Source organism: Strigops habroptila, chromosome 6 (assembly GCF_004027225.2).
Source record: "Strigops habroptila isolate Jane chromosome 6, bStrHab1.2.pri, whole genome shotgun sequence".
Lineage (NCBI taxonomy): Eukaryota > Metazoa > Chordata > Aves > Psittaciformes > Psittacidae > Strigops > Strigops habroptila.
In genome coordinates, this window is record NC_044282.2 from 46617803 (window position 1) to 46761981 (window position 144179).

General features: G+C 40.4%; 1 long non-coding RNA gene across 2 annotated transcripts; it reads right to left on the reverse strand.

The window, feature by feature from the left end:
* Nucleotides 1–60475: 60475 nt before the first annotated feature.
* On the reverse strand, nucleotides 60476–110831 carry LOC115610024. Of its 2 annotated transcripts, XR_003992080.1 has the most exons (6): nucleotides 110759–110831; nucleotides 109285–109587; nucleotides 73386–73491; nucleotides 66441–66555; nucleotides 61215–61393; nucleotides 60476–61010 (listed from the first exon to the last, which is right to left on the reverse strand). It is a non-coding gene; the product is annotated as an uncharacterized LOC115610024 (long non-coding RNA). The 2 variants fall into 2 exon arrangements; XR_003992079.1 differs by lacking the exons at nucleotides 109285–109587; nucleotides 110759–110831 and adding an exon at nucleotides 105914–106077.
* Nucleotides 110832–144179: the final 33348 nt, after the last annotated feature.

Here is a 144179-nt window from a genome sequence, read left to right on the forward strand (position 1 = left end):
GAGCTACAAACAATCTGCGAAAAAGCTGCACTTCAACCTAATAAATGAATTTTCCATCTCAAACTGGTGTTAGCTCAATGGCACTAGAAAGTTTACACCAGCTGTGAATCTGGCCCTACTGGCAAGTGTTCAAGCAAAAATACTACCATCAGTAAACATTTACTTTCCAAAAGACATGCTTTTATTTATCTCCTTTTAACAAAATAATTGGCTCAACTCCAATATTAGGCAATTTTTTAAGGATTTTTTAAGGATTTCACACATGCACCTACCTGGACAAGGGGTGCTGGTCTTCTACCACTCTCATCAGGGAACATTGAAAAATGCTTGGTTACCAGCAGAGGTTGATGTCTGGGGCACATACACATCAGGAGTATTACCTTCTCTGGGAATTTCAAAATTTCCTTAAATACTTATCTTGAAGATCATTTTGTCTTACAAAAATGTCATCAGTTTCACTTTGTGTCACTGTATTTCTTGCATAAATCTACACATCCACCCTCTAACACAAACAAAGGAAATTCCAACACTGCACAAATACTGTGTTCACATGAAGGTGAGATTTCCTTATGAAAGCCTGACAGGCCAAAAAGTTAGACCATCCTGTTTTGTTTTTTTAATTTTTTGCAAGCAGTGAAAATAGGTCTTTTTTCATACATAAAGCTTCATCCTGTGTGCGTTCATGTACATATGAATAAGAAATAAAAATTCACACAGCAAGCTAACTACCAACCATACAGACATAATTGCTTTTGGAAATATTGTACTTGAAGACATTTTTGTGTCAGCTGTATGTGTTCGGGTATCATCATAACATGGTGTTTACACCAGATTAATACCATATGCTGTGTGGGACTTATGTCAGGTTATAAATGGAAATACAGTATAATATCTGAAATTCAGGAGTGCGTTAGAGTCTGATTTCTTTTAAAGTGCTGCTAATCAAGAAGAACATAAGTTTGAATAACATTACTTTTGATTTACGCCACTATAGTGTGGATAGAACCAGCTGCCTTTAACTTTCATTAAACAAGTGTTAAAATTATCACCAATTAAAACTGTTCCTACACGCTATTAGTGGACTCGTGACCTCATTAAGGCAGCCAGGAGTGTTGCCACAAAACCATGGTGAGTCCTCAGATGTGATGAGAATATTTTTTCTAGCTTTTTTCCTCCCAAAATGATGCCACTTTTCCATGTCTCCTCTAGGCCTCTTGTGAGTCCTGTCAACACATTTTAGCTCAAAGCTGAAAGCACTTCTTTAATCTGCATTTTACTCACTGCCTAAGTAATTTAACAGTTGTCGAGCAGGTCAGGAATAGGAATAAAAGTATATAAAAGTGGGGGAAGATGAGGGATGCAAAGAACATGGCAGAAGTGAGTCTGAACAGAAAGCAGAGTTAAAAACAGACAAGAAAGGCAAATTAAGGAGCACAGACCAAGTACCAAAGCCAGTAAAATCCAAGGGAGCTTTCCACTAATTTTAATCAGACCCTCTGGGAATGACAGTGGGGAAAATAATGAAGGACTTCAAGGGACATGGCATCATTACAGTAACAGAGCTTAGCAAAAGGAGAGCAAATGCTGACAGGAAGCAAAGGTTTACCAAGGGAGCATCTTCTCACACCACCAAAGACGAGGCAGCAGGCTCTTTCATGGGCTAGGCTGACCAGCTCCAGGAGCCAGATGGCCCCATTAAGTCAGCATCGTGCTCCAGATCTCAGTCCCTCTCTCTGTGAGGCTTATTAGCCACAATGCCTGGGCAGCACTCGGGCTCCCACGGGGAGCAGCTCCCACTGAGCTGGGGCAGAGTAGAGCTAGGTCTCTCATGCAGCTCTGCAGACTTGACCCAACTTTCTTTCACATTCAGGCTACAGAAAATTAGGCAAACACCTGACCCCTTGGCCAGCTGCTTAAATTCCGACTCAAGTTCTTCTGAACAGACCACCCTAATCAGGTTAGTGGATTGGGCAGAAAAAAAACCACCACAAAATGACCACGCATAAAGCTCTGAGTTTAAATAACAACATTACATTATTAGATGCACAACATTATATGAGAAACTTTCAGAAAATTACCATATGTGAAAAGATCTCAAAAGCTAGGGGTGCATTAATTCCTCAAAAAGTAGAATTCAGGCCTGAGGATTATTTTTGTTTTAGAGTGGATACGCATGTTGCAGGACCACAGCTTCTCACGTAAGGAGTAAATTATCTGCAAGATACTCTATGGAGTACTTTGCTGTGCTGCAGTAAGTTCTCCCCTGTATTTTCCATTAAAACATAGTATGTATTCATGTTATTCATTTAAACATTACCTAACTCTCTTAGGGATGACAGATTGCCATTTTGATTAAAAATTTAAGGGTATGCTGTTGATTTGACCCTGATTCATATACTGAGTAGGACGTGATATCTTTTGTGCTAATCTAGTTCCAAGCAGATTAATATATACACATATATATACATACACACATATATAAATATACATATATATAAAAAACTGTTGGAGGACTAAATGTAGAAGGAGAGCATTAACTCTGTCTTTACACAGGACCTATTAATATGAAAATTACTGTAATATGATTAACTGCTTCTCTCAACACCAAAGAGAGTGAGTCTTGAGAGATTATTTTGCAAGATGATAACGTTTCCCTATCCAGTTTGTAACCCTAGGGAAAACTGAAAAAAATATGGATTTTGATTTGAACAATAATGACATGGTAAGTGATATAGCTTTGCTGTCTTATAATGGCTGTATTAATTTGCAAGCTAAACCAGAATAGAGGTGCTCAAGGAGATATGCCTGTTATCTAGGCAACAGTTAATATGATGAAAACGCTATTTAGAAGCTGCTCCGTGTTTTTATCATAAATATAACTTTAATTCCTTGAGAATCTCCATAAAGTCCTGGTAGAATGTAATAAATGCAACAATCTAAAAGAGAAGACTGTCATTTATAACCATCCCCAATATTAGTTATGGATCTCTCAAAGTTTAAAAGCACTTTCTGTAAGAGAATCTATCCTATAAATTCCATCCTATATTACTTTCCCAGTTTAGAAAAATGACTCAACTGTGATAAAGAGATTCAATTTTTACCTTTTGCTAGCTTTTGAGTTAGCATAGAAGACCTTATCTATTAATTTGCCAGGGAGAATTTCTCTTCAGTGGTGCTCTTTTCCCCAAAAGTGAAGAAGCCTTTTCAATTTTAATTTTAGTGTAGGAAAGAATTACTCCACAAGCAAATGACAAAATGGAATTATATACAGACTGATGTTTTATCACCAGACTGAAAGTGCAAGCTTCTGTGAATACAGTGCTCTTACAATTGTCAGAGTTTTATATTATAGATATTTATACATGACTAGGTTGAAGGAACCTTTTTATTCACTAGTGTGGCTATACTATATAGATTTTATGTTATGGTCACTGAAGCTAAATCTAATTTGGCAAGACCATAATCCACAGCCAATTTTTCTATAACAATAGACTAACTTCAGCCTTTGGAAAAAATAGTCTTAAAGTTTCTTGGAGGTCAGCCTAATGGCCTGAGAAATGTAGGACTGAACCAAGCAATAAACACAGGATACCGAGTTACCCACAATATTAAGTTCAGATCTCAGTCAGAGCTCCAGCTCCTTGTCCAGCTTCCCCATGGCATTCATGTTTTGTCTTGCCTTCCTTTGTATCAAAGTGCAAATATGCTGGCACACTCTACACACATCTTTGTTGGGGCAGAAGATACTGTCATGAGGCACAGTGAGAATCAGCAGTAGCCTCTACATGCCACAATACATCACCAAACTTGGTATAGGGCTGGAAAGGGTTATCCTTATTCACAAGCCGCTGTTCCCAATGTTTCATTCCTGAGGATCCATTCCACAGTAGCATCTAACATAAGCTGTTAAATGCTGTAGGCTGATGTTCAGGAAGGAAGAGTGTTTAAAATGGCATTGTTAGCTGGTTGTTCTTGCCTGCCTGCATAAAATAGATATACACTTATTTTTCTCATTTTTCGTATGGAGTGCTGAATGAACTTTAGGTCTAGGCATTGTGGGAAGAGCAGTTCAGAAGCTGGGTTTACCTCATAAGGCAGATTCTGTTCACAACAGGCTGAAGCATGTGACGTTGCTACAAGCTTTGTAGGCAAGTCTGATGTTATCAAATACTTAGTGGTACGATAGAGGTGAATGAGGATTTCCTAAAGGATGGGAACACTTAAATCCTTCCAGGTAAGGACAAAAAGAAACATTGCTTCTCAAGGAGGGGTTGAGTCTTCTAGTCCTGCTTAAAGGAGAGACACACACACATACAGAGAAGTGGGGTTTATTGGTAAGCTTCAGAGCATGTCTTCTGATGTTTATCTGTGCAGTAAATCATCATAATTTTTTCTCCGCATGACAGTGGCACCAAAATGCATGTTGACATGTTGAAACAGAATTCCAGCTCTGAAGAAGAAAAACACTGGGGGAGGGAGGGGGGAGGTGGTAGTGGTGGAAGTATGGGGAATGTATTAAAATTAAATTAAAATTAAATTTAAAATTAAAATTGTTTACTTTTTTCAAGCAAATATAAAGCACCTCCAATTGTTCATCAACTAAACCAGCAGTTGACTTATAATCACTGAGAATGGGAATATTGTGGGAGGAGATTCTCTCTGCTTAACTAGCCACATAAGCAGCTACTCTAATAAGAAGCTACCTTCCTTTCTGTATATTCTACAGGTTGACATGGTACTCATAGATTTCCCTATCATTCAACACAAAAGCCTTTGCCACCTTCTCCTGAGATAGAACTGACAGAAAATGATTGGGAATCTGTAGGATATTCTCCAGAAACTGATATTTTCCCTTAAACACTCTCTCCTGGGTTAGGGGAGCAGGAAGTGAATTTTTTTGTTCAGCTCTGGTGTGCACAAAGTCTTATTTTCTGTGCAGATTGCAGGATGTTATGGCGTTGGCTATGTCAATATTGTCTGAGTGCATTCTTAAACCCTGTAGCTTTGTGCAGGTAGAAGTCTGTCTGTAGCTGAATGATAAGGCTGTATATGCTATAAATATAATAACATCAGCCAGAGAGACATACAGATGGCTACAAAAGAGTGAAGAGACATCTTGTTTTGGCAAATATAGAACCTAATGCAAGAAATCACAGACTAAATTTTAGCTCTTAAGACTTTTAATCTTTGAACTTTTCAGTTCATGTTCTTCTTGGCTTTGATAAAATTCAGGGTTTTATTACATTATTTAGGTCTTCCTTCCCCCATTAAAATCCTAGGGCATGAATTAATTACAAATAAGAATCTTGGCACAGGTATCAATTTAAAGAGAAACTTTTTTTTTCCTGCTTACTTTATGCCTTTTCTTCAGGAGATCCAGTGAAGAGACAAGTTTAAATTAGAACAGGGAAGATAATTATCCCAGAAAGGTTTGGGAAAAAAAAAAACAATCAATTCTTCTAAAATTTAAAATACTTTTCAAATACTCACTCCCAGCAAGGCTTGTTCAACACTGCTGTTAAAATATAAGTGACCATTTTCATTTAGGTTTATGCAAAATCAATTGTCACTTAAGTGTATTGCCAATTTCTCAGCTGGTATAAATCACCATTATTTTAGCTTGCTGGAGTAACACTGCTGTACATCCAGCTCAGGATTTGGCTCCTATTTTCTATTAACTCTGACACAGAGTAGCTAGATAAAATCTGTGGCCTGTCTTTTAGAGGTAGTTAGACTAGATGCTCTAATGGTGTCTCTGCTGCCTTTAAAATCTAGAAATCTAATGAAAATTATGTGTCTGTATCAAGGGGAAAATATACCTGTTTACTGCACAAAATTCTTGGGCCTCATTTCACAAAAGACATAGGAACCTGGCTATTTCTTAAGCCAGGATTTCTTTTCACAGTATTGATAATTATATTACAAACAGTTTTTAGCACATGAAATTAATAAATCTTTTGCTTCCTCATTTACACCAGTTTCGCATTTTGTATTAGTAACCACACATTAGCTAATCAGCAGGTTGAGGGGAAAGCTGCCAAAAGCAGATCTGACAATTGGCAGCAATCAAACAATCATAGCAGGAAACTTTACACTTCCTTCAGACAAGGCTACTGATGAAGACAATGCTGAGATACAACTTTAGGGAAAAAAAATTGGATGTTTAGTTCTTTCATGTTTGATGATCTCTTGGAAAACTGGATTCACATCTCCCAGGAAGATACAGGCATTTTGCACAGCAATAACATATATAACCACCCAACACTGGTTAAGGGGAACTTGGTAGTCTAGTGATCATCTAGAAACATTCATGAGATTTCTCTGCCAAATTTTACAAGCCATTGAAAACACCTTTTCTATATGAATAAGTCCATATAAGGTACAGTTATTACTGTAATAAGTGAGCGCTTGACACCCCACTTCTCTACCCAACATCCCCCTAAGATAAACAAATATCAACAAATCCATCCTACAGGAAGGAATTTTAAACACACGTCGGCTGAGTTTTAGACCCACGCAACACTTAAGGTGCTTCAGATAGGATTTAAACCACAATTCAATATTCTAAACTTCCGCTTATCTATTGTTTAGCGTTGGCACCGTCTGAAGCCCTTCAAGTGTTTAAACTAAAGTTTCCCAACTCCACTCAGGGATTCTCCTTCTAGGCATGGATAGAAATGCTTCAATTTTTACAGTATGAAGAAGCTGAGAATCCAACGCAACTCTAACCTCGAGCATTATCCACAGTTTGGCATACTTCATTTATGTCATTCTTGGAAGCATTCTTGCTAATGTTTTACATCAAACATCCCTCAGTTTAAATACAGTAACAGAGGCTCAGAAAACCACTAAGATCTCCCACTTCTGCCCACACATAGGTGACACAGTCTCTCTGGGCCGCATTCGTAAATCTCTTTTACAAGGAGGATCAATTTCAACAGGAAAATATGAGATGTCCTCACTGCAAAATACCCTATATCTGGACAGGCAGGGCAATTCCGAAGTGGTGGCAGAGCAATAAACATGTCCTAAGAATTGCAGTACAGGGCTTTGAGAGGAAGAACTGCTGCTCTATTCACTGTATAAAGTAAAGGGATAGGAGAAAGCACAAGATTATGAATCCTAAGAAGAATTAACTTCCTATATTTTAATATATAGCACCTACATTCCTACAAGGCTGTTATTTAAGAAACACCCTTGGCACTAGAAGCTTTCACCACTTCTCCCTGTTACAGATGTCTGATCAGTGCCTTCCCTTGAATTCTACACCACTCGTGCCAAGTTTTCAAACTGGAGACCAAATCCTAACAACTTTCTGATTATGTAGGAAAACACTCTCTTTAGGTTGCTTTTCTCTTCCCAGGTAAACAAACACCTTTTTTCATGAAACAAATAGGCAGGCCAAAAATTAAGTGTAAGTCCTGAACTTGAAATTATAGCAAAACATAGAATCAATTTCAAATGGCAAAGGGAGAAAAGTACTATGCCATTTGTTCTGCCTCAACCCACCTTACTCACTGTTTCTACTGTCTATGCATATACAGGGTCCACAATACAGGGTCCTGATCCGCACCACAGTCTTCAGGCAGGGAAAACATAAATAAACATGAAACAAATATAAAAATGACAGAAAACTAACAGCTGAATAACAGTAAGTGCACTGCACTCATTTCCAAGCACCTTATGAAGCTTGCAAATCTTTAAATACAGTATGAGTTCAATAAGATGTACAAGAGGCGACATGGGGAGTAGGAGGCAGATGAGTAAGGTCCAGTCTAATCTTTGAAACCAGGCTGCCTTTGCAGCCATTGAAGGCTGCATTCCTTGGGAGGTGTGCATTTTGATGAGATCTGTAGTACCTACGCTGTCTTAGAATAGGATCACCATCTGCTCGTGTCTCTTGAAATTTGCCTCTTTACGGATCCAAGATGAAGTTCTTTGGCCAGCATAGGGATCACTAATTCTGGGACTAAACATCATGCCTTCATCTGGGGTACCTCCAGATGGAAAATGAGGAAAATGAGGCTACACATTTGCACATTTTCCTTCTACTAAGTGCTGTATCCTTTAAGCTATCAAACATAGCAGGACCTCAAAGGATATTCTTATTAGTACTGAGTATCAAAAGCAGAAGGAAAATGCAGGGTAAAATGCCATCCTTGAGGTAATCCCTAATCTCCAAAAAAATCTCTGGGAGTTTTGCTTTTACTTTCAATGCAAGCAGACCTGGGCCCTCTGGTGAACCATGTGTTATGCGGATTAAATGTTCACTTTTCCAAGGTTGCACAGCAAAATGGAACTATAGTCTTCCCCTACAAATTTCAGATTTACCATTTAATTAATTGACTTTGGCAGTTGGCACACAACCTTTTAAAAAAAACATTCTGAAATGTCAGCCTTGAAGGGAGGGAAAAAAAATCATTTGATGAATTTAATCTAAGTGCCAACGAAAGCACAAATGTTCCCTGTGGGCCCGTTACAACACTGGAGTTCACAACTGATTGCTTGAGAATGAGCAAACTAATGCGGCAAAATATTTACTAACTAAGTAGATGTAGTTTAATATATACACACTACTCGCCAGATATTTATACCTGTATCCTGTAAAATGTCGAAATCTTCAGACTTGTTAAATTAATTAATTTAATTAAGGTAAATAAATAGCAATACAGGTTGCTGTTTTCCCAAATCAGAAGTTTCACAGACTGAGAGTGTTCATTTATGATTTCTTTTTTTGTTGTTTTGTTTTTTTACGAATGTGAGAAACCACAAAAAACTTGTTCTCCTGCTTCCTGTACATACATGTTGTGCAAATTATATATAGTTTACTGGATAGTCTTCAGCAGTGAACTTCAGGTACCATCTGTACATATTTCTGGCACTATTTATTTGCAATTAACCAGGGCCTTATGTTTTATCCCCTGCAACTTAAAGTCTTAAATTCTGGAGGAGGTAAGTTTAGCAGAAGGGAATATTGAATTCAGCATCAGGCTTTTTAATGAGCAAAACCTATCCCACTACTCCATATTTAAACCATTGTGACTGAGAAAGATTGCTCTTCCCTGGTAATAAAATAAAAAAAATAAAAAAAAAAAAAGAAAGAAAAATCTCTTCATAAAAAACTGTTTTAATAGCACCTGCAAGTGCAGATTAAAGTATTTGTAACGAATCATTAAACTTGATGGCTCAGACACTACACCAGTGAAAACAAGCTCCACTGATTTCAACAGAACACAAGGACTTAACTGAGAGACTGTAGTAATTTACCCCAGGTGACTCAAGGTGTCCAGTCACATAATAACCTATTCATCCTGCAGAGCTTCTCTTGAGGTCAGTGCTTAAAAAGCAGAACCCGTAAGGGAACAGATATTGATGTGAGGCACCAGAAACTTTGTTGATGCTGGAGACCGTTTCTTCTTTCACCCCACCACATTCATCCCACCCCACCTACAGAAACTGCACATCTTGAAACTTGCAGATGCACTCATCTATCTGCAGAGACACACAGCTTACAGAGAACACTTGAGCAAATGCAGCAGGTTCAGAAAAATCCCTCTATTCATAAAATCACTTGAATTACCTATTTGCGGCTTCCCTTATGAGAAGTAGTAGTCAAAGATATGGAAAAGAGGCAGACCTATGAGCCATACTGACATTTTTAAGAAAGGAATAGGCAGAAAAACACAGATAATTTCGTCACCTATTAGCTAAACCACTTCTCTACTTCTGAAAATGGAGCTAAATTGGGCAGGCAGCAAATAGCTTGTGGCAGCATGGTGCACCCCAACTCTTCATCGCACTACTTTCACTAATGCTGTTTCAATGTCCTAAATGCTGAGTGATAGGTGCTTTAGCACCCTTCCCAGAAACACCCACCTGTGATGGTAAGATTGGTGGAAATGACTTGTGATGCTGAAAATACAAACATTTCATCCCAGACATTGGTCACATTCTCCTAAGCTGAGTGAAATTCTCTGAAACAACTAGTATACAAGTACATCTGGGTGTGAGCATGTATAAAAGCGAGTGAGGGAGTGGGTGGGGAAAATATGTGTGGTACAGAACAAATAAACCAGAAAACCCCAGCCTTATCTCTTTCCATGCACAAAGAAAGTCTATTTGTGTCAGTGCAAGTACTTCTGAAGCAAACAAGACAAGAGGGAGTAAATGACCGTGTTTTCCTCCAGTATTTTTATAGCATCCCTGAACGTTGTTATCAACATATTGAGAGGGAACTAGTGAGTTGTACAATCAGGAGAACATGAATAAACATCAACATAGAACAGTGAGTCAAGAAGTGATGAGGATCACTGAAACTTGACTGCCTGGTTAAATTAAATCAGGACACCAAAAAAAAGGAAAAAATAGGTGGAAGAGGAAAATAAATGCAGCCAAACTCCAAAACAGTGTCCTCACCATTTCACAGAAATAAGTTTTACCATTTCTTGGCACAAATTTTCTGGAATAGAGTAAGAGACACAGAAACTCTGAATTCCCCTCCTTCTTCTCAGGTTCATTAGCACCCAAGAGCACAATGAGGAAGCTGTGACTTGGAAGCAGCGGCCCTGCTTTGAACATCTCGCCACTGTGGTCACAGCAACTGCCACCAGCTACCACACACATTCACATGTACACTTCATATATCATATAAATTACAAAACAGAATATCTGAAAGTACCCTTCATCAGTTTTGCTGCATGAGATCAAGAGTCCTTACAGCCTTTTATCTCATTTCCAGCAATGGAATGAAGGAAGAGTAAAAGAAGAGGGCAAATATGGAATCATAGATTCTCCATTGGCTCACACATCCCTTCATGATGTGTTGTCAGGGACTTACCAATAAGAAGATATTTTAATAGCTCTCAATGGATTTTTATTCCAGGAATCCATTTAATAACTTTCTGTGTACATCTAAACTTTTTTTTGCACTCATGAAGTAATAAGTTGCACAATCTAACTACACACCAGGTATTGGTTTCAAAACTGCCATCCAGTAATTCATATAGTCTTCTAGTTCCAATGTTATAAGAAGGTTTTAACAACCACTCTTTATTCAACTTCCCCCACTTGTCATGATCTCAGGAATTCCCATCACTTCCTCCTTTCATACTGAAGACCCCTAGCCTATTTCATCACTTCATCTGCAGAAGCTGTTCCACACATTTGACCACCTTTCTTTCTCTCATCTGTATTGAGTCCTAGGCTGATGTTTTCAGAGAACTCAAAGATTTCTTCTGAGTGGTGAGAGACAGCCCAAAAGCCATTACTATGTATCTAAAGTTAGCACCACTTCACATTTATCATCATCTAATTGTATCTGACATTTTATCACACAGTCAGTCAGGATCATCATATTCCTCTGCAACTATTTCCAGCATTTTTCCTAATAGCTTTGTATTATTTATAAGCTACATTACTTCAATATTTCTTTTTCCAGATCTTCTACTAAAAGGCCCTTGCATATGTCTTTGAGGGACATCACTGATGAATTTCTACCGGAAAAGCTGACCATTTATTCCTATGCTTTTAATTAGCCCCTACAGAGAAGCAGAGAACCAGAAGAATGGGATGAAATAAATATCAGAAATCAGTCTGTTACAATTAAGTGATGGCAGTTCTGCACAGCTTCATTATTGGTACTTCTTGTGGTATCTGTGTCATATGGTTCACAAAATAAAGGTTCTTCCTAAAATATCCTGCACCACAAAGCTAAGGAACTATGATCCAGCAGATAGGGTATAAAGTTAAAAAAAAAATATCTTTCAGCTGAAAACACTTCATTAAACTTCTTGCTAATAGCTCTGGAAAGGTTTTTGTATTGGGCTACTGTCAGTTTTCCACAAAAGCATCTGCTTCTTCCGAAAATAATGATATTCTTAATAAAATACTCCAAACTCAACATGCCTAAGCTTGGAAATGGTGCCATGGTGGTGAATAATAGCAGTTGTATATTATTTACCTTATTTCCTTCTCTATGCACATGGCTCTCTGTCTGCATACTGTTTCTCAGTATGCACCACGGCTTCAGACTTCGACGATGGAACTTCCAAATTCAGCCCCTGCTCTCCCCTTCAAAAATAGCTGCAAAACATATGCAGAAAACCCCAATTCTCACACTACTTTCAATTCTTGCGCTCTCTTTTTTTTCTTTTTTTTTCTGAGCTGAGTAATTTTAGAGTTCAGAAGAAAGCTAATATCCGGAGTCCAAATGCTACTGAAAGCAGTTTAACCAATAACTTAGAGGTACATTTTTAGAAAGGCTGAAGTTCCTCCTTCATTTCCTCTTCCCTCTCTATAGGAAGTGCTAGTATACCCATTCAAAGGGAATGGACATTCTCCAGCCCATTTCAACTGCTGACTACTGATCATTATTGATTTTTGCAAATGGTCAGATTCCTTTTGGGGCATTATATGATCAGTAAGCTGCACTGTCAAGCCATAAAGTGATACCATGATATAGATTAACTCTAAATAAGCATTTGACAATGCAGAGGATGCACATATCCTACCAGATTAATTGTTCTGTGTTTTCCAATATCATGATTTTCTTTCTCTTCTCACAAGAATAACCTGCTTCATTTACAACAAAGCTAACGATCTGCTTTTGCTCTGTAGATCACTGCCTGCAAGGACCCTTGAACCCTTCACCTGCCAGGATCATATTCTGCAAAACTGGTGGTGCTTCTTCTTTTCATGTCTTAAGTCTTTGAGATGAGCCTACGTGGCATGGAGGTGCTGACCGGAAGTTATCTAGAATTAGGTGAATTGAAAACATGAAAGAAACAGATCTGTGACTGCTGCCTTCTCTGTACCCTACTTTTCCTTTTTGTGAAACACGGAGCTTGCATTGGTGTGTTTTTCTTTCAAAAACCTTTTTTTTATACACTGCTGACTTTCCAAGACTCTCTTCTTTGCATGTCTTGTGCCAGAAACCAAAAAGAGGAAAGGAAATTTGGTCTTTTTAGGGAGAATATTTTTCCTTCAAAACACACATAGCAGCAGCCCAGTAGAATTTATATTTTCTTAGGGTTTTTGATTAGTCCTCAACAGAAATGGTCAAAATGCAAACTCAGAAGGCCTGATAGGAGGTTATTCATCCCATCATCCATCTCTGAAATATACTGTATGTATCTGTGATAGTCTGTGAAGTGACAGTATGGCAATCCTCCCATTTCCCTCTTTGTCCATAACTTAGTAGTTAGACATAACTTACTGGTTAGACATAACTTAGTCAAGGTAGAGTATCCCAAGAAGCAAGGAAGTCCAGAAGCTGTGCCTGATGGTGCCCAAAACTCAGGGCAAAATAAATCCAGAAAGGAAGTCATGTTTTGAACGTATGGTTCCTTTCACCACATTTGTGCCATAACCAGCTCTTTCACATTTGCCTTGCCAGTCACTTTTGCAAATTCATGGAAAACATAATAAGAAAGCATAACACGGCACTGGAAAGTTTCTGGATGAGATAGGTGACTATCAGTTCTTTCTTGAAGTCTGGCATGCATGAGATTTATTCATGAATAAGGCTCAACTGGTTAGGCTCTGCATTGCCATCACGGTATCTACACATGAGTTCAAGATGCTTCTGCCAGACATGTAGGGTCAAGGAGTGGGGAGAAAGGCTGTGGGCAGGGGCCCCACGGCCAAAGGAATCCCTTGTGAAAGAATATTCCACTCTTGCAGACATACATACTTCCCTTTGCACAGAATAGGTAGTCCATAAATTTCATAAATTTTATTTATTCTGGCCTGGTATTGGTTACTTACATAGTCCCTTTTATAAAGCACTCTTTTAACAGCAAGAGCTGCGCTAGGCATAGCAAGCACTTAGCCCCTGCTGCTCTATGGACATTACTGCCATATCATAATGCCATTATTCTGTAAAATAAAGGCAAACTTTGAAAATAAGTAGTACTACTCCTTCTTCTTCACAGTTATTTTTAATGAAACATACTTTTCATGCAGTGATTTAATTTCAGTAGGACTAGCCCAATAAGTAAGGTCAAGCTCTTGCGAGAACTATGGAGGCTAAGGCTGCTGATCTTGACATTACATAAAGTGTCACAGTATTAGTATAGCACAGCAATACCTCTTGCATTAGTGTAGGCGGCCAATAAAACCACTGCAAAGTTTAGACTTTTAGGTCATAATACTAAAACCAGTGTTCCTATAGTTTTATAGCCAATACAGTCCTTTGATTTGGAGACTTGAACATGCAATTTGGAAATCGGAAGGTACTAAGCTCTGTTCCTTTCACTGCTAGCAATGGTTTGTGTGGTCTTGAGGACCGTCTGCCTTTATAATACTATCTTACCTGTTCCATAGACGTACTGTGAGCATTAGTTAGTGACTGCTAAGTGCTTTAAAGACAAAGCCCCATGCCTCACATACACATTTATTATGAAATACAATTATGTAGTTATCAGAAAAGTCTCTAATTGTCTCTTAGAAATAATTGTCACACAGAACTTACTATACATAGGGAGTGACACATAATGATGAAGCAGTTAAAACTGAAAATGATACTCTTGCTTCTAGACAGAGCATTTGCATTTTTTTGGAATATTCTTGTTTCCTTTTAGGGATTGGTATAAGCAGCTTTCAGAAAGGCTAAAAATACCTTTTATATTAACTAGCCTTCCTTTCTTTGGGCTAAGCACACAAAGGTACAAAACGGTTTTGATGAGCTTCTGAATATTGACATTAGGGCTAGAAAACTGCAAGTGATAGTACGTCGTATAGGCCTACTTTATGTAGCAGTAGGGAACATTCACTACTAAAGAATTAATGTATTCTGAAATTATGATTGTATAGGTTGCCCGTGAGCACAACACATACCACAGCATTTGGCCCAGGGACTATAAATTCTGGTCGAGGCAGAACAGCTTTTAGCAAAGATATGTCTTAAAATCTTAAAATGACTGAGACTCCACCAATACCTTAAGAAAAAACTGGTTTAGCTGCTACAGTCTCGTACTTGTTACATCTTGTGTGAACTTGTCCAGATTAAGTATTTAATCACTGGATCTTGCTATGGTTTTGTCTGCTAAATTAGTGATTCCCCATGTATTGGAAAACTGTTTCTCAACTTGGGACTTTGACGCCATGATCATGTCACCTCTTAACCTTCTCTCAGATTATCTAAGTACACTGAGCTTCTTTAATCTTTCAATGTCAGACAGGATTTTCAGACTTTCAATTGTTCTTGCTGTTCTTTTCTGCAACCTTTCGAGTTTGCCTTAATCCTTCAGAAGTAAGAACATTCAGCAAAAGGATTACAGGATTCTGGGATAGAAATCCATGGGAATCATCCCTAGCTCTGGAGCACCAACCATGGGAATGGTATTAAAATCAGAGGCCATCAGCTTTTTGCATGCTCACAGCTACGCCAGGCTGTGAGGCTGCTCTTAGGACAGAAATTGAAGAATATTCTCTACCCATTGGCTGGATGTGAGAACAAGGCAAGGACCTTCAGAGCCAGAGCCTCTAGAACTCGGTCTTCAAAAGGACAGTTTATATTTTAGTACATTTTTGTTTTTTTCCAATCTGAATTAGAATAAAGAAAATTTGGTTTAAAGCTCAGAATTCTCTATGAAATTGAATCAGCTTTCCTCACACAATTTTAATAATGATATTAGCATTTTATTGTTCTTTATTGACCGCATCCTGTAACAGCATTTACAAGATCTGTGACTGGGAAAATATCTCTTTAAAGACTGTTTTTTTAAATCAAGTAGAAAACAATGTTTCTATTACAATCAAATGCTAACAGGGCAATTAATGGTTGAGAATGCTTGTACATATTAATAATTATACAGCACAGTTATGAAGCACTTTGAGTATTTGAAGGTCACCAATTAACCCAAAACCACCTTGGTGAGGTAGACAGTATAGTAGTGTCACACTTAATTTATATACGTGTGGTCTAGCCAAGATTGTACAGTTGCATCAATTAAAATTACTACTACACACATAGAAAAAGAAAACAGAACCAAGTTTTCTTGGGAGAAATTTCTGTGTCAGTGCTCAAGGGTCTCTTTCCTGATAATTCTGACTTCCCCATAGATAATATAAACAAATAGTCATTAATAGGTTAAAAATGAAGTTAGTAACTGAAATGATTAATAATGTTGTTGTCCTCATTCTCTCCAGCTGTAACCTGTAAACTGTTGTCTAGGCTAATTCATCATTGCCCTAATGCTTGTTTTCTTGTTACTGGAACGTGCACATAAAATGCTCCTGAAAGAGAATAATGCATTGGTGCAAATCAGGTTACACAGTGCTCAACAACAGTGAACTAAGGCTTGGGTTTCTATTGTCTATTCACCTTCTTACTTCTCTTATCAGAGCCCACCTGTGTAAATCCAACACAGCCACAAAGAGATTTGGCAGTAATTGTGTCTGAACCGTGCTAATGCCATGCCCTCTGCTGTGAGTGAAGATTCAGGGGAGATCTTCAGTCTTTCTGCCCACATCCTCCTCTCCTTAACCACCTACCTTGCTCTCATCCCTGAGAACCAATGTAGAAAACCTGGGCCACCAGCCCAAATCTTATACAGCTGTATGTGGCCTGCCCAGTTTAACACCACTCACTGTAACCCCAAACAGTCCAGTAAGCAATAATGCAATCAGTCGGTGCTTGCAGCCATTTCTCTATGGGAATAAATGTAAATAATAGTAACAATGCAGATGTACAGCTCTCCTGTAAAAAAGTAGGAAGTCTTGTTATGCCCATTGCACTGATGGGTGTACTGGGCAGTATGGAACAGGCTACACCTGGGACAACAAATGCTGGCTTCAAAATACAGCCATGCACTGTGTGTCTGAAATAGTCATTATTAAAACCACACACCTAAACACAGCTCTAAGCACCTTCAAGCTCCCACCTCAGGAAAAGCTGACTTAGGGTCTCAGCAAGGTAAGCCTGCATTCAGAGAGCAAAGCCCAAGAAGCTCTTTTGCCCGGGGGAGCAAAGCCCGACTTATAACAAAGCAACTCTAATTTCAGACCAAAGCTCTAACATCCATTCTGCTTCTTCTATGTCAAACACCAAGATAAAGCACAGGAAAAGAAAACTTCTGTTGCCTTTGTTTCTAATGTATTTCTGTTTATCGCTTCATTGTATCGTTTTGTGAGGCAGCTTCAAAGCTTCGTAGGCAGACTGAATATTAACCATCCACTGCAATCCACTCAGTCACTCCTGGCACAGGTTAATCCCTGTATCATAGGCTGCCACCAGTTTGCTAAGCAGCTTAAAAGGACATGTTATAACTTTGACAATGACCTGCTAATGGTTTTACATTTCTCAGAAGTATTATGAGCTATCTTTGTCATTTTTATCTTCTAATGAGATCAATAAATTTAGGAAGCAGACATAGATGGTGCAAACTGCAATGCCACAGCCAAGGACGTGGCATGTATAACTGCTGAACTATAAATAATAATGCAGGAACTATAATCAAACCTTGACTTTTACAGAGGAACATTTTGTTGAAAGTACCTCAGCATTAAAAAAATCTTCTCATTTGCTAGGAAAACAGTATAACCCCTGATTTCTTCTTTCGTATCACACCATGCCAATCTCTTAATGAAAAGCTTCACACTGAGAAGTATGTTTCACTCAGTGATTTTTTTTTTCTTTTCCAGTGGGAAATAACAGTTTTTGATGTTTTAACCCTCCCTCGCAGTCTTTGGTGCTTCTACAGGAAATAAGCATGTCAAGTTAAAATTTTTGCATAGCTGTACAGCACATCTTACTGTTTCTTAAACACATATTATTAGCTCTGCCTTCACCCTTGAAAACAACTATGAAAGCTCCTAGGCTTTAAAAAGGCAAAAAAAGATCTTGGCTTGCTTCTAGTGCAGAGGACCACAGCTTTGGGCTGTGGCAGGGAACATGTCAGTTCACACATCCCACCTTTTATGCCACACCATGCCCAATTTGGGGCTGGGATGCTGGGCCATCTCAAAGCAGCATGAATGCTACAGGCTTTTTCACCTGCTGATCCATCTGGGAATCGCACAGTCCAGGTGGTCTCCAGAGATAACAAACCATTCCCAGTGTGCTTGCAAATAGGGTAGATGCACACAACACCTTAATGGCCTGGGAGCAAGGTACGTTTACCCTCCTCTGAGTTTTACACCTGTGGTTATCCTCCACAGCACATACCTGGCCCAAACATGCCTGAAAACAAAAGAACATTCAGTGGGCCTAAGAACCACATTTTATTTTACAGTGCCTGCAGTTTCTGTTCTATATAATGAATTGAAAGCTTAAAGTCAAGCAGCTGTACCAATAATCATTTCTCCAATTCAGTAACTGTGTGCACAAGAAGGTACTAGCTGTGTGGCAAAAAAGAAGACGTCTCTGGAAGTGCATGCCTTCAGATATAAGAGTCCCAGGAAGAGAATCACCAAAGAAAGTACAAGACAGCTAAATATTTAAATGGTCCCATTTCTGCAATGTGCAAGCACTTGTCATGCAGTGGTTGTATAAAAGACAGAAAAAGGAATACACCATTTTACAATACACCAGCTGGCTACAGCTTCACATATGAGGAATATAGAGTTTGCACTTCTCAAGAGGATGGGTCTGCTTAGCCTCCTACAGTTTTCAATCTTACCAAACTCAACCTGAAAAATGCATTGTGGCAAATCTTTCCACATCATACCTGCCTATTGTGTATAGAAGAATGATTGCCTTCAGTAGGGTTTGCATCTGCATTCTAGTCAGATTCAAAACTCTTTCACTATAAAACTTGATGGATTTTTGCCTTGTACAATAAGGATGTCTTTAAAGAGATTATCCTTGGCAATATTTAGGATATATTCTGGTAGAGCACAGGTACTCTTCCCCATACTTAAACACAAAGCAAACTGTACTGCCAGATTATGGAGCCTTCCTTTGGAACACTATTTAAGCAGCAATAGTGTCAAATGTAGAAAGAGATTTACACCAGCTGTATATGCGTCTATAAACAAAGAAAGGACTAGCTACTAACCTAAGTACCCCAGGAACATATGGCTTGACTTGGAAAAGATTTTTCTGTCACAAAATAGAATGGTTTGGATTTTTTTTCTTCTTTTTTTTAGCAAACTATCACAGACGATGAAAATTAAGGCAATTGAGCACCTCTGAAATGCCAGCAGCTCCCGCCTCAGTGCATTGCATTGTTGCAATGTCAGGAATAAGCCCCAGGAAGGCTTTCAGTGGCACTGCAGCCATGCTGCTCTAAGTGCTTACTGCTGACACTGGTGCAGATGAGCCCAGGCTACATGTGAGCAGAAAATCAATTACAGAAACTAGAGAATGGGGAAGGGAGAAAAACAAGTCTCCAGTTAACAAATACCTTTCAAAAGTACTGTACACTCACAAACCAAAAGCATATTTTTTCTGCCAGCTTTAAAAAATATTGTTTCTAATTTGGATGACAAAACTGGATTATGTTTTCTAATAGGTGTGCATGATATCTGTATCCAAAGAGGACAGGAGAGTCACATTGCTGGTTTGTGCCCAAGAAAAAGCTTTGAGTTCAACATACACATTATGCCTCAAGAATGTGCGAGCAGGACTACTGCAAAGATACATGTGCACTATTTAATCTAGGCTTTATTTCTCCAGCAGCATCTGCATTTTGCGCTTCACCTGCACTGAAATGAGGTTAATAAGGGCTCCAAAATGGAAATGCTGGGCCCAGCTCTGTCACCTCCCTCACCAGATGCAGTATCAAAATCTCTTTGATGTCAATAGAAACAGAATAAATAGCACTGTTTGTTGGGAAGTTCATGTTGCTGTACTCCAGAAACCGTGACAACCCACCTGGCCTTTTGTAGAGGGTTTCTCTCCTGTTTTTATTTACCAGCACAAACAGCTCTTTCAGACCCTTCATTCACAGTCAGATATTGTGCAATGGATGAAAACCATGCAGGGTGTCTCAAGCATGATCAGCACCCAGATCACCTTACCTGTTTCTGATTATCTATAAAGTAGGTGTTCGTGCCTGACTTAGTAGGCTACACTCCCATCATTTAGTGAATAGAGAGAAACAGAGGCTTCACTAATCTGAACTCAAATGTTAAACTTAGGGTAACACAGACCATGCCCTAGCAGTGCTCATTTCAATTTGATGGCTGCTAAGTGTGTCTAGAAGATGAACTTAGACTTTGAGCAATCACAGTACACTCATCTATGTTCTACTGTGTTCTCCATCTACTTGTTTATCTTCCATTTCCATGGACATGGTTGCAGAGGGTCCTGTTCTTCTGGCATCCTTGTTATTTTTAGCCACAGTTTTAATAACTTTTGAAGTTATCTATACATCCAGCTTCTATTTTCCCTGGAACTACCCACTTTTTGAGACACACCTCTCTACATATGTAGTTGCTAGTGATTACTCTCACATGACAGCTTGGAGTCTAACATAATTTGACCCATGCATCATGTCTCCAGATTTTGAAGTACCAGTGAAAGTCAGTCACTTTCTACCTGCAGATGAGCAGACCAATGGAAGAAAAATGCTAAACCCTGTTCTGATCTCCTCCTGTCTCCATATCACATACAGTTTGACTCTAGCATTTGCAGCGGATTTTAAATCCTGTGGTGAGAATCACCAAGCTGATGCTGTGGGACTTCCAAAGAGTTTTGATATAATAGTCTGAAGCATTAGGAGGAGCTGGGAAAAACAGAGCCTCTGGATATTTCTATACCAAAACAGATCCAGGAAAATGATAGCAAGGACACAGAAAGGATCAAAAGATTTTACAGGTATTGCCTTCAGCAGCGTTCCACCTTGTTTCCAGTATTTAATCTCAAAATATTCATCTGATTTCTAATAAGAATGCTGTCCTTGTTAAATATATGCATTTTAATCAATTATTTGCTGATAAGGCTATGGTGTGATACAAACCAGAAAGCACAGTAGACAAGCAGTGAATTCATACTGTTGGAGCATCCTTGGTATGTGGAGCTTCATGACATTTGAACATTTAATATTTCAACACAAAGATAAGGATTTATGTTTTACATTTGCTTAAAACCTTACACATGTGCTTCATGGTTTTACTAACAACAAGCTAAATACAAAGGCCCAATATTATTGTTATGGATGGAAACTTAATATCTACTGAAGCCATTGACCTAAATACATATATAGAGCTACCTAAATGTATTAAGGAAGGTCTGCCTTTGAAAATGATACTGCAATGCCACACCACCTATTTGAGAATACAATATATTCCCACACACACATGGAGTACCAGTGACACTGATGAATGAATATTAGCATTTCAATGATGAAATGAGGAGAGATGAGTGAACACCACCTGATACTGTAAATAAGCATGCTTCAGAGAGAAGAGGCATAATTTTCTATCTATCTACAATCTAACCATGACCTCAGTTCTGACCTGAAAAGACCACTTTCCCTAGTGATTAGATCAGAGATAATCCCACTGTGGCATGCACCCAGGTGTGTTGAACTGAGCTGAAGTGGTTTTGTGACAAACCATGAATTTTTAATATTCAAAAGCAGGACCACGAATATCTTGCAAACTGAACTCAATTTGTGCACAGTGAGAATCTATTATTTTTCATTCTGTTAACCAACGACACCTGAATTTCAGACAGCATATTTTAATACCTTATCAAGTGTTCCAATTTACTGGCTTTTTTATAAATATAACTCATTACTAGAACTGCTTTTTGACCTTTAAAACTCTGGTCTGGCAAGAAGATTTACACGATGCTTTATATGTCCAGAGAATCAACACACTATTGGGCTGGCAGAGTTTTACTGATAGAGGTACTCCAATGGCAATTCAAAGCTCCAAGTTTAGCACCCAGGACACCAAATACCATGCTAAAAATGCAATCATTGCTGTTGCCTAAACTTGCTGCATATAAAAGTACATTTCATCTCTTGACACAGATGTCAATTCTTGCCAACTCACCTACACAAATTTTAACTCTGTGCCTTCAGACTTTTTTTCTAACTTCACACATGTCAATAACCTCTGATCCCCAGCAGTAATACACTTAAGCACCTGAAATATTTATCCTTCAAGCATTAGGCAGAAAGAACTATGACCCATATGTTGCAAGTAAGCAGACAGAATGACCTCCTGCAGTCATTCAGGAGGACTGTGTCTCAACCGAAAAGTTCATCTTTTAGGTCTCATATCTTAGACAGACAAGGTATGACTATGAATCTGTGGTAACACATACAAGGTCTAAGATTCAGCAGTCAGTGTGCCTGTGCTCTAAAACCAAGGGTGAGTACAAGGTTAGCAACTTGTCACAATACCTTGATCATATAGCTGAGCCCATAGACTAGCAAGTGGATCAGTAGGTACTGTTTTCCTCCCTTCCCTGCTTTGATCCACAGGGCTGTGGACCTTCCTTCTGCTACATGCAGAGCCAGTGAGCCTGGTGCTGACTGCAGGCCTGACATTGATATTGCCTGATCTTTGGCGTTTATTAACTTTTATTTGTTGAGCTGTTTCCACGTTTAAACACCTGGTTATCGCGATGGGAGTTTGTACACCCCTATTTTACCAAAACGTTTAAAAGTAGCAAGTGGTCTTGCAAGTTTCACCTCTGCGGCAGCAGGAGGTTCCGGACTGCTGAGCAGTTTTACCTGATGCAGCACTACGAACATTCAGGTCTGATGAGAACATTTTCTAGTCAGCAGTCACCTAAGTGGTTCTATTTTAAATGTCACTGTCTCAGTTGCATGAGATGAATTAGGATGAAGTATCTCCCATCTACCTGTTCTTAGGGTCAGTTTTCAGACACAGCCTCATCTGAAATGAATTAATACATATATTTTTTAAGTACAGCATTTTCCCCTTACTTTCAGTAAAGATCAATTTGCTTTCAGTATTATACTTTGCCTCTGGACCCAGTAATAAGTCCACTCTCGAGAAAGAGCTGAAGTAAGTCAAGTGCATTCTGCATACCAATAAAAACAGTGACCAATGACAAACAGAAATTTTAGGCACCCAAAAGCGTATATTAAAGTACCATCATAGTCATGCATTCTCCTCACTGTAGCTCAGCCTTGCCAGACACAGTGTTACTTACCATAAATATCACCTCTCTCATGCCAATGTGGAAAGAGAGCTAGGTCTAGAAACACATTGACGACGTCTGGAGAGGAAGCACTCCTCCTTCAGTACTGCTACTGACCTTCCCTATGGCTCTGCATCCTTTGAACCACTTGGAATTGTTTATCAAAATCACAAACGAGGCACAAGTCAATTACCCTCTTAGAGCATAAAGCTCTGAGTCTTGATTACATGTGCAAGAGGAATATTTACTTTTTAATCAGGGTTGACTGTGGGGTGTGGAGGTAAGGCTATTTTGAAGATTAATTAGTTAGTATTTGTACATTGCTCTGAAGATGTGAGATACTAAGTATTTTTATGGCACCCAGCTAATGGCCTTAACTCTTTCAGCCATACTCATGTCAAGGCCTTGAAAAGTGGTCCTTTTGAGATATTTTTATGTAAACCTTTGGTAGGCCATATTGACAAAATGCAAACATGGAATTCGCAGTTTGTGTTCCACTTTTCCATCTCTGCCAAACCCTGCAAGGAAATAGTACATTTTTAAAACACCAATAGAAGAGGCAGGTAGTTGCAGAGCACATGGTTTTACTTCCTTTTGATTCAGTGTTTGCGCTTAGCAAAGATGAGCATTTTGTATGTTACAAACGTGGTGCATCTGTTCTGATGACATCCTGCTGAAGAAAACCATGAGCTTCCATGTTCATTTTGCAGATGAAAGATTTAGAATCTTTGAAAATTTGGACCTTTCTCCTATCCAGGTGGCTAAATCCCACAGTGGGATTTAGGTGTATAAGTATTTTCTGGAACTCAGCCTGTGTGACTTGCCCAAGGTCAACCACAGAGCATATCTATACTGTAAAGGGCAAAAAAAAGTTCCATGTTACTTCTCTAACAACTTCTTATTCCTCCTTTCCTAAAACAGACAGCTGAGCTTCCATGTTCTTTTGCATTAGGACAACCATTTTTTGTATATGAGTTCAGGAGTTTAGCTTTATTTAGCCTCCTGAACAATCAAACCCATGCAGACAATCTGGGGTCACAGACAAACACAATCCTTTTATTAGGCAAGCACAGATTATAAAATCACAAGGGATGTTCAAACTTTGGGATGTACCAACTGCATCCCTTTTGTATACCCCACAGCAGCTGGACAGAGCGTAGTATCAAACCCCAGGAGGAAAATGGCTATTCTGTCAGCCACAATGCTGGTGTGCATCTGCCACTGTGAGAAGGGGAGATTATGAAAACAGGAAAAACAATAAAGGTGGCACACTGATGCCAGTCTGATATTCCAAGATCCATCCTCAGGAAAGTTAAGAGGCCTCTTGGCATATGGCTTCAGCTGAGATGATGGGCAAGAGAAAACCCCAAGGTCTCCAGCTGAAAATACAAATGACAAAGAGAAGTTTCTGGAGGAGAGAGAATGGAATGAGCCACCATGCGTGTAACTGGCATTTAAAATCAGATAACAAATGGCAACCTTGTTATCATCAATTATGACAAAGCATAATGTCACATAAAAGCTCAAAAATGTAAAAGAGACAAGGTCTTTTGACTGAATATGCTCTAGCTGCATCCAGCACAAATTACACAGGCTGGAAAACTAAGCAGATTCTTACAGGATCAGGTATTATACAAAGTGTTCAGGATTTGGGTTAATGAATACAGCATTCTCCCAGATGTTCCATCATTGTTCCAGAGTGGGAGGAAAGCTGGCTGCAGACCAAATCAAATTTTTATATTCCTCTTAGATAGTGCCAGACACTAAGATTTCATCAATATAACATCTGAGGCACAGAGGCAACGCATCATGGTTGGATAACCCTATATTCAATCCATTTTGCTGAAGACAGGACAAATAAACTAAGAATCAGAACATTCAATGAGTCATATCAAAGGTATAAATTGAAAGTCAACACTTGTACTGCATATAATCTAGCTGAAAAAGAATTTATAGCCTGGAATTTCCCATTTAAACACTGCTGCTGCTTCTTGCAGATATACTCCAAATGCTAACTTTAAACACTGCCAGTCCTTTCAAGTTGGGTTTTCTGCTTACTTTATAATATCTTTAGGATGCACATCCTTCTCCAGGGTAATGGAGAGCTTCAGAAAATAAATTAATTGCTGAAAATGCCTAGTTTGCTTAGAAAAAGTGCACCATTTAGTTTTTACTAAGGAGCTAAATTCAGTCTGGTCTTTTTTTTAAACATATCATCCTTTTCTGTAAGCAGAATCAAACAAGGAAGTTTCTGCAATGTGCAGGAACAGAGATCACTAGAGACAAAAAGGGGTGGTCAGCATAACACTCTACAAATGCCTTAGAGGTGATGACAGGAATACAGAGAGTCAACATCTACACTGGCCAACAGAAACCCACCACAAGAAATAAACCAAACGATACACAGAAATTAATAATCATTTGCAAGTTCATCTTGAGTGCATGGCTGATGCTCATGCCAAGCAAGAGGCAAGCTGAAGTCAGAGAAGAGGGTGTACTTGGGGAATGAGTTTTAATTTTGAGGCTTAAAAGCAGACTGGATGAGGTCTGTGATTAAAAAGCTAAGATCCAGTTCGGTTACACTAATCTGATTTGGTCCACACTTCTGCTTAAACTGGTCACTTAGCCTAGAAGGATTGTGCGTGTGTGCTTGCTTGTGCATACACATCCATGAGACCTAAACACCTGCATGGATTTTTTTTATACCCTCTAAAAAAGCAGGTCAGGACTGAGCATTCACTGGGCATGAAACAACATTAAACTATAAAATGCTCCCTGCCGGGTGCTGGCGAGGATTTCAGGTTTGGGGCACAAGCAAGTATCTGGTTGTGCTGTAGAAATATTTACCACAGGTATTTGATGTGCTGCTTCCTAGGTGCCCTTTCTCAACAGACACACATCTGGGGTCATGGATTAGGAGAGAAAACAAGAAAAGGAGAAAGAGATGCCATGAGGCTGCTGCCCAAGAGTGGGTCCTGCCTGTGGTCCTCTTTAAGCCCAAGGGCCGCACCAGGACTGCAGCAAAATGCCTCTGTAGCTTCAGAGACTCGGCAGAGCCTGGAGCTAGAGAGCTACTGCATCATGGTGAACTCATGGTACATGGGAGACAGGAGTTGGGGGACAGCTGACAGAACACCACACTTGGAGTACAACAATTAGCTTGTGCTAAACTTAGCCTGCACCTTCTCCAGATATAGTCACACCATTGATAATTCAGGGAAATGTATCTTGTTTGAGTTTATCAAAGCTGGAATTCAGCCAGTGAAAACAAAACACCTTTAAACTTTAAGGAGACCAAGAAAACCTCACCTTCATTTATGTCCCATGCGAAACATTTCACTCCACCAGTTGCAGAAACATGGCATGTAAGTGAAACGGTATTGACTTGTTCTTAAAGGAAAAAATAATTTGCATAATATAAAATAATACTTTTGTGAAGCCTATTTCTGTATGTGTAACATGATGATGAGTTAAAAGATAAAGAGGGAGATGTATTCTTGGAAATGCAGACTTCAGATCCTGTTGATAATAGCTGAAAAACTTGAATTGTATGTATTCATCTGGGGAATATCCTGTCTTTTTAGCATAAAGCCTGTTCTCTTCTGCCTGCATTTGTCTAAATATGTCTTGAATTTCCATTCAGCTCGGGCTTGTTGGTTTGGGGTTTTTTTTTCTTTTTAAGTAATTATTTACAAATTAGATTCCTTGAGAGTAAACTATCAGAGGAGACACACTCCCCTTTCTTCAAATGTATGCAATAGATCTAATTATTTTTCTGTAAAACTACAAACAACCTTCTAAATAATGACAATCATTAGAAAACATTAGGGTCTGTCACTTATAATCTCTGCCAACTACTGATAACATTTTATTACTGCTCAGAAAGGTTGATTAAAGCTTGTAAAAGATTTAGTGAGGGTGAAAGATTAACAAAAAGGTATTTATGGTAGAGACACTAAAACATAACATGTTCTCAGTAAACATTTGAAAAAACCCAGCCCTGTGACATTTATAGATGTTGCTCAAGACATAGTTTTTCATCTGCACAATGAAACCAGTAACAAGTTTCTACATGCTGAAAAAAAAAAATATAAAAAAAGAGAGAGAAAAAGGGAGAGGAGCACATTACCTTTGTATGTCTCATGTAAGAGCAAGCAAGAAAGCACTCTTCAAAAATAAGCCAGCTGAAACCTCAGAATAAGTTCCCGGGAATGCTATTGTTTGACCATTGGACAATCTCCTTTGAAATTACAGCAACGGAAAACTAAAAACCAGCTTGGATCATAAGATACTGACTAAGGGGCACCTATTTATGCTTGGTCTTGGAGGAGGATGTCACTCACATCCCTCAGTACACCCACCCCATATCCCTGACTGGGGGGACAGACACACTGTCTGGGGCTTGGCGCTGTAGAGCACAGCACTGAATGCATCATAGCTGGCATTCTGTGATGGGCTGGCAAGATGGGCATCAAAGCTTTCCTCCTGCTCAGCTTTCACTGGGAGAAGGCACAGCCAACAGTAGGCTAGCAACTCTGAAGAGCGTTTTTCACTATGGAGCTACTACAAAGGATGGAGACAACTGCAAGCACATGTGGAGGCACCCACATCCCTCACCAGCAGTGAGGTCCATCATCCTCTGGAGGTGCCAATCTTGCAGGACAGAGTGACTTCACCATCTGCACTGAGCCTAGGTGCCTCAGGCGAGAACATGCATTCCTGTGGCACAGTACAGTCCCCCTGCAACATTTGATTATTTATCCAGACATAGGGGCCACTTGCAGGTACCAATTTACCAGACTGCAGGATCATCTTGCTTCTCACTTCAGAACAGCTTCTGCTGAGGCCAGCTATGAAAGACCTGGTGCAGCTGAGAAACAGGTGCCCAAACTCAGCAGTTACAAGCTCAAGCCAAGGATGAGAATGCACATGCCATGGCAGAGAGCTTCAGCTGTCCTAGTTCAGTCCTGACCTTCAGTTGTCTGCTCTGCCTCCCATCTCCCCTAGTCAAGGAGATGGAGCAGGAGGGTTTGCCTGGCTTCCACGAGCCTGCGGCTTGCCTTAGCAAAATAAACTGAGGTCTATTCCAATAAACTGTGGTGGTTCAGAGGATGCAGAGCATCCATGCTCAGACATTAGGGAGCAGGAAAAGTCTCCAGGAGTGAGCTGGAGCAGGCAGTGGGGGGGCTAACTGGTTCAGACTGCCTACCTTAAGCCAACACAGCAGGACTAGATGAGCTCTCAAGGTCTTTTCTGACCTGATTCTGTAACACCTCCCATGAATTATCTCTCTGTTTTGGTTTGGGTTTTTTTTTAATGATGGGCCAATATTTAACAGCACATCTCAACAGTGACCAACTGGCACCACAGAAATCATTTGTTAGGAATAAGTGACCAGCCAGATCACAGCCAAAATCAAACACATTGGAAAATAAAAACAATTTCTGTGCTGTGCATGCCTTGACAAGTCTATAGCCAGATATATATACACAGTCTGTAAACACATCAATGTGTGGCTCATCAGAGAGGTCAAACTGTGGTGAAGCAGGATGAGTTTGTGGTTAATCCGAGCAAAGAGCCACTGTCTGCAGCCTGTGAAAATGTTTCTAAGTTAAAGTACTGCAAGTGTATGACAGATTACAGAACCCGTGAATGCAAGTCAGCCTGCCCCAAACCGTTCCTCAAATGCACTACACCAGTGACCCTCACTTCAAGGATGACTCACATCTTTCATGTTGAAAAGTGGAAATTTTTTTTTAATGTCAAGCGATGGTCAAAACTAAGATTGTTAATTATTCTGGAAGATGTAAACCCAAATCTGTCCCATGTTTAACCACACTCCACTGTGTCATAGCCAACATGTGAGTCCAAATGCATCTTCTGAGATTAAGTCATACAGTGATGTTTTTTTCTCCCTCATTCTTTCACACCTGGAAAATGAATAAAGCCTCAAAAAGAAAATATTTCCAGGCTATATAAAGATACACAAAAAGCAACAAATGTAAACAAAAATCCCATATTTATGTGTTGATGTAGTGAGTCAGAATAAACATGACAGCTTTACCTGAGAAGTTAAGAGTCTGAAAACAAACCCTGCGTGTTTGGCAACAGGCACAGAAGATTTTTGCAAGAAAAACCAAAAATAAGCTTAGCAACATACTTTACAACTCCCACAGGTAAGCCTCGTTCACCCAGGCAGGCTCACCAAAGTCAAGAAAAAGGAATGCTGGGTGACGAGCACCCCTCATGCCCTTTATTCCACATGCTGCCTGTATCCCACAGAGCTTCCAGCTGAAAGCTGTTCCTACAGGGCTAACCCGCTCAAATAGCTATATTTCTCCAGGAAAAAATAACAAATTAGAAGTCCACTGAAGGTTGGCATAGCGAGCTAAAGCCACAGAGCACTGGGACAGCCACAGTTCTTTATTTCCAGCATTTATACACTGGCTGCCAGCACAGCTGGGATGTGACATAGTATACCATGACATGGACTTGCACCTCGTCAGGCAGTGCTGGCGTGAAGCTGACAGCCTCCTCTGCCTCCCTGGTAATGCTGTTCCTGATCTCTGTGGCACTTGAATACCTTCAATATGATCCAGAAAGATGATTTTCTACCAGGGCAACAAGGATAACAAGCGGATTGCAAAAGACACTGCTAACACTTGATTGTGATTATGAGAAGTTCATTCTACATAATCTGAACCATTTTGGAGTAGACAATGGATAGAAGACTTCCATCTGACTGAACTTCTGGTTTGATTATGACAAACTTAGTAATGGAAGACATTGAGGGAAATTTTGAAAGCTGGATGGTGTGTCCAATACATTCAGGTGTGTCCAATACATTCAATTAAAGGATGGAGAGAAGATCAGAAGAACCATGAAAGCCACGAAAACTTCCATACTGACAGTGTCTGAACAAAGCCAGATATCCTGAGTGCTAGTTCATCTGCTGTGAAAGCAGAACATTAGCAGAGAAATCCGGATAGGTTGATGTAGTAGGATTTTTGCCCCTAACCTCAGATAAAAGCAATATTTCATTTTTTGCCTCCCAGTTAGAAGGTGCCACAGCACAAATTTGCATTTAAAAAGATTGTTATTTTGTCTGTATGTCCTTGATTCAATAACACTATTTTGGTGGGGTTTTTTTAAATTTTCAGAGGTTAAACCATGATGTTTTATCAAGACTTTTCTCTCTTGAGCATCAAAGCATTCTTTTTATTTCTAGCTTGGGAAACAGCTGCATAGGCAAAACTACGGCTTGTACTAAATGTGTTTAGAGAAATGGCATCCCTTCTCTTTCTTTTTGCATAGTATAGACATTTTAAGAAAAGATGCTGAATTTCTCAGGTGAAACAAATACCTTCTAGCAGCATCAGAATAACAACTTTTCCCAGAACTGTGAACTCTAAATTTTGCCTCTTCTGCTTCTAGTGTAGCACCATTTCCTACACCTCAGGAATCACACACTCCATAACAATGTGTCTCAAGCTGGAGAAAAAGTAGGCGTAACATGTATATTATACTTGGTGTTTTTTATAAGAAAATAAATGAAACCTTCATTCTCCGAACTCTATTGACTAAATGATCCGGGTTTTATTTTATCTTTCCCTGAGCTCAGTTTGCCATCTCTTGAAGTCAGAGAGAGTTTTTAGTTTTTTCACTGGATATTGAAATAAATCATAATGAATCAATAATTATTCACACTTGCTTGATAGCTGGGACTTCTGTTATATTCCACAGATACGAGGAAAGCTTTCTGTTATGTTGCTCAGTTTCATTTTTTTCATACTGCCCCCTGTCCACTCTGTGCTTCCAGCATATCTTTTCCTGTTAAAGGCAAAGGATCATTCTTCCAGAGGGGTTTTCTTTCTCTTGGTGGCATCTTAGCTGTTGACAAAGTCAATGTTCTTTGGGGAGTTCACGCTCCACACCTGCTATCCTCAGGGCAGGAATAAACTTCCTAGAAGAAATCACTGCTGGGGGTGATGGGATAGGCCCTGAATGGGCTGGAAGCTCCCTAGTTCCCAGCTCAGAGAGTGCCCGCCAATCCTGACCCTCAGGCACTATGGTGCCCTGGCAGCATCTTCTCTTGAAATCACTCACCATTAATCTTCCTCTACTTCTCCTTGAAATGATGTTCCTATTATCTTTCTTGAGGAAAAATAATTTAATTTGAAATATGTCCTCATGATTACTTTCTTTCTCCATGTTACTCCAATTTCATCAGTTTGTTAGCAGTACATAACTTTAGTTTCTGACCTTGAAGTAAATCTGATTCAGCAGCAGCAATCTTATCTATCTCTCTCCTGAAAACACAGAGTCCAGAAGCAAATTGGTCAGAAAAGAAGAATTCGTATGCATATCAAATATGCTCAGTCCTGCAGGAATTACCAAATATCATTCAACATACAAGAGGCAGAGCTCTCAAACAATAGCTAAAGCATGCTCCCTGCTTTTTATGTGCTCCCCAAGAGCCCTGGAGAGGAATCCAAACCTGGAGGATCAATATGCTTTTTGACCCCCTGTGTGTGCATAAAACTGCCTGGCCTGTGCTGGTCAAGTAAAAATTCTACATTAGTATAGTCTCCCTAGTTTACCAGCTCCTACACTGTCCCACGCACAGATGGTAATTTGTGTTGATCATGGGTTATCGTGGAGCAATGTGTTGGGGACTTAGATGTTACTAGACTGTACCTATATACCAGTTTCCAGGGTAGGTTTTTTATGCTAGCCATCATTAAAAATCATCCTGAGCACAGGCCAAGCTAAGTCAAAAGCAAGGAAAAATACTTATTTATCCAATCCAAAACAAGCAACACAGTTGCAGAAATTTATAACATATGGCTGAAAAGAAGGAAAGAAAACTCTGGCTTTCTTGCTCTAAAATGAAGTCCAAAAGGCCCATCATTCCCCCTGTCTCACTTGGTAGGTAGCTGCCAAACAAGATCGGAACCACATTAGATCCACATGGCCAAGGTCTCAGAGTTGGTGTATAGTCTCCATCCCAAATACACATTCCCAGGAGGGAACCTGCAGCCAAGGAAGGCAGCTAACTTACAACCCTGTACTCCTTGTTGGAGTTCTGCGAAGGTTCATTCAAATTCACCTCCCCTCCCCCATTCAGGGGTTGGCTTCACTGTCCTCTCCCTGGACTATTCACTGGCCCATCTTCTTCAAATGCAAATGTCCCTTCAATAGGCCAGGTGCAGACATCCCTTATCCTTCACTGAACTATCGGTAAATCATTAATTCAGAGAGGAGCAAAATGCTCCCACTACCAAGACAAATCTCAGTGTGAAGCTTTTCCAGGCTGCGGATTTTCTATTTCAAATCAATGTATACATTGACAATCACAGCTGATGAACCACAGATCATTTCAGCATGATCTGTGCTTTTGGGGTAAAGGTCCATGGGGTTATTGATGGATCCCACCTTCTCGCAGAGGGTTAGCATGAGCCTGGTGTGATGTAGTCACCAGGACTGGAGCAAAAGTAGAAAGAGTGCCTGTTGTCAAGCGTGAGAGGGACATGCATTTGGTCGCTCTTCAGAATTTTAGGCCACTGGAATCTGTGGCATCTGTGACAAAGGGTCTGAATAGACGTAGTCTTCCACCAGATTCTGCTACGTATTTATTAGTAAAACATAACAAAAGGGGAAAAAGCAACAACAGAATCTAAGAACATCATAAACCTCAGCACCTTCAAGTCACCTTATAAAAACTGCCAGAGACAGCCAGACAGGCTGCTGACTTGCAGGCAGCATCTCAGACAGCCTGAGAACACAGCTCCTGTGTGAAGCTGAATGAGGGGCAGGTGCGCAAGTATCAAAAAGAAACCTCTGCTCTGCTGTGCCCGCAAGCAGTGCCTCAGCCTCCACACATCACCCAGCCCCAGCCCCACGATCAGTCATCTGAAACCGGATCCAGCACAGAAATGTGCTGAATGCGGAACTGCCAGCGCTGAGTCAGTCTGTTTGGGGCTGCCCCCACATATAAAAACATTTTGGTTATTGATCTAAAGATTCATGACTCACAGGCTCAATATAGCACTGGATTTAAAAGATTGCTTTGTTCTTGGAAGTGACACATACGGTCTCCTCAGGGCACTAGCCCTCCTCTGTGACACCTGTTCCCCCAGAAGAAAATCCACAAGGACTTGAAGAGTTGACCAAAAAATAAGTAACAGGGGAAGTGGGCTGTGCAGATCTCACTCCATCCACCCATCCATCCACCCATCCGTCCGTCCGTCCATCCATCCATCCATCCACCCTTTTTCATCTCTCAAGGCTTGGATGAGGCACTGCGGTGTGTCACACAGGATTTTCATAATGTCTCTTCTCACTTCCTAGCAGATGAATCTGAGATTCCTCTGCACCTTAAGGGATAATTCACTATGTGACACTCTGCCTAATAAACAGCTTTAGATCAAAAGATCTCAAGTCAGACTCATTACACCTAAAAATATGACCTTGACCTAAAGAAGTACTTTCTAAAGCCACAGAAATATTTAGCGACCAAACTTCAAGGATCTCATCCAATTCATACATGAAAGCTGTAGAAGCTGCAAGTGACCTTTTATGGTGCCCAGTCATTTACAGAAAATACAAGAGCATACCCTTCCAGTGTACTCTAGCATACTTTCCTTGCCTGGGGAAATTCATTCTGGACGTGTGATATCTCTTTGAATTAACTGGCACCAGTTTTGTAATCAAGCACTGTTGAGCCAACAGAAAGACAATGATTTATGGTATTTTCGTGTGGAATACACACAAAAAAAAAGAAAAAACCAAAACTGGCCCAATATGCTATAAAAGAACACAACACATGCATTCATTCATGCAAAAATTAAGTACATAATCACATGATGAGCAAAGGACTTCATACGATGGTATACATATTTAAAACACATACAACCCTATTTAAATAAACTGCACACTGTGCTAGATTCCAAAAAAGATGAAGTTACAGTAATTGTCACTTTCAGTTTTATATAATTTTCCAAATAAAAATGTGAGAGTTGCCATTAACTAGTACTGACAATGCACATACAGTACACACATTTGTCAATTTCATTAACCTTCCAAATTAGGTATTCACAGGGAGCTAATGGCAGCATAACACATCATTACAATATTCAATGCAATTTCATGGATATTATGTATAGGGAGAAATTTTCGGCTCTCTTGTCCTTACAGCTGTTAGAAAATATTATACTTTGCAAATATCCCATTAGGGATCGGCAAATGCTAAATAGCAGAATCTGAATAGCATGAATTATGTCCCCCTCTCTTGCCTCTCCTTGTCAAGAACAGGGTGCCTCTATTTGTGTCATATTTGGACGTAAGTAAGGAATACAAATCATTTGCCTGGACTGTGCACCCTCCTTACAGCCTCAACTGCTAGGATTAGGATCAACGAGGTTTGAGCTTAATTTACCCATTAAGTTTCTTTATGACCTTGGGCAAATCACTTAATTTCTTGCATCTACAATTCCTTGCTTCACAGGAACAGGGTAGATGATAGATAAAATCTATTATGGATCATGAGGGACTGAAATACCAGTAGAAGGGTTACCATCCTTCTCATAACAGAAACAAAAAAAAAAGGTTTTATTACAATGAGAAGAGGAGGTCTTCCAGCTGGGAATGAGAGTGGGAAGGTACTGGGTATGAGAAGAAAAGTCAAATATGGGCAGGTGTGGGAATGGGAAAAAAACAAGAGATACTTTGAATTATCTAAAGTAAGATTCATTTGGTGATGAGGTGGGAGAAGACATTCAGAAGAGAAGCAAAATGAAACAATCTTCAGTAAAAGGAAGATTCTTACAAAGTCGGAACGTGGGAGAAAGTAACTTTGTGGCACACAAAACAGAGAGATGGGTCATAGCACTGTTCACTTCAGAAAATAATATGTTCGTATCATCAGCAAAAGAATATGAAAGGAATATGAAAGTCCTGCAAGACGAGGATGTGAATGACAGAAATCACATTTTTCAGCTTTGATGTACTTTTAAGGGTCTCTTTTCTGGACCACTTTGTATTCCTCAAACCAGTCATCTGTGAGTCAATGGATCTCATGAAGATTGTTCTAGTATCATCAAAGAATCTTTAATTCTAAGGTTACAAAGATGTTTGCCTCTCTCTTGAATTAGAAAGACTTTAGAAAACTAATAAGGTATAGTAATTTCTCAATGTTTTTCCTTCTGATCAGCAATGAAGTGTTTAAAAAATAAAAGCCATTAGCAGTCACATTACAGGAAAATAAACACACCTGTGTGTAATGGAGAACAACAAATTCCCACACAAGCCATCCCCTACAGAAATGGTCAAAGTTATCTAAAGCAATTTTAATTGAGCTTTGCCTTTCTGCTTGATGCTGTTTTCCCTGCAGGTCCTTAATGGAGCTCAGTAAGGATCTGTTCACCTTGTCAAACAGGACTAGAGCAAAATGCCCCTGTAGCTTACCAAAGAAAAACGATGTTTTCTGTAGGTGGTGGCATGGTGAGCAGTGTCAGCAGCAGCCCTTCCACATTGTTTCTAACCCAGTTGGCTATATTGCATCTTACAATATCTGAGGTTCTGTATTCATGGGAAATGCTTCGGATGGTCCAGCTTCACAACAGCCAGCTTGTGTTAATTTGAATCACTTTGGTTTGCTTTTCTCACTGTTGCTCTCACTGCCAAGGGCTGTCAAAACACATTGTCCTGCTTTCAGAAAAGAGCCACATACTGTGTCATGGAGAGATACAAAACACAGCTGATAAAACTACACAGAAGAGTTCAGCTGTCTTCCTAGTCTATGAATTTAAACAGCATTCTCCTATAGAAATGAAGTAGTTTTTACATTAAGTTAATTTGTCTTTTTTTTTTTTTCCCCCCACCATATGGAACACCTGCTTTACTTCGCCACCTCATTTTGTACTTAGTTTTCTCTTTTAGCTCAGTTTTCCATTTTGGAGATTTGACATCATCTAAACTACCAGAAAGGTGAGCTTTTAGCCATCTTCCTTTCAGAAGAGTCCATTTGAGTTCTGGTGGTTTAAAAAGTTAGCTATAAGGGTAGCCTTTTATTGCTCTGTGTCTTAATTTCACATTATAACATACAGATAAAATGTAGAACAAATGGTTGACTCTACATCTCAACAAAGTAATGTTCCAGCCTGTTTAAATTCTGGCCAGCGCAAAGCTGTCTGATAAGTAAGGGGGAGGGGAAAGGGGGGGGGGAAGTAAAATAAATAGAAAAACATATTCTTATAGTGTTAGATTTACCACAGACACAAAAGAGCAATTTTTGACACAGGAAAGAGTGAATATTTTTAATAAGGTGTCATGCCAATTTGTCTTGTTATTCCCGTACGTAAAGTATCCCGGTGTCCTTTAAATTAAAAAAAAAGTCCAAGCTGGACAGAAGTGCCAGCAAATGTTATAAACCAGTGGATGGTGGGTGGGTGGTGTGAAAACGTTTCATAACTGCTAACAGCAACCCTGTTGTGAACCAAACAGCTGTGCGCAGAACACAGGTGTGCTAGCACAACAAGGGCTATTCATGCCTTCCCACAGTGTGCTGGCCAGGTTTGCAGAGCCACAGCTGACCACATAAAGCATTGGGGATGGAAAAGGCTGAGAGTGAAATGTCCACTAAAAGTGTAAACACCGGATGCCACACAGGCACACACACACACACATACGGTTTTAGCATGTTCTGCTAGCTACTGAAGTGAAAAGAGGTAAGGAAGGTCTATTCTATTGTGGGAAGCTGAGAATATAATGACATAGGAAGTTAATCGGAGTCTTATGTGCAGGGAAAAATAGGCAGGTAAGAAAGCATTGGGATATGGCACAAGTCAAAATAGTCAGAATTTAATTGACCCTGTTCTTCCAATAAATCCTTCCAACAATGTATCCAAGACATTTGTAATTAAAGAAAATTTAGAAGAGATTCCAAATAAAGCTAGCAGAAGGGTTACAGATCCTCTTTTCTTGTACAGAACCTCCAAGAGAGAAGATAAATTCCAGGAAAGTAAAATATTATGGTTAAACATTAAAATAATTTACCTTTCATATGTGCTGCATGAAGTGTTTTTGCAGCTTTTCTTCCACAAATATCAGGGCAGTTAAAGGTTGGGGGGAGGGTTGGGTTTTGTTTCCTCTTTTTTTTTTTAGACAGGATTCTTATAAGATGGTTTAAAAAACAATTGATGTGAAAAAGGAATGGTAATTAAGAACCCCTGAGTTCTAATTCTGGATATAGAAATCCTGCTTTGGGCATTTCAGTTGAACACAGAAGCAAATGTTATGATTCAGTTGAAAAAGGTAGAATTCCTTTGTGGAAAAGTAAAGGACTACCTGCCCAAGAAGATCTTCTCTATTGTACTGATTACGAAAAGGCAATTATTTGCTAAAAACACAATCTCCAGATACAATATTTGTATGCAGATGGTACACATCAGGAATGAATGCTTTCCAATTGTGGATATATAAAAGCCACCTTTCACTAAAAAAACATGACAATGCAAGTACAAAATAACACAACCATAATGCTGACTAATATCTCCACATTTAAAATTCTCACCACCTAGTCCAAGCCAAAATCCTACCCGACACCAGCTTTGACACAGCAAAGCCCTGCCTGATTCCTACCAGTGCAAATGAATCCAGTATTCCTGGATTAATTTCTGCTTTCAAAACAGAGTACAAGCTACCAAGATTGAACAGGGCTGCTGTGCCAGCTAATAAAGCTAATGATCAAGTGACCCTGTGAACCTAGCAATTCTTCCAATTTTCTGAGTATGCTTTTGACTGAACAAAGTGAAGAACCCCGATATCTCTCTTATATGAAAGCCCAGTTTCAAAGGCATTTAAATAATGAACCAAAAATCTTGTTCCTAACAGATGCAAGGCCTTCAGTACAACCGTTAGAAATGCGCAACAGCAGTGACAAAGATACATTCCCCAAGTGGCTTCAGCCGCATGCTTTTGGCTACTGGCAGCAGTGACCTAGATGTGTATCTCTGTCCAAACATTCGGAGTGCGGCTGTTCCACTGCTATTAGCAGCAGCTAGTGGTCAGCCTCCCCGAACCACGCTTCAGAAAATAGCATGTACGAGCCTTGCTGTTTACGCGTTATGGCTACTATCTGGGGTAAACTGAACATCCTCTCTCACCAACTACAAAGGTCTAGAGAAATGCTTTTATCACATTGTTATCATTGCTTTCTGCTAAGACGGCCCCAGCTGTCACAGGAAAAATAGGTCCAGAGATCAACTAAGATCAGCAATTTGCATGTGCATTTTTGATTTTGCTTCAAAATCTGATCAAAATCCAGTGTTTATCATCATTAAAACACTTGCAACTGAAAAGTGGCCTGCAGGTCTTCACTCACCCAGTGAATGTAGGCAGCTGTGCTCCAGCAGGACACACATTTCTCATTAGTCACAACTTCGCCCATAACCCTCATGAGCAGGAGCCATCTCAGCAAACCAGAGCATAGTTCAACCTCTACCTCCATTCAGTCCCTGGCCTCTGTGCCAAGCTGGTGAAAAGTGCCTGGAGTGGCTGGTCACCCAGATTTTGGCTGAGGTCCCCAATTTACCACCTCTAATCCAAGAAATAATTATATTCAACCAGAGGAGTTAGTTTGGCTTCTTCTTACTGTCATCCCTATATGTCTACTGGTGTTGCAGGTATTAATTAGTCATGCTTTTTTGTCTATAAAATATGCTGTAGTAATTTAAGCAGTACTCAGGAAAAAATAGTGTAAAGATTGGCTAGCAGCTTGTAATTACGAACATTTCATTCATCGCAGCTTACTTAGAAGTGATTTACACTTGCCTCAAAATGTTGAGCAAACCTGAAGCACACACTTGCAAAATTCTCAAGTTCCTTTTTGAGATTTCCCTGTAACCAACAAACCCAGCTTCTTTCCAAAAGCTCCAAAATTTGAGATCTTCCAACAGAATGATATGTATCTGCCATGCAGATCTGCTGTTAGCCAGCATCCTGTATTTAAAGAGTCAGCCAGGGAATTACAGAGCCATTGGATCTGTCATCTTTCAGTAAGTGCTGGTACTATACTGGAACCAAAACTTTTGGCTTATAAATGATGTAAATTGTTTTAACTCCAACCACCTTGAGAAAGGTTTAAAAAAGCTAGAAGAGCTGAGGATCTGGCCCATCCTATTTGTCAATAAGTTGTTTAAACCATGGCACTGACTCTCAATTTATTAGCTACACTTGTGCAAAAGCAGGACCAATTTCAGCCTAAGCAGATCTAACACCTTTAAAGGGAAACCTTAACGCTGACATTCTCATCCAAAACCTTCCAATCAGTCTTACAGAAACCCTATTTTTGTGCTTTTTCATGTGGAAATGAATGACTTGCTGTTCTTTTGTGTGATAATTTAGCTAAGCAACAATTATTACTTCGTGTCCTCAGCTGTGGAAAGGACAGAGTTGAGTTACTTCAGTTCATTCCCTTTTCTCTCTCTTTGGATTTATAAATTATATATTTTTGACTTTATAGGCAGTTTGCAACAGGAAATAAATCAAACTCATCTGAGTATTAACCTCAAACCTCACCTAAATATTACTACAGAAATTCAATTTCTAATCTCAAGCATAGATAAAACTTTGCACTCATATTGTTTCTTCAGAATTTCTTAGCTGTTTTTGAAATTCAGAACAAATTCTTCCCTTCAGCCCCTTAGAGGGATCTGCACACAACGGTTAAGAATAGAAAATGGACAGAACTACTGCTGTGGAAAGGAGAGATACAGCGTGTGAAAAAGAAAATCTTTCATCCTTGCTCAAGAGATCCTTTTATTCCAGAACTGTAATTTTACAGTTTTTAGAGATAGCCGATAGGTAAATTAAATCATGGATTAATATAAATTATACAAAGTTATCTTTATAACAATAGATTAGTATACTATTAAGTCACATACATATTCTTCTCAGTATTTATTACAGTGGTGATCCCAGGAGCACCAGCATAGCTAAAGCCACTGCAAAAATTCAAAGCCCAGTGAAGCCTTCCATGTACAAAGTACACTAATCACTTCTTAGAAGCAGATTACCTTCAAATGAGAAAATGTGAAGAAATAGCGGCAACTGCAGCAAACAAAAAACCCACTAGTTATTTAAAGAAAATTGCATACAGCAATGCTGCCAAGATGCCACAGCATCTCCATCACAGCCGGAGGTGGATGGCTTCTGTAGGCTTGGGCAATTCACATTTCGGATTCTTTTCCCACTGCCCACATGTTCAATTCTACTCAACAGCAAGCCCTATTTCTCCCTTATTTGCCTTCTAAAGCAAAGCCCACATTGGTGGGAATGAACACCGAAGTGACACTTAGAAACAGCAACATCATTTGAACAGCTGTAGACAGTCTGTTATTTATCAGAAATTTTAACAAAGGCCAAAGGAAAAAAGCAGCAGTTCAGCACAGAGCGAGTCCTGCCCTAGCACAGCTGTTACACAAGATGCGAAAATTTCAAAATGAGAAAGTAAACATCACTCTATATTCTAGCAAAGAGGGAAGAGATTTTTCTTCCCAATCCTTGGAAATGGCAAACTTAACACTAATGAAACGTAAACATCCCCCCCCCCCCCCCCCAAATATAAAAGCTAGGATCCTGTTGTGTTTCTTTCCTGTGGTGTTACTTTGTCCACACTACCCACAGGGCAAAAAGCTATCAATGCTGAACCAGACCCACAGCAGCAGTAAACTAGGATTGCTTTATTCATGTTCATGTCCACTGCTTTGATGCTTTGCTGGACAGGTGCCGAGTTCACAGCCAGCATCTGCCAGCAGCTCACTACTTGGTGTACTGTGATTTGGGGAAACACCCTTGGGGGTGAACTCTTCCTCCAGTAAACAGATTTGTTAAAAGCAATGCAGAGATCTGTTCATGGCTCCTTTCAACAGGTTTCTTGTTAAGGGCAGGAATTGGTATCCTGTGATATCAGTATTAGGAATTCAAAATTGTCCCCATTCTGCATCTGGAGACTAACTGATGGCAGCTCTAGCATGAACCAGTTCAATTTGGCTGCTCCATCATTTAGAGGCTCACATTCCTCACTGCTGCCATTTACAACTCAGATGGCAAATGCACATCAGAAAAAAAAGAACAAAACTCCAATTGAATGGAGTACTTAAAAATCACCCTCCCCACAATAGTAGAAAGCAAGCCAAGCACAACACAGCTTTGCGCCAACAGTGCAGATAACACATAGACCTGCTGTATTGAAGTCAGACACACAAAAAAAGCCTTACATGGAACAGTGTGGTCCTCAAAATGCCCACCCAACACTGTGAAGAGGCGAAGTGTCCCACAGCTCACCCACTTGCATACAGGGCTGTACCTGATGTACTGGGGGTAAGCAGTGCATGGAGGAATGCGGAAGCAGAAAGTCCCCATGGGGATCGGTTCTCACCACAGGGTCCTCTCAGCACCTCTGACATCATCCTTCCTAGTAGCTGGTTCCTAAAAATTTGAATTGGCCAGTCTTCCCAAGGCAAAACATGTACCTGGGAAGCCTTTCAGAGTTATATATTCTGATTTATCAAAGGCACATCTCAGACCGACAGAGGACATTGGGAAGTAGAAAGTGGGGTTCCTATTTGCTAGCACAGGCACTCATCACCTTCTTTCCCAGTTTATGTCCTGATCTCTGTAAAACAGGTTTGGGGCATCAGCATGTCCTACACATTGCATATGGAGCCCAGGTGCCCGGCTCTAAGGCTAAAAACATCTGCTCTGGGAGGCAGACACCATATCTCCACTCAAAAGGATCACATGTAAGTCCAAATCTGTCCTATTTCAGATCATGGGCAGGCAACAGCCTCAGGAGACTAAGATGGCCGAGCTCCATGTCAGGCACACCCTTAACTAAGTGACCTTCCAGCAAGAGTGACCTTCCACTCATGAAGCACCCAGGGGTCCAGATACCTCCAAAGACGTCACAGAGGCAAACTGCCTGGTAATGCAAGAGATAGGAGATGTTACAAGGGTGGCAGGGGGATTCTTTTTTAGTTTAATTGTACTACTGGCAGTTTCTTTTCTTCCTATTGTTACATCTGAGACAATATGGGAAACAAGGTATGGATATCTGGGCATCTACAAGAGCAGCTGTGTTGTACAGATGCTTGTGCCCCACATGGCTGTGACAACAGAAACCAGGCACTAAGCAACACCAGCTATGGATGATTTCTAAGTATCACTGATACCTTTTGGATACTTTTCTTACAAAAAAAACCAGAAAAATGCAGCACACCACAGGAACAACCGAAACCCAGTAGTTTGAGGACATATAGGAGACGTCAGATGCAGGCTTGGATATTAAACCTTAATCTTCTACCATCCTTTGAATGTCTGAGTCACTGTTTCAGGGCTATTCAGGGCTCAGCTCTATTCATCTCTCTTATTGGAATAACTTAATTTTGTGTAAACAATCACATATTTGCTGGAAACAGAATCTCAATCATTTCCCACCTTCCACAGAGTTCTTCATTATACGAAGTCCATCTTTTTCTCCCTCATTAAAGGTATATTTATTTGTACAAACAAGAACAACTTCTGTTTGGGAAGGTGAGAGGCCCAGAACAAAAAGGCTCAGAGGTCACTTTGGAGAACTACACTTCCTGCCCACCTTTAAGTGCAGGGCTGTTGGTTAGGCTGGGGTACAGGCTGGGGCAGGCGACCAGAAACTCTTTGCCAGTGTCGTCACAGTTAATGCATCCTGGGCTTACAGCAATCTGACATTTGCTAATGAAAAACTGTTTAGTCAGAATTTTTTCTGACCATCATTCCCCTTGACTCCATTGTACAGCTATTTTCCCTGGTTATTCAGTAAGCAGCAATCTGCTGCAGTGCACTGAATGCTCTGTGCCTTATATCATACCCCAAAGGTCCAAAGCAATACACCAAAGAAATAACACTAGCTGTGTTTCTGAATTTTAGCTTAGTTATAACACCACAGGCAATAAAAAAACTCAAGGTTCCAGTTACTAACAGAAATTTTATTAACTTCTGAAAGTGGAATTTTTAATAATTCGCTTGCAATATTTTCCTTTTTAAAACAAATATTCATGTTTCTAGGAATTGCTGACTACTGTGCTTATAAAATGGAGCCCATTTTTGCCGTGTCTAGGGAAGGATAAGGAAAACATGATGCACAAACAAGGAAAACTGTAGAAAAAATATTGGCTGGAAAGCCTGTGTTCCTGAAGACAACCAAGGATAACATTTAACCAGAGACTGGTTTTGACATTGAGCTGTCAGTAATTCCCTTAAGCACTGGAGCCTCTCAGTCTGAAAATAAAATCCTGATTCATACAAATGCATATACTAAACAAGTGCATGAATCAACCAAGGGTTTTGGGTTTTTTTCAGAAAATTTAATGAGAAATGACCCTTCAAAAGGGTCATTTCAAAGGACCCATTTCAAAAGGACCCATTTCAAAGTCTGTTTTTATATGCAAGCAAATTGATATATATATTTATTAGATATAATGCATGACTTTAGTATGTTTCGTTTCACTTTCAGTGTAAATTGTACTTCTTATTAGGAGAGAAGGATTAGCGTATACACATTAGCCAGGTGGTTACAGAACTTGCCTGTATGAAACACAATAGGTTAAATCCCATTTACACCAATTACACCCACAGCAGCATTTCTATATACAACCTCACACATGGTTCAGCTTTGAAACTTACCTCAAAGTTAACTTAGGACATCAATGTCTTTATCTGGAATAAGCTAAAGCATTTTTTGTTCTATTTTTACTAATGCGTCAGCTGCCCACTAGAGATTCAACATATATTTTCATGTTCACAAATTATGCCAATTGAAATACACATGCTGCAAAATAGAAGAGAGGAAAACAAAGACAATAAAACTCCCACCACTGGTCAATCTGCACATAAAATTACATATCAACATAATTTACAAGAAATTTCCTAACACCCCCCTCATACCTAACAATCTTCAGTGACGCTTGATATATTCTTGACTTCTGAAAAAATTTAGGTGAACAGAAAATATTGCCTACTTCTTTGCTAAAATAACTTCTAGGTATTCTTTTCAAAGGGTTCTCCTATTGCTGGTAGGCAATTCTGCCATATGTGTATATAGTACTTCATATGCTTTCTATGCAGAAAAGCTATGTATATATCTTCAGCTTCATACAAAATACCAACAAAGTTCTAGGATCTGTTACTCCTACTATTTTATAGGATTCCAAACAGAAGACAAAAAAAAAAGGTGTCTCATTTCTGAAACTTAAAATCTAAATTTTAGTCATAGTATAAACTAGGGACAATTAACAGAAAAGATAAGGCAAGGTTATAGCATCACCTTTGCAAGTCAGACAGACTCCCAGACTTAGGAAAAGGAAAAAATTGCCATTGTCACACTTACTTTAAATTGATAAATAGAGGGCATAGAGGTCCTGAGCCAAATAGCAGCAGAAAGATACATAATGGCTACAGTGGCATTTTGGGTCAGAACTATTATTTTTATCTAATTTAGGCTAAGTTCATAAAGCATTTTAGCTCACTCTGTTAAACTCAGTGAATTTTACAATTTGCAAATGCCTAATGAATGTCTTTGAATAAGCTATGCTATGAATAAGGTGAGTTTCAGGAAGACATTTAAATGGACAGCAACAGCTTTTCCTTGAAGAGCGCTTTATTGGTGTGAAATCCCTGAGCTGTACGTTGCTGAAGGCTGCGATTGCACACTGTGTGAGTGCCCTGCTCCTCTACCATCCACAAGCATCTTCTATCAGCCTCTGTCAAAAATAGGACATCAAGCTGGGGGGCCTTTGGCTAAAATGGCCTTTAATGTTCTTATGCACTATGCAGAAAATCAGACAGGTATCTTTGCAAAACTTCTCTTTCCTCTCCTGATCCCCACTTCCTCACAGTTACAGTATTCACAGTCACCTTTCCATAGATTTTCTTTTCAAATATTTTTCATTTTAAATCACTGTCAAATTTAAATCAGACTCAGAGGATCAGCTATATCTGAGCGCAAGAAGCCAGTGGCTTAAGCTTATTTCTTCTGTTTACAGGGTAGTGTAGTGCTCTTCCTGCCTAGCATTTTAGCAGAGCATCTTTCAGAAGCATTAGCAGAAGATTACAGTCCTCCTTGATTATCTCAGACCTTAAATTTATTATGCCCCTATCACACACAGCTATTATAGTCAACTGCAGGTTTGTAATTGCTCTCAGTGGGAGAAGGTTCAAGCTCTTTATTTCTTCCTCAGAAGGATATTGGGCCTGATCCAATGCAGGCCAGGCTCAAACTGTTTTCTTCTCTAAAAATCTATTTCCTTATTTTTAGATTAATTCAAGCTATAAGATATCATCATTCTCTCTGGCCCTTGACCTTCTAGATAACCCTTCCTTATGCCACAAAATAAATGTGTAGGAGAACATAGCATTACTTAAAAGGCAGCATACCTTTGAGCTAAGCATCAAATAAGAACATGATAATATCACTGAAGGAAAAAATCTTGAATATAGTTCATTATACAGACAGAGAGTAAAATCAAAGCGTAGCTATGAGACCATGTTAACAACACAAGCATACTCCCCTCTGACGCAGACACAGTCACTCAGCTGTGTTATCACTTGAACTCAGAGGTAGGATCCTTGTCCATACGTGAGCACCTTCCATTTACCCCAGCATCCCCCCCAAGGTTCTGCCAACCAGCTCTGAAAAGAAAGAGCCACTCGCTCTAGGGGACCTCTCTGTGGAGGCCCTTGACTTGAAAGTTGTATGAATAACACAAGACACTCACCCCCACACATGCATATACATCACCTGTAATTGTACTCTCATGAGTTTGCAGCTTAGTATTTTCTCAAAGTAAAATGTGTTTTTCCAGTTAGTTGTCCTCTGTGAAAACACAATTTTTGATGCTTATATTTTCAGGGCACATAAGAAATATCATTCACTATGAATTAATATGAATAAGAAAAAAATGAAGCTCAAGATTTTGTAGAAAAACAAAATAAATAATAGTGTTTGAAGGGGGGTAGAAATCCTGCATTTGCTGCTACTTTTATTCCAGCTTGATGGGGTTTCCAGGAATTCAGGGTTTAACAGTATCTCAACAGGGCAAACAGTCAACACATAAGCTTGGCTTTCACACATTATGAATCTACAAGTTACCTCTGCAAAAGATGCACTTGCCACTCAAATTCCTCCCCTTCAGAATCTCCCACAAAAACTGGTTCCAAAAAGGAAAATCAGGAGGGTTCTTCATAGGACAGAGAGATGCTATAATCAGGTTCAGGAAGTGATTAACATGGAAAAGATGGTTGATTTAGGAATTAACTTTAAGTGACAAGTCCCCTAGTATTTGATTTTGTTCATAATCTGTACTGCAAAGGCAACTGCTCTTCCCAGTTCCTCACTATTGAGTTAAAACAAGAAAAGGACTAAAACCAGCTTACAATATTTGCCAACTCCAGCTGCTGGTTTTGTCTTCTGTTTAAATGCTATTCATTTCTCCTTTACTACATTCTCAGCAGAAAACAATTGGCTCTACAAAACTTAGATTCTATATTTAGAAATCTTTCAGAGCTGAGGGCTTTTGGATAAGGAATTTTCATTTAATGATATCAGAAGGATTAGAAAGCATTTTTATAAAGAAACTAACCAAGCTAAGCTGGAAGATGAATATTAAAATGCCTAATTTTAATTGGTAAACTAAAATGCCTAACAGCAAAAAGCCTATTGCATGATATATAGCACTACTGAGCAAAGTTAATACTCTTTGGATGGATGTCGTAATTGTTTATTTTCATAACCTAAAATGTTTTTATTTCATAGATGTGTCATTTTAGCACTAAATTTCTTGCCTTACATACTTATTGTAGGGTGAATTTCCATGCATGTATAGCATATATTATGCTTATGTTACTAGAACATACTGTCAATTTTAATTAAAATTTAACATTCTTTTCTACTTCAGAATACAAATCAATCATTGCATTCTCTCAGTCTCTCCATTCAGCTGCATCATAACATACCCTTAAGAATCCAAATATTGGTGGTTTATAAATCCTTACAATATAAGTGCTACAATGTTTTGGTTTATATGTATTGTGACACACCTGAGGTTTGATATTTAAGGACTTCTACATTAGCGATGCACTGAAATTTGGACAATTTATGTGCTAAACTGCCAGAGAGGCTCTGAGAAGGCAAAAGCTCAGCTTTTGTAAAATAGTGCTGTAGCATGACACAAAGATCCAAACTGAGGATGTTTGTGAAAAGGCTTTCACTGAGCCAAAGAGATTTTATGACACTTCGGAAGAGTACAACATTATTATGGCAGGACTATTAGAGCAGCTCACTGTTTACCTACCAAAATCATATTTCTGGTGTATGCAAAACAGTGTGAAAATAAAGACTATTTATGCTACAATACAAAATCTATAATCCCCAGAAATTTAGGGAATTTTCACTGTTTCCTATAACAACCTTATCACACTTTTTAAGAACTGTCATAATAAGGAAACAGTTGCAGCACTGATTTTCTTCAAACTTTGCTACTGAGAACAGTCCATTTTACAAATTGCCAATTAGTCATGCTCAAATAGTTGCTACTACAAATTTGCTGGAATAAATAAATAAATTAACAACTGCTTTGATTTTTTTTTCCTTTTTTTTTTTTTTTTTTTTTTAATCTTCTGGAACTTGATCTTTGGGAAATTGAGATTTTAAAAGTGCTCTACATGCTGATTTAAAATATGGAACCTGGAATTTGCCCAAAATGATGATATCCTCATAAAAAGGCAGGCTGGTCAAATTTGTTAGTATGAAGCATAGACATCCAGGCTCTAAAGACCGATGTGCTGAGAGAGTCTCACATTGACATGGCTTTAAAGGTCACATACATACTCTGCCTCAATTGAACCCCAAGGGATGTTGTGGCTAAGCACACAAGATGTTCAGATACTACAATTAGGTTTAAATGGGCATATGGCAGAAGAAATCTGTTCCCATAGGAGGAGGAAAAGGAGAAGTAATATCACAAGTGAAATTAAGAAAAATCAGGATGACAGCATATTACTAAACTAATAGAAGGGGTGATACAAAAGGGAGGAGGTTGAGTTGCCGGGAGAGACTTGAAATTAAGAAGACAATTCTGGGAGCATAGCAATGCGTTCAGTGTTCACGCTGACCTTCAGCTGCAGAAAAATGTCATTCCTTTTGCTTCATTTGGATTTTGGTATATTTCACATTTATCTAATGTTTTCAGTACAAGGCAACTAATCTCAAAAAAAGCTTGATTTGAAAGCTTAATAAATGTGGGAGTTTACACAGGACAAAGTAAATGAGTGAGTAAGAAACAACATTTTCTCCTCCTGTTCAAAGATAAGCTGCCTTCATGCATATAAGCTCTCTAGACCTCATAATCTCTCCAACGCTACTGCCTGCCTCTGTCAGGCCTTGCTTACAGAGCAGAGGTTAATTCTGCTAACAAATTTGGACCCAAATCTGTCTAAGATATTTTCTTCTTGGGTTGTCCTTTCCTCTTGCTGGTAAGACAGAAATCAGCCTCAGAAAGAATGAATGTTTTGTGCAACAGTTTTCTTTCTGCCACATCTAAGCTCAGCTCTAACAGTGAAGCTGCAAATGCAGCAAGCACAGTGCAGACTGCAAGTTCCACTGCAGTGACTGGAAGGACTGGATCAGGTCCTTCTTTACAAGTATCAATTTTTTGTGGTTCATTTCTTCACTTTGTTTTCCTTAACAGTACATTGTAACAATATTATTTTAATTAAAGTCATATCTATACACAACTTTGACTGAATCTTAACAAAAGACTTTTTGTTGTTTTGGGGTTGTTGGGTTTTTTTCCTTTTCTTTTTCAGGCTCGTATTTTTAATTTATAGTTAAAATATCTAATTACCAAAGAAAATGTAATGAAATCCACTAAATGTGAAACAACAAAAAGCAATTCCAATTAGCAGGGGGACTGATAAAAGAATTTACATTTCCAAAGCTGTAGCCAGATACTTTTTCTTATTATGTTACCTGTTATTCATTTCACGCTATCAAAGTTCTTTTGCACAACAGAGAAGCATTTATAAATTCCAGCCGTGATTCTTCCCCCAGATAAGCAGCACTGAGAGGGAACAAGGAGTGGTCAGCAACAAGAGAAGAAACCTGGGCAGTTTCAATGTGAGTTTGTGGGGAGAAAACTAGGAGATTTTTGCCCCTTTCCATTTTTCCTACCTGCCTAATCCCATACACAGGTTTTGTTCAAAGGAGCACACTCAAATCCATTGGACACTTTTGTAAATGTTGGCTATAGAGCCGGTAGAAAATTGTGACAACGGCTCTTTGGACTCCTGTAAAACACTTGATCTGCACACAGGAAAAATTATGCTAGAAGACATCTGACTACTGCTGCTTTCATTGATTTTGCTCCCAAGAAGACTAATCACCTACCACAATGTCACTCTGCATCACTCTGCTGAGAAGCTGCACCTCAGCTTTTGTTTACAGACTTTTTTAATTACCTAGTGTGTCTCCCACAAGTGAAGGAACTATTACGCACAAAGTAGCAGCACTGTCACCATCACTGCATTCAGGCAGACTCTGGAAATGATTAGCCCAACATGATTTCTTACAACAGTGAACTGCAAGCTATCCATTGATAAAAGAACAAATATCTTTTCAACATAAAAATGGCAATTTAACAGAATTTAGGTGGGAAGCAACAGTTGTAATAACAATGCTTATCACATAAAACCCCAGTCTCAAAAGTCAGTTCCATGGCAAATTTTAGCTTTGCGAGACAAAATTTTCAGCTGACATAAAATCAGACAGAGCAAGGGATTTTCTCATGTTTCAACTTTCAATCCTAAACGCCTGAGGGGAAAAAAAAAAAAAAACACAAAACAAAAACGTATCTATTTCCAAACATTTATGAGAAATCCGTAACATTTTGTTTAAAGAAATAAGCAGCATTGTGAAAGACTGTTGATTTTTGTTGAACTGGTTTTGTGGGAAACACTCTTCTTTTTCTCCCTCCATCCTTTATTTGGTCCCTCCTCCTCTGCTCTGGAGGACTTTGGCTGGCCCAGTGGCAGCCAAGAGAGCACTCCCTCTAAGGGCAGTGTTGAGGTTTGAGCCCAGCTCCAGCTTCACAAGTAGTCAACCCTGTTACTTGATGATGGAGTGATGGGAGCAGGGTAGGTGGCACAGGAACCAAACTCACCCCTGTTTCAGGAAAATCAAGAGCATTCCCTGAAAGAATCGCATACACCTGGGGCATAGGTACCCCAGCGCCTTTCTACCTGGGGTCTTCTTTGTGGAAACTCGGGCACACAGGAGGAAGGGCTGCAGAGAGAAACAGACTCTGAGCCACAAACAGAGCAGTGCTCTTTCCTGCCCAGATACCCTTCCTTGCCCAAGTCCTGGGAACCTTCTTGACAAATATTGTGAAGGTCAGCTATAGCTATCAATAACAATATGCATCACCAGCTCTGATGACACTATCAAAGAAAAACATGGAGCTTATTTTATCCTTTTCCTCAGCCCTCTGAATCTTAATTTCTATCTATCTGCTCCATCTTTTCTTATTTTGTTATTTAGCTTCCTTTGTATTTTCTGCTTGCCATTCCAAAATGCTGGGTAATGCTGCTGTGTATTCGTAGAAAGACGTTCTGCTCCCTAGAGCTCCCTGTAATTCAGTGGTGTGGGAACTGATTCATGTAGCCACATGTAATTTGTATAGCACTTTGGGACCCTTCTGGAAGAAAGACACTATAGAACAGTCAGATCATTTGCATTATAAAGGTTCTGGTGGCTGTTTCTTGGATTAGACACTTTAGGTTTGTATTATGTTTCTATGTCATTAGAAACAGGAGCCAAAATGGAGAAAAAAGTCTTTTCCCCACAGTCAGATATGCATTCCATATATTAAGTATTGTATATTTAATAGGATTCTGATTTTCCTTTCAGCTTCCAAAACACACTTATTTTCCAGATTCTGTTTCATTGTTTAAAATCAAACCTTTTGAACATTCAAATTAAGGTGTTACTTTTTGAGTTTAACATAAACATTGCCCTTTCAAAGGCAGTAAACCCAACCTCAGAGGCAATTCCAAGCACCCAGCTTCCCAGATCATTAGATGAAATAACACAGTCAGCCCCTCTGATGGGAGATTTCTCCTTTCACAGGGGGAAGCATTCATCGGTGCCTTCTACAAACCAGTATCCAGGAAGTGCCAGTAAGGTTGTTCTCAGGGAAGATGTCAGATTGCCTCTTCCTGAAGAAAGAGCACCTGTGGAAAAGGGGGGCTGAAGGAAAGGGGAAGAATCTCAAGTTTTGAATGAAGGAAACACCATAAGTAAAGAAGGGGTTAATATGAAGAGAAGCATAAGGAAAATCATTTCTGAATCCCCTGGCCCAAGCATACAACTGATAAAAATAAGATTAGCTTCACTGACTTCAAATTCCAATTTACGCCAGATAAGGATCCAGCTGACTTAATTTTACCTCTTACTTCTTAAAACAATAAAATGACACTATCTATAGCCTTGCCTTCAGCAAGAGGTGAGCAGAAATATTCTCTACCAATGATGAGAATCCACCCCTTTTTAAATAGCTTTTAGCTTTTCTCAATAGCTTAAAAATGCTCCACAGAGTAGTTTCTTACCCATAGTGTGGCACCAACTTCTTCCATGTCCAATAGGGTTATTCCAGACTTTTGGAATTACTCCAGATACACTAAACAGCAAATGACAGTTCAATCATTCAGTATCCCTCTGACCAAACTTATATATACATACCATACGCTCCTCTGCCAGCACAACACTAAACTGTCACATTTGCATGTCATTTCATATAAACAGACCCTTTTCCTTTTTTAACTAATTTTTTATAGTGAAGAAGCTGTGCAAAGTGATACTTTTGAGTAGGGGACAGAGAGATTACATTTTACATGTACAAAAAGAGCATCCTGTTTTAAAATATTCTGAAGAAGTCCTGCAGTTTATATACTTGCAATGGATGGACTGACTTGATCTGCTTCCTTATTGCATGATGGTCTAATTATACCACACTTTCTCCCACTTGGAGATGGACCAAAAGTCCACTGCAGCTACCGCAAATCTTTAGGTCAGGACCTTATTTCATAAGAAACCGTCTGTCTGCAATAGGATTTACTGCTGGTGCAAGCAGCTATCCAGTGTGGGTAAGGATGTCACAGTCTGGTCCTGAATATTTTTAAACGCATTCTTCCACAACTTATCATGCATTTTTTAAAAAGTTTGAGCAAAACCTTCAAAAAAGATAATGCTACAGCAAGCTACTCTAAAGCATACCATGGTAGAAAGTGTGACATTATCAAATAAACCAAGATAGATATGGGTTATTTAAGTTATTACAAAGCATTTGGTGCCATACTCAATAAATAATAGTCCAGGAAGTTTAAATGTAACCCTGATGGACATTTAGCAAAAAATAATTTTAAAATGAATAGCATATGTGGAAAGTATCTGATGGTTTTCCACTCTGAAAAATTGAAAGAGAGGTATTTGTGCCAGAAATTGACACTCTTCCAGTTATCGCCGTGCTAGGGTAGCTGTGCTCCGACACGGTATACCGTGTGCATAAAATATTCTCACAGTTTAATGTGGGCCAGAAGTGTAGGAGATGGGGGGGGAGAAAAGAAGAAAAAAACCCCACTACTGATGTAGTTAGGAATTCCAGGCTGCTGGTTATTAAAGTGCCCTTTGGTCACCTACTACATCCAAATCACAGTGCGGTGATTGACATTTGCTCTCGTAAGCGGGTATTGTGTGAGCAGTGGGCAGCTGGAACCCTCCGAGAATCTTCACTTGTCAGAGATGAATCAATCATCTCAAAAGATGTCAGCATCTGCCCAAACCATTTTATATTAGAATAAATGGCAGATGGTGGTGTTTTTATATTTAATCAGTTCCACCAAATGCAGTTTCATCTCTTATAAAACTAAACCATCTGCAGTGTGTAGGTGTACAAATCTAGCTAAATACCCACTGCACAGCCTTTCCTCTTAAAGGTAAACTGTACATGTTTAACATTTGTGGATGCTATGTTCAATAAATTTTAAAAGCTTTATAAAACTGCTCTGTCTTTATAAATACTGTTATTTTATTTTTATATTTTAAATATTTGGTCTCAGTGGTCCATGCCTAATTCTCACTTCTGAATCTTATTATGTAAACTGCTCATACTTGACAGTATTAAAATACTTTCTATGAAGATCATGCCTCCCTTCTTTCTATATAACTGCTAACTTCAGGTTCAGCCTTATAAGACATGGCACAGAAAGAGACTTAGTGACTTGTCCAAGACAAAAGACCTCAACAGCAGTATAATTCAGAAAATAAATGGTCTGACCTGGCAGGATCAGTCCTGAAAGTCTTGACCTTAATACAGCTTTATCTTGATTTTAGCATGGCTTTCAATACTGTCTCCTGTAACAGCCTCATAGACAAACTGGTGAAATACAGACTAGATAGACAGTGAGGTGGACTGAAAACTGGCTGAAGTGCTGGGTTGAAAGGGTTGTGATGAGCAGTACGAAGTCTAGCTGTAGATCAGTCATTAGTGAAGTATTATGGGAGCTGATACGGTGGCCAGTACTGTTTAATCTCTTCATTAAGAGCCTGGATGATGGGCATAGAGTGTGCACCCTCAGCAAGTTTGCAGGCAATACAAAGTTGGAAGGAGTGCTTGATGCATCAGATGCTTGTGCTGCCATCCAGAGGGACCTCCACAGGCTGGAGAAATGGGCCAACAGGAAACTCATGAAGTTCAACAAGGGGAAATGCTAAGCCCTGCAGCTGGAGACGAACAACCACATGCACCAGATTATGCTGGGGGCTGATCAGATGGAAAGCAGCTTTGCAGAAAAACATCTTGATCTCCCTGCAGGACAGTAAGTTGAACACACACCAGCAATATGCCCTTGCAGCAAAGAAGGTGAACAGCTTCTTGGGCTGCATTAGGAAGAGCTTTGCCAGCAGGTCAAGGGAGATGATCCTTCTCTGCTCAGAACTGGTGAGAAACATCTCATGTGCTGGGTCTAGTCCTGGGCTCCCAGTTCAGGAGCCATGGACATACTGGTGAAAGTCCAGCAAAGAGCCATAAAGATGGTGAAGGAACTGCAGTCTGGTTCTGTGGAAATTAGTGTTCTTTGACTTTTACTCAATTTTGTCCCAGTTTGTGGCAGGTTGGTGCTGTCAGTTGCATGGACACCGTCATGATTTTAAAACAATTTCTTCAACAGCACCTGGGTGAAGTTTGGCCAACAGCAGTCTGGACAGCTGATTTCCAATACAGACAGGTGAGATTTCATGGGAACAAGAAGACAAGAAGAGCAGCAACACAGCAGTCACACAACTTAGCACTGACTTCAGTCTTCGTGCTTTTTCCATTTTATTCAGTCAGCACTGATGCCAGTGTGCAACAAACAGTACAAATCAGAACTACTGACATATATTGGACTTTGCTCAGACTAAAATTAATAGTGAAATCTCATGGAAGGTCTAAAAGTTCCCCAAGTTTCATAAAGAAAAATAGCTAAATTCTCTATCAGAAAGAATTACAATCAAACAATGGAAAATATTAAACATATATCTAGCTATCTAATATTTCTACAGCTTTGGAAAGTAATCTAAAAATAAAAACTTGCCTTAAATTTAGAAAAAAGATCATTTACTCTGCCATAAATTTGCTGCCTTAAATATAGCATTTTCCTTAGCACAGTGGTAACAAACATGGTGTGAGGCTTTTGTGTATTATTAAACAACCCTTACTTTTCAACCCCAGTAGTGGCTATACTTTGGGGAATTGCTGTGGACTACAAGAAACAGTGCTGGTGAAGGGGAGGGGAGCACTTTGTAGCCTTTCTATTTTTCTATAAAAAATGGAGATGTGAAAAAATTAAATGAGACTGAAATGCCCTTTAAAAGGTACTACTCAGGCAGCCCCTGGAAATGTAGGCACAAAAGGTATAAGTAAAGGCTGCAAAGCATGGCTTGCATAGAAACATGCTTCACACAGAGGCTGGACACCCCCACAGCATGAGCAGGATAGGGACAAGACTATGCCTAAAGCAGCTGGCAGAGGGAAGAAAGGACACAGCTTAGAAGGGTTTATAAGTCACTCTTCTTCCACCCCACACAGGAGAGGAGCAACGTTTGTGCATGAATAATAGTTGCTTTCTGGCGCTGTATCTGGGGCAGAGCCCTATAATCAAGGTCACCTCTTATGGCTTCATGCTGGACCATAGGGAGTGAGCAGAAGGAGGTACCTCAGCTGGGAAGTAGGGCGCCCATCTAGGTTAACACAGTGGTTTCCGTTTATAGCGATTCATGGAAAGCTTTTCTTCAGTTTCAGCCCAAGCACATTCACAAACACTTCACTCAGGTTTCAGTCTGAATTTGCCTGTCAAACACGGCTCATTTGAAACCGAGTTACTCCTGAAACTCCTGTTTACTGCATGAAAGTGAAAACTGTCCCTATGCTGCATTGTTTAAGGGCAGGGGAGTTGTAACTTGAGAGCTCAACACTTTTTTTCCGGGTTACTAATTTAGTTTGGGGCCTTGTATTCCTCCTAGCTCAGTCTTGCTTTCAAAACCTTTTAGGAGTCATCCAGGATACATCTACACACGTTACAAAACCCTGGTTTCAGTGTAAGAATCTCTTATACTTATATATCTGGCTGTCTTCACCATACCTTGGTTCAATACAATTTGTACTAATAAGCAGGGAAGTGGGGCCAAAAGAAAAATCTGTGTTTAAAAAGTCTCTTCTAAGGGTTGTTGTCTGGGCACCAGGGCAGGACGATGAGAATGCTAATATCTAGGAAAAGGCAGATTGTCTGTACTGGCTGCTGGAACTAGAGCCTGGGAATTTTCCTAAAGGCAGAAGAATGAAATAAAGCATTGATACAATCCCACAGAAGCACATATTTTGCCTTGATAAAATCTCACACATTAAGAAGCTTGGGAGGGCAAGCTGAGCAAGAAAGAAATCGAGACAAAGAGATGGAGAAGGCAGTGGGCCAAGGAAGGAAGTAGGAACCAAATGACACCAAGCCTGTGATTCAGAGGAAGAGCTGTGCACCACATGAGGACTCGAGGGGACAGCCTGGAAGGCTCTGACATAGACAACTCCTGGGAGTGGTAGGGACAGAAGAAAGAAAAGGCAATGAGCATATATATTCTTTCTTCTTATTAGAAAGATACACATACACATTTTTGTACATAAATAGACATTTTTGTGTTCATAAACATGCATGCATACATGTATATACACATACATTTATGTGTGTGTATGTGTTATTTCTTATGTTACTTCAGGAGAAAAGTGACTGGTGTGCAAAGAGTGTTTGTCTATTTGCAATCAGATGTCACAACCCCAAAGAATAAATTGTAAACTCACTTTTCCAGTAGGACCAACGTTCTCAGCAAAGATGAGCCGATGTTAGTCAGGAGCTTGGTGGGGAGGCCAAAGGGGCTAATACAGCTGTGAAAGCATAACAGGCTGACAGGCTGTTTATTGGAAAATTGCCAGAGAAGCCAAAAGAAGAGACCATGTTTCAACCACCCAGTCAAAGTGGTTGAAAAGTCAACTCCCAAAGTTCACCACAAACTTGAAAGCTGAATTTAGCACCAACTCAGGGGTGCCCTACCAATGCTGTGACATATTTAAATAACAGTTTGGTGTTTGTATAAAGTTTTTACTTGATTCATTCTAAGCTACCAACAAACCATTGGTCCAAAGAGAAAGTCTCTGCAATATTAATTTAATTAAAACCACTACTTCACAATTTCCAAACAGAATTTTTTTTTTCTCCCAGAACCAGACAAATGCATAAACACTTCATCTACAATATCTACATGTTTAGCTGCAAGGGACTGCTATAATTACTTTAGCCACGGCTCATGCCATGAAGTACTGGTCTCAGCCACTGTCCTCACACAATTGAAAATAAGATATATTCTGAGATATATGCAGCATTCAAAAACACAACACCACAAGAATAGTACTGATCTTAGCCCACCCAACATGTATAAATATATAGCATCCATGACATACCAAATCAAGCTATGGAGAAGGCAAGAAAGGGATGATAGGTGGGCAAAGAATTACTGACATACAGAAGCAGGTCGGTTTTCTGGGGAAAAATTGTGCCAGGGGTAGAAAATAAATGACAGAAAGCACAAAGTTGTAGGCAGGGGACAGATATGAAGCTGGTAAACTAGTACAGGAAGGTGACATGGCAGTGAAGGCAACATCTGTAACACCCTGAAGATGAGGATGGGAAGATTTCATGTGATGCAGCTAAACAGGAAGAAATGAGCGGCATAAAAGGAAAGCAAAACTACTACTGGATCACTTCACATACTGTCATGTCAAGTCTCTATGCAATTCACAGCTTACAGATTTACCAGCTAACACATTCCTCACTGCAAATTTCTAACTGAGCCAACTGCACAGAAAGTTTTCAATTTGGCTTCACCAAGAACACCGTTTTGTTCACAGCATGGAGCAATGTGGGAGAAGAGAGCTCTCGTTTTCTGTCACTGCCACTGTACAACGTTCAGCACATTAATGGTGGCATCCTTACTGAAATGCATCATGGTTTGTGGAACCCTGTGAGAGACCTAGATGCAGAAACACCACCATGCCTATGCTCTACCAATAACAGAGACTAGGTGCATTGTGGTCATGAACAACTTTACCACTAAGGAGAGGAAAGAGGACTGTGCCAGTTGCTTTGCCTCAACAATATTGCTTCCTAGCCTATTTATAGTGCCGTTTTAACAGCCATGGAGGACACATTATTTGGCTGCCCAACTGGGGGAACACAACCAGCAATAAAGGAGGGGGAGGAACAGCAGAGGTACTAGAAATCATAACACATAGGCTATAAGATCATGACCAGCCTCTTTTGTAACTCAGTACAGCAAATATGGATAGAGAAGGGGAGTTTTGGGGTTCACAGTATAATCTGGAGTTCATCTCACCCAACTAAATGCAAATAAACTCCTCTGGGAGAAATGGAGCTGTTCTGCATTTATACCAAAAATAAACGAGAGCAGAGCCTCAGCCAACATGATAACTACTTCTTCAGATTTCTTTTGGCTTGTTTCTTTCTCACCCTACAAAATGCTGTGTAATGGGCAAATGAACATGGAGTTCTCTTGCAATAAATTGGATGAGTGAACAGAGGGAAATCAATTTCTTTATGATGGCTTCTACTATGAACAAAACCAGAATGCCTAACGAGTGCTGGAATGATAGATGGAGTTCGAGGACAGAGTCTATTATTACATTATGTTAAACTAAAACAGCTTTGTTGACTTCAATCCATTTATTCCAAATTTTGCACAGATAGAGACTGTGACTGGAATATACACAGTGTACAAAGTTGTGGAGCAGGTTCTGGAAGTTAGAGGGGTTTCTGCTTCTTTTGCCGATTAGACCTATCTGGATCAATCACCAATTATGAAACACATAAGGAAAAAATGCCTAACAAACATTGCCAATAACGGATATACCAGATGAATTAATAAGAAATTTCTCTAATTTATGAGGTTTAAAAATTAAATTCTTTCCTGGAAATCTTATAAGGACATTAAATAAATCATTTAGAAATAGCAAAACATGCTCTGTCCTGTAACTTGCAGGTGACCAGCAGAAGTCATGTGTGTAAGATATTATTTAGCTCAGAGTTTAACTGAAAATTAAAATCAATATCATATACAACAATTAGGACAGGTGTTCTTAAGTATTTTTAAACATTTCCCTTTGAAGCAATAGTTTGCTTACTGTATTTTATACTCTTGACACTTACTAAACTAAAAACATGCATACAGAATTATAAACAAATCCAGACTCCTGCTTTAAAACGAGCAGTTTGAGGTGGGCTGTCCAGCAGGATCCTCCATCCCTCCCACATCCCCCACCAGACAGCCTACTCAAACCTTATAAATCACTAGACTTTGATAATAATTTATCAGAGGTACACTAAAGGTAGAAATTAGCACCTGCATTAATGCCTAATCAGGGCTTTTAAAGAAGCTTCCCATTGCCATACAGTGTTGCCCCCTGGCAAATCTGAAGACAGGCACCAGACCAGAAAAGCGCTCTTATCTGGAGCACCAATTCCTACAATGCTGTGAAAGAGGGCTGTTCAACTAATGAACTTCTTTTGTAAGAGAACATCTTTCATATCAATGTTAAAAAAAGCACTCAAATACTTAAAAATTTAGGAGCCATCCACAGACCTTAGGATAGAGCAGTTAAGTAACACAAGGAAGTTACCATTTCTGGGACATTCCTCACAGTGCATGTTTCTGAGAGCAGGTAAGGATGATTGGGTTCTTCAGTTTGCCATAGCTGAGAGATAGTGATGTTTCTGGTGTGCAGACGGCAGGGGAGGAAACAAGATACTGATGCTGCCAATGGTACATTGAAGCGAAAGAGGTCCCATATTCAGACTACAACCATCTTTGTGGAGCAGACTTTGCAGAACTCCACTAGCAGCACAACTGAAGATGGCATTTCTATCACCATTAAGGTCTAGTAATAGGGCATCCTCCAAAGCGCTTATTCTTACATCTATATTCCTGACAAGAAATAAAAGAAAGTCTTTATACCTGATATTCATCATCCCTTTACTCTGATTCCTCATGTCTTTATTGTATCCTACAGGGCAATATTAGAGGAATGGTGGAGCATATAAAAATATGTGCTTGTGTTTATTTGTTCATTTATTTTACATTTTACAAACTCATTATCTTGGAAAAATGACTTAGAAAGGGAATGTCTGTCTGCAGGCACATGGACCCTGAGGGTTACAGATGGCTGCAATCTTTTTTTGAATTACAAATTTTTCACTTAGTTTTAAAATCAAAATGTCAGTCTTCCAAAAATTTTTCCTTTTTTTAATATCCAAATGTTAAAAACACAATTTCTGCTTATTTTATACCTACTCGCATGTTTAGCTGTTATTTTAAAAGGCATTCTAAAATCTCCTGCTAACTGTTTACCACTAGTCATGGTTTCCAATGACACCTCCTGTGCCAGTCCCTTCCTGAGTAAAAAGGGAGAAACCTCATACTATAAACCAAACGTTCATGACTAATTTTCCCATCCAGAGGCCCAAAGTTGAAATGCAGTTTTGCAAAGCATCTAAACCCATATTTAATTTTCATTTCTGTTCCAGAAGCATGTACTTAAAGTTAAAAATTTTGCTGAATGAAGATTGCCATAAGCACATCTTCAATGCTCTTCTGAATCAAGTCAGAAATGCTGCTTAAGTTAGAAAGCTAACTTTTATCACAAGGAAGTTGAATACCATCTTAGAAAACATCTACTTTTTAGGGTCAGATTCTAAGCTCTGATATACAATTTATATCCATAACATCTCAGAAGATGTATAAACACATCTGACAAACTGGGATGCACATCAGTTGGCCACTCTCAGTTACTAGACAGGCTGTAAGATTTGCATCACACACGTATGGGTGTTTCCTGGCTCCCATCAGCACATGACCTACTTGAGCTTCCTTATATGGAAGGTTATGGTTTAAGAAGCGAAGTTCATGAATCGCCCTCTATAAACCCTGCCCACAGAGAACATGCTAGAGTGAGTAATCTACCATGGAACATTTCATACTTGCAGCCATCGAAACAAACAGTTTGAAATGCCAACACCTACCTGAAAGTAAAACCATGCCATTAGAATAAATTCAGGACATTCCCTTTGTCAGCTACTGAATACAAAAAATTCGCCTGTAATTTTACCTCAGTGCAACACTCATTGGCTTAATGAGATTATACAGTCAGCAAACCATGGCAAGGCTGGATTCAAGATTTGCAGGGAGGCATTCAGCATATTGGCCCTGCAATAGGAAAAAATATTCATCAGCTTTGCAGGAGACCATTGTATGTAGCACAATGCCTCCTAGATCACTGAACAAGTCTGTCCTATCACCTACAGCATATATGTGAAATACACGCTGCCTCCCGTCCTCTGAGCACAATTTGAGGAGCAAAATCACCTCTCCTTCTGTCAACCCCAACTGGGTAATGAAACCCATTATTACCTCACTCCTCACTCGGCCTCCTCGGAGAGCAGTGTTCAGATTTCTTTTCTCCATGGTACTACATCAGTCACTATTACCAGCCTTCAGCCTTTGCTAGATCTATTACACATTGTTCTGTAAATATGTTCACAAAAATTACTTTCCATCTCAGGTCAGGATTCAATATGTATCAAGAAGACCTATAAAAGAAATAAAGCCATCAGACGTCACGTCATTCTGAAACAACCCCAAAAAAATAAGTCAGCTTTTGGAGGAGACAATAGGCTTTGAACTTGGTAATTACCAGCTATTCCTGATGACTGTACATACGAAAAGCCACAACCTCCACTATTCATGGAGGCTGCAAAAGTAAACCCTTCATTATTGTTTCTGCTATATAAATGTTCTTTTGCTTTTCCGTGTATTTAACCTTTATGATGGCAAAGAAATTCAATGTTTAAATCAGCTTAAATTATATTTTTTCTCAACTGTTGCAACAAGGTCCCTTGAGTGACCTTTAATTATACTTTTTTCTCAACTGTTGCAATAAGGTCCCTTGAGTGACATTTTTATTTGTGTAAAAGGCAGAAGAGTTTGCAAAAATGGGTTTTAAAACACTACTTCTGGCCCACAGAAGTATTTCTTTCACAGGACGCAACAGACAAAGAAAGGAGACAGAGCGTTTGCCTACAAAGAAAAAACTAAGATGGAAAGAGGTTTCAGCAATCCAGTCAAACCACAAAATGTTATAAAGATTACAGATGGCACTGCAACCAGAGAGGACTGCAATACTTGGACAGACCCCTTTTCAAGGCTATCTATCTAAATTGACTTTAGTGTCCAGGACAACTTGAGATTCATAAGGCATAAAGCCATCTTTTCTCCTCTCCCATATAATGTGTTTTTTGTGGTGCATTAGATTTTCTGTGTAAAATAACTGAATTTTTAAAGACACCGAAGCACCCTAATCTTTGGAAAACAGAAGCCCAAACACTTCTAAAAATCTGGCCCATTATCAGCTGGAAGCCTGGTCAGACTCAAGAAATTGGTAAAAGCAATTTCAGACACTGCTTTCTTTTCTCTGTTCATCATCAATATATCTTTTTCATATATTGGTCTAATTTAGACTGCAAGCTCTTCTGAGCAGGGAATATGTTTGTACATTCATAGAGTGCCCCATAAATTTATGGCATTAGATGCATTTTTATAACAAATAAGAAAAAAAATCAATTATTTCAGTTAAATGATACTCTCCTTACACTAGCAATTGATATTAATGCCTCCAGCAATAGCTGATGCTGGCTATATCAATATCAGAGCCTCAGAAAGACCCTGGAAATGTTGCTTATATGTTTCTGTAGTGTTTGCATTTTGGACTCTTGGAAAGTAATAAAGCACTGCAATACAAGATGTCTCTTGGCTCCTTGCTGACACAAAGGCACTCTGCTTATCAGTGAATTAAAGGCAACTTCTTACATTCACATGGCTAAATCATTACTGATGTAAGAACATTACAACAAATGACTAGAACACGTGCAAGTGCAATGCACTCAGCTTTTGTTCCATTATAAATGTCTTTGAACGTTGATATAACTGTTGTACTTCCCTTTATGTAGGCCTTTTGTCCTTTCAGCTTTTTTATGTGCTTCTCTGGCCCACATTGCAGGACACACAGTGTGGTTTCAGGCATATAGTTTGCTCTAGTGGTATGCATGCAAAATGAATGCAAAATATGCAGCCAAGATAAGCCCTGGCAGATCTGGAAAGCAGAGCAGAAGAAATAATTTTGCTTGTTACCTTTAAAATCTCTTCCATTTGATAATTATACAACCAATAGAGGGAGAAAAACACTTTTCTTTGCCAGGCGTGTGTATTTTCCTGTATCAAGCAGAACTTCCCAGGATGCCTAGCCTCTGTTTGAATCCTTAGGAATTAATTGTTTTATCCACCCATTTCCACAGGACAAGGCCACTAAATAATGAGACCCATAAACCTTTATAATTAAGGAAAAATACAGATAACATAGAAACAAGCAGAGCCTTTGGTGGCATAAAAGGACACTCTAGCTAGTTAACAGGAATAGCCAATGCATTCCTGATCCTAAGTGCAATAATTTTAACAGCTGGTCTCACAAAATAGATCCCATGATTAATACATTTGAAACAAACTTGAGTTGCTAGATTAGGGCACTCTGTTCAAGCAGTGGGAGCATTTGTTCAATCGCGCATCAGATATCCATTGTCTGAACATGGTACTGATAGTCGCATTGTAAAGCTGATTCTCTAATATTCTTGGGATGCAATGTACTGCATTTTTTTCATCATTTCCTCTACATGTAAACTGATCTCCTGCGTTGAAGCAGTACTATTTAAAACAAAAGGGTTTGATTTATAGCCAGTCCCCAGCCTCATAAATCACACCTGCAGTGTGGTGCTCTGAGCTCCCTGTGTTCTGCCAGCATTTACGTTTTATAAATGATTTGGGTTTACCTCCCATTGTGATGGAGCCTAATACAATTGCATTCTTCTCTCCCAGCATCCACTCTTGCTGTTGCTCATTATTCCCACTGGGAATTCAGACCTAGTTTCTGCAAGCTTGTCGAGGGAGGGGATTGGTAGTGGTATGGGGTTTATTAAATTAAGGAATGTTGAATTAAAAATTTATGTTCACATTCTGTAGCTTTTTCTACTGCTAGACATACTATACAGCAGACTTTCTTTCCTCCCCATTGACTATGCTTATATTTAAGCTCCCATTTGCTCAGCTAGTGATTTGGAAGTTAGGACAGCAGCTTGAAATGTCCGATATAAAGAGTATTTGACCTTCAGAGTAACCCAGGTATGCACATCAGCCATTCTACAAACTGCATAAGGAGCTTAAATTCTTATTTAAAAATAAAAAAATAAAAAATAATTACTTTAGTCTCCCAAGAGACTAAGTGCAAGGATTTTATTTCTAACTCTCAGAATGTCCCAAACTGCCCAAAAGATGCTTATATAATATTTTGCAATGGTCTCTCAAGTTCTCAACCATATAAGAGTTCTCGTTGGTTAAGCACAGTTCAGACACACAGTGATAACGAGACTTGCTTCTTAGAGCTGGCAGCCTTAAGTCCTGGTTCAGAGAATTATTCCTAAGTCATGGCACCATTTAACTGAGATTGATAGGATTTGTGCATGTGCTTTGACTTCTTCTGTACCAAAACAACCAATGATTTAATTTGTTCAATTAACAACCATCATCACTGCCATTTTTACTGTTAAAGAATACTGCTACTACCGTATCTATAGCCAACAAAGAAATAATTGCAGTTTGAGGTTGGTAAAAGCCACAAAATCTAAGTTACGTTTCTGTCACAAGTACTCAATACAGTTTAGGTTCAGTTCTGGAGTCCGGTCTTCTGAGCACTAAAATGGAGTCTGTTATTTGAAGAGACAGTTGCAACATATAGGCCTGAGATTTGGAAGGCTGCAATGCATGTCATCAGAGATCAGGCTCAGATCTAACTAGCTGGAAAAATATTTCTGAAATGAATAGTAGTTATTCAGAAAAGCTACTCCCTTTCCAACGTAACTCACAGGTGGACTGGAATAAGTGGACCTGTTCCAATTCAATGAAGGATTAAGCTAAACACTTCTATTTTCAAAGTAGATTACGTGAAACAAGAAGACATTTTGATTTCCGAATTAGAACTGTCCACACATGCATTTATGCAGGAAAAGCTTTTACACATTAAAAGCAAACTTTATTTTCATCCAAATTTACTTTCAAATGGAGGCAGCAAGCCTTGAATTATTGCATCCACTGTCTGAAAATTCATATAACAGTATTTGTATGGAAAGTAGGCTTCTGAAGTTCATAGTGTGGGTATAAAGATAACCAGTTGTAACAGATCTTTCTTGGTAATGACTAGCTTAATTTTTAGAACCTATTTTGGATTTAGTTACTGATTGTATAAAAACTAGTGATTCCAAAAAGTGCTTCCAAAAAAGAATTTAGTGAATTCAAATGCTCTGAACAACTGTTTTAATTCTCCAGCAGTTCAAAATTAGACGTTATTCTGAGAACAAAAAGAAACCCCAAACAACTAAAACAAAAACAAAAGCAAATTTACTCATAATTACTGAGAAGCAAACACTAAATTCTTAATGCCAACATTTGTTACCTGAAGTTTAAGTTTCTTGGATTTTTTACCCAAATATGATAAAGCTATGAAAAAAAATGGTAACTCTGCAAATATTATCCATCTGATATTTTATCTTATGGCAGGACAAGGTAGCAAAATGACTGCATGAACCTCCTCACTCACTGCAATTCTTGTTTGTCATTGGATTTAACTGCAGTAAAATGCAATTATGCAAATCCTGGCATACATGCGTATGGTTAAATTACACCTCGCTGTGTAGCCTTGTGCTGCCCCAAAACCAACCCTGCAAAGCATGTAACTCCATGCACTGTTACAAGTAAGTCTTCTATTATGATTTGCTCTATGAAGTGTCTTCATATATTCAGCCTCGCATGAAAACAGATCCAGGATTATGAGCATCCTTCTGTAGTAGCTTCTCATGCAACCATGTCTACTGAAACATGAGTTTCATTTTGGGTTTGGTCCAGCAGTATTGCAAGTCCTTTTTATGCAACTGCATGTGAAGCAGCATAGTTGTGACATATAACATATCCTTATACATTTGTTTCAAACAACCCTAAAATTCCAATGTTTTTTCCTGAAGACAATGTCTTTATACAAGATCCTATTAAAAATAAACCTGCAATAAAAATGCTTATGTCAAAAAATGGATTCTTAGTTGAATGCATAAAGACTGCTCCCCTGTCAAAGTAGTCATTTGGTTAACTTTGAAATTTGATTTAAATATTAGCAAGTGTGAAAGATTCATTGTTGTCTTTACACAAAGCAAAAAGGCATTAAATGTGCCCCAATGTCTTCAATGAATGAAACTCATTTCAGTAAATGTAGATACATTTCAGTTAATGACTTTGTTTATAATGTGAAGCAGCAATTACAAGCTATATCTGGAACACTGATAAACTCACCCAATCACCTCTCAGATATTGGTAAGTCCAATTTAAACTAAATGTATGCCTGCTAAATTTCCATTTGCACACGCAACTGAGATAGCTGGAAATGGGCAGTTTGATCTGCATATACAGCTTTGCCTTCTTAATGGGCAGTGCTGAAGAAAGGTCTCTGGCATTCTACTGGAAAGGTGCCCCCCTGTGATACTTTACATGCTTGTATTCTTGACATGGACCATCCAGCTGTTTTCTAGAGTCCTCATTTATATAATAAGAAGTCTTGCAATCCATTATGTTATTGGAATCCAAATGCCTGGCCCAAATATTCCTGCAATAGATACATACATTGAAAATACATTTAAGTATCTAGACCTAGCAGAAGAGAAGTGCCTATTTCCACTTCTACAATTCATTTATCCCTAGGAGAAATCAATAAAGAAAATTTAACCAAGAAACTTGCAAAATAAATATCTGATAGATCCATTAATATGCAACAATAATCAATAAGGAGAGCTTTCCTAGCATTAAATAACTAGCTGGAGAAATCATTAACTATGAGAAATTTCCAATGCCGAGTGCAATCTGATCCTGAAACACTTTTTCACATTATCAGTCCTTATTCTTACAAAATAATCCTGATTTGTGAGAGCCAGATTTACTTATTAAAGTAACATCCTAAGTTCCATAGCATACCTATTGCTTCTTAGCAGTATTGCTTCTTAGCATACCTATTGGTAAATTAATTAAGTACCATTTTTAGACCATTTGTTAAAAAAGTTCTGCAAATACTACTTACAAAATTACTTTAAAAGAGAAAAAAAAAAAGCATTTGCTTTCTGAAGAGCTTTAAATTTTAAACTTGAGTTCTATGATGTTCCCATGGATACACTGCTTTGTTCCTATAATGGTCTTGCTTCAGCATGGTAAGCAGTAGGGAAACAAGACTTACTCTCAACATTTCAATAGGCTTAGCACCTTCATCAGCTAAGTGGTCCTCCAGTGGTGCCCAATGCGATACACAGTTTTTTTCCTTTTCCACCTTGAGAAAGAATTAGTTCTTGTTTGTGGCTCCACAGTTGATCTCAGCACAATAAATACACAATTGTGCCATTTCAATCCAGTACACCCTAGACACATTTCTCTGGATGGGTCACACAGTGTCAGGTAGCTGCAGGCTACTTATCATCATGCCAGATCATTTGTACAACAGTAAGTATTATCACTGACCCCTCCCCCCCAAGAAATGTGAAGTTTTTTCTTATACAGAAAACCCTGTTTTCTAGAATTCTTAGAATGATGGAATGATTCTCAATGCAAATAGCAATCAAATGCCTTTGCTCCAAAAGAAATTAGTTATTATCAGATGTCGCACCAATCCCATCTTATCCAATCGTATATATGAGGAGTAATTCCCTGATGCTACAGGTTCTTCTGCTTTCTTGCTCTTTGATGAAGATGATCATTATGCTCCCTAGGACAGGTCTCAAAGACATTTTTAAGGAAAGTGCTTGACAAAGAGAAAGCAATCTTGGAAGAAAAAGAGCCTATAAAGAAAAATAATTTTCTTTAGATGCAAAGGAGGCAGAGAAGGCTCAGTAATGGAATACACAGCTTTTCATCTCTATATCACTAGTTCAGATATAGCTGAGGCTGTCAGTAGTCGGAAGTGGTGAGTCTACAAAAGCTGGTAAGCTGAAAAACATCCAAGACACAGAGTGGTAATTTACAACAGCATCGAAGACAGAAAGGAGGCAAAATAGGGTTAAATTAATGTTAGCATTTAAAATAACATGAAAACACATTTCCAGACAGCATACAATTAAGAGAAATCCTATCTTTGGGGTGATGTGGACTAGTGACCTAACAGCTATTTTCTACAAGATGTTTTCAGATCTAACAGGACCATTGCTACACTCACAGTCAAATGAAAATTTTCCCTAGACTAACTTCTAAAATTGTTGCTGGTCTTTCAAACATTCATCACCTGGTCCATAAAAAACTTAGTCATCTCTGTTTGCTAGGTTCAGAATGGCCAAAGTTCATGAGAAAGTTCTTTTTCATTAAAATATTATTAAGTTCAGTATCTAAAAAATCAGTATTATATTCACTATTTTCAAGGGATTCCAAGTGATACTGAATCTCAAAGACTGTAAAGCTAGCCTGTGCATTCTGTATCACCATCCACACCATTGTTTTTGCTTTTTACTGTCTTCTTTCAAGTTTCATGTAGCCTCTTCAGCCTTGGGGCTATGTCATCCTATCTACTAACTAGTACCTTGGATTCTGATACTGCCTGGGCTTTGAGGACACTGCTGCAGAACAAATCGTCATCATGATCAATACCTGGGAAGCTGTGACATTGCTAGATGTGAGCTTTGCTCAGTGACTCCATTAGTGCCATCAATATACATCCAATGGCTGTGTGAGCAGCTATGTGATGTAGCAGCAGTCACTTCAGAAGAATCATTGACTGACTCAGTGCACAGGCACAGAACTGACAATTAAATGAACTAACAGCTTCAATTTACTTGCCATAATCAATTCAAGCTACAGTGCAGTCATGCAGGGAAAGGTTAGGAACAGCATGACCAAGCCTGAACCACAGCTCCCATTTTGTAACACGCTGTCTCCCAATAGAGAGTTTTCCTGTCAAGGGCAAATAAGACATCTTAAAAATCATTTTTCACAGTTAATCTTAAAGGTACCTTTTCAGACATAAGGAAAAAGATTTTGGACAAGAAAAGTATGGAACAATTAAGTGGAGCAGCTGCTGAGTGGGCTGCAGATCTTGTTTGCAGTGAGCAGAGAAACCTGCATCTAGAATGGAGTCTACTAAGAATCTGCATATAACCCATACCTGGGTCTGATTCTTTGCTGTCTTGCATAATGGGTATTTAGATCTGTGCAAAGACTGTGAAACATGGTCACTCTTTTAAGCAGACTTTTACAGCCACTTGGCAGCCCACACAGCAGCACAGCGGAGAGCTGGTCCCCAAAGCTGGCACAGCAGCTCTGTGCTGTTACATGCAGTAAAACCTACATTTATGTATGTATGTTTTTCCACACTCCTCCTCATCCACTTTTTTTCTTCATCCTGGATACAGGAATGGTTTGTTCATTTTTCATATCCCTTTCCTATCTGAAAAAGGTACAGCACTCTTTAAAACTGATAAAACACTAGGTCACCCTGAAGTGGTTTTGTGAAACTCATCCAAGTTCTTCAGTACAATTGATGCGGTTTCCTTATAACATAGATGTGGCAGAGTTGAATAGATTCCCTAGAGACTCCACAGTTATTTTCAGTAGCGACAAAAGCCCATCCCAAACATAACTTTCAATCTGTTCATCCCTCCTTGAATACTAAGTAGAGCCTTTTCCTCTTATAATAATGCACTGAAACCAACTCTGTATAATAAAAACACCTCCAGCATTTCAATACCACCTGAATTACTTTCCAAGATATGTGTCCTAATGCCACAATTGCCCCCATTGTTAGATGTAGATCAGGCCAAAAGGATTGTACAATGCCTTTTATCTAGCCCTACCAGCATGGGAAGTTCCACTGGGAGATACACATTTGTCAGGGGAAGCATATAGCACCTTGAAATTTAAAAGAAGCATTAATGAATAGAGGATGCACCCAGAGGACAGCACAGATTTAAGGCAAGCCAGAAAGTGTTGGGAGTCCTTAAAAAAATCAATTAACTTTTAAAATAAAGTGCCAACTTAGTAGTAGTTCTATTTAACAGCATTGGTCAAAAGCAATAACAGAGAATCTACACCTCTTTTTGGCCAGGGGCTTATATTTTTACAGGCAAGTAAGTATGAGAATTCACCACCATTGGGCTTTTAACCCATTTGTATAGATACAGGATTTCTGCAAATACAATGCAAATTGAGTTTTGGCAAAGCCATAGTTATTATGGAAGTGGTAACTTTGATTTTCTCAGTAACTGCATGCACATAATCTCACTAAAGTCTTACACTACAACAATAAAGTTTGGAAACTGTTTTCATAGTGTTCATGTTATTTTCTCCTGGACTGCAAGGTTATTTTCAAGATGCATTTTTTGATTGTAATCACTCATTCAAACGAATGCCTCATTTACAAAACACATTTGTCTCACAATTCACATGCTCCAAGTTTATACAACAGTGTACCCCCTTTTTCCAACAATCTGCATCAAAGTCTGAAAAATTTCTCTCCTGCTAGGAAAAAAAATCCTACCCATATACATGCTAGACCCCTTTTAATGTCTTTTCAAAAGGAGATGGGTCTCAGGATAAAATACAAGACATGAAAGGCCCGAAGACTGCATGCAATTCTCTTGTGAAACAAGAGACATGATGCTCTGACAGCACAGCCAGCCTTTAAGCACTACTATACGTCTGCAATTCAACCTGTCTTCAGTCCCACAGCACAGCTGCAGTCCCAGGGGGTGGTTTCCCCCAGGCCCAAAACACCAGGCTGGTTGCTGGCTCTGACATCCCTGGCACCAGCCCTTTCACAATTCCGCACGTCTCAGCTCCTCTTCCGAGTGCAAATATCTGAGCGCCGGTGGCTGATCAGCCACAGTACCCAGCACAGAGGCACTGTGATGACAGTGCATACCTAGAATGTAAAAGGGGATCTGAATAACTTACCCTGACAGATAACAGAGCCAATTAAAAACAGTGACACAACGTATGTGCAGCTGTACAGAAATCTATGACAAAGGAAGAGAAGTGCAGTGCTATCCTGCTATCTCTGCTCACAAGAGAATTTCTACTGACTTTGCTCTGCATCATATCAGTCAAAAAGTAGCAAATACACAGTATTTTGTTGTCTTAAGAGATTTCTCAGTTGCATGACACATGCATTCAAAAGATAACTTCAGTTTCCTATTACTACAAATGCATTAAGCTAGGTTAAATAACAAGCACAGCATCATAAATATTCTTGAAACTATTTTGTTTATCTTCTGGCACTGAATTCGATATGACTAAAAACATTTAAAAATTTGTGAAAATAATTTGTAAGCCAAATATTATCATCATGGAAGCTCATACAAGTGCTCATGCCATGTACTGGAAAAATATGAATATCACAATGTATTTGACAGGATTACTGCGCAGAAGAGGTTGTAAAAACCATTTGGAGTGGGACTGAATGGTTGTATTATTAAATTTCGTTATATTGCTTAAGACAGCAAGTGCATGGTCTCCTTCTACTTTTTAAATTACTATCTACATGGACTTAGCTGTCCTCTGTTAAATAATGTCATACAACCATTGACCCAAAAAAGAAATTGATCAGCTGAACAACATAGAAAGATTTAGCATCTGTATACAACACAGCAGCCTTTTTGCAGTTTGTGTACCTAAGATGAAGTACTATATAACACCACCAGTGCTGCTCAGAAAAATGTGTCTTCAAAGGAAATTAATTAGAATTACTTTAGCTGCCTTGTTCTAGGATTGCAGCCTAATGCCAAATTTTGCCAGGACACCAGTCCTGATCTCTTCTTATTCCTATTACTCACTGGGGGCAGACAGGAGGTGCAGGGGGGTGAACACTTCATTTTGCATACATTATTGACTTCTCAGTTCTCAGTTCACCATTGGTTTGACATCAGTGGGAACAGTGACCAAAAAGAAGACAAGTCTTGGTATCTGATCAGCACAAGAGACATTTCATTCTCTGACTACAAAGGATTACATCGAACATTAAGAACCAACTTTTGCAAAAGCCAACTAGTATACACTTTGTTGCGAACTGCTGAAAGGTGTACATTACCAGTGTTTACACTACCAACCATTTACTAGGTTCATCCTACCTCCTACAGTCTTCACATGTCCTCCTTAGAGAGCTGGTCTCAATAAAACAGTCCCTCCTGCGCACTCAACAACTACACCACCAGGTATTGAAATAGTTCTCCTGCCTATTCTGTACTGAAGAAATTATTAAGTTTTAATGTACCACACAACTCACTGCTGACACCAAAAGCACCATTCCCAATAACAGATTTTGTTCAACACCTTTAAGCCTTTGTATGACAAGATGTCAGCACCCCTGATCAAGCAGTCATAGAATCACAGTCATAGAATGGCTGAGGTTGGAAGAGACTTCTAGCAGTCATCTGATTCAACCATCATGCTCAAGCAGGGCTACCTGAAGCAGGTTGCTCAGGACCATGTCCAAATGGCTTCTGAGTATCTCCAAGGACAGAGACTTCACATCCTCTGTCAGAAACCTGTGCCAGTATTTGACCACCCTCACCGTGAAAAAGTTCAGAGTGATGTTCAGACAGTTCCTCCTGTGTTCTAGTTTGTACCTGTTTGAATCTATAGCCTGATACAGATGACAGGGAACAACCAGCTGGCGTACTGGCAGAGTTGCAAGACATGCAGGCATTGCTATATGAGAAGACAGAAACTACTCCAAACCTTTCTATGCACAATTATAAGCTTCATACACATAGGGACCAGATTTTCACTTCTTTAGTGGTCCCATCATGAGGTTTGTGATACAGCTTCTGACAAGCACAATTTGCACCTTTCATGCTCTCCTATCCCTATCAGAAGATCAGCCTCAATCTCTGGAGTGTAGGGCATGCATACTTAAATAAATTAGAGTGAAACTTCTGCAAACTGTCATCTGGAAAGGGCCAAAAAGCCTATTTTTCTGCATTATAGAAGCCTGGGGACAGGAGTTTGAATCTTTGTTCTATTTTTTTTTTTCCTTTGGTAAAATATCAGTTTAATGTTTTTGGAAAGATTTTGCCTTTTTTTTTTTGTGGGTATATCATCAAAGCCTATTAGTGTAATACTTGCTATCGTTCATTTACTGGAGAAAACTCGTTAAACACATGTCACTTCAAAACTGCGTGACATAACATGAAATTGAAATGACCTTTCTTTTGGCACACTACTGCACTGAGTTAAGAGTATTACTAAGTCCCAAGCATTGCCTGTTTACGAATGCCAGTCAGGCTTGTACTACAGCTCTAATGTGCTCAGAGATTCTACAGCGAACGAGCAACTGTAACTAACTGCAAAATAGTGAAGTAGCTGTGAATCCACAGCTTACCAGGGGAAAAGCCACTACCCTGAGACAATAGATTAATTTATGTTGGAAATTTGACTGAATAGAAGTGGAAACTTTGACCAATTACTCACTTTTGTCAGATGCTGTTTCAGTGTTTGGCCTCCTGTCTTGCAATCTGTGAACTTGCATCTTGGGTCTAGGTTACTTCTTCCTATCCATATGGTTCTCACACCAAGTCTGTAAGAGTAACAGCTGAATGAGTCACAGTCATGCTTAACTTCAAGCACAAAGGTGTCTAATTCTTAGTCTTAAAAATGCACGACTGCATCATAAAAAGCCACAGGCTACATCACAGATCTTCAAAGCACTGCCAGAGAGTGCACAGATGTGTATGTCAACCCTTTTGCACCCACCATCCCACTTTCAGGACTCAGGATAGTCAAACAAGAGTCAGATTTCCACTCATTTCCTGAGGTTGCTCAATAGCCTTGGACAGCATCAAATGGACGCTGTGGATCACTAAGTTTCTGTCCCCCAGACCTTTTAACACACACTCAGCCGTCACCCTTTCTCATCAGGGAACTCCTCCTGAAAGGTTCTGAGCTCCAAGACAAAGACATGACTGATTCTTATATCTGTTCCAACAAGGGGCTCCATGGCTATAGCAAATGCAGCATTTCACTGTGCCCAACTGAGGTCCTTCTCCTGAGGCCTAACAACACAAAAGACATTCTGTAATAGCTCCCTTTGAAATCAAATTAGTAATGTTTCAAGGCATGACCCGTAAAGGGCTGCTGTCCAGAACCTACATGTGTCTGACAGATACATCTTCCACCTAACAGGCCTCTTCAAGAGTACAGATGGAATCAAGATGTGATAACAGAGCTCCAAAAAGAGAGCCATGGGATATTAGGATACACAGCAAAGCATTCTATCTTAACAGATAAAAAGGAAACAATATCAGATACAGTGTAAAGTAGTTCACTCCAGCTGGCAGGACATATTCTGACACCATTATATAGGTGAGATTATTGCAGAGGAAGATGCTATTCCATGTGTGCAAATGCTAGTAAAATATAGCCAAAGTAAACTATACAGCCCTGTGCCATCTCCTTACAAAGGTCATACAAAGTCATAATCTCCTTTTCACGTATGTCCATACACTACAAAATGCTAAAACTTACTGTGGGCTGCAGCTGTGTATACTCAGGTACCCTGGTGGGCTGGAGACTAGAGTCTTGTCACGGTTTAAGTGGTTCTGAGTTACTGGCTGGGCTTAAACCACGACAAGTCTTTAGAAAGCAGCTTGTTTTTACCTAGCCAGCTAGCCATTTGTTAGGTGAAGGACTAAGCTGGGTAACTTATACACAGTGTGCGTTTGGTTTCAAAGGGCTAATAAAGACCAGGGACAACATTTTGGAAATAAACACTAGCGTCCCTCATGGCACAAAAACTGTGGGTCTTGAAGATAAAACAAAATGAACAGAAAAGTTAGAAAAGATGAATTTTCAAGTTTGCCATGATGAATTTGCTTATCTGCCAGAAAAGTAACCACCCCATTGTCGTGCAGGGTGAATCTTTCTGGAGCAGGAGTATAAGGATGAGAACCCCCTTCCATGGCGTATGAAAACCAGAAAGCATTTGGTGGTTGGCCATTGCAAACATCCAAAAGTCCCATTTGACTGTATAGAGAAATAATTTAAATCAGGGCAACTTCCTAATGCAGGCCAGGCCTCAGCTCCATGATTCATTTTCACATGAATTACGGAAGGAAAAAAAAAATAAATCACAGTAGTATATCCCCTATAACAGCCAAATAAAAAGAAACACCTGCTGGCAGGAACTCCACCAGCTACTTCTTCTTGCTAGTGCCTCCCGTGTGAAAAGGGGACATAACTAGAGATGAACTATGTGTGTTATACAAGATGAAAGAGTCCAAGGCAAGGCCCTAAAAACAGGTAAGTTGTGCAATCTACACTACGTGTCAGGGACAGCCACTTCTGAAAAGAAAACAGATATTTCAGGCTAGGACTAGGAGCCAAGGCTAAAACACCACAGAGACATGCCTGTGACTGACAACAGCAGAGTTCACTGATGGTATAACTCAACTTAGATCAGACTGCAAGTGGCTTGTTTCTTCAACGACCTTCACGTTCTGCCTCTGCTAAAAACGGGAACGGCAGTCATTTCAGGAAATTGAACAAACTTTCGCCTTTTCACAAAAAGGAGAGAGGAGCATACAGCATCACACAGTTCTGAGATAAGGTTACAGCCAAGATTTCACCTAACCTTTCACTTACCAATATTTTCAGCTGCATTTGATTACTTAAAAATGCCATAAATCACTGACTAACACTTATGATTTTCACATTATTTTTCCAGGAAGTTCCTTTAGTGGCCAGGGAACTGTCACAATGATTACAGACTATATGCAAATGCTACCCTGATAAACATGACATCCCCCTGAGATGTGCACAATATGAGATTCAAATCCTGATATGAAGGACCAACCCAAAGCAGGTGGGGAATTAAGCTTGCTCTCCATGTATAAGCATACCATCCTGATGGGACTGCGAAGGTGGTAAGTTGTCAGGTTGACTTTGGTCATTAACAGCTGTCTTTCAGGACAGGAGAGAGAAAATCAGATCACTATCACTAGAATTTGATGGTGAATGACTTAGGACATGAATCCTAGTGGGGCTACAGCTCTCTCTCTTGTATTATAAACCTAGTTAAATCTTTGATTAAGGAGTTAATACATGAATGGTAACCTCATCATTCTCATCAGTGTATCTGCATCAGCAGCAGAGTAAACACCCTCCCATTGTATCTGAAGCAGCAACTACTGTTCCCCATGTGACCTGTAGACAAGTTTGGCCCTGGAAACTATGCTATTGAAGTAGTGGCTTAAACACTAGTAGAGGAAGCTTTTTTCTTTAAATTATTTAAAAAAAAAAAAAAACCAACAACACAACACCACATTAAAACTAGGACTAAATCCCAAAGGCGATGATCAGTCTGTCTCATGACTGTCACTCAGGTTAGGGAACATGAGCCAATGCTTACACACTGAGTTCCCCCCTAGAGTGGTACCTCTTTCTTTTCAGTCTGTCATGACGTATTTACAGCTTTGTCTCTCAGCAGTCCCTACTGAGACTCCAGGGAGCCACATTGGCCCGTCATGGTATTTTTCTTGTGTTACGACTGCTTAGAGCCAATAGAAAATATTCAGCAAGGAATTAGGTGTCTGTGTTAATGTGATTTCTGTCATCCCTATATATCCTGGATTAGGTTAAACATATTCTTTCCCCCCTTCCCTGCTTCAACACTGCTTCCAAATGTATATGGTATAGAAGTAAGCCTGCATTACTACATCTGCACTAGAAAATTGAACGAGCGTGGGACTGATCTTCACGATTGCAACTACTGGTTGCAGATAGTTCCTATTCATACAATTTAACCCTCTTTTAGCCTCCAAAACAACACAGTCAGCTATCTGTTCAGAATAGGTCCCTGGTTGGAATTAATCCCTGAACAGGGCCCATAAATTATTTGGGAGAATCCTAGTTGATCCAGGTCTAAAGTCTGCCACGGGTTCTTCTAACACTTTAAACGTAGACAATGCAGTGCCTGGGAATGTTTCCTCACAGTTTTTTTAGTAGTAAAGACATTGCTGTAGAGAACAGAAAAAGAAACTCAAAGAAGTCACACACAATCCAATGTCTAGTGCTTTGGTTTTACAGCTGTTTTCTTTTGTTTTCTTTTAAACTCCTGGTCAAAACCATCTAACAATCCACCAATATGATATCCTACTGGTTTACGAAACTACTTAATGGTTCTATGAACACCCTGATTAGCTCTAAATGTACTATCAAAATTCAATATATTAGACACTATAAACACTACAGGTACATATTATACAATTGCACCCATAAGTGATACAACCGTTTAAGACCAGAAGGGGTCTATCTGTCTTTCAAATCTCCATGGAGAAAGATAAGAGACTGAGTCTCTCCTAAGGGGGTACCCAAACTGTATTGTTAGCAGATCTAAAACAGAAACTGAGTTATATTAGAAAGCAAGAAAGCGTTTACAGGTCTCTACTCAAGGACAGAGTTTCCCATCTCTTGTCTGAATGTGACAGGACCAATACGAAGGTCACTGGGTTTTGGTTATTCCAGCATGTTGAATGCCAGGTTGGACGTGGCTTTGAGCAACCTGGTTTAGTGGAAGATGTCCCTGCCTGTGGCAGAGGGTTGGAACTAGATGATCTTTAAGATCTCTTCCAAGCCAAACCATTCTATGATTCTGTGATGATTGTATGATTCACTGTTAACATAGAGTTGACCTGTTCCTGTTCAGTTATGCAGCTAGGCCACATCACCCCTCAGTTTCACTGTCCTTTCTCAGATACACAGGCACAAGGACACTGGCTTTGAATCCTTACAGAGTGGAAAAGATCTTCTACACTCAGAGACAAAAATCCCTATCTCTCTCTGGTATCATTACATAGTAGCAATAACTCCAAAGTGTTGAGACCACATTTAGCTTTACAGAATAAAACATAACAAGCTGTCAAAATGTGCATAAATAAATTAGAGTCATTATTCCAGCTTAAGGTTCTGGGGACATAAACAATCCTCTTGAAGTTTGCCATGACATATTTTGCAGTGGGAGCCAAGCATTAAAATTATGTCCTGTATACAGAGAGCTGTAAATGCATTCTGTCTTAGGGCCTGGCACCACGGCACAGAAATCAACAGGCCTGTCTTGGAATAGAAAATAAAGCAGTCCAGGGCCAATTTCCTGCCCCTGAGCACAAGTTTTATGGCACAGCCAATGTCCATATGGCTAAACTCTGTCCTTCTGCTCACTCTCCAAAGAGGAGTCCTCATCCATATCTGCTGGCTTGGACTAGTCCCTGGCTTATGCTGATGCCTTAACCCATATCCTGACACCACTGCAGAGAGTGCTGGCTGGTGCAGGCAAAACCAGACAAGGGAACGTGCTAACAGTTAAACACCACAGGTCACAAGATGCCACGGCTCCTGGCCCTGTCGAGGCTACCAACACAGATACATCCTGGGACTTCTGCTAGGATATTACCCTAAAATACATTTACCTTTCCATAAGTGACTTCCAGATGAAGAATAAGAAATGTGGTAAGCGAGATCCAAAAAAGGCATGAGGAATGAAGACGTACATACATTTTGTTTGTAGAAGGACATAAAAGAGCTGTACCAGGTGAGACCAGAGATCCATCATGCCTCCAGCACTAGCCAATGGCACAAACTTGGGAAAATATATGAGATCAGGGTAAGCGTGCAGTATTACTTCCTCAGTACACTCTCCTGTAGCACTTTGTGACTCAAGGGCTTCCTGAACCAAAAGTACTATCTTGGTATTTAATAGCCCTCCGAGTATTCTTCTGAAAGAAAATGAACTCTGGGTTTAAATGCTGCATAATTAAGAAGTCAGTGAAAATAGGCTTTAGCAATTTGAATTATAAACAGGGAGCAAACCATTCAGAAAATGCATTTTACATCAAAAGAACATCAAAACAAGGATGAGCAAGAGTAGTGCCATTACAAGACAACATCAAGCTGAAAGCTACAATCTCTAAGAGCAAAATGGCACTGACACCCTCACAGAAGGCTTTTGCTTGGGCTCAGTGCACACAAAACCAAACCAAAACAAATTTCACAGCATATTCAAGGCAGAACCTGCTGTGACAGAAATCAAAACAAATGGCTAATAACTCAGTGGCAAAATGTAAGATCTTTCCTATTTTGCAACCGACAATTTCTATAGCAAAGTGTTTTCCTGACACTTTTGGGTATGCCCCTTTAAGGTTTTCAAAAACCACCCTAGCAACTGCATCTTTGGGTCCTGATGGGTATTTTTGAGCTACTTGCTAAATCCATATTAGGAGCTGAGGCAGCCGTGGCAGTATGAAGGACTGTTCCATTTCTGAGTGGGAAATTCCATGAGATAAAACATTCTTGCATTTTGTCCAGCAGAAATACTGTATTTCCACTGAAAATGCCATACTAGTAAGCTCACTAGTGACGTTTTTTCTAGAAATAAGACAGAAAAACTTCTGATGCTCTCTCGCTGTCTCCCCTGGCTTTTTCTCCCACTTTTCCCATCTCCTCTTCAAAGTGTGAGCAAGTTGGGCAAAACAAAAATCTAAATGCATTTTTTTTTCCCCTCAGTAATAAAAGATGGATATTGCTCTACTTCTGCATTGATGTATAAGAACCTACCAAGGGAAAACCATCCTGCTTTCCAAAACTTGTTGACCATGGAAAGGAAAGACTCCCTAGAAACACACCTAGCACAGAAAGGTTCTTGCTTGGTCTGTGCTTACTCGCAGCTCAGCCACAGCCATGCGTGTGCAAGCTTTAACATCCGTGATCTGACTCCTCCAAAACTTCTCTCCACCTCCATGTACTTTGTAAACATGACACTAAAGCATTCCAATACTTTTACTTGGGAAATTAGGGAAAATCTACAGAAATTAATTTGGAGCAGATGACAGAGCAATTTTGACTAGGACAGAAATCAAGAAAAATGCAAAGTCTTCGGAAGGAGGTATCATGTGCTGCAACGCAGAATTCCCACATTCTATACATCACCATCTGATATATATTAAAGGAATGCTGGTTATGTCATTTGATTTTGTTTTGCCAAAAATTTCCTCATCTGCAAAATGGTGACAGCAGTATTGCCAGCCTCACAGGGATCCTGTGAGGACAGCAAACTGCTTTGCAGTGTTCCTAAATTAGGCAAATATTAGCTGAAGGATAGAGGAGCCCATCAACACTCTATGGCCTCCTCATATATCAGAGAAGCACACAAGGCTTTTGGCATGCAAAGCAGTTCTGTTCATTCTCACTTGTAAATACTGTTGTTATGGATTATCAGCTAATCAAAAGAGCAAAACTCAAGCCCAAGGTTTTGCCAGTAAAGGCCATGAAGCAAACGCAGTTGTGATCTAGCTATGATCACTAGATATAGCAACAGAAGAAACACAACACCCAAAGACACACAGCAGTAATGAGATCAATTTATCAGCCAACGAACTCGATATAATTACCTCTAGCTATAAACATGCTGATTGCAGTACTATTTAAATCTAGTAAATTGGTTATCATTTCACCAGGAGGAACAATCTTTGCTCTGGTGCTCCTCTGTGGACCGACAGGAAGGTTGGAAACCAAGCATGCCACTGGGGAAAGATCTATGACCATTTTACCTAAACCAGCATTGATCTGGCTTCCTCAGATCAATAGTCACCTTCAGATCAGAACACAACCACTATACCAATGCAAGATATAAAAATATACTGTTTACAGTTCTATGTGTAAGATCAAATTGAAAGGGGAGGAGAGGAGTGCAGGACAAACGAATCTAATAAAATCAGACCAAAATACATTTGGGTTGCAAAGCATTTAAGAAAAAGAATGGGGGAAAAAAAGTGCAAAATGATCCTTCAAACTAAGCAGTAACTCTGGCAAGTCAGTCATACAGCAAAGGCTCAATGCTCAATATTAGCTTTATAGGGAAGAAAAGTATTTTTATGATATAGAAACTACAGTGAGGGTAGCAGGTGACACAAGCCCCTGAGAAATATTGCATTTTCCAAGCAGTTTCAAACATCCTCTCAGAAGGAACTGTTTTATATGATAACATCCCCAAGCCCCTCACACCCCGTTAGTGATCTCCAAGTCTTGGAATATACATGGGAAAAACACAGGCATCTCTCCAAGATGTCCCTGAAAACGGGCAACACAGGAGGGGCAGCTTTACAGAAAGACACCATCAGGCTCTCCATCTCTTTTCCCCTCAGCCTATGCTGTGACAGGAGGAAGGGCAGACATAATAAATACGGGAATCCCCCAAAGAACTAAGAAAGTCTTTTCTGAAAATACTGTGTGTACAAGATTATATCCTACTCTTGTCCCCTCTGGTGGTTACAGTCCTGATTACATAGGCATGCCTTATCACTGAAGACAGACAATTAAATATGGGAACGGCTGTCAAGCAAATGGGCTGTGTTCTTGTGAAACCATTTCACCATTCTTCCACAAACAGGAAAATATTTAGCAAGAGGTGTGCAAACTGGGCACAGATGCAAGAGTGCGATTGAAAGGTGGGTATCATCTGCTGAAAGCAGATCTAGTCAGAAGGATTCAGCAAGAAAAATATTTCCTTTGTCCTCCAGACTTAGAATTTTCTTCCTCTGGCCTGAAAATGTTTCTTACTTTTATTCTGAAATTTCGAGTGTTTTCTATTCACACTTCCAAAAAAAAAAAAAAAAAAAGTCAAATGCAGTCCCATATTTACAGTATTTCTCAGAAAAACCTATTGACCATAGCAAAACATTCCCCTGCTTGCTCACATAGACCAAAGCTATTGAAAAATACAGCAGAGAATAAAACATTCAGCCACTAAAACCTACTTACCCAGTTAGTTTCTCTCTAATAGTCCTTCAGAGCTTCTCTTCAGTGACATAAGAAACTCCCATATCTGGAAAGTAGTCTGTCTGCAGAGAAAGTACTTTCCAACTGCTTCGATGTGTTCTGGTGAGACTCTACATTACTCTAGAAGCCCCAGGGACATACACTGCAGTAATGTAAGGGTTGAAATTTGTCCTCATATTTTTGTACCACTAAAACCCTGCATAATCCTCATTTTGAAGACTTAAGTGAGACTTAAGCAGTACATAGCCTCATACCAGCTCTTCTTTGTATTGGCACAAATATCACCCAGGCAAGACAATATTTGCTCAGGTGCAGTACCTTGGGTAAGAGTTAATCCCTTTCATTTCTGACACAATAGTTATTATGTACAATAACTAATAAAAGCCACTCTTGAGATCGACAACCTACACATTTTCAATTTCCTCTCCTGTACTCTAGCCTTTCATAAGCTCCTTTGATCCGGTATAGGTGTCAATCTTTGCATGCATATAGGTCACAAGAAAGTTCATCTTATGTTAATAACCCAAGTCACCTTCAAATGCATTGATTTTAAGCAGTTTCCATTTCCAAATTTCAATTTTATCATTTTATTTCAGTCACTCCATTATTCTCAAAGACACAAAGCTACAGGGATTGTGATTTTGCTTAGACTCTGTATTACAGAGGAAAAAGTCAAGTCAAATATCAAAGAGCCCTTCTTGCTTGGCCAGTTGGAGACGCGTGCGCACACTGTGCCCTTCCCTCTCAAGGGAAAGGTGTGCCATCTGAGACAGGGTTTACTGGGGCTCCAAAACCAGGAGCAATATTCCTGAGACAGTAACTGGACAGAAATCACACAAAACACAGAATTGAATCATGTAGGCTTAGGATGCCTCATGAAATCTGCATTGAGGACTTCTGGCTAAAGGCAGAGGGCTGCCTGATGCAGGCACCCCTAGAAGAGTTCTATGAAGGCAGGGGGCTGCCTTGGATTTCTGCACGGAGCACAACTGTTCCCTCTTCTCCCTCCAGCCCGAGGCTGAGCACAGCCCTTCATAAGGGTACAAGCTGGACCCTGCTGAATCCTGGACTCCCCCTCCCAAAGTAGGACATCCTCCATTGTTTTTCCCCTTTTTCCCCAAACCCTAATGTACTAGATCAGTGCATTGAAAGTCCTCCTTTCTTTGCTGTTTCAAGCAGGACCAGATGCTGCCAGCGATAGCATGCAAGGCGAGAGGGACTGGACTTAATCTTTCCTGGGAAGGCAAACCTTATAGAAATGTTTGTTTTCACTCTGCTGCTTGACATTCCAGCTAGTGGGATGCTTCAAGAACTTGTTCCAATGGCTTGTTTCTCCTGCTCCCTCCCATGGCAAATTGAAATCAATATTTTTAGATTCTTGTCATTCCCTTAAAGACTCACTCTGTCTCTCTCCCTTCCTCCCTTTCCAAGGTCACACAAACTTTGCTTTGGACTCCAAACTATTAATTTTTCATGTTACTCATTTTTGGTGTTTGAAAAGTTTCTTACTCATCAGCCCATAGAAGGAAGCGTTCTTTTTTTTTCTCTTTTTTTAAGAAAAATAAGAGATACATGTCTCAGCAACAGAAATGAAGTCTCCATACCATCGCAGCAAGGTGTCTCCAAGCCTGATTTGCAGTCCCCCACTTGGCACACACTTGCTGCCTTTGCTTCGCACTCACCCTTTATTTCTGCAGGCACCGTAAAAAACTGTGCCAACTGAGGAAATCTGGGGCTTCTTTTCATCCAGATAAAGTAAGTGTAGGGAATCATAGAGAAGTTGAATTAAATTCTCACAGGCCACCAAACACTGTGTCACATGTTAATGACTTCTGGTAGCCATGAGTCTAAACCACACTCTCAACTAGAGCTTAAAAGCTTCAAAGCCCAGTGTTGGGCCTCCAGCGCTCAGCAAGGACTCCTGTCAGCAATGCCTGGAAAAGAGATGAGCATGTAACACAGGAAGTGGCTTGTGAAGCAAGAAGCAGCCTTCCTCATTTACCAAAAGTTCCCTTTTCTATTCAGCTCCTCTCCTGGACTCGTTTGGACTAGCAGAAGAATATACCAGTGCAGCCCTACCTTTCAGCAAGGAAGAATGTTTGTGCATGTGATTCTTCTATCTCTCTACCAGAGCTTTGCTCTTGGATCTCCTCAGGCTCCTGATAACCTCCTGATGTTACCGCAGCTGTTTGTTTAACAGAAACCCATAAAATTCTTGAGGTTGCCACATCGCCCTTTTCTCCTGTCCACACCCAGGACCTCCTCATCTTCTTACATACAGTAAACAATTCCCCGCAGGGTCCACATTTATTGTGGTAACTAACAAGCCCTTTAAAACTTCAGCTCTGACGCACGCTATGCTGGAAGCTTCAGTGCACTGTTGTCAGGTAAGACTTTGCTGAAGCATTCAGGCTTTACCAATAAAATAATACTTGTGTTCTCACAACCATCTACTGATCTACTAAAGTCTCCCAGAATGCAAAAGGAAGAGCTACAAAGCAGTTTTAAGAAAGAAAAGAAAGAAAAGTGGAAAAAAAAAAAAAAAAGAAGAGAGAGAAAATATTTTGACCCATAGAGACTTCACCAAGTCTAAGTTTATGTAGACAGGGTGGAAAGCATTTTGTAAAAGCACAAAGCAGATGCTGTCACAAAGCAAGTTTTGTCCAGCTCACCTATACAATTCCTTCAATTCAGAACAAATCGGATGCAAATAGTACCATAATCAAGTATTTCTGGTTTGGCCCCTAGGTGGACAGAATACATCTGAAATCCAGATGATCTGCATTTTTTACATCAGCCAGGATCACATACAGGGCAAAACAAAGCAATTTGCAAATGCCCCTATCTAGACTTCAGGTCTGAAAAATATGCTGAGCTGCTGCCACTTGTTTGGAAACCCTCTTAAGTCTAAGTCAGCAAAGAAGGTGTTTCATGCTCACCTGGGAAAATGTCCTATGCAATTGGTTTTACATTCAGGATGTCTGTGTGAGGTGTGAATCCTAATTCCACACACACACACTGTGGACAATTGAGAATATATTCTGCGACAGACTATATTAGGCACAGTTTCTTCATTCAATTTCCTCTCAAGCTGTGACTACCTTTTAATAAATATATAGGTCTATGTTTACACAAATGCATTGGCATACACAGGCAAAAGAAAGAGAATGAAGATACTAGTCAATCTGTATTAACAAACTTTGTTTTAATAATACAAATATCTGAAGGCATTTCTTTGTACCTACCTTTCTGTAAGTCCACAGCCTATTTCCCAATCAAAGACAATATGTTACACATGCAACAGCAATAAAGCTGTCATACCACCTTTGGCTGTAACTTGCAATCTGTCCGTATCCAATACTTCACTGAAAAAGAAAAGGTGCAGGCCCTAAATCTGGATGACTTGACTGGCAAAGGGCTGTGCTACCTAAAGTTCAGCTCACTTTTTTCTTGGCAAAAGCATTTAAATCCTCTAATGTAGATTTATGTCATTTTGTCTGGGTGCCTTGCCCACAGAGGTTTCAGAAATTAATCATGCTTCTTCTTCCAAAATCATGGAAACAACCCCGAGTTAGCATGAAATTACTTTTCAATTTTTTTTCCCCTCATTTTTTCCCACTTCTTACCTCTCCCACAGAATGCCTGTCTTGGCTGGAAATAACACATACTACATTTTAGTCTTATGGAGAATTTTATCTGTGACAGTTAACAAGCTTCTGCAAATAATTAAGACTGTATCATCTTCAACGTTTCTTACATTCTTTTACAGACTTTGCTGCTGTTTGGACACCTGTAAATTCAATATCTTTACAGAAATTTTCCTATTTCACAATTTCACAAAGTTCCAGACTTGTGATTCATTTCAGAGATAAATGGCCAACAAGAAACTACTCTTTTTTTTTTTTTTTAAACTAAGTTTCATGTTTCATCAGAAGATGCGAAACCCCCTGACAAACAGGAACTGAAAAAGAAAATATTGGAGCAGGGACCTGTGTTTGTAAAGATGTCAGTTTAATATATGCAGAGTGGAAGATATTTTATAAACCTATTAATAAAAAATATTCCCAAGATAAACCAAGGTCAACTGAATATTTCTGTTCTACTTTAAACAATATTAGTTTCACAACTAATTATCTCACAATTACTATTTTTCCTTGATGAACTCTGTGCTGCCTCATCCTAATGAAAGTGCTGCAAGGTAATACAGCGGTTACATGACAATGCAAATAGGACCCATTCAATTTGCACAAAAAAAGGTTGCAAGGAGCAATTAGCACTTCATTAATATGATATAAAATGCTAATTTGCCATATATCCCAAGTGACTCAAAACTTCTTTCCATCCATATGTGCAAATAATAGATAATACGATGCAGTGTGTGTGAACCAGGTTCATGGTGCATTAGCTGGAATCCCTGTGTCAGTTTTCAGTATAATAGCTATTAGTTAATATGAACAGTAGCTCATATTTAACCTATGACAGCAGTGTTAAATGATAGAAGGATCTGTTGGCAGCAATATCTCATAATTCCACCCCTGTAAAGTTCTCCCTTCCTTGCTATCTAGAATGAAGTATTGGAAACTGACTTCTAATCTAATTTATAAAGCAGATTGAAATTAAGTGCTGGTAGCACTCGGCTCGGCTGCTCAGCATTTTGAGAGGCAAGATCATTCCCAGTGAATCGCACAGCTCAGGCATTCAAGCATTCACTGGCAGCTTCTAATGATCAAAGTATTTGACTTAAATAATTGATTTATTTATACCAGTAAAGAAGCTCCAGGGGGTTGTGAATATTATGAGATATAATCACACCACTAGGGAATTAGAGACACTCAGATGTGCCTTGTGCCTGCTAATGCCCTGCGGGCGTGATTAGGATATCACACATCAAAGGAAATTGCTCTAAAATTTTTCATATAATAAATTAATAAAAATAATTTATTTAAATAATTCCACTGATTTAATGGGACAGATCTGATGCAAGATTCAGTATGCAGAGAACTACAATGAAGTGTGTTGATCTAGGATAGTACAGAAGCCCTGACCATCTTCAGTTAATGCCCAAGTACCAGCAGGCTCCTCCGGCTAGCAGGTCCCCTATGAGGTATTAGCATCATCTCAAAGCTTACTGTCTGTGATGCGCATTCCCAGAGATTTTAGCCAATCTGCACCGTCTGAAGTGGAGTAAAACAGTGCTCCTTCAACAAACCCTTTCAGGAAGGAAAATTATTAACAGTGACATAGAAGGCAGTACAGCATGCTGGCACAGGCAGACAAAGCAATGGCTGCAATACCTCATGGAGCGGCCTTTCTGGTCAGATTGTTTATTCAAGTATTTTAACAGCTACCTTAATGGTATATATGGTTTGACCATTGCAGGCTACAAGTATTTTACAGTCTTTAATGCACTTCTCACCATACAAATACCATAGGGAAGTGTTCTCATTTCAGCTGCACTCATAAGAAACTGAGTTACACAGAGACCAACTAACTTGCTCAAAAGCACTCTGACAGTCTGTGCAGATCAGGGGATTAAACTTGTACTGACTTTCTGCAGTATGCTTCTATTCCAGAAATACACTAGCTTTTCCACAAGGATATTACAGCAGCAGGTAGTTGACATTATGTTATCTTTAACCTGGTGTGCTGCAAGGGAAGTACATAGATGTTCCACTTCCAGAAGTACAATCCTTTCCTATATCCTAGGACCCTTAGGGAAGCATTTATGCCAGTGATAGGAAAAACAAGGGCATCCTTTCAGAGAATATATATGTGTAACCCATGTAGATCTTTTCAGAGCCATAGAAAGGCATGAAGATGGAGAACAATATTTGGGGGCAACTTGTGCCTTGGACAAAGTAGTACTCCAGGTGCAAAAAATGATTGGTGTCCTTGGGTTGCGGAAAGAATGAGCAAATAAGACTTATTGAACCCATGTCAACTCCCGTGGGGTCAGGCCTAGTCTGTCTTACATTACTTTTGTACCCTCCTAAGATGTTACAAAAGAACTCTGGAACTGCAATGCTGTTTAAACAAGTCACACAAGTTCTAAGTAATCAACAGCAATTATAAATTCCGGCAAAAGCACTGTCTCTAACACTAAAATTAGAAAGGGAGAGGCTTCAAGGGATTTGTTCTTACCTATGGGAAAAGCCTGAGACTGCGTTCAACTTTTCCACACTTAATCTTCATTCCCACCCTTACGTATCTGCTTTGATTTTGGAACAACAAGCATTGTGTGTGCTGGCCCATTATCAACTTATGCCACAGGGGCATATCACAAATCAAATGTCCACCGTATCACATATGTTTTTATTGCAAGGGTCAGATCTGAAATCAACTTCAAATGCACCCAAAATTCAGTCTTTAGAGAGACTTAGTGAGTTTAAAAGAAAAACTCTCCTCTCTTGGAATTTCAGGATTTGAACTGAGCCTGAAGTCATGCAGTCCACTACCAATTAGCCTAACAGTGCTACATGTAGCACTCTGGGTTGAAAATAAATGTACACATTTTTTTATGTTTATAACCTCTTTCCCTTTCTTTACCTCATTTTCCCAACATGCACATAATAAATACAGTCTGTCCTAGAGATACAGTTTCACTAGAGTGCACCACAAGGGGACATTTTTCTCCCCAGCACTAGAGGATGAAGCACTGCCCATTTGATGGGATGTGGCAGAGGCTCTGTGAGGGTGCGGCCCCCATATTTAGGTAGGGCTGAATCTGCCCACACAGTCTTGTAACACGATGTGTATTTGCTTTGTACTACCTACATTTGTCTTCTGTCTGGGCTCTTCCATGTCAATTTGCCCTTGTAGAATTGATCTGAATACAATTACCATGAGGAATCAGAAAAACTTCAAAATAGTCTTCATATCTAGGCCCACCTTTGAAAAAGAAGTACAAAACATCAGTAAATCCCTGAGATATCTATCACTGTTAAAGACAGAATTACGTCACCGACTCTGATCCCGGTTTCAAATTCTTTCTGTTTTCTGTGATTGCCAACTTGAGCTTCGACAGCTATCTGATCTGAGGGAGCCCTATGCTGGCTGGGAAATCTCAGATGTGATCCCAGGTTAGATTATAACACGGTTTAGTAATTCTGATCCTAATGATATCTCAATATGCATCCCACAGCATGGCTGCCTGTTAGTTAAAACTGCAGATACCAACAGTCTACCCTTGAAGCACACTGTCAAGTTTGCAAGCAGGCAGTGAAGATCAAGGATTAACAACACTGAGTCTCAGAACTGAGAGGGTTTTTTTAAACAGTGTCTGCTTTGTTATCTATATCAGCCGTGACCTGTGTGTTACTCTCAAGGATAACAGCAGCTACACCACCTTGAGCAAATCAACTACTTAGGAGCCCAGAGAAGTGAATCACCAAGAGAGAGCTCACATCAGAAAGCAGCCTCTGAGCGTCTCAGCAGTGAAAATACCTATTCTTGATTGGAGACAAAACTAGAGTGTCCAAGAACGTAACAGTATTAAAAGCTGAAACTTACCAATATGCTTGAATTTTCCATGTTTGTTTATAACTGCAAATATTATTTATATCTATGGTCTATGAGGGACCATAAAATTCTCTCTCTCTGCATACAACACTGCCTTTCACTTTAGCCGAAGTGGGAGGTGGATCGCATTTCTCAAAACCAAACCTCAGCAGAACAATAAGCAACACCGAGGGGCCTGGCATCTACATTAATGTAACAACAGCCTACTGACTGGCAAGCCACAGCTGAACTCGGAGGCAGGAATATAATTGTATGCAAATACAGCTGTATGAATCATAGGACAAAGATACCTATACAGGAGCTTTCATGAGCAGGACCTGTCCTTAAAGGCTTGGCTGTAGCGAATCAAGGATGGTAGTAACTAATACATGGCTCTGATGAGCCAGACCACAGCCAATAGCCTGGGAGCCAAGTGAAACGTCAAGGCTTGGGGTGGTAGTGGCTCATCTTCCCAAGGACAAAAAGGTGTCATATTTGCACAGGCTGAGCCTCCAACTTGCCTCCATCCTCATCCTCCATTGCAGGAATTCAGTCTTACGGTAATAGAGCCATGAATCGCCATGCCAAATCACACTCAAGTGGAAAATGCAAAGTAAAAAATATCTAGAGTTGGGAAAGAAACATTTCAGGGCATAAGAAACCAACAATAGACTCGGGAAGGGCAGCAGGCTTTGTTAATGAAAAGTAGGGGCAGCTCTCCCTTCTGCAGAAAGTCAGCCTTCCTTACAGCGTCTCTCACTGCCCAAATTCAGTTAAAACCCACTCTCCTTCACCCCAGTGGTTGTGACCCAGGCATTGTGAAATCAGGGCTGGCAGCATTTGCAGCTGTAGGAAATCAGATAGAAGCCCTAGTGCCACCTGTACACTGCTGACAATGGAGCCTGGCAGCCCTATCACCAGCTAGAGCCTTCAGCATACAAAAAAACAGTTACATAAACCACAGGCAGGGTGATCAGCAACAGACCTGCCCGCTCATTCTGCTTGGAAAGGAAATTCCCTCTTTTTGAGCTGGCTATTAAAGCGACACTCTTCTCCAAAAAAATACCTGATGGAACATGGCATCCTCCACCTGAGCCAGCCAAGCTCCTCAGCAAAGGTTTCAGAGCCAGGACTTAAGTTACATGACTGAATCCACACTTACTCCCCTGAAAAAAGAGAGAAGGACTTTAAGGGGCACTGGCTGCTCAGCAGCTCTGAAAGATGAGTGAAATGAGAGACAGAAGCGTCAACACAAGGCACAGGAGCTCGAAAGTATCACTCTGGGTACTGATCTCCTTGTCTGGCCACTGCCAGCCATGGACGGAGACACCCTACCTTGCATGGCTGCCTGCTCTATATTCCTCCTCCCCGCTCTGTGGGCCATGTAGCCCTTCATTTTGAGTAGAGGTTATGTGAATTGAATAAACAAAATAACTGCAGGGCCAAATTCAGTCCTTGGTGCATGCTTGTAAAGATACAGCCAAAACCATCCAGGGAGGAACCCAATGACACACTTCCACATGAGGTAGAAAGAACATTACTTATATTTTTAGGGCTTTATACTGCTCCTCATAAAATCAGTAGGAAATTTGTCTTTGGTTTGAAAGGGAGTAGAAAGGTGTGCTACACATTTTAAACAGAGTTTCCAAGGTGTTGTTTTTTTAAATCTTGCCTTTTTCAATAAACTTACAAAATGAGAAAAGCTTCTTTGCAACCAATAAAAAGACAATAAACGTAGAACTCATTACCACTTAGCAGCCATTGTACATCACAGAAGCACTGTTTTTTAAAGGGCACTCCCCTTTTGATGAAGAACTGCAATGATTTCTAGTAAAATGTTTAAATCTAACTCCTCATTATTCCAAGTTCCCTACCCCTCTGACAGCCTGACAGCCTTGGAGCCTGTGAAAGGAGGAATGTAATGAGTATACATTAATGTTATACACTTTCCACAGTTCTTGTTCTGGTGTGACCAGATTTATGTATGGAGTAGCTTGAATGTAATCCATCACGATTATACATAGCATTGGTTTCAACATTTCTGCAGGTAGCACCGTCTCCAAACCCTCTTAGCTGTGGCTGTAGGAAAGGAACTGAGATGTGGTGACACAATGTTCATTTGTTTTGGTGGAAAGACTCAATTAAAACAACATAACAAGGTTTAAAAAAATACTAATCTGTGAAAAAATGTGAAAGTGAGTTAAGCAAAACCTTCAAATATTCCCTTGTTCAGGACAAGCTGTGTGGGCTGACAACCTCTCCCAAGGGAGTGAGAGGTCTTAGAAAAAGCCCTGCTACGAAAGGACTGGCTGTTAAGGCAAATCCCCACCAGTCGGAGCCTTGAGGAGGGTGAAGCCCAGCTATTGATGCCCAAACACAGAGAAGACATTGTAAAGGGAACATGGGGGATGAGAATGGCAGTGGAGGAAACAAAATAGGGACTGCCTCCCACACAGGGGAACAACAAACCTGTGAAAACAAGAAATTGCTTTTTCACTAGACAGATTTTCGAGGAAGAAAGACATGTCCCATGGCTTTCAAAATGCCACCTGGGCCATTGGGGGACTCCATGCTACCACAGCGTGAGGCATGGAGGCAGACAAGAAGGCAGGTTGTTAAAACAGAAATACAAGCAGGCTTCTTTGCAAGTAAGATTCATTTCAATTGCTGCTGTGTTCAGTGGGGACAAAAAGAAATAAAGTGACCTCAAGTATTGCTGACTCCCCATTTTCATCCTGAGTTCTGCAATAGCCAGTGCTGTGCCCAGAGTGCCAGGATCCTCAGGCCTTGTCACCAGAGCTCTCATTTTTTTAAAGAAGATTGCAGTCCAACAAAGTCATGTTTTAAAGCCTTTTCTTTCACACACAAGCTATAATCATGAACATAATACAAACTGTTAGAAATAAAGTCATTCTAGATAGTCTCAATTGGGAGTGGGCGAGAGAGAGGAAGAAGAGCCATGTAAGGAACTTTGAGTCTTTAGAGCCAAGAGTAACTTCACAGAGCTAGGACTGCTGCAGGGAAGAAAAGCTCTCTTGTTGGTATACATTGTCCAGAGCCATAAATGGATTGCAATTGAAGGCAACAATAATAATAAAAGTAATTTCCATTTGGAGAGTGCTTTTCACAGAAGAACCTGGAGGTAATTTACATATCTGCAGTTCTCATGTGCCACTACACTTCTCTATTTAGTTACTCCTATAGCTGTTTTATGGCATACTGTACAGGAGCCCTGAAAGCCAAAATGCTATGCACCAGGACACAGTCAGAGCAGCTAACAGTACAACAAAAAAGTCGCCAACATATCTGTACAGGCAGTGCTGGTAAGTGGTATGACTGTAATGACTAAAGACCAAAAAAAAGCATTTAAGACAGATTCAACACTAAAGAAAGACAAGGAGTCTCCAAACACTCCCACCCCTTCCACTAAGCTGCATGGCCCAAACATGACATGCCTCTCACACATACAACAGGCCTTTATCTTGAGACACTGAGACACAGCTGGGAAAGGGAGGTAGTATGTGTTGCTTTAACATACTCAAAGTTTCTTTTGGATCTCTGTGTCCTGTCCTGGCACTTCAGCCCTCAGGAACTGACAGCAACAAACAGTGCACAACCCAGCTGAGATGACACTAGATGGACCATTGTATTATGAAAGTTATTAATTTGGAACATGGTGCTGGTTTGGAACTCCAGCCACAAGCCTCCAGCACTGTAGGCACTCTGTGAAATGCAATAAATGGGGTAGAACAGACCATTAGGTACTGGACTTATGACAGATCATTTCTTGTAGAGTCAGAATATATTTGTGCCAAAAATGGGTGTGCTGCTTTTTACCAAACCACAGAGAGAGAGACAGCAGTGTTTCTGTTTGCAAAGACCTCACACAACAAACTAACACTATTTCCAAATAACTACCCTATCTGACTATGCAGCTGCAAGTACCTCTGTTGATGCTGATATAAAGAAAAGTGCATTAACATAGGAAGAATTTGGGAATCCCAGACTCTCTTTTCCCAGGTCCTAGTTGTTACTTTATTACTATTACCATCTCAAAATCCCAGAGAAAGAGCTAGGGATTTAAAATAGATTATCAACCTTATAGCAACATTTGTGGAACTTGGATATAAGTAGGAAAGTTGTAAGAGGGAAGATCTCAGAAGAATTACTTTAAAGTTAGTCTGTGCACACTGCTAGAATGCTTAATGCTTCTCCAGCAAAATTTCAGTTTAGTTTTACAAGCACGGCATCCTTTTCACATTAGCACATGTTATGTAAAACATCATCCTGCTTTCCCAAAATAGCAACTCTAATGAGTTTCATGGTAGATGTCCTGCTGATCAAACATGGTTTATGAGCAATACAAAGAATCAATAGGATGCTTGCGCTCCATGCATCATCCCAAGTACAAGCTCACTGCAGCTCTGCCTACACAAGTGCTATTTGCCAGCTAATAAACAAAGAGACATAAATACAGTTATACCACAGTACATGAATAAGTTCATCTGAAGTTGAACAGTTGAAATTGTCCTACAAAATGTTTCAAAATTCAATAGTCTACATACAACCTTAGAAAAAGGAAGCTGAGACTCAGCAGTACATGGATCATGAAGTTTTAGCTTCTCTCCTCCAATGGATTTATGAGAGAGGGAAGGAAAGAGACAAAAAGGAGGCATGCTTTCCACCCTCTCCCGTCTTCCACTAATGTACAGAAGCCCCTCCACAAGCCAGCAGTAAGCTTGGGCTCCACCTGAGGGCATCATCTTGAGACAGGGACACACATCACATATATGTGCAGCACTGAATCCCCCAATGGGAATATTAATACATACCCTCCATACTTTAAGGCTTCTGCAACTGAGACTTAGGCAAAGCAACACAGCTCATGAGGAGATAACAATCACTGATATAACTGGAACTGCAAGACCACTGAAGATAAATTTCTGACAAGGTGGACCCCATTGCTTCTTAGGGAAGTATGGAAAGGTAGTCAACATACTGTGATCCCCATTCCTAACATATTACGAGACACATCCTAGTCTCCTATTCAAAAAATCACTATTTTGCCACATGACAAGAAACACACTCGTGCAACCAGAGAGAGAACTGGAATGATAAAAAAGTTGCGTTGGTCCATGACTAGGGAAGGTGCATGGCCATAGCCCATCGCACAACTGAGAGAGATCCTGATTACACGGCTACAGCAGAAGCATCCTAAGCACATGGCTGTAAGCCCACAAGTGCTTATGCCCCAGAGTCCAACATGCTTCCATCATACAAGGGAAGAGTTTTTTACATATGATAATTACATAAGAGGGAGTGCCCCATCAAGAAACCTAGGCAGTCTTGCAAATCACTCCCTGCTTACAGCTGCAGGGACTTTGAGGCAGCAGGGAGCTGGCCTCTTTCTGGAAGAATGATGCAGCCCAGGTTGGATATGACTTGCAAGACCTTAAAATGGGCAAACTAACTGCAGAGGACCAACGGAGAAGTGTTGCATATATTGCACAGTTTCTAAGCTCTCTCCACCACACGAAGAAGCTCAGCAAGGTGAACTGCTGCATTCCTAGCAATTTTCCACTACGATATCTATTTCCCAGGAAGCAGGGACTAGGCCTAGTTAAAATAATCAGGCCCCAGTTCATAACATCTTGCCCTCCTTTCTGCACTGGGAGCACCATTACGCTGGTATGCATTACTCAGCCTCTCACTATCACACATACAATTAAGTTCAGCTTCTAAAAGCTCTACCTGTAATTGGAGCCAGCTGCAACCTTTCTGGCACATACTAATTGCCAGTAATGATTTAAGTGCAGTAAATTCACATGCTGCAATTGTTTTAAATAAAGGAATCTCTCGTAGCTTTTCCCTGAGAAAAATCTGTTAATCTTTGCTGCTGACTTATCAAATCCTCTAGTCACCTGTTTGCCATCATTTTCATGAGCTGATAACGTGTTTATTAGAGCCATAATACGCAGGTGGAAGCGTAAAGGTCTCATTTGGGGGAGTATGAATTCTGTCTCATATATCTGTATGCAAAAGCTTGGTTTCACTATTCAGCTGTGCCTCAGAAAAGAATAAGTTCCAAAAAAGTATCTTTTATTCTTTTCAAATGGAATATTAGTTCTTTTAAGCTCAGTACATATCTCTAAATACCATTTGGATGAGCATGGCAAGTTGGTTTTTGTTAAGCCCCAGATATCATCACTTCCTATGGAGAATCTATCCAGCCTTAGTTAATTTCAGCTTAATTGTATTCCCCTTTTAATTATTTTTCATATATAAAAGCAAGTTCTACAAAATAATAAAATGTCATATTCATTCTATTAGGCTGGCTTAAGAGTTTTTCCCCACAAACTATTTTAGTTTCCTGCAGAAGACCTGACCTGAGATACTGCAGCCAACACATTTCTGGCAGAATGAACCCAGTATCTCCCTGAAAGTTTTGCTCTCATTTTTGCAGAGTTTGGGGGGTTATGGTTGGGGTTTGGGGGGTTATGGTTGGGATTTGGGGTTTTTGGGGGGTGGGTTTGGGTTTGGTTTTTTTTTTTTTTTTTGGAGGAGGGTTGTTTTTTAAAGCATGTTAATGAAATTACTACAGTTTGGAAATCAGTGCACAGGGTTTATCAGTTTATTTTTCTACCAGTGAGTTACTCAGAGTGGACACAGCAAATGGATGTGATGCTGCAGCTGGGTTCACCGGCCCTTTAGCTGGTGTGTGATGTACTGAATGCCCTTAGCTCCTGGGGCAGGATGTACTAAAGCCCAGCCTTAAATGGGGTCTACCCCAGGTATCTGCCAACTCCAGAAAGATGCTCATAGCCCCCGCCTCCCTTGTGAGATTGCAGGAGGAAAAAAAAAAATGTATGGACCAGAATGTGAAATGAGGATGCTTCACCAAGTATCTTTAATTGTATGAAAGAGAAGAAGAGAAAGAAGTACCAAAAGTACTGATCAGCCACTCAAGAAATCAAGGCATATTTTTCCTGTGAAAGAGCAAGCCTGAATCCAAAGAGAAAATACATGAGAAAGAAAATAAACTCTAAACAAGAAGCCAAGTAAAAACTTAGATTATGTTTGAGACAGCCAAACTTTCCAACTGCAAGAGGAATTTCATCTGTGTTAGGACTCCTTGACTTGGCTCCTGAGAAGGCGAAGTAGGGGCCTAATTCTAGGGCAGTATATGGTTTACTATAAAACAAATCTAGCATATAATAATTTCCTTCCACAATTCCCATGACTTGTGGCACAGACCCAAAACCTCTTCCATGATTCACATCCAAACCTCCCAGGAGAGATGTGATGGCCAAATTGTTAGTTTCAGTGTATGAGTAGTTTGGGTGAAATGACAAATGCTGACACTCAGTCGCACTGTGGAGAAGAGATGACCACAGTTATGAGTGGACGGCAGAGCTCCACTGTCAGTTTATTATTAGCATCTTGAATGTGCGTAAAAAACATTGCGTTTTTTTAAGGTAAATAACATTTTCCTACCTAACTGGCCAGTCCTCAGGGACAATTTGTTAGTCATTCCACAGCATGGGCCAATTCCTCTTTTCCAGAGAGGAGAACAGAATGTGTCAGCAGATCCAATAGTCCAACAGGCTGATATTCCGAGGTGCCTTACAACTCCTAACGTCTGCTTCTGTGCCCAGTAATCTTCTGAATCTGCATTTTATACAAACTCTGAGCCAGTGCTGACCATGCCCAGACTAACACCTCCTGGAATAGCTTTCCCTACCGCTAACAACCTTGCCAGAGTAAATAATGTACCAGTTTGCTGATGCAGCCTATTCCAGAACTCCTGCTAGCTTTAACCTTTCCAAAGAGTCTCTGAATTTGAAAATACAGCTAATCTGTGGCTTCAGCTAGTTCGAATTACGCATTCCAAATTTCATGTTTATTGTTAATTATCCTCTTTTTCTTCTTGTTTGCAGATTAATCACAGATCAATCCATCAAATCATGCGGAGAAATAAGTCCCAGCCTCATGGTCTTCTCATTGCTTCTGATACAAGAGTGATCACACTACGCACTATTTGCTCCTTGTCCCTGATTGCATGGCTGAAACTCTTGAACTGAGGAGAATACTGACAAGTATTAAATAATGTATGTGCCTTTGGCACACATTTGCAGAAAAAAAGAAAAAAAAAAGTATTTCTACTAAAATTTGTGAGCATTCTGGATTCACCAGTCTTTCTCAAAATGCCTCCTAGATATCCCAGTATTAGCAAAAAAATAAAATAATTAGAGAATAAAAGAGGAAAAAGATGAAGAAAGAAGTGGAAAAACCTTGCAACATCTGACTGTAAAAGCTATCACTGGAAAGATCATATTATGCAGTTAGCTCTATCTAATGACCTCACCTAAAACTTGTGGCAGTTAGAGATAATTCAACAGTGGAAAGCAGAAAGGCAGAGGTATGCCTCAGATGACCAGCAACATCCTTTTTTTTCTCTCAGAGCAGTTCCTACTTCATGTGCGGTGTCCCGCACACCCAGAGGACCAAGAGCTCTGAGCGGGAGCAGCAAGCCAGTTATTCCTGTTTTTGAAGGGGAAGTGAGGGCAGAGACAGGAGGAGGCAAGAACGGTGGTGACCATTGGAGAAGTAGAATTTGAAGAGCAAGATTTCCTGATTGAGGTTAGAAGAAAAGATGACTAAAGAAAGAACTATGTCTCCTTGGATATTTTCCGACACCTCCCAAAAATATATCTGAACAGCGCCAGTCTTATCAGATAGAGGCACTGAAAAATGGAGGTGAGCCAGCGGACAGCCACGTGAGCAAAAGAGGGCAGGGGACAGGCAACGCAGAAAGCTCACGCTACTGCACAGCAGGGCAAAGCATCTGGTGCTTACCTCCCAGGCAGATCCTCAAGCATGAAGAAAGGAGAGGAGTACTAGAGACAAAGCAGGCCATGCCTGAAACCCTGGGTACTAAATAAACATTCAAGAACACGACGGAAAGGAGTTGCTTAGAGCCATTACAAAACCAGCAGTGCTGATAGGATTAAGAGTTCAGTCTGGGCCAAGGCACTGCAGCCCAGCTTGCCAAACTTGGAAGTGGCTCCATATGAACCTCAGCAGCCTCTTACCTTCCTATCTGATGGGCTCTTAATGTAGTTCCCATCTCCCACGTGTGAATAGACAGTTGTAATGTTATGTTCTTACTTGCTGTAGAATACCAGATCTGTAACAGCAGTAGAAAGGGTGGAGAGAATTCAGGACAAGAACCAAAGATTTAAGAAAAATGCCTGGTTAATTGTCATTAATAAAGAACCCTTCACAGAGTGGCAAGTTTCTATATGCTATTTATCATGTGAACTTCCCTTGAAAACAAACGACTGCTAGCCCCCTGAGGACTTTTCCAACAGTCACAGAAGATATCTAATGAGGCAATGTTTAAGAGACCTAATTATAAGAAAAAAATAAACCTTGATAACCATCTTATCCCACATACAGCTCAAACATGACTCAGAGTTTATTTTCATAATCCTCACAGGTTAACACAGCACAGTCCAAGTTGGACTGAAGCAACACAGCTACTGCAAGATTATGAAGAGCTGGAAAATCACCCACAACAGGATGCCTGACCAAGCAGAGGTGAAAGAAGAGAGATGTGCTACGGAGGGCTGAAAATAGTAGCCTTGAGAAAGCAGGGCTTTGCATTGCAAACTAATATCATTATATCAATTTTGGCCACTTTGCTCTGATCACCTGTGTCAACAAGGCATTTCCTCTGTTCTGTACCTTGAGCCACATTGCTGCACCTGCACTTGAGGGAGGAGTTATTGGATTAACCCAGCTTCCTCTTGTCTGTGTTTACTCATCAAAACTACTCCACAGAGAAAACTCCCTGAATCAGTCCCAGAGCTGCAGTTTCACTCATATGCAAAAACTCAGATGTAGCATTAAACATGAAGAGCTGAAAAAAATAAAAAGGGAAAAAAAAAAAAAAAGAAGAAAAAGAAAAAAAATATGACCTCATTGTGAGTAACCACCACAAGCCAAACTGGGTGAAGTCACTGGGGATTTTTCTTTCCAGCACGCCCACACTGCTGAGTCTCTTTCAGAGGGACAGACACCTGCAGTGCTGCTGGGCACAGGAAGACCTTTCTTGCCCGCTTTCCCTGAACTGGGGGAGAAGAAAGTGGGTAACCAGCAAAACAGACAAGGAAATAGGCTCAGACATGTTACTTTTGCTGCCTGTGCTGGGCCAATTGAGTGAAAATAATAATAATAATTTAAAAAAATAATTAAAAGAAGGGGAAAAAAAAGGTGGAATCGTAAGAAATTATGCTTGCTAACACCACTGCTGGCTCTCCTCCAAACCCATGACCCTTACAACATGTCACTGTAGGATTGCTGGGCAAGCTGCTAGAGTCACTGAAGCAAGAGAGTGAAGTCCCCAGATTTCCTACTGTGTGTAATTTTGTATATCAAGAGCTAACCATAAACCCCCTGAGACAGCTCTTAGTTTTAATCTTAAAATGGGCCCCAAAAGAAGGAAACATAAGGAAACAAAATTTAAAAAAAAGAAAAAAACCAAAGAAAACCACACAACATTTAGCTTTAAAGCAAATAAGTTCTGATGGCCAAAGATACCAGGCTTCAGCAACATTTTGTTAAGTAAAGCAGCCATTCAATCCAGAACTGGGAAAAAACCTCAGGGCTGACTGCCCAGTTGCTGAGATGGAGAGAGATGAAGTTCCTAATGAGTCTTCCCACTGAACAATCGGCTTCTTCAAGGTGAGCAGAGATTTCAACTGAAGGATAAACAGGAAACTGTTAATGACAATTTTAAAAGGTTAGATAAGAAAACAGGTGCCAAAGTACCTTATATTTATCTACTTGGCTTTCACCTGCAGATACTTGTCACCTCTCACTGCCTCCTCTGTGGACCTTTAATGACCAACCATATTGCTTACAGAAGCCCTCACATCAGTCATTTGTGTTAAAGAACTGTAAACTCATATTTACTTGCAAAAAAAAAAAAAAAAGAAAATGTTCTCCTTAAAGGCAAAGGAAGATGGCAATTTCTCACACCTGAAAATGGTATTTTGCTTCTGTTGGGGCCATTCTCTAATAGTATGATCCTTGTACTTGTCAAAACCAGCGACTTGCATCTTAAACCCAGGAACCCAAAAGTTATTCATTCAGTACATGTGCTGAACCTTTAACATACTGATTTCTAAGGGGCAGAGTTCCCTTCACAGCATCCTGAAGCTTAGGAAGCTCTCATTGTGACATACGGGCCAATTCAAAATTCACCAAATACAAAGCATACTGATGCAACCGGTGCAAGTTTAAAGCTGCATCTTGCAGCTTTCAAAGCCCTTGTGCCATTTCTACTGACAGACATGAACCCTGGTCAAAATCACCCTATACCCTCAAGTATGCCAAACTGCATTTTCAAAGCAATGTGCTGCCATTTACCAAAAGCCAGCAGGAGAGTAGGATATCAGCACACTGAAACATTTTCTCAGCCTATATTTCTAAGTACTTACAGCAGTGCTTCTGAAGTCCCCTTCTTCTATCAAGTGGAAAATTTCTGAGATTCCAAAGGCCCACACGTGACTTGGCTAGAAAAATGCAAGGCCCAACCTTTTAGCACACAGGCCACCCACATGAAGAGATCACTCACAGGACCTGGGATAAGAAGTCTGAACTCACACATAAATCAAGAGTTTGATCTTGGGCAGGTTTAGCAGAGCTTAGAGTCACATCTAGGCAGTCAAACAGACGTGATCAGAATATTCTGGCCCATTGTGGCTAAAGCTTTGTGACAGGAGAAGACAATGATCAATACTGAAGAATAACTCAATAACGGGAACATAGAGTGGTGGCAGAAGTATACTGGAATAATAGACATTTTGTGTTGTAGGGGAAGAGGAGATGGGAAAACACAATTTCTCACCAAGGGTAAGAAAATTAGGACAGAAGTGAAAAAGAATAGCTGACAAGCAAACAGCACTCTCAAATAAAAACTGAATTGAGGGGTTCTCCATACCTAGAACACAGAATGTATCTAAGGTGATGTGACGCCACGGTACTGCATCATTTTCTGGTTGTCTGTAAGTTTACATAGCTGTAAGGCAACAGTTTTCTCTGATAAAATTGTTCAGCAAGCAGGTTTCTAGCAATTCACTTGACTTCTAAAATAAACACTAGCACAGCTGATTATAAGCACTTACCCATGCTGTAATTGCTGTCATGTTCAGATACACAGGAGTATAACACTACCTTCAATAACAATACCAGGAAAATGACATTAGTTTTCTGAGTCAAGCAAGGTCTTGCTTTCAGCTCTAGGGCATTCATCTGTCTACCTGTAATATGGGAACGTTTGAATGTCATCTCCAGGCAAGCCCAATGTTTAGGAGAGGTTCTACAAATCAAAGCACAGACCATATGATTTTGATGACAATCCGTTCACCCAAAGACAAAAGTGCAGGATGCGTGCAATTCCTCACCTCTCCCCAGCCAAACCAATACCTTTATTTCCCCCTGCAATGGCTGAAAAGAAAAATAACAATTGCTATTAACCATCTGCTTTTCACCCCATCACAGCTAAACTGTGGGCAACTGAGTGATTTATCTCTTTTTGCTCTGCCTGGGAGGTAAGGATGGTGTGAAGGAAAAGTATTCCCAGCTCCTAGCACAGGAACAAATAAGGGACCTTCCGCAAATGAGAGGGAGGTGAGAGAAAGCGAGATAAGGAAGTCCCTACTTCCTGGTAGAGAAGAAAGTATAAAAGGGCAAGACTGCAGGCAGCAGGAATGCTTAAAGAAGCAGTAGATTGGAGAGGAGCCTAGAAAGAGCCCACAAGGGGAAAAGCATGATGCAAGGAGCTCTCAGTGCCACATTTAGGGCTGCAGAATACACACCACATGGTGATTTCTAACAATATTACATCTTTCCAAAACTAGTTAAAAGGTCCCCTCTGACAGCCTGAGAACTTTTTATGAGCCAGAGTTGGTGAAAGAAGTGTGTTGAAATGAATTCAGGAGCGATGCTGGACTTACTCTGTGTCATGAAGAGCACTGGAGAGGCAGAAAGAGATGGGGTAGGCAAAGGTACAGGCTGACTGTCACACCTGAGGACAGCCAAGGAGCACAGTGTTGGCCTGAACATACGCATCTAAGGGCTAAACATACGCACCTAAGGGCTGATGCTTGCTGATAGAGGTGGCACTTTCACCTCAGGGTAGCTAACATGCATGACAGCTACCTCAAGGTAAAAAAATAGTGACAATGAGGCACTAAAAGTTTTACCATGAGATGACTTGCTAAGATGAGTGTTGTACCCCTGCCTGGTATCGACCTGAGGGATTTTACCTCATGGCAAAACTAATGTGTGCTGGTTCACTAAGCTTTTGTATTCAGACATTTGACATGTACCTTTGTTACCCTGAGGAAAAACCACTCAAGTTTTTCTGACAGTGAAAATATGATGATTCAAATCTAGGTGCCCTATTCAGGAAACTGAAACCATTTTGCACTAGCTTGGGTGTCATTAGTATTTCTTTTTCACTTACTTTCCCTAAAAAATAATTTGACTAAAACACAGATGTATATGCACACTGGATGAGCTTCTGCAAATTCTGCAAAGAATTTTTTCATACACTGCAAATTTACTTCATAAAGATCTGCAAGTACCAAGCAAGTCAGTGCAGTTCTGATTTCTGCATATTTCTAAATGTTTCACCATGTTATTGTCTTGCAAACAGCTAAGAGGAAATTAACACAACACATTTTTTTATCACTACCACTCTGAAGGAATAACTCATCGTCTTGTTTTAATTTAGAATAGACCTTATTGTTCAGCATTTAAAAAAAGAATTAGAAGTCAACATGTAGGTGAAAACCCTTTCATACATACACAACCCCTTATTATTCTGCTCACGTGACAGTATTGCAATATACTCAACAAATACATATTAAACTTGTCACAAGCAATAATTATTGAGAAGAAAGCTAAATTTTTGCTTAAAGTCCGTATTACTAAAACATTATCAGAAGGTTCCACACTAAACTAATTGGGGATCATTTTCATATTCCCTGCATCACTCAATGCAATATGCTGGGCAATAACTGTAAGCGCTTCAGGGTAGGGGCTAGTCCTTCCTTACTTAAACCAGTACTGTACATATTTTTGCGCCTAGTTCACTGTGAACAATGATCAGTGACAATTAGTAGCAATCTTAATGATTTGTAAATCTTTTACCAAGGATTTGAGAGAGATGTCTTCTAAAAACAGGGTCTTTTAATTAAAGCAATCTTGGCCTTTCTGTGGAAATACAGAACAGGCATCTGATTGCTTTTCATGTACCTTGTTCAACCAGGCAAGATGCAACAAGCTGGTCAAGTTTCCTCTGAATCCTCTTGCATGTTCTCCTGCCCCAGTAAAATGACCTTTCCCATTCCTTGGTACCACAAGCAGCTGGCTGATGGATATAACCAGTGGCTGCTCCCTGTACAAAATTCCAAAAGGTTGCGTATCTGTACGCAGCCATAAGAAGCACGTGGTGTGCCTGCTACAAGCGTCTTGTACTCAGTGGTAGATAAGCTCTCAGCTGGTGCCCCCAGCATTTCCCACCACGATAACAGAATGAATTTGCAGGCACATCTTGGCCAAAATCCAACATTTCATGTCTGCCCTGCATCAAGCGAACCACCGTTTCTGATGTCTATATCCTTTGCATGACCAAGTTAGGACTTCAAGAACGTGGGAGATCTATGCAGCAACATAAGTCTCCAGAAAGCTGGGTCATATACCAGGTAGGAGTTAAGCAGGCATATGTAAACATCTAGCTTCGTCCCTAAATTCTCCTCTCAACCATCCTCCCCAAAAAAAACCAAATCTTTCTAGGCCTCCAACGGCATGGGTAGAAGGAGTTTTGCAGTCGCAACTAGTGCAGTCATGAAGAACATGCATGAAGAACATACAAACCACCTTATCCATCTCTCAGAGTGCTTCAAAGATCAGGAGCATTATCCCACTTGATTCATTTGTTTTCACTACAGAATGAGGTTATAGATTATGTAGTTGCTCTGAGTTGGGACATGCAAAGACAGTATTAGCAACCAATATAAAATGCAGTACAATATGGCTTGGATTTTCTCCTATTTCAAAGGTTTGGGTCATGTTTCCAAACCTCACTGTACTGATAAAAGAGCTAAAAAATTAGCATACTGGCGAGGGCCAAGATTCTCAATGCCATTACCTTCATCCAGGAGCTAGAAAAACATGAAATATTGCAAGAATCACAATACAAAATCACAAGAGAACGCAACTGACAACCTAAAGGAAGACCAAATCTGCCACGTCACGTTAGGCAACCACTCATGTCCAGCATCACACTCCTAGCAGAGGAATTTAATCACTGCCTCAGATTTAGAGAAAGACGCCCCATAATGCACCTGGCCAATTACAAAATGCTGTATACGGATAAGGGAAAATCCTTCCTGATCCCTACAGAGATTTATGAGATTTAATTAAGCCTGTCTTATTACTTCAAATGTTACAACTGCTCATAACATTTTCTAGGCCCTTTTCAATCTAGCACGGCATTCATATTTACAACCTCCCGTAGCACGAAGTCCACCTGCTCAATCTCAGACTGTGAGGCACCTTCTGTGGATGAATGAAATTTACTGGCCCTTTTGCCTCATTTTCTTAATACAAAGCCATACCAGGCAGAAATCTATGGCTTTTCTTATAACATCACCTATCTCAGACAGTCAACCCAAGACCAAACATCTGTTGGCCTGGTGATAGAGCAGGGAAGGTTAGAGAAGGAAAGGAAGCTGATTTAGATGGTGAACCAGCAACACAGCCCCTTCTCAAGCTTGCCCAGGACACTCTGAGTTTACCTGCATGTGAAAAATTAGGATTGTATCTATAATGGAACAATTACTAATAAAAAAGAATCACTAATTATATTACTGTTACTTTAACATCCCCTCTGGAACATCCTCTGCTTTCTGCCTCTGCAATCCCACAAAAATTCACTATTAACACGTTGAAAGCAGAAGATAAGAGACAAATGCAAAACCTTAGGTCCAACTATAAAGAGAAAAGGAAGGAAGGAAGAGGGAAGGCTACAAGTTAATAATTGTTCAGAATCTGAAGTCTACAGTAAAGAGGGAAATAGTTTTGTTCTGTTAAACAAACACCTCACTAATGACAGGGTCTCCTGCCCATTTCCCACAATCCTCTAGGTAAACTAAAATAAAGGAATTTCTAGGTTCAGCCTGTGCATTACACAAAGTCAATTCTGAAGCAAATTACTTCAGGGGGGTGGAAAGAAGAAGGGGAACTGAAGGAGAAGTCAATTCAGAGAAGAAAATGTTGCAGTTTTGAAAATTCTCCTCCCTGAAATTACAAAGTACCTCATTTTGGAAACTCTGGAGTAATGTTTCAGCAGTCCTGGAACTGAGTGAGACCCTTGGCAACACCAGCTGACAATCTGCCCCAACCGCGGCTGCAATGCCGCAGAGCCAGTGAGGCCAGAAGCCCTGCAGCTCATTGCCTCCATACTGCAGGGACCACATTCGAACTGGAAACAGTTTTCTACTGGGGAAACTGAAATTTCTCATGGATTTTTCTTTTTTTATTTTGAAGGATTTAGGCTTCTTCCTGTAAATCTTCCTGTAAATGACAGAGAAGCAGCTTACCAACAAACCAGAGTGAGGCGTTGAGCAGGACACCACGGCTGGAGCAGCTGCCCAGTGAGCAGAGGCTGAGTGAGGTGGGCTTGTTCAGCCTGGAGAAGAGATGGCTTTGGGGGGACTAACAGCAGCCCCCAATTCTTATGAGAAGGTTATCAAGGAGATGGAGGCAGGTTCTTCACAGCAGTACATAGCGGAAGGACAAGAAGAATAAGTTGTAAGATGAGGGGTTCAGACTGGGTCTCATAGTCATTCTCATCATCATCAGTGATCTTGATCTGCAGTTTGTGTGACTAGAGAGCTCATCAAGTACTTCTGTTATCTGACACTTGTTTATAAGCATTTCTACAGCAATCACAAATGCTGTGCAAACAGCACACTAACAATAATGAATCAAGGTTCCTGGAACATCCAGAGCACGGTCTGCAACCCCTGACGCCCTTCAAGGGCTGGAGAGGGTCCACCCCTCCTTTTAGTTGTCTTGTCCTATGAATGATATCACCTGTGATACTGAGGGATCTGTTTGCCCTCCTGTAATGAAGCATGGTATTGGTAGGCTTTACCTTACTATTGTTAGCTATCTAAAAGTTTCGAGAAGCAAGTGAGGCAAACGGAGCAATCTTGTTTAGGTATTAAACGCTTTTCTTCCTATTAGTGTCGTGCTTGTGAAATTTGCTGTTATCAAATAAGCACATAATATCTAATGAATGTTCAGCACACAACAATAGATACATTGGTCCATATGGATCCTGAGGTCGTTAAAGTCCAACGCAAAGTATATGAAATCACTGCAAAGATTCTAATAAAACTTTACAGGGTTTGGAGTACTCAAACAGAGCAGGAACTGCAATTGCTGCGATTTTAAAGAACTCTCTGATTTTCCCATTTGGCAAAGCAAAATATCAAGAATAGGAACCCAGGGAACAACAAATGTACAGCCTTCAGACTTTTCACTGTCCTATACCACCACACTAATTGAGCACATCTCACTTTTCAGAGTACTGATCTCTGCAACACCCTCTGCAAGGTAAACACAACACCCCTGTTTTACAGAAGCCGAAGTGAGGCAGCAGCAAACTACGTGATATGTTGAAAACCATACAATGAACAGAGAACTGAATCCAGGTCTCCCAAGTCTCAGGCCAGTGTCTAGACCTGGTAGACACTGTTAGCATATATTTTCTTTTAAAAATTAAGGTGTTTTCATCCTCAGAAGAGGTCTGCAAATTCTCTCAATTTACCAAGAGTTCAATTTGTCAAAATTTAGACATTTGACTAAGATGTAACCCAATAAATGTTCAAAATAGAGCACTTTTGAACACTGTGAAATAGAATTACCTTGGAACTTTTCAATTGTATGTGCTTTTTTTACCTTTTTATTTCAATTTTTGTACAGCAAGAATAAACCTTTGCTTGTTAAATGAATGCAGAGACTGGGGTGATGATGTCTAGAAACTGCAAGATTAGACAAGTAAAATCTACCACAACACCTGCTGCTCTTCTAGATGCCCCACACACAGCATTTTTAGCAAGAATTACTGAGTCAAGAGATATCTAATTAAGATTTAGTTCATGTGCTTTCTGAGTCTGACCCAGGTGCAGCAGTGAATATGCTAGTTAAAGTTTCAGTTTTCTAGCTTTCCTTTTTTAACGAAACAACTATTTTTTCTGTCAGACAACAGTTTTAATTGAAGCTTTTTTTGAGCAGTCCCATTGCCAAGTGTTCTTAAGCCCCGTTAATTCACCAAGTAAGGACATTTAGGACCTCTAAGTGCTCGATACTTTCATACTTGACCCTTTGGGATCAACATAACATCATATTTAGACCCAGAAAAGTAGTTCCAAGTAGCACAAAACCTAGAAGTGTTGATTCACGTTCACTGGCAGATTTAACCGGGATGGATGAAGCATTTACTGTTGCCAGCCGTTGCCTCTGTCCCTCTGTTGGAAGCTACCATCCCAGGGACAGTTTAGCAGAACAAGTATCCCCCCTGGAGTCAACAGGATTTACAGCCTAAAATCGGCAGGAGCTCACATGAGTAGAGCAGGCTATAAGCTTTCCTGGCTGGGGTGCAGGCACACACCCCACTCAGCCAGCCCTGTGGCAAGGCAACATCCCCAGTGGAGGGTTAGGAAGATAGCTGGGAGCCGTTTCTACTTCAGCTATCTCTGATTGAACTCTGTCACCAAGCATGAGTCAAAACCCAAAGCCAGTTAGCTGGCTGCTAGCATATAGCTCTGCTGGTTTATAGAAAGGAATGACCCTATAAAAATAGTTAGGGCTCAAACTTTCAGTGTGCACATCTCTTCTTCGAGACAGACTCTAAGGTCACTTTGAATCATGGAATGAAATATATGGCTAGTGAAATCCAAGAAAAATGACTGCCTTTCCCCTTGTGTCTGAACTTTTATCTGCTCATCTGAACATTTTGCAAAAACCAACAGAAAACCTATTACAAAGACTGCTGGTGCATGAAATGATTGAGAAATATTTGCAGTTTGAAAGCAGTTTCACTTCCTGCCTGATACCACAAAGAAGCTTTTTAATAAAGTTAACATCGCTGTTATTTGTTTTACGTCTATGTCCTTATTTTGTCTATTTTAGATTTCTTGAATTCTTATGCTAAAACAAAAACAAAAACCATAAAAAAAAAAACCCCACCTGCTAAAGCCAGAAGTTCATGGGTTTTCATTGTAAGCCACACTGCTGATAATGTAATAATGTTTCTTATAATAATACCTTGTGTTTACACTGTAAAGCAGTTTTCATCCAAATATTTCAACGCATGCTACCAATTTTAGTTAAGCTATCTAAATATATGCATGCCATTTTACAGCTGGGCTGACTGAAAGATTTTGTGATCCTCTTTCCACAAGCAAAGAGGCTGAAAAACTAGATTGTGGAGTCCTGAGTCAAAATACCCCAGGAACCATTAAACTATGCTGTCTGTGCAACACCTATTCACAGCAGTTAAGTTCCAGAGCTGGTAGAATACTAATTAAATTAATTTTGCAAATGCTTCTGTGCTGCTATTTGTGAGGTTGTGTTCCAATATGCAGACAAGCTGTTAGATAGTCATAAAATGTATTTGTGAGTCCTGAAAGTAATGAATTTCGGCATGAATAACTAGCTAAAGACCGTCCTATGAAATAGAAATCATAACAAAAAGCTATCGTATGTTCCCTACTATTATTTTTGGTTACTTAAAATGTTTCAGCTACCCACTCAAACAGCCACGTGACCAGTATCAATAATCTTGCAGGCTGTCTCTTTCTAGAAACTACTTGCACTGTGACCAGAATAAAAAGACTACATTTCCTCATTACAGTTTTGACCAATACAGTTAAATACAACACCAAAGACCATTCTGACTCACAAGGGAATTGCCACAGGGATGGCTGACCAATAGGTCTCGCTTGTAGTTCAAAAGGAGGTTAACTGGTTTCTATGACAGCCTCTTCCAAAGTTGTGTCACTGGGAGTCGTAGTGTGGCAATTACCCAATTAAAATCACATGGCCAGCCTTTGTTAACACGGTGATACTGCAGCTGGTGTTCTGTACTGCATTGAAGGTCATGTTTCTTGCATCTTCTTCTGAAACCATCTGGGGGCACCTGCTGGCTGCTGGACTTGCTCGACCCTGGGTCAGTTCTTGCAGGATACTGGACATTCCTACATAACTAAATATTGTGACACATATGTTAAAAGTTCTTTTTTTTCACCTTTTTTTTTCCAAAAGGGAAAGTTAGATATGCAAATTTAACCTCCAGGCTTTTATTGCTATAGGGCTAAATGAATTGCAAGGCCCACACCAAAACATGATTCTAGTTAGTGACAAAAGTGGGAAAAATGAAGTAAGATGGGGTGTGAAGGGCAGGAAGCAAAGATGGTATCTGGGCAATTCATGTGTGCCTCTTTCTTTCATACAAAAGTTTCATTGCCCAGGGATAATCCCAGAGTGAGCTGAAGGGTGTGAAACCATAATAATGAGTGTATTCCTCCTGCATAGGTAGACCTGTGCAATTTAGATCCTTCCAGTGTCGCACATTGGAAGGTTTAGGCACCAGGACCTGAAACAACTGAAAACAGCAAAAATGCTAGAGAAAAGCTCTTTCTGATGTTCAGAGACTTTCTTCCCTTTTGGGGAGTCCTCACAGCAGGCTGAGGCTTCCACTGCTCTCTGTTTTGGCTCTCACATTGCCTACTGACCACTGCCCACCATGGAGCAGGGAAAGGCTGCACCGCCACCAGGCATGCAGGATTTGCAGCACCCTTTTCCATATGGGAAGTGTCACTATGGGATCTGCAGAATCTCCAATGCTTTGAAATTCTGTTTTCACCCTTCTTTCTTTCTTTAAGCATACCATTCCTATTTTGTTCCCTGATCTTGACCATGCACTCAAACACACTAAGATGGTCAAGCCACTGGAGGCAGTAGCCCTCTGTGCATGCAAATGTGTGTACGCACACACCTGGCAGGATGACCATGTTTCAAACTGGAAAGCAAGACACCAAAGGTGGATGATCATTCAAGTGGAATGTGTGAAAGGAAACTTGGAAAAGAGAGGACAACCCTTCCCTGTTTCAGCAGGAAAAACAGGGTCAATTTACAACAAGGGACAAGGTTTTGTAATGATGGAATTATCACTGTATGACATTTTTTTTCCTGCCAATTCCCAGCATTTTCAGTGTCTACGCCAGGACATCTTCTATACCCATATCTCTCATCCTTGCATCACAACCCACTAACATTACTCTTTCCCAGTACCCTCATATTCACTACTCCAGCTTCTTACAACTCTAACAGCTCCATACAGACATATCTATAGGGAATATGTAGAACATACATACCTATGTTTCTTTTCACACATACGAAGAATCTTTAGGCAACACTCTCCACTGCTCTGAACCTCCTGTGCTCACCAAATCCTCTTCTCCGCATTACCCAGGATTTAGGACCAAATCTTCTAGCTCCTTTTAGAAATAGACATAGGCACAAACTGCAGTGATTAGGGTGCTCGGAAATGCATCTCTTCTTACCTGCTTTCCACTAGATCTGAGCACTTGTCATTTAGGGTATTAGCTTGGCTTCTCAGGTCTCTGGAGCTAAGCTATATTTGTTCACGCTGTTTGGTTAACATCCTGTACCCATCCTATGAAGAATGAATGTTACTATGTTGATGGGCACTGTAATAAATAACAGGTTACGCAATAAAATGAAACAATCATCTATGCCATAGGAATAACAACTGGTAAACATGCTGGCTCCCTTTTTATGGAGCATTTCAGATTTTGTCTGGGTTTTACTACACTGCAAGCAACATTTGCTTTGTGTTAGGTTACTCTTCTCTTTTATTCTCTTTTAAAAGCAATGGAGTTTCATTCTGTAGTTACTGAATTTTTATTCTTATATTCCACTGCACTACCCATATAAATGCAGGAAGATTAACCATTCAAGTGTGACTAAAGCAATATTGGAAATAACAGGAATAAAGTGATATATTCCCCAACCCCCACTTCAACACACACACAAAAAGGTACTAAACAGTACAAGCCAGCCACCATAGAAACCTCCAGCATTGTTCCCTTCTTGATCTTGATTTAAAAGGCAAAAAAAATTGGAAAATGTGGGGAAAAAAGAAAAAAAGAGGCACAGACAAGTACAGTTATGAGGACAAAGAGAAAATCTCATATAGTGCATTATATACAATTTCCAAAGCTTTTTCTAGTGTACACCAGACACCTCTTCTTTAATTCAACAGGAAATCACATTCTATTGATCCAGTTAGGATAGCTGCAAGTTGTGAGTACACAGACACATACTAAGCATATTTGGAAAACCAAAAGTAGTTTTTAGTACATCACCCCTTTCAACATGGCTGTAGCAATGCTGCCAACTGTGCTGCAGTTTAATATAGATTTCTTACGGAAATTAATTCCACATGCTGATGGTTTAATAGTTAATACCTACAAGTTACTCATTTATCTGTTTTGCATTTATCGACTGTCAATTTCACAGAATACCCCCCACCTCCTCATGTTATGAGACAGAGTATAGTAGCTCCTCATGTTTCCTGTACTAGTAGTTTCCAGTAACTGTCTTATGCTTCTCAAGGAAATTTTACGATGTTTTAAATGTCTTTCATACAGGCCTGTTAACTAGGACGATTGCACTCTTGCTTAGTCAGTTTCATTTCATACAAAGTTTGTAAGGGGATCACATAGTTTTAGTGTAATTGGTAAGCTCCTAAATTATAGAGGATTTTGTTCATATTTTCCTTATCAATCTGTTTCTTTGCAGATGAAGAGCAGTTGTTAGGTGAAGACATGTAAACATCATTGCTAAAATGAGAGATGACAAGCTGTGTATTCACTTTCTCCACGTGAACTCACCTATTTCCGTAGGACTGACTGTGTGTTAAAGCTATAATTTGGTTTGAGATCTAGTGTCGCAAGGAAAGCATTGTTAATCAAAGCTAGATCCTCTTACTCTGCTTTTTATTCTGCTTTGTTCTACTCCAGCCAGACTTCACCTGGGAGATTTGCGGCTCAGAAACAGCCTGAAGTCATTGTCTCACATTAAGGAAGCATATCTAGGGAGACAAATTTCCCTTCTGTATTATCAGTGCTCTTCATGAACATGATAATTATAGGTCAGGGCCTGATTCTCAGTTTACCACAATAATACTGAAACTCTATTAATGTCCACTGAGTTGCTCCCAGTACAACAGAGATTTCCAAACCCTACAATCAGTTAAGATGAATATTACTATTTTCTGAATGAACTTGTGTGGATCTTGGTGACCATGTGTTTGAATTTTAACGTGTATGCTGGACATAAACATCAGCACATTTCAAACAAATTGTGAAAGTGGTTTTGTTAAAAGCAACATTTGGTAAGAAGTCCTTTGTGGATGAGTTTCTGCACTTAACAGAAAGCAAGAAAACAATTGTTTCCTGTAATTGGACAGTTTGATTAGAGGCAGGTGGTTCTGAGCTGAGAAAACTGGAGCCATGAAGCCAATTTTAGTACCAAGCACATTTCCTTTGCTTTAGGATCCAGAAGTATAACATGTAAACTGCTTCCCCTCTCCTAGGAAAAAAAAAAATAAAAAAGGAAAGGAAAAAAGAAAAAAAAAAGAAGAATGTAAATTTAGTTCCTATTTATTATCCCCACTGGTACGCTATCTATAGTAGATGCTGCAGCTCAGAAAGAGGTTCATAATACATGATGTTCATAATACACGATGTACACAGACTCACAGGTATAAAAAGAACATAGACGTAAGAGAAAAAAAAAGGGTCTTTAAGAATTCCTTGAAAAGGCAGGCAAGATGCGGTGAGGATCGGTTCTTGTAAACCTCAATTCAAACAACACACCCTCACTAAACTATTATCAGCTGTAGCTTTATTACTTATTATTTTTATTACCAGTGCACTGAGGAGCCCCAGTGATGGACCACTGTGCAGGTCACCATACAAAGCAGCACCTTTGCCTGCAGTAGGTTAAATTTCATTCAACTCTTGCTGAGACTTCAGTGGGTATCAATCTCAATTACTGCACAAGTAAATACAATAACCAGGTCTACTCAACCAGCTTCAGCCTACACTAAGCCAGATACCATATCTAATCAAAGAGAAACTAAAGTCCTGCCATGGGATGAGAAAGAGGTTGACCATTTTATATACAGCATAATACAAAGCATACAGAATACCTAACACTGAACTGAGATAGAATTTTCTTCTTCACAGCCCACTTCACACTGATCATGCATAAGAATATGGTTTAAATAACTGAAGGATGAAAACTCCAGGGGTAAATTCACTGCTGGTGTAGACCAACATGTAACTTTGGTTAGTATTTGGTGTAAGAAATAAGTCTGGACAAAGTGAACTTCAGAAGATGACAGCACACCGAGCACTGCCAGCGCCACCAAGCCTCTCTGGAAGTTGACTCCTCATGCACTGAGATGGGACATGCTCATCACTCCCATTCTGACATAGTAGAGAGGATGTGACCTCATCCCACCCGCTCTGACCGAGAGCCTGCTGCACATCTTGACAGCAAGCGAGAACAGAAAAAACCCTCTGCTGGGCCCTGCGCGTGGGAGCAGGAAGCCGTCTTGGTTAGCTGTCACCCAGCACGACTGCAAGTGACTGCACACTCCCACTCCACTACCTGCCTCCTACTCAGGCGAGCTACACCTCTGATCTGGACTTAAGACGCTGTGTGAGCACAAACTCTCCTCCCCAGCACTGCTGGGAAAGGGGCTGGGGAAGGCCCGTGCAAAGGGTGGCACTAAACCGCTAAGCACTGTGAGCAATGCGCAGGCAGGAAGGAGCTCAGCTTCTGAAGCGCATGGCAAAACCCGCAAGGGCTACTCCTAGGCTTGTGAACCTTATGTGTCACATGCAGCTCACAGCTGGGCCTATTGTCCCCACCTAACCTCAAGCATTGGGGTGCCTTTGGGCAAAACTTCATCCAGAAGCACTGCCTAGTGAGGTACCTTGGTGAAACACACACAGATCAAGTTAGAAGTGTCAGCAGTTAGAAGTGTCAGCAGTGTGACCACAGGAACAGCTGACACTCATGCAGAATATAGGAGGATGATGTGCACCAAAGTTGAGACGCACTGCTTACCTAGATATGTGTTGGGCAGAATGAACTTCCCCAGCTGATGCTTGCATGAGAGATGATTGACACATGTGGATATGTTGGTACTATTACAATAGTAATATTTTCAGAAGGAAGAAAAGTACTAAACAATATCCTTACTGTACTAGGCACAAACATAGCTTCAATCAACATCAGCCATGCATGACCTCTTCTCCATCTATTCTTCCCCTCAAAGAGATATTCATTGCGGGCAACATCAGGCATACTTTCAGGGCAAGTGACTTTTTGCATCAGTACTCACATCTTCTGGATGAGGGCAACATGCTGTATATTACATCCCCAATATTTATGTTAGATTTTGTAATAATATAAAAGTGAGGCACAACAGACATTCCAAGTTGTTTCTTAATCTCAGAAAAATTGCTCTTTGTTAAAGAAAATTACAAATTCTGAGAGATAGAAGTGAGGCTATATGAAATCCAGGAATGCCTATGTGTCTCTGACACACTTAGTGGTCAGCGCTAGTAACTTGTAAGTTCCAGCTCAAAATACTCTGGCTTTTTCTAGTTGTCCAAAAATTGTTCTTACTTTGGACACCAACTCTTCCAGAGCAGTCCAAGCAGGATCTACCAAGATGATTGTCAAGCCCATCATCACTTCAGCTGTCATCAGACAAAATGATTTGATGTAAAAGGAAAAGTCATTACCTACAACATGGGAAACAAAGCACTTTTTGAGCATCTCCTACAGCTCACACTTCCCTTGGCAAGTCTCTGTGACATCCACTAAGAAGAGAGAGAAAGGGTCAGTTCTGATCATAACACTCTGATCTGGAAGAGGCTCCCTAAAACTAGGAACCTCCTTCTCAGCAATGAATAAGCTTGATCACCCTGTGTTATATTTATAACATCCAACTGTTCTACAAGGTTTGTAAGTTAAATTCTAATCACAATGTCAATCCACTGAAATTCTTTACATTTCCTCAGAGAAGTCAACCAAACAGATTCTCTTTGTTACTTCTCATGCAATCATCCTGTCTACGAATAATCAAATCACAGTATTTAAGCTGTCTCACTATACTCCCCTTCAGGTTTTCTAGCCTCCTCCCCATGGCTATTGTCTCTTTTCATAATACAGTATTTACCTAAATGCTGCAAAAGCACAGGGACACCCTTGTGCATTTGCTACATGGACAAAATTGGCATAAAGTCAACACAGATTTTAAAGATGTTTAGGCATTTAGCTCCCACAGCCTTAGGAACAAAACATTCTCATAAAATCTGGTTGTTAGACTGGGACTGGAACAGAACTGCATTCCTCTGTACAGCTGGAGTCTGATGGTCATGTCTAAAAAGGGTCTTTTTCACTAAAGTGGAGAGAAAGCAGGCACAAATCAGCTGGACATAAGGTCAACTGCTATAGCAAGGCAAGAGGAACTCCTGTCCTTAGTTTGCTACATCTCCAGCAATTTCCAACCCACACCAGACCTTGTCTAAGAGCAACTGATACTGTGAAGTGCAGTCTCCTTCCTAACCTACAGCTTTCCAGTTCAGGCACCAGACACATTTCTCAGCCCATCCTGTTCAAATATTCTACAAATATTCTACAATACACATGCTAAGAATAACAAAAAAATACTACTGAAACAAGGTCCTCTGAGACACATTTGTTCTCCCAGGAAGAGAGGCTGCGAGAGCTAAGACCACATGGCTGATGCTACTGAAGTGCTCAGATACACCAGTGATGAGTGTGGTGCAGAAACACACACAAAATAGAAACCACCCAGCTGACAATACTCTGATGTGCTTTGATTGATTCCAGGTCATCACATTACACTCTTACCAGTTATCCGGCACCTCCCAGTTTTCTCATGTTGCCCCATTTGCCTCAGAATTCAGAGAAGCTGGTTACCTAGGCATGGGTTATATCGACCTTGAGAAATTGAGTTTTCAGGCATTTCCATTTCACGATCACCTCTGCAGGTCTGATCCTGATCTTCTCCAGTAATTCTCTTTTCTCCCTTGGGAAATTTCTGCCATCTGTCCTCGTATTCCTTTCTAAAATGGAGGGGAAAATATAGCTTTTAGCAACACCCTCTGCAAATGCTTTCACTTTCTCTCACAGGCCCCATCATCCCTGTCAGTAGCCTGTTATTCTAAATGCACTGCAAGCAAATACATTTAATTCTTTTTAAAAGTGAGCAAAGGTTTCAATTACCAGTTTCATTCTTGCCCAGTGCATATATTTATTTCAAACACTTATGCACATTTCCTTTCATTCTCCATCTGTCTTTTTTTATTTCCATTCATTCTTTCTGTTGTGGATTGTCATCTAATGTAAAGCATTATAATGGAAGTCAGGTTTTCTAATTCAGCTGCTTATCTGTCAAACTCGCGGTAGGACCCTGTGCGTGTCATCGAGCCTGAATGAGCCTCAGTCTTCTGCCTTTAAAAAGCATGTTGTCTGTTTGAACCATTATATTAAAATTCTTTAATTTAATCAGAATTGTAATACTTTAAAAATGTTAACTACCATTTCTGTTTCATGCCAATCATGCCACCCACATTAATAAACTCCTTTGTGTTTACCTCTGGGCTGATATATATGTCATAATCAACTGTCAGGCTCTGGGTCCACAGTGAACAGGTAAATTTCACTTCATGGAGATCTGTCCTGTTCCTGAACCCTTTCCCCTCCTGTGTAACTTTCCTCCAAAAATTATCCTACATGAAACCACACAGGGAAAACCTGTTAGAGAGAAACTGAATTTTTAAGCTGAACAACAGATAATATAAATAGTTTGGTTCCCTATACTGCTAATTGTTCTAGTTCTTTAGAGGTTTCAGTAAGAGTATCTGAACGCACCCATTAGTCCAAAGCCTTCTCAACACAATGCAATCACATTGAAATGAGGAAGGAGAATCTAGGACAGATAATGGGGGGATGAATCCTATCTATTGATTGTGGCTCAGAGAAATGCAGCAGAAAGCCCATAACACTCAAATAATGTTAACAAATTAAAAATTAATACAATATGTTTTGCTTTGGTTTGTTTGGGATTTTGTTTGATTTATTTTTAAACTTCATTATGATATTATTGAAATCAATTGACAGAGATATGTTATTCTTATTTTAGTTCTGAATGGTCTTGTTAACATTCAGCTTCACAAATTTTAATTTCTTTTAGCAAAGCAAAATCTCTTTCCTACTCAGAGCAATTCAAGAAATCCTCATTTGGTTACTGCCACTGGAATCTTTGTAGTCACAAGTCCAGGTGGCCTTTGTGCTTCAGGCAATAATTTGCTAACACCTTTTACATGTGGAGCCTTAGCTACATTCCCCACATGCCCAAAACTCTGCTTAACATTATTTGCACATTAGAATATTCAAGAAATGCAGAATCAGACCCAAGGACAGCAGAGCATGTGTTGTACAATTCATTGGGATAGACACATCTCAGTCATCATTTGCCCTCGCTTATAAGAGGTTATATTACCTTTTCAGCTCTGGTTGCCCTAGCAGAGAGAATTGCCTGTCAGTTGCTTTCTATTATAATGTCAGATAGCATCTGCTCTGGGCACCTTCAGTTACATACATCAGTGGGAGACAGTTTATAAGTGGACGAGTGTGAGGATCTTCATTATTCCTTTGAAATACAAAGGCTTGATCAACAGCTTATTCCTATTCATTGAGAGGACTGAAGCAGAGCTTAGTGCCTATTTCTCATCTGATATTTCTCTCCTCTGACTAGACAAAAAAGGGTAGGGAGAAAACACTGCCATGACGCTCTGCCTCAGTAAAAACCCAACAGGCAAAATGGCTCACAACAGGAGCATTCCAGGCAAATCTGAAGTTCTGCAAACCACAACTTTTTCTCTAAAAGATGCACCTCGCCTCTTTTTTTTTTTTTTTAGGGTTTTTTTTTTTGTGATTCCTGGCTAGATTGTTACAAAGCTCAGCACATGCTCACAGCTTCCATATATGCCTCCACAAAGATGCTGCTGCTTTTGTGCCCTGGCCCCTCAGACGTTTCCCCTTACAAAACATTCATGACTTTTCTCTTGGATTCTGTTTTCTAAAACTTATATTCTTCCTCCAACATCAGTTATCTGTTCTTCACATCACCTGGAGTCTCAAGTGCCCACCATTAGTTTCTCCCTGTCTGATTGTCTAAACCTCCTGCAGAGATTTCTGCCTGTCTCTTCCCAGTATTAAAAAGCAGGTAGGGGCTGCAGAAGATGCTGATTTCTTAGTAACTACTTTGTTTGTTTGTTTTCAAAGACCAAATGACTACTATTTTTCATTCATTACCCAAAGATAATCATATACCTTTACCAGCAAGAAGAGTGCTGCTACTCAAACCGAACTGTTAATGTTGCACAGGCTGTTACATCTACCCAAAATGGATACCATTTCCCTACTGACTTCTGCAAGCCTCTTTCTTTGACTTCAGGTATTATTTTTTCCTTCTTCACTACATGAGGATATTTCCCCCTGTGCTCTGTTTCACAACAATGTGGCACTTTCCAAGAGATTAAGGATTTATTTGGCATCATCATGCTCTTCCATCCGTCTTCCCCACTGGTTCCTCACCTCTAGAGCTCAGTCTTCAGCCAACAACCTGATGAGACTTTCACCCTGAAGGCTGCTCCGTCTTCAGTCCACTTAGCTGGCTTTTGCTCTCCATATCTCTACCTGAGAAACCCTCAGCAGCACAACTCACTCGAACCTCTCACCTTTGCATCCACACAGCTTTGGAGGCCTGGTCCCAGGGCACATCCTCCTGTGGTGCAATACCCACCCACTTCAGATTCAGAACTTGCAGACTTTGTTTCACACACAGACCTTACAGGCTCAGCTTATCCTCTGGTAGAGAAAAAATAGTTAGAACATACATTGCTGCCATAAATCGTAGATAGTTAAAAAAAAAAAAAAAAAAAAAAGAACCCCGTGGAGATATCTGAAATCTAAACTCTGACAGGCAGCAATCTAAAATAAACTACAGCCGGTGTTTCAGCTTTGGTTCTGCTGCCACCAAAGGCAAATGGCACAATTCCCATTCATTCCAATTAAATCAAAGACTCGGTCCTCTTCTTGCTCATCTATATTTTTTAGATGTCGCTATCTGCTCTTCAGCAGTAAGATTCCCTGCAATACTGCATGGCTCTCAGGACCATGAAAATTTTTCAAAGTGTCGCGCAGAAGTGCAGATCTTGGTATTATTTTTTCTCATAAAGAAAGTAGGTAAGATTTTTAACTCCCCTAATTAGGGGCAGGGAAGAAAAAGCAGCATGGTTTTGGGCTCATGGTTTAGTTTGTTCCAGTTTGTTCTATAATCCATCCTAAAACCCAACATACCTTCTGCATATCTTTTTAATTAAAAAAACCCACACTCTCTTATGACACTAAATACGTAACTGCTAAAATTCAACCATTACCCATTTTGCAGTGAGATGGGTGTTCAACCCTTACACATCTAGTTTGACCTTGACATGCGTTCTCTCAAAGCAGAACCTGTAGGCACGCATTTTTAGGTTGCGCTTTGCACACATGCATGCAAGGGAAGCTGTGCTGATGTGCAACATCCCTGCATTGGTGCTGCCATCCTAGTGGGAGTTGCATCGCCACAAGCTATGCAGCTCTTTGCTTCACTCTCTATTCTTAAAAGGACAGCAAAAGGGTCTCTTGGTTTACACTTCAATGGTGACACAGAGCGTGACTGTGTTGTGACAAATCTGTGCTGTGGGCAGTTCAGTGGCAGCTGTTTCGAGACATTTGGGGGTAAAGTTTCTGGGTTGTCAGCTTCCACACTTTGCTGGGTTCACACTCCTCTTTCCTGGAGATTACCTGCTGTGCTTGAAACTCTGGCCTTCCTGGTTTCAGAGAAAAGCCAGAAAATATGGAATCTTACAGTATTCTGAAGTGTGACTCATGATTTTTTGCCATGATGGGCACATACTATTGCCTCCTTTCAACTTCCCTTTGTCTCTTTGCATGCAGCCGCACCTGCAGATGTTCAGGGAGGAGTGCTCGTGCTCATGCACCCTAAAAGCAGCTTCTGTGTATGCAAAAGTCAGCATCCGCGTGCACAGGTGTCACTATTCCCAACGGGTGAGTGCAGGGGTTCTGCTTGACAGGGCCACATGTGTATAAGCAGTTGCCCATTTGGGCAAACTAGTCTCTAAGTATCACATTTTAGCAAAGTAAGCTAGCTCCTTCCATGTTTTCCTTCCACAGCACATTTTTTTAAAGTAGTCTTATAGTGTTAGATATACAGATGTCTATCTCAGACTTTATTTTTTCCACTTGTACTATCTGACTTTCTCAGTTATTTCAGACAAAGCCTGGAGCTCAGTTAACTGTTTCTAATTGCTGCTGAGAGTGCTCAGCGCACAGAGGAAGAACCAGCCCAAATAAATGGCCAGGATGAAAAGGCTTATAAGTGTCCATCCTCATTACTACTGGCGCTTCCTCCAGGGCTGGAGGGACACATGGCCTTGACCCATAACCAATGTGGCTGGGATGCTGGCCAGCCAGGAGGGGACCGCAGCCCTCAGCTCCTTTTCAAAAGAAGGGCCCTCTTGACATCACAGCATGCCAGGGTCATGTAGCAACACAAAACCAAAAAAAGTCTTAATTTAAATTCATCTTAAGACAGATTTTTAAAAGATGTACCAACAAAAACGTCAAAGAGCTGTGTCATTTTGCCTCAAAGACAGCAGACCAGGTTTGCCCCTTCTCCAAATCGAAAGGCAGCAGCTCTGTCCCTCCAGAAGAGTCATGTCCTGGGACTCTGCTCCCAGAAGACCTTCTGCAAGCTGGCAACAAGTTTTCTGCATCAGGCACATCATTCAAAACACCCTTGCTGCTTTCAGAGCAGTACAGAGAGAGCACAGATCCTCATTTCTCTTTATATTCCCTGGATCATTTCATCAAGAAAAATACTATGGCAACCGCAGGGGAACCTGCCCAAAATGGCCTCAGACACCTTCAGCATGAAGCTGCCCAAAGAAATCATCACTCCAGATACCTTTAATAACAACACCTATGACTCAGATAGCACTTCTCATCAGTAAACATTGAAGGTAGCTAAGCATCATTACCCCATGCAGATGGGGAAAACCAGATCCGCTGGGTTAAGTGATTTGCCTGCAGCCCTGCAGCACCTGGCAGACCTCAGAGCAGAAACCAGGGCCAGGGCCATGTTGTGCTAATTCACAGCAGAGAGGAGGTCCATCCCACCTGCCTCGGAAGGGTTACAGCCTGCTTGATCCTCTGCATGCATGAGCTGAGTGTAACCCTACAAAGTCTTTTGCCTGGAGACCGGATGAAATATAAATTTAACTGGTTATTTTTGCTGTTAAATGTGTTCCACCAGCCTAGTCCCACTGTATAACACACATGAATACAAACCAAAACAGAATGTTAAAAATTAAATTGTAAGTGGCTGAATTCAGTAAAGTCAATAGCTGCGTTCAGTAAAGCAGCATATTTGTGATTATGGAGTTCTGTTAGGCACATTTTTAAGATAATATCTTATTTGTACAATATAGTTAAAATGAATGCTTAGGCTAATCAGTGCAAGGGTTTAAACAGTCTTAAGTACATTAGCATAATCACTTGTAAAGCACATGTAGTTTATAAATGAATTAACAGCTACAAATTAAAGAAGAAATGTCTGCTTTTTAAAGCATCTGCCCAATTTAAAGGGGAAAAAAAGCACAAAACAAACCAACCCAAAAGTTGGGCATTCTGACTTTCAAATGCTCTCAGCCTGTCCACTCTGGAAATGCCTGCTTGTGCCCTTCACTCCTCAGCCTGCCTGGCCACCCATGGGGCTCCACGGGTGGCTCACAGGAGGCAGGACTTGGTGCATGAATGAAGCTTTGCAGACCCCAGTCCTGAACTCTCACCAGGTCTACCATACTCTGCTTCAAGAGTTTCTATGTTATGTTGTGTTGGGATTAAACTGTTCTAGGTTTTTAAAGTGCTTGTACCTTCCCAGAATTTAGAAAAGATGTATTTTTATTAACAGGATGATTTTATAGACCTCTTGAGTCTTCTGAAGTGAGCAGGATGCATGGTTCCCACTCTGTGCTCCCTCATCGCTGCACCTCTTTCACATGCATTATGAAAACAAAGATGTCTTCTTCACTGCTCCCTGAAGTCAGACACACCTCAGCTGACCTGACTACCCATTTCCCTTGGAGATGAGGAAGACAAGTACCTATATGGCTGCTCTGCAGTCAAGGAAGGAGCCACCTTAAGCCCATACTGAAGAAATCCCTGCTGGAAAGACCCCATGCAGCCCCATATCACAGGCTCCATCAAACATGCAAAGATGCACACACAGTGGAGGTTCAGATGTTTCATTTCCTGGAAAAGAAAATTAAGGTGTATGACTCTTGCAAAAAGTGACACAGAAAAGGTGAATGAGAAATGCTCACCGAGAATGAGTGGCACAAAATAGAAATCAGGAGACAGAAGTACCTCTCCTCCAAAATGAGAGGTACTTCTCAACAGAACTGGTAGTTCTGCCTTGCCAAAGGATACTGTGAATAGTACATGGTCTCAAGACAGACATCCATTTGGGTAATAAACAGACTTCTGTGGCTTAGGAAGGAAGGAAATTTGTGAGGAAATATTCCTGCATTTGCTCTGTATACCCTTCCCTGGGCATCTGGTTGACCATTATCAAAAGACAAAGCTGGACCAGTCATTTTATGTTCTTGTATTTTTTACTGGCACAAGTAGAAGGCAAAAGAACCACATTTTCCAAAAGGGAAAGCAAGGGGGTACATTTTAAGCCAAGGAGGTAGGATGTTCCCTCAGCAGCTTGCTGCACAAGGTCGTTTGAACCAGCTCGTTAACTTTCCCTTCCTTAACATCCACCCCACCCACAAAACACGCTGGCGGCGGGTGTGTTGGGCCTGTGGTGAGCACCTCTTGTCCCCAACACCCCACCCCAGCCTGCACACACCCCCGATGGAGGAGACCAACAGGTTCATTAGTCCTGCCTGTGCCACAGTTTCATTGTGGGCTACTGTCAACCACTGTGTGCAGAGCAGAAATTCAGTAAACACATTGTCCTTTTGGCTCTACTAATACTACTTTTTTTTTCCTTTTTCCTCCCTCCCCCCACCCCCCAGGAAAAAAGATACCATAGAGCATATTTAACCCTTCACACACACTCAGTCATGAAAGGTGAATTTGCCTTGTATTTTGGATGGATACGTTTGTTTTCTTTATCTTCCTGACTGACTGGGAACCACTGTGAGTCAGTAATCAGGAGCCTTGCACTAGAAGTCCAACCTTCTGCCTCAACTCCCTAGTAAATTTACTGCTATTTTCATCTCAGGCTAAGGGCAGCCCAGTCACCACTCACAGTAAGAGGTATTAAAAGTACTTCCCCCAGTTCTCAGAAAGAGAATAATCTAAAGTCTCAAACTAACTGAAGTGAAAAAGAAGAAAAAAAAAAAAAAAAGGAAAGAAAAAAGAGGAAGCCTTAACGTGAAGAGCTATTATTATGTCTTCTCACATCTTGCTGTAGCTAAAAGCATGAGTTGTATATATAACTAATGCACCACCCACCCAAGCAAAAAATACTTGCTTGAAAAAGTAAAGGCATGCCTGTCAGAACTCATCCTCTTCCATTCAGTCTCCATTGTGTATTTTTGATCCTGTGATAAATTAGCGCACTACTTCTCAGGTGATTCTAGCATTTCAAATTCGAACATAGGACGTACTCAAGTGAAATCATCAGCGCTCTCTTAAATTCACTAGCAGGCTGCAGTCACAGGGCATCTAGTACTCAGCAAAGCAAAACTGAAATGTGAAGGTAATGGGGTGAAAGTTTGAGGCCTGCCCTCCACTTGCACTCACTCGCACACATAAATGTTTCCATCCTGGCAGCTATAAACACTGTTTACCATCAAACACCTGCAACAGATTTCCAATACTCTCATGCTTGCAGTCTACGTTAGGATGTAATCTTGTTTGTATGCTAGTATACAGCAGAAACCTGAGATTGCCCTGGGGGGCTTAAGAGTTTGTAGGTGGAGCTGCCTGGTCATATCTTGCTTCTTAGTAGTATTATTTCTTTCTCCTTCAAAATTCTAAATGTTCTTCTCAGTGACAGCACTGACTTAAACTCTTTTTTCATTAAGAATAGCTAACTTCTACTTCTGTCTAAGTTGTAGTCTTTTTCTGGTGTATGCAGGCAGACCTTCCAGCCAGTGACAAGGAACACAGAAAGCTACACAGAGACACCTCTCAGTCAGTAAAATAGTGTCTTTGCACCAGCATCTTGCAATTTTAAATCTAGAACCATGCTTACAAACACAGAGAGCAAAACAAGAAGATTTTACTTTATCTTTTTGTGGAAAGATGGCACACTGTTAACAATTATACTTTTGGAAGGCAGTGGTGACAAATTCTTGGGATTTCTTTGAATTGTAAAACAAGGTTGAGAATTTCTAGACAAGACTCCAGAGATTCAAAATATTTAGCAACTTCACAGGTGGTTTTACAGGGGTATTTCGATAGATCTTTGACCTCTGCTGTGTACCATTACTAACACCAGGATAGAGAACAGGTCTTGTCACTGGTTCTGCTGCTTTCAGAATCTCAAAATGAACTCAACATACTTGGCCCAGCTCCTAACTTTCATGCAAAAGGAAACCATTATGCTGTAAGATAATGTCTAGGTAAAACCATAAAGTCATGCGCTATTCCTGGACCACATCATCCTTTCAGTAATTCCTTTACAATACACCGTAATTCCTCCTTAATGACCCACCACAGAAACCTGGGTAGAGTAGTCTGAGAAGCCATTACATCATTTCTAGGGCAACTGTTCCTCCAGCATATCTGAGATATATAGCAAAGCTGCATGGGCTCCAAGGCAGAGTTTTAATAAGTATCTGGACTAAATTAGAAAAGGTATAAAATTCGGGAGCAAGACACTCTAGCAAGCACCGCTATGCCCATATTTTTCAGCTTGTAGCTGAGGTCAGCATTAACATGCTGATATACATTAGCTGCTGGCGTACAAGGACAGAATAAAACATTCCAGAAGATCTCTTTGAATATGAAGTATTTGAATCTGCTCTCTAGCGCTGCAAGGTATAATTGCATTCAGGTATTTATGAAGTTCATGAAATTCAAAGCCATTCTGAGTCTTTGCTGGGTCCCAAGCAGTGATAGATGTGATCATACAGTAGAAGAAAACTCTGGTTCAAGACTTCTGTGCTGGTTTGGTCTGAAATCACAGGCGTAGCTCAACTCCACACAGGAGGAGTCCCTGGGATTATTCCTTATGTATATTTTTGCCACACAAAGCCTATGTTTCCTAGGTCTGGGGTGCACAGGGAGGCCTATGTGCTACAGAGCCCCTCAGAAAAGTGGGGTTTAGTTTCCCTATGCTGATTTTTCTGCCTTTGTTATGATGTAAGTTTAACACTTTTAAATCATGTAAATGCGTCTAGAGATTGCAATGGGTGTGTGTTTGAGAAATCCAAAAATAAAATAATGTAATGCAGCCAAATACTTAATTACCAACATGTGCATCTGTTGTCAAACCATACGCTAAGTGAGTGGCACTGCTCATTAGTTCTGCTTTCAGGAGCTACCAGGCGGTCGTGTCATCACTACCAAGAGTCTTCTGAGTCTGAATCATCTCCGGAAGGGACAGATTCTGTCACTCATGCAGTCACTGTTAACAAGAATGCTGATGGCGTAGCAGGTGTTTCCTCCACTTCTCTAAACCTGGAAAGGTTCTGGCACAGCTTGCCTCCAATTTTCCCTCTTCAGAAAGGAAAAACAACCTTTCTCTCCTGGATCACATGAACAGGCAGGCATGTTCCAATAAAAGCAGGTATCAGATACAATTGCTCCTGTTCTTTCTGTTGCCTACTATACTGTGTGATTATCACACCATGCTAGGTCCTCAGGAAAGACTGCTGGTTTATCCAGTCCAGTTGCTTCTCATGCAATAAAACTCTAGGTCCACTGAAACAGAAGGGGGTCTGTGACCCACAACAGTAAAAAAGATCTGCTGATTGTTAACCTGACCCATTAATTCTGAAGCACCTCTGAAAGGCTCTTGCAAAGTCACTGACTGATCAGACCTTTCAAACTTTTAAGGGCATCTGATGTTTAAGACAGACTTCAAGAACTTCCTGATCTCTTCCACATCAAGTAAATGGTAGCTGGGATCCAAAGTAAAAAGCACAGCATCATTTCTACCAAGACAGGAACATTCAAGGACCAAAGAACAGCAGTGGGGGAGAAAGGATCCTAGAAATCCCAAATATGGGTCACAGCTTGATGAAATGTTACAATAAAAGCTCTGCTAAACTGGCTGTTCCTCACAGCCTGAAAACCCCATGGCTCTGGATAAGGAGCAAAAGGCATTAATGAGCAGTAGAGACTGAATGTAGCTCCTGCTCAGTTCTTGCAGTACTGAGGGACTAGGGCTCACCCACATCCTTCTGGAGATTGCCCAGAGATGGGGCTGACCCTCACACTCTAGGCAATCCTGTGGTTTAGGGTGGGCTGTAGAAGGGCACTGCTTGCCTCACACCTCATTCTGGCTACTCTCCTTTGGCAGTTAGCCAATAAAAACCTTTTCAAAGAATTTAAAACTTCTATTCCACTATTCCATGTCCTCACTGTCAGCAAATCTCAGAACAAATATAAGTTGTGCCGTTCAGTACTAGTATAACTGATTCCTTCATGTTCCCCTCATCCTTATTCTTTTAATAGCAGTCCTATGGAAGATGAAACCATGTAACTTCTGTTCAACCTAGGCACGGAAGCCAACACTGCATGATGCGGACAAGCAAGGGTCTCTCTGATTTCAAATGGAGTCTGCAAAACCAAGCAAGACCAGTCCAACACCGTCAGTCCCCAGATGAGGTTTCCCAGACCCCTTCGCAGGCATCCCTTAGCCGTGACCTACCTCTTCCCTGCTGCTGCAACCCTTGGTCTTTTCACACCAGAAAACAGCACTTACGCCAAATTGTGAAGTGGTTTTAGAAGGTAAAATTTAGTGGTTTTAAAATCTACCATGGAGGGCAAGAGCTGATCCAGCCCACACTGAGGATGCAGCAGAGAACCAAGGAGCCATAGCAGGGCTTCAACCCAGACAGGGCTTTGCTAGATGTGAGTTAGATCCAAGCCTAGCTCCACTCAGCTCTCCCACACTGCCTCTGAGCCAGCAAGGTCTCTTCTCTCACTCATGAAATGCCTCGTAGCCACACAGGGCTCTTTATAAAAGGGAAAATTTAGCAGCTGGCCAACACTGAATGTGGCCAAGCCCAGGCTCAGGCTGTGGCATTTACATGGCCACAGCAATTCTAGGTTGCACCCAGGTTGCTACTGCAGAGCTGGAGGCAGCAGGGGTCCTCTTTTCTTCCCTCCTTTCCTCCCTCCCTATGCCCCACTTTTCAGTGCAACAAAAAGGCCAAACCAAATCCTTTTTTTCAAATGGCCAAAGATGGCTCAGACACTCCTTTTCGCTCATGATCAAATACACATTTTCTTTTCAGCACAGTGGCTCCCAAAAGCCAAAGTTCAAGCTGGAACATTGAAACTCACATGGTTTAAATCACCAGTGGGACACCTCTGGTGCTCATGCTGATGTACCCAGCTTGGACCTGCTCAAGGCTTGGACAGTACTGGGTCCTTGTGCTCCAGAGCTCCCCTCTGCAAGCCTTCCTGTCCCTGCCAGCTGCGGCAACCAACACTGCCTACAGCAAATGTGTCACATGTAGGTAGGTCACTAAATATCATACCCAAATGCAACACAGGACCAGATGCCATTAAAAAAAAAAAAAAATCCTGTTGATGTAAGCACTATGCTTTTACTTCCCCAAGTCTGACAAGCCTCCTACACAGCCAGCAACGAGCAGCTATTTCCCTTGTAATATCATCAGCCTCCAGTAATGTTCACTTGCCTGTTTTTAATCCCCTCTGCAGCCCTTCCTACCATCCCATGATAAATCCTTTCCCCTCTACTATTTCACAACTGCCCAGATCTTTTCCTCTCTCTCCCCACCATATCTGGCTTCTAGACTGTTCTTCACTTCTTTCTGTTAACATTTTCAAAGTTTATCTAGGGCTCAACAGACTTTTTTTCCCTTCTTGGTGGAAGGAGGAGGAGGGGAAACCTGCTGCTCAGCTGGCTTTGGCAAGCCTGGGGCAGCTCTAGCTGAACTCCCCAGCCCTCTGCCAAGAACAGTCTAAATAGGAGCACTAGAAACATCTTTTAATGTCATTTGTATTAATATTTTTGGAATCTTCACATACACACTTGAAATTACTTTAAAAACATGAAAAATAGAGGGAAAGGGCTGGCAACCATGTGAAGCTCAGACTGTATCACACACAGTACTGTCATAGAGAAGCGGCTACAGCAGGATGAAGGTCTAAGCCATTTGTATCAAAAGCCTATTTTTCCATCACTTTATTTAATAAAGTTGTTCTTAAAACAACAAGACTGCTCTCGGCCTTTGGACAGAAGAAACCCTCCCCATCTTTGCTCATCCTAAGCAAGATCCATCAACAGTGTACATGTTGTTGAAGAGAAAGAGACCCTGTCCTCTTAAGGTATGTCCAAAAGGAAAAAAAGGCATACAAGGATGAAAGGGACCTATATGCCTTTTCCCTCTCCAGCACCATTCCTTACTCACCTATTTGCCCAGCCAGGGAAGCAGGGTAGGTCTCTGGAAGGCCCCTGGCTAGCTAGCTGCTCACAGTATCAGGCTCAAAGAGATACTCCCCAGAATTTCACTGTGTGCCTTAACCTTGGTTCTGTAATCATTAGAGATTTCCTGTGTACCTGCTGAACCACCAGCTTTAACATCTTACAGGATCTGATAAAGCAGCACTCAAAAAGCAGTTTTAAGGAAAGTTAAAGCCAGACAGATTCCTGGCACCTTCCTTCCTTCTCAACCTTTGGCTTCAGAGGCTTATAGAGCCAGCACTATGGGATAGATTCAAAAGATCCCCTTTCTAGGAGCACAGTCAGGGTTTCAGGCTGGTTTTTCAGGGGAACTACAGACCAGTCAGTCTCACCTCTGTGCCTGGCAAAATCTTGGAACAGTTTCTCCTGGAAAACATGCTAAGGCACATGAAAAACAATGAGGTGGTTGGTGACAGCCAACATGGCTTCACTAAGGGGAAATCCTGCCTGACCAATTTGGTGGCCTTCTATGATGGAGCCACGGAACTGATGGACAGCGGCAGAGCAGTTGATGTCATCTACCTGGACTTGTGCAAAGCATTCGACACTGTCCCGCATGACATCCTTGTCTCTAAATTGGAGAGACATCAATTTGATAGATGGACCACTCGGTGGATAAAAAAATGGCTCGATGGCCGCACGCAAAGAGTTGTGGTAAACGGCTCGATGTCCAGTTGGAAACCTGTAACGAGTGGTGTCCCTCAGGCATCGGTGTTGGGACCGGTCCTGTTCAACATCTTTGTCGGTGACATGGACAGTGGGATTGAGTGCGCCCTCAGCAAGTTTGCCGACGACACCAAGCTGTGTGGTTCGGTTGATACGCTGGAGGGAAGGGATGCCATCCAGAGGGACCTTGACACCCTTGTGAGGTGGGCCGATGCCAACCTTATGAAGTTTAACCAAGCCAAGTGCAAGGTCCTACACCTGGGTCGGGGCAACCCCAGGCACTGCTACAGGCTGGGCAGAGAAGAGATTCAGAGCAGCCCTGCAGAAAAGGACTTGGGGGTGTTGGTTGACGAAAAGCTTAACATGAGCCGGCAGTGTGCGCTTGCAGCCCAGAAAGCCAACCGTATCCTGGGCTGCATCAAAAGAAGCGTGACCAGCAGGTCGAAGGAGGTGATCCTGCCCCTCTACTCTGCTCTTGTGAGACCCCACTTGGAGTACTGCGTACAGTTCTGGTGTCCTCAACATAAAAAGGACATGGAGCTGTTGGAGCGAGTCCAGAGGAGGGCCACGAGGATGATAAGAGGGCTGGAGCACCTCCCATATGAAGACAGGCTGAGAAAGTTGGGGCTGTTCAGCCTGGAGAAGAGAAGGCTGCGTGGTGACCTCATAGCAGCCTTCCAGTATCTGAAGGGGGTCTACAAGGATGCTGGGGAGGGACTCTTCCTTAGGGACTGTAGTGGTAGGACAAGGGGTAATGGGTTCAAACTTAAACAGAGGAAGTTTAGATTAGATATAAGGAAGAAGTTCTTTACAGTGAGGGTGGTGAAGCACTGGAATGGGTTGCCCAGGGAGGTTGTCGATGCTCCATCCCTGGCGGTCTTCAAGGCCAGGTTGGACAGAGCCTTGAGCCACATGGTTTAGGGCAAGGTGTCCCTGCCCATGGCAGGGGGGTTGGAACTAGATGATCTTAAGGTCCTTTCCAACCCTTACGATTCTATGATTCTATGATTCTATGGTTTTCCCACGCCCAAAGCAGAGTACAAACCAGGCCATGAAAATTTCAAGTCTGAGGGAACTGGAGATACTTCCCGTGCTAGACATGTGGCCAGATGGGGAGAAGGGTTGTGAAGCCTTGGACCTAGGGCACTGCACAGTTCACAAATTCATGCCACCTTCCCCTTCTTCCTCCCATACACAATGCAACCAAAAGGCTTCAGCCAGTGCTGCAAGAGTGTCACATAAGAACCCCAATAAGACAAACTAAAACCCTGTCACAGGAGCCTGCTATTGACTATCCTCAGCTTGGGTCTGCGTTTCCAATACAATGATCACACCCGTCTCCATGCCTGAACTCCAGATGCAGCCAGCAGGTCTACTTTGGGACAGGCTCTGCAGCAACTTGCAACCACAAGTCAAAAGCCTCCTTACAATAACAAAACATAGGTTTTGAAGCATGGAAGGAAGCAAAATAATTTGTATGAGTAATCTGGATATACATGCACTCTTTAGGAGGGAAAACAGATAAGAATCTTTCAGGTGAATTAGAGGGCATATACTTTCAAGAGAAATAATGCTTCTTGAGTCTACAACGATTTCATGATTGCATCTGCTTTCTTGGCCAAGGAATGCTCGTTTCTATTTTTCCATAGCCCAACCCTTGTTCCTAGTTTCTAGATGGGCTTTTGCATTTAGTTATCCCAGTAGGAGACATCACACTCATTCCAGCTCAGTTTGCATTTAACAAATTTCTCAGGCTCTTAGTTGTCCCCTTCAATTTATTCTATCTCAATTAAAGATTACAAGCAATTTAAAAATGACTAGATTTATTCTAGACTTCTGATCATCTGTCTCTCAGTTGCTATTATCAATATGGATCACAGTACAATTTATATTGTCATAAGCAGGAAAGAAAGAGTCTGTGACTGCCACAATTATTCGGAAGTCCCCCAAAGCTTGAAAGATAATTTATCAAATCCTTTTAAATGTTTTGGCCTCATCATGTGATTTCTGCTTTCTGAGAAAAGCCTTTCTGAGGTCTTTGCAAGACTGAACGGTTCCTTTTTCTTTCATCAAAGTGAACACCTTCCTCTTAATGAAAAACAAAAGCTGCCTTACGACAGGTCTTGCAATTTGCAGGTTGGTCTGGAATAATGTAAAACTTGCCTTTGACTTCTGTGGCAAAAGGCAGCCCAGTTCAGGAGATCAGTTAAGTGGGTGCCTCATTTACGCATGTGACCTAATAATCTGCAGTACTGAAAAGGTCTTTTTGCTAAGAGGACAAGAATGTTGTACACTCAGGCCTCCCCCCAATACTTCATAGGAACTTGAAGAGCTTAAACATGAATGACACAATCTGCACTTTTCTAGAAAGCAATAGGGTTTGGAGGTTTTGGTTTGGTTTATTTTTTCATTTCTTTCTGCCATATGCTAAAAGTGACTATAATTTTACAGTTATTGTAATATTTTGAGGTTTTACGTGCTGTACATTCTTTCTTCTGTAAAACAAGATCTGTGCAGGAAATTTGATAAAGTCATTTTATGTCTTCTATTCATTGCTACTAATTTCACTTGCTGACAAATTAAACTTCAGTCATCTGAGTCAGCCTCTAATTTCAGATCATCATCCCGTTTTCCCAGTGTTTTGTCAAATAAATACACTTGCATGTGTAACTACATACAGAAACCTACAAATGATCTACATGATACTCTCTAGCTTTGCAAATTAGAAGAAATTAGTTCTTCTAGAATAAGTTATTTAGGTTTCATAATCACTTTCCATCCCAATTTCCAAAGCTATAGAATTACCAAATTTGTATTGCCTTCTGCATATAGGAGGCATTTTGTCAGATGAGACCCACTTCCTTGCTTCAAAGTTATTACAGCCTAAGAGCATGGCTGTGGTGGGAAATGACAGCTGGGAGAATTGCCCTGTGAATGCATCTGCATCGTGGTCCGTACGTGCACTAGTGTGTTGAGGCAGGGCACTGACCCTTTTACTCTTCACGCACCATCCAGCCAAGCATACAGCCCTGAACATCCCACCATGCCAAAGGACTGCGCGTCTCCCTCTGCTCATTAAGCAGCCAGTGATGGGCTGGGTGATCTGACCCACTCCAGAAGGCAGTTCAGATCCTGGCAATGCTATTCTGAGACAAACAAATAAAACAAGAATTCAAGCCAAGAATTCAAGAAAGGGCTGAAGGAACAGGAGGATGCAGCCGAGAGTAAGAGACATATGGGCTATCTGCACTAGGCAACCAAAGAGGGCCAGGGCATGGGCCCAAGTGCTGGCATAGCATCACCCTGCTGCTCGACTGTCGGTGCAGTCTTTGGCACAGACTTGTCCCATGGCAACCAGCTCTCTCTCAAACAATGCCTGGACACTTCACCTATAGCCAGGGACAATTCCCAATACACAGTTTGGATGGGCCACGTTGTTGGGGTGGGAGAGGAAGAGAATTTATGGTCAAAAGCTATGACACTCCAGCTAGCCCTGGGGCCACCAAGCAATTCCCTGGTATATTTTATTTACTAGCATAGAAGTAATCTTGAATACCACAATTGATTCAGCACAGAGAAGTTCACAGAATGGGTACTGCCTCTTCCTAGGACAGCCCTGACTGCTCCAACAGAGAAGACTCAGTTTCTTTGTATTCTTTTCTTCCCGGAGATATTGCTGTAGATTCTATTTAATCCCCCCAGTCTTCATGCATTGTCTGGGCTGATTTTTATTTGACCAGAAAATTAGATGAATGCATCTATTAGGCCAGAACACTATTTCACCTTGATCTGACCCTCAAACTGAGATTATAGATTGTATCTATCTCCAAGCAGCAATCTACTATCTTACAAAACCCTCCTCCTCTTCCATGGTCATTGTGTCCCTGAATCTACACTTCTCCAATTTGATTTAACTCCAAATACATTAAGCACAAGCTGAGATCAGCAGAGGCAAGTTATAGGAAAGATAAAGATCCTGTTTAACAGAAAAACAATTTCTGATTGAGTTAACGCTACTTAGCAATTTCTATTTTCAAAGTTCATTACATGAACATTAATTCATTAACATGAATTAATCTTTGCAAAATCCAAGGGAGTTAGGTATATAAGTAAGTGTTGTTATGCATCTTTTACAGATGAGGAACACAAGACTACCTGCTAACTTAAGGTTCCTTATTTTTTGAGCACTCCCATTCCAAACAAAACCGATGTCTCACCTCACAGACCACATGAAAAACAGCTTTCTTGTCACTTTTCCATGACACTGCGACAACCACTATACTAACAAAAGTTTCCACTGCTTGACATACACAGGAAATACAGAACAAGCTAGGAAAGGAACCAGGACAAGAAAATATCAGGAGTTCCCGACTCCCAGCCTACAGCTCAAACCACTGGACAGTGTTGCCCCTCATGGCTGGAGAGATTCACAGCTCCAATGGAAGAAAGGGCGAACACACCCTAGAGCAGAAATCTGCCTGCCACAGAGCATATGGTACATCTGCGTAAGGTAAAAGAATAGATATGAATAAACACTGGAAAAAGCAAATGGCTGTACAAACACTAATAAAGACGAGATACGTTTCTGTGAACACTGCCCAGGTGTTCTTTGCAAATCTGATCTCATAGAGACTTTCTTAGAAATTATCAATGTGAAACAATATTTAGCTTATAGTATTTTTTAGTAAATGCAGACCAGTCAGTTTTCCTTCTTGGGTGCTTATCATTTTTGCTTTCTGTGGTTGTGGTGGTTCCTCCTACAACTCTAGTTCTACCCTGTCCCACCTTAGCCCCACAGTCCTACTTAACTCTGATGCTGCCCTTACCAGTCCTGATGCAAGAAGATGGTTGTAACTAAATGAAGGTGACCAACACAACCTTCTGCAGATCTTCCTTCTTCTCAGAGTGCAGCCTTCCCTATGCTGCAGACTCTGGCCTGCCTATAGCTTGAAATCATTATGCACTGGTTGCAAACAAACATGAAAAAATCAGAGTAATATTCAAATAAAGGGAAGAAAAAAAGAAGTAACAGGGAGGGAGACTGGGAAACCAGGGAAGAAATGCCAATTAATTCAAATAGATTGATTTGCCCTGTTTGCTCAAAAAATTAATTACAAAAAAAAGAAAAAAGTAAATTAAGAATTAAAAGCTTCCAATAACAGGAGCCAAAAGGTTTTTCTCTGGAATCTATTACGAGTACCTGAAAAGGGATTGTGTCTAATTAGACATTATTTTGCATCAGGATGACCTCATATTATAATTAGAGATAGGCTAAATTACTTGGAAATAATTATTATGATTGGATATCTGCCATGACTGCCATGAGCTTTCATGTTCAGGTTGATTCTACCCACCTCAGTTTCTTTTGGTCAGGAGTTGTATCTTTAGCAGGTATCCAACATACAAAACCCAAGCATTCTTCAAAACCTCCATCAGGTGTCACTTTTTTAGACACTTAAAAACACAAGAGAGACATGCAAATTTTCATGTAATAAAACCATGACCTAAACATGTGGCAGGTACCCGGGCATAGTTATTTGCACTTCATTTCCTAAGCAGGGCACTTGCAATGCAAACAGATGTTATTAATTTTTATCTTTATAATGAATATCTCCACAAACACTTCAGGCTTCTAAAATATACTGCTCTAGGACCGAGTTTAATTTTCATTTACATATTGCAAAAATATTAGCCCAAGCTCTAACAAGTTTCAGTTGCTATTTCAGTCCTATGGTCTGTCTTAGTGAATCAACAGAAATCCAACTACTTCACTGGCTACAGAAAGGTAGGCAAGACAAGTCTAGCACACTGAGTTGCAAACATGCTGGGTTGTGTGATGTGGGTAAGAAAATGCTAGTCATGCTAGAAAGCATTCGCAAAGAAGCTAGGTCAGAAAGTCAGGTCAATGGCAAGGTGAGAAACTGCAATAAGGCAGGGAACAGCTACAGGAGATCCTCCTGTATGTCAGCATCTTTCCAATCCACATGGAGAGACAGATGGATCAAGCTGCAGTCAGCAAAAGACTGAGATAAAAGTGAGCCTACATACCCTGAAGTGCCACCTGAGGAAGGGAACAGCTTCAAAGTTGCCCACAATACTGTGAAAGGCACCAAGGATAAGGGTTTGCACAGCTCCATCAGCCCCTGCATGGGGCCAGCAAATGAGTGCAGCTGCAAATCCATCTGGAAAGAAAATGACTGTGTAAGTCTTCACATCAGTGTGGCAGCAAAGAGGACAAGATGGGCAACTTCTTTTTTGTGAGAACAGCTAAGGATGTCATAGGGTGGGTACAGCTGGTATAACTGATCTCAGGAAATGCGATTACAACATATCTCCCTGCTCAGTGTCTGGTTTTGAGCCTGTTTCACAAGGCATGGATATGGATCTTCCTGAGAGCCAGCATACAAAGATGGCTGGATTTGAAAGGAAGGCTTACAGACACTGCCTGTGGTCACCTGGAGAGAAAGCAGACAAACAGAAATGGGATTCATGTGAAATCAGCTACTTACTGATGTGGAAATGAGGAGGTCGCACATCTGCTCAGTGAAGGACTGTCCTCTTCTGTCTGAGGGATGGCAGCAGGCTAGGGAAGAGGGAATTACTGAAGCTGTAGGGCAAAGTATGGCAGAGAGTTAGGGGTATTGCCCATCGCCAGCTCCCACAATCATTGGCGCAAAGGGTGGAAAGGACAGCAGGACTCCAAAAAGCTCCAGCAGACTAGCACCACCCAAATACTGAGGAACAGTGTAAGTCCACACAACTCAGACCCAAGTACCTGGGCACCTCCAGTACCCATGCTGTTCCATGCCTTGCAATTTCAACATGCAGAGTAAAAGGTGATATGATTTGTGCAGTTATAAAACAGGCCAGTGTCTGAGCTAAGAAGAGAAGGTACATTTTTCCAAACTCAGGCCCACTGCCTCCATCCACCAAACTGCAGGGCTTTGAGTCTCACCACTGGTGTGTGTGACTGTCAGCACAGCCCAGCCACAACTACCACATTCATTTCTAGCACGGCTCCATACATATCAGCTGCTGCAGGGGTTCAGAAACAACACTTCTAATATTTTGTGGTATTGACCTACCCATTCATTGTGTAGTGACATTAGCACCCATGAATAATCATAAAATTAAAAAAAGGATAATTAATATTTAACTTAGCCAGAGGGATGTACTTAAGGGAGAAACCATGTTTTAGAAAGAGCAGCTGATATTTGTCAGCTGGAGAACGGGATTAATTAGATGCATCAGGCAGTGGTGACATGAAGTTGAAAAACAGCTTGTCAACTCTGAAATGACTTATAGCAAATGATTATATATAAAGATGCTTTGTTATACACTCACACACAGGTGTGTTCCTCATTTTCCAAATACTTCCTGTGCTTTTTGTTCCTGTGATAAAACAGGTGCAAAGCAGATTTCCCACTCATAGATACACCCTAATTATATTTTAGGTAGAGCAGATATGTGGTCCATTTCTTGTGCCCAAACCAACAAGGTGTTGAACAGTGAAGCACCCTCCATTCTCACTGATTTCAGTGGAAGACGGTCAACAACTTGTAGGATCAAAAGCTTGATGTCTGAACCACATAAGGAAAGTGATGTTGTAGGGGATGAAGCAACGAAACAGGAGGCCAAATTCATGTCTGTTGTAATGTTGGTTGACTGCAGCCAGACAGTTCATTGATCATAGCAAAGGATTTGCCCCAGGGTGTTTTAATTTAAAACAGATTGACATTAATCTGAAGAACGAATCACCCAAATCCTAAACTCTGATCTGATGCAAGTCAGATGCAATATGACAGCAACTCAATCTCCTGGGCAGCAGAGCTGCTAGCTTCGACTTCAAACTCATTTCCGAATGGTGTCTGGAAGTTCTTGAATGCTGCTGGCATAGGCCCAGCAAGGAATAGTTTATCCCAGGTAGAGGTACACATCCTTCAGGATATGGAAGAGCAACCAGGAAAGTGAAGCTTCGAGGGCGAATGGAGCACAGGTACTGAGAAGGGAAAGGGGCCACTTTAGGAAATAAGTGCTTGACTAGTGAATGCTAGCAATACTAACGCTGAGCAGGCAAAACAGAAGCATAAATTCCAAGATACTGGTTAAACTGCAGTCATGAAGTACTCAGAAAAGCTTATTAACTTACCTAGGAAGCTGAACACAAACTACTCATTTGGATTGAGCTTCTCAGACAATAAAAACCTTTGAGATGTCCTGGGAGTAATTTGTTAAACACCATATTTGAGCTGTCACAAACATAAAAGACAGTATTTCTCTCCATCCATAACAAAATCACACCAATACACACACTTTGGCACCAGAGAAGAATATTTAAAGCTGTATGTAGCACCTGTAATACATTGCTTATATTTATAATCCTGGTATGATTAGTTTCTAAAGAAAAATTATATCCACAGACAGCACGTTTTGTTCCTGCTCATTACTCATATGCAAGAATGAAAAGATCTATTACAACATATTCTTCCTTCCACCTGCTTTGATGAACTGCCTCCATGCTCTCTGGGGAGACTGCTGCAAAGCTTGTGACTTAAAGCTTAGGCTCAGAAAGAGCAGACTCTTGGACTGCAAGAACAGACTCAAAGGTCAGTTCGGAGCAGCACGGGCAGCAGATTGCAGTTCCATTTCTAAAAGCAAAGGATACTGCTGCGGTACAGGTGATTTCCCTCAAGCCTATACCCTCACAAAGAAAAAACTCAACAGATCTGCCTTTAGGGACAAACGTAAAAAGTTCAACTTGAAACTGTAACACCTGTTTTACAGAGACTTCTCCAGATTGTACATTATCTAGAAAACTGCAGTTCACCTCAGCACCATTTCTCTCAAAGTCGGTTAACAATTTCTACGTCTGCTCAATTTTCCAGACAGTGCATTTTGTTCTGCTCAGGTTTGTACAGCATGCCCATCGTTGTGATATCTCAACACCTCCCTGTAGTGCGACAACCCACTTCCCTGATGTGCATCTGTCACATGTTGATCTTTCTTTTTTTCTCTCTCCTCCTCCCAGGGAGAAATCTTCATAAATGAAAATAAATATGAATATATGCAGTTCACTTTTCAAATATAGCTATATAATGCATTTATACTTTCATACATTATATATAACTTTTTTAAAATGTGGTTATCGATGCCTGCTATTATCAGTGCTTTCAGTACTAAAGGCAGAGTTGAAACGCATCTTAGCAAAGTACATAGGTTTCTGGTAGGTCATACATCTTACTGAAATTTATTCCCCAGACTTATGTAGGAGCCTGAGAAATTTTAGCAGAACCAGAAAAGGGAAACATTTGAGCCTCACACAATCTATCAGGTGTTCATGCAACACGCTTTGCAGATAAGCTCTGAGATCTCAAAATAGACTTAGCAGATACCCAAATTTAATAGCGAGGAAGATAACATTGTGACTAACACCAAGCTTTGTACTTGGCATCTCAGTAGCACTTTTAACACTGCAGCACCGGCTGATTCACGCAGGTGTGTGGTCACTCTGCTTCGTTGATGACACTGACCTGGAGAACCCGAATGCTTTGTCCTTTGTCACATGCCAGGCCACTGCAGGATCACAAACAGAAAGTGGGGCATTGGGACACAGGCTCATGCTCTAATTATGTGGCAACCAGCATCTCGCTTACACAGACTTATGTGCATCTGCAAAGAGAGGCGATTGACACACTTCCCATTGCGTTTTTTGCAAGCAAGGATGCAACTGCATCACCGAATGTGCAGCACCTACCCATGGCTTTGAATATTTCCTCAAACTTCTTTTCCTTTAACCCTTCCAAGCATGCTGCTGACTGTGGTTAATTACAGCTTTAGAGAGAAACCTATCAAAACACAGCAGTGTATTTTCTAGAGATACAGAGGTTTCAATGCACACATCTGCACAGCATGCATCATTTTCCTGAACAGTCCTGTACAAAACACTTCTGTCATTGTATTTTTATTATAACAATTCCCATGGGAAACTGTTGATGAGGACTGTGATACAGCTGAGCAGCAGAAAGAGTGCAAGATGAAGGACTGTTCTCAGTCCACAGAGGAGTGATGGTTCTTGTAGGGGTTTATCATTAAATACAAACAAATGGTAAATTCTGCCATTTTTAGTACAAATTACTAAACCAACAGGAAGACTGGATTTGATGAAGATATTTTTTAAGTGAGGGTCTTCCTTGAGTATAAGAAAATGTTTCAGATTTCAGGTGTGGAAATCATCAAAGTCCATGGATACTACTGAACTGGTCCTTTTAGCTTCTTTCCCATGCCTGGACCCACAGAGCAGATATACGAACCCCTATAGATGACACCACAGGGGGGAGGGCTTTAACATAAGGACACAAGATGCTGTGGTGGCCTAGGAAATCAGCTGAGCCATGGCAAGGCTACCCTAAGGCCTCACAAACACAAAATTTCATAGCAGTTTGTACTGTCATGTGCATCACTCGTGCCTAGGAGCACATATCCTGTGAGTTTTCACAGTTCAGCTCACCATCAATAACTCATTAACTCAGATGCTTGCAACTGTCTGTCCATAACATTATAGTTTGACCTTGGGAAAGCCAGTCTCACCTGATTTCCTGGGGTAATGGTTGGACTTGATGATCCAAAAGGTCTTTTCCAATCCAGTTGATTCTATGATTCTCTTAATCTACTAATTGCTCCCTGGCAGGTGCTGATCTTAACCTTGGAGACATGGTGGATTCAGGCTTTACATGGCATTGTGCCTCAGATTCCTCATCAGGAAAGCGGAGACAGTAACATTTGCCTACCTCAGCAGGTAGTTTGAATGCTTAATTAATCCTTTCAAAGCTTCTTAAAATATAGATAAGAAGTAAAAAAATTAACTTTTAACTGAATTTTCATTGTGTAATTAAAAAAGCACAAAAAGCTGTTTTCCCAAGCAATAAATAGCTTGTTTAAAAGAATTCAAAACTTATCAAACTATTCACTACATTAAGACCTGGTAAAAAGGCAAGACCCTTTGAGTACTTCATCTGACCTAATGTTTGATTAGAACAAATTCAAAGGCAACAACTCACTTGTGATTAAAATTACAAGGGTTTCTGCCATTTCTTTTAATCGAGCTTGGCCAAATCTCATATTTTGTAATGGATAATTCAGTTGAGGGGTGTTTAAGCCTCTGAATACAATTTAACAACAGCTGGCTCAATGAAGGCTTGGGTAAAAGGCAGCTGCACCAGGAACTGTGTCAATGAGACGTGGCTACTAATGCTACCAGCATTCCCATGCTCTGTGCAAGATGTGACAAGCACTGTGGTGGGTGGCCATGTGGGCGATCAGACCAATTGCTGGGTTAGTCAAATCAACTCAGTTGAAATCAGATGAAGGACTTATGTATGCAAAAGGAGAGGGCTATAGGCTGTCTGTCCACAGAAAAGTCTGTAATTCAGGTCCATGCCTGCTCTTCAGTGCAATACCTTTCATCCAAGAAGTCTTGACCATGGTAGGAAGTGCGGGAGGCACACGAAAGGTCCTTTGTGCAAGGAAAGGTAAGAGGGTACAGTATGGGGGAGCACAAGGACAGAGGCCATAATCAGGAGCACGTGCCCTTCGATAATGATGACTTATATGAGGTGTTTGTTGTTAATTATTAATATTCAAAGATTATTTAACACCTTTAACAGTAACACCTCTGTATATAGAGGTAGGACACAGTTAAGATATGAAAACCTTTGATAAAATTTTGATTTTCTCACACACACATCAGCACAAGGTATGGCTGTGTAGGATTGTGAATATGAGACACAACACCAGAAAGGTTTCGCTTTAAGAGAAAAAAGGCAGGTGACTGTTGTTGAAATAATAGGGGGTTTTAACACTGTAGGGCCTCAATGCACTGGCTTGAAGTGTTTGCTAACAAGGTAAAAGGATGGTTTACTACTGCGTATCCTAAAAGACATGCACAAGGTCAGGCTACGTTTTTCAGTGTATTTGTACTGTCAATGTTTGAGTGTTCAGCAACTTTGGTGACATTACAAAGTGACAGAAGTGCAGACATGATGTTCACCAATAGACAAAGTTGTTTGAATTACAACATGAAGCAGCTAAGTGATGGTTACAGCACAACACCACAACATTAATGCACTAGGAAGCTTACCTGGTTTCAGAAATACTGCCATTTCTCCTATGGGAGCAGTCAGTTTTGTCCACAATAACTTTTACATGACTTTGCAAAGAATTTCAAGCCTGTATTTAATTGACCTAGCTTTGGTTCACATTCCACATCAGCTTCATGGTATCTCCCAGTGGGAGAAATCACAAAAGCTGAGTCAAAGAGTGAGAACAAGGACTGGAGAGAACCTTCTCCTGCTCCAGGCAACCATCTCATATAATCCCATTTCTTCACCCAGGTAGCTGGATTACAGAATCCATTTTGCTTTGGTTTTTAATCAATCATGTTTCAGCTCAGAATGCCCCATGATAATATAACAGGTAAGTGATTAAGGGATGTATGTAGAAATAAAAGCCCAACATTAGCAGGAGGGATATAATGCCAATGGGACCTGAGAAATCCATAACCCACTTCAGCAAAAGTCATCCTGTGACTTTTTAGTCATGTACGCCTGTGCAAAGAAGATATAAGAACCTTCTGCTTTTCCTTGATGAAGTTTTATGTCTACTTTTCAAAGGTATAAATGATTCCACAAGGTTTGCAGCACTGAATACTCATGGCCTATATATTTCTTATTAGCTACTATATAAAAAATATTTTACTAATTTGACAGACTTTATTAGTACAGAGGTTAATTGCTTTTCTCTGACACATTTTCACTGCCTACATCTGTGTCATAACATTATTTGCTTCATTAGTTTTTAAAGTGGAACAGCTAAAACTCAGGTTATTGAAATAATAACGTGTCTATGACTGTGCTTCTGCACCACACTATCTGCTTGCAATTCAGCTGATGAATCACCTATATTTCCAGCAAAGCTGGCCTTGCATTTGGAGGATTGCCAGGAAAACAGGCCAGTGTTATCAGCTGTAGGCAGTGCTACCCCTTTTCATTTCCCTTGCCATCTTGCAGAAGTAGTTCTTTCCTGCAAGAAGGTATTAAGAGTTAAGATGACAGCAGCTGAAATATTCCTTTCTCTTTATCGGGAAGTTTTATTTCTTATTGTGCCAATTTTTCAAAGTTTGATTTGTGGTTTTTGCAAAATGCAAGATTTGGCTAGAAGTTCTGGTCTTTAGGCCATTACTCAGAGGTACGCGCTGGTGCTGACTGAATGATTAAGTAGGAAAAGGATTAGTTGTTTGTGCTGAAAAATCACCAGGAACCTCAGACACACACCAGCTCCTACTGATCAAAGGACAACACAGAAACATGGGTTTCCTGCTGTGAAAATGTGCCTGTCCCAAGGGAACATCTCTGTCTCACAGCCCATGTCCAAAAAATGTCAGCAGATATGTCTGAAGTGCCGATGTGATAGTCTACATGATACTGGCCCACTGCAGCAAACAATGAGAGGACAAGAAGATCACTGCTGCCCCAAGCAGCTAACCACCCAATTAAGGCCAGTAACAGAAAGCAGACATACAGAGAGCATAAGGAAACAATGAAGCAACATGGACACAGTGCTGCTTTTTTTGATTTTTTAAGCTTGTGTTTGATCAGGAAGTACAGGATGCGATAGCAGAGATTGAGCGTGCCGTCCCAGGAGGCTCCTTCCTGCCCCCTGTTCCCATGTCAGATGAAGGCGAGAGTCACATGTGGCACAGCAGCTGCCTGGCTATGGCTGTGTCACTTACAAAAGGGATAACTCTCACGCTATAAATGAGTGCATGAGTCAGCTGGAGCATGTCCTTTCACTTTCTGTCCTAAATGTGCTTCTGTGGACAGCTCACTACCTAACTCATGCTCATTTGGTATCATATCCCGCAAACAATCGCCTTTCACCACTGATGATAAAATGCATTTTAGCACTTCTGACTTTGACTCCTGGATGACTTTCCTGTTACAGTTCACCTTCCTCAAATGATTGCTCCACTTCTTTCTCTCCCTATGTTCCCTGTTTAACGTAAAAAGGATGCTAAGAACATTTCCTGACCTTTTATGCCTTCAGTAATGTAAAAGTACAGAAGAAAAACAGATGGAGGAAAGCACAGATGCAACGGCCTCAGAAAGGTGTCTCCACACTGTCCAGGTAGCTTGTCCTGCACAGCTTCTGGATGTGTGCAGTGTCAACACTGTGCTAGTCTGCTCACC